We start from the raw sequence: 144,179 nt of genomic DNA, 5'->3' as shown, positions 1-144,179 counted from the left end.
GGCTTTGACCAAATGTTGTCCTGCCATTTTCTAACAAAGCTTAAATGTAATACCTAAAAAGATGAACTGTTTCCAAGTAACATTAACTTAGTCATATAATAAAGCTGAAGAATATTTATAGGAATACAAAAATATTCAGCACTAAACAAAGTATAATCTATAATATGTGGCATTCAATTAAAAAAATCTTAAGGCACACAAATAAACAGGAAAATGCAACACAAAATGAGGATAGAATTAACCAATTGAAAGTAACCCAGAACTGGTACAGTTAAGAGAAATAATAGATTAAAAACAACAAAACAGGTACTATGACTAATGACCATATTTTCAAGTAGCTAGAAAAAAGATTAATAAGCATATAAAGAAATGGAGATATGGCAAATTTAACTTTGAAAGATAAAAACAAAAATGAATTTGATGAAAGATGTGCTAAAATAGTTGAACAGATTAGAAACTGCAAAAGAAAAGTTTAGTGAAGTTGAAGACAAAGCAATAGAAACAATTCTAAATTAAATACACAAAGAAAAAAATTAACCAAGCATCAGTAATTTTGGAACAACTTGAAGATACCAAATATATATGAAATTCAAGTCCTCAAAGGGAGAGGATGCAGAAAAAAGTTTTAAAGATGTAATGTTGAAAAGTTAACATTATGAAAGCTATAAATCATATCCAAAAGGCCTAATGAAACTCATGAATTAAAATAAAAAAGAAAACCAAACTAAGACACACATAATCAATTGCTTGACACCAGTAATAGAAAAATCTTAAAAGCAGACAGAGAGAAATATACATAACGAAGAGAATAGCAAAGCTAAAGATGACAGCATATTTCTAGTAGGAACTATCAATGCAAGCTAAAAGTCAGTAGACCACCATCTTTAAAGTACTTAAAGAAAAAACTATCAGTCCAGAGTTCTTTTTTTTTTTTTTTAATCTTTATTTTTTAGTTTTCGGTGGACACAATATCTTTGTTTTTTGTATGTGGTGCTGAGGATCGAACCCAGGCCGCATGCATGCCAGGCGAGTGCGCTACTGCTTGAGCCACATCCCCAGCCCCCAGTACAGAGTTCTTGACTCAGCAAACTATCTTTCAAAAATGAAGAAAAAAATGTACACTTATGCTGATATGCACAATCTGAGAATTTATTACCAATATACATGCACTCTAAGCAGAAAGAAATGATACCAGATTGAAAATCCAGCTCTACAATAAGGAATGAAGAAATACAAATTTTTCCATCCTTATTTAAATTTCTTTAAAAGATAATTGGATATTTAAAGGAAAAACAACAATATATTATGGTGGTTATAATATGTGAAGAAATAAAGTATACAACAATTACACATGGATAAGAGAGCAGATATGCAAGTATATTGTTATAAACTTTTTATATTCTGTGCAAAGTAATATAATATTACCTAAGAGTAGACTATTATTAATTTAAAGATGTATACATATATAATTATTAAAGCAACTACTAAAATAGACAACAGAGAATTATATCTAATAAGCCAAAAAGTAAATTAAATAGAATTATAAAAACATGTGTAATCCAAAAGACATCTGAAAAGGGGGAAAAAATAAACAAAAAATAGAAAGGACAAATCTAAAAGACTACCAAGATGGTAGATTTCAACCCAACCATATCAATAATCATATTAAAGTACATAGATTGTGAGAGGCAGAATTCTAAGAGAGCTCTCCCAAACTCCTCGCCTCTGGTGTACTCACCCCATTTTAAAAGCCCCTTAATTCTGAGTGGGCACTTTTAAAAGAGGGTCCAGAAGTCAGAGACAGAAAAAGCCATAGCAGATGTTCTCTTAATGATCCTGAAAGAGCAAACTACCACATTGAGGGTAGGGCCAGGTAGCAAAGATTTGAATGTAGCATTTAGGAATTTAAGAGTTGGCCCTGACCAACATCAAGAAAAAGAATCCAGTCATATTACCACAAGGAACTGAATTTTGTTAACAACTTGAGGGAGTCTGGAAGTAGATCTTTCCATAGTTAAGCTTCCAGAGAACCCAGTTAGACTCCCCCAAACCATAAGCCTGTGAAAACTGTGAGAAATTAATGTATCAGTTATCACTATATCAGTTAAAAGGCAGAGACTGTCAGAGTGGAAAAAAATTGACTTAATTACATGCTACCTATTAAAACATTTTTTAACATGAAGGCATAAACAGATTAAAGGTAAAAAGGATATAAAATGACATAGCATACTAACACTAATCAAAAGAAAGCTATATCTAAGCACAGTGGTACATGCCTGTAATCCCAGTTACTTAGAAAGCTGAGATAGGAGAATGGCAAGTTTGAGGTCAGACTCAGCAACTTAGCCAGACCCTGTCTCAAAATAAAAAATAAAAAGGCCTGTGGATGTAGCTCAATTGTAGAGTGCCCCTGGGTATTTAAAAAAAAAAAAACTGGAGTGGCTATATTAATACAAAATAAAGTTGACTTCTCAAAATAAATTTTTTTAAAATTTTTTAAAATTTTGTTATGACAGCGGAATGCATTACAATTCATATTACACATATAGAGCATAATTTTTCATATCTCTGGTTGTATACAAAGTATATTTCACCATTTGTGTCTTCATAAATGTACTTTGGATAATGATATCCATCTCATTGCACCATCATTTCTAACCCCATGCCCCCTCTCTTCCCTCCCATCCATTTGCCCTATCTAGAGTTCATCTAATCCTCCTCATGCTCCCCCTCCCTACTCCACTATGAATTAGCCTTCTCATATCAGAGAAAACATTCGGCATTTGGTTCTTTTGGGATTGGCTAACTTCACTTAGCATTATCTTCTCAAACTCTATCCATTTACTTGCAAATGCCATAATTTTATTCTCTTTTATTGAGTAATATTTATATGAGTAATATTTCATTGTTTATATATACCACATTTTCTTTATCCATTCATCTACTGAAGGACATCTAGGTTGGTTCCACAATTTAGCTATTGTGAATTGTGCTGCTATAAACATTGATATGGCTGTGTCCCTGTAGTGTGCTGTTTTGAAGTCCTTTGAGTATAGTCCGAGGAGAGGGATAGCTGGCTCAAATGGTGGCTCCATTCCCAGTTTTCCAAGGAATCTCCATACTGCTTTCCATATTGGCTGCACCGATTTGCAGTCCCACCAGCAATGTATGAGTGTGCATTTTTCCCCACTTCCTCACCAACATTTATTGTTGTTTATATTCTTATTAGCTGCGATTCTAACTGGAGTGAGATGATATCTTAGAGTGGTTTTGATTTGCATTTCTCTAATTGCTAGAGATGATGAACATTTTTTCCTATATTTGTTGATTGATTGTATATCATCTTTGAGAAGTGTCTGTTCAGGTCCTTGGCCCATTTATTGATTGGATTACTTGGTTTTTTGGTATTACTGCTTTTTGAGTTCTTTATATACCCTAGAGATTTGTGCTCTGATGGGTGAGGGGTAAAAATTTACTCGCAAGATGTAGCTCTCTATTCACCTCTCTGATTGTTTCTTTCGCTGAGAAAAAAACTTTTTACTTTGAAACCATCCCACTTACTGATTCTTGATTTTAATTCTTGCACTTAGGAATCTTATTAAGGAAGCTGGGGCCTAATCCAAAAAGATGAAGATTAGGGCCTACTTTTTCTTCTATTAGATGCAGGGTTTCTGGTTTAATTCCTAGGTCCTAGATTCACTTTGAGTTTTATGCATGGTGAGAGGGATTTAATTTCATTTTGTTGCATATGGATTTCCAGTTTTCCCACACCATTTGTTGAAGAGGCTATCTTTTCTCCAATGTTTGTTTTTGGCGCCTTTGTCTAATGTAAGTAATTGTAATTTTGTGGGTTAATCTCTGTGTCCCCTGTTCTGTACCATTTGTCTAGTGATCTATTTTGGTGCCAATACCATGATGTTTTTGTTACTATTGCTCTGTAGTATAGTTTAAGTTCTGGTATAGCGATGCCACCTGCTTCAGTCTTCTTGCTAAGGATTGCTTTAGCTATTCTGGATCTCATATTTTTCCAGATGAATTTCATGACTGCTTTTTCTATTTCTCTGAGGAATGCCACTGAGATTTTGATTGGAATTGCATTAAATCTGTATAATGCTTTTGGTAGTATGGTCATTTTGATAATATTAATTCTGCCTATCCCAGAGCAAGGCAGATCTTTCCATCTTCTTAGGTCTTCTTTGATTTCTTTCTTTAGGTTCATTGTATAGGTCTTTCATCTCTTTTGTTAAGTTGATTCCCAAGGTTTTTTTGTTTGTTTGGTTGGGGTTTTTTATTTTTTATTTTTTTGAGGCTATTGTAAATGAGGTAGTTTTCCTCATTTCCGTTTCAGAGGATTTGTCACTGATATACAGAAATGCCTTTGATTTATGGGTGTTGATTTTATATCTTGCTACTTTAAAGCAAAGAATATTACCAGGGCTAAAGAGGATTATTTCAAGGCCAGGTGCAAAGGCGCATACCTGTAATACCAGAAGCTCAGGAGGCTGAGACAGGAGGATCTGAATTCAAAGCCAGCAAAAAAAAAAAAAGCAAGGCACTAAACATCAATGTAGACCCTGTCTCTAAATAAAATACAAAAAACAGGGGTGGGGATGTGTTTCAGTGGTCAAGTGTCCCTGAGTTCAATCCCTGGTACACACACACCCCAAAAAGAGGATTATTTCAAAATGATAAAGGAGTCAACCTATCAATACACCTAAAAACAAAGCTTCAAATTACATGAGGCAAACATGATAGAACATCAAGGAGAAAAAGACAAATCCACAATTATATTTGGATAATTCAATGCCCACCTCAATATTTGATAAAACCAATAGACAAAATCATTAAAGATATATGATTTAAATAAAAATATTTCCTAATTGACATTTATTGAAAATACTGTCCCTCAAATAACACACATTCTTTTCTAAAAGCACTCAAGTCATACAAAATATATCTCTACCCAAAAGAGAATTATATTAGAAATCAACAATTAAAAGTCACTAATAATAATCTCAAATATTTAGAAACTAAATAACACTTCTAGGTAACCTCATGAACTAAAGAAGAAACCAAAAGGGAAATTAGAAAGTTTTTTTAACTGAATAAAATGCAACACATAAAAATTTGTAGACTGCAATTAAAACAATATTTAGAGGAAAATTTATAGCACTGAAAGGTCTGTATTTGAAGAAAACAAAGGTCATAAATCACTGATATCAATTTCCACCATAAGAAACTAGAAAAAGAGAAAATTAAAATAAGCAAAGGGAAAGGAAATAAGAAATATTAAAGAGGAAATCAATGAAAAAAAAAAAGAAAGAAACAGTAAGGGAAAAATGAAACCAAAACCCATTCTTTGAAAAAAAAATCAAACAGATGGATAAGCTTTTAATCAGATTGATCAGAAAAAATATAACAAAGATTAGAGATAAGAGAAATAATATCACAAATTTCACAGATATTGGAATGATAAGAGTATTATAAAGAATTTTATATTAAAAACTCAACAATTTAGATGAACAGACAAAATCTGTGAAAGACACAAGCTACCAAATCTCATTCAAGAAGGAATAAACTGAGTAGCCCTATATCTACTAAAGATATTAAATTCGTGGTTTTAAAAAATTCCAGCAAATGATATTCCAGGCCCAGATGATTTTGCTAGGGAAATTCAATGGAACACATAAAAAACAAGATCTAACTTGCACAGAAAGTAACAGAGAATGGAATATTTACCAACTCATTTAATAGACCTGCATTGTCAATTCTACACAAATTCATATTTTTCCAGAAAAAGTGAAGAGGAAGAAGTAATTCCCATCCACTTTGTGAGGCCAGCATTATCCTGACACCAAAGTTAACAAAGACATTTCAAGAAATTAAAATCAGGGGCTGGGGATGTGGCTCAATCGGTAGCGCGCTCGCCTGGCATGCATGCGGCCCGGGTTCGATCCTCAGCACCACATACAAACAAAGATGTTGTGTCTGCCGAAAAATAAAAAATAAGCATTAAAAAAAAATTTTCTCTCTCTCTCTTTAAAAAAAAAAGAAAAAGAAATTAAAATCACAGACCAATAACTTTCATGAAATGAGCATATGCAAAAATTATTCACAAAATTTTAACAAATTGAATAAAAGCACTATTTTAAAAGAATAACAAATCATGACTAAGTGGAGCTCATTCTGGAATGCAATGTTGATTTGCATTCTAGCAGTGAAATTCTCCTTACAAACAAAATGAAAAATAAAAACCATATGATAGGGTTCGGGTTGTGGCCCAGCAGTAGAGCAGTCACCTAGCATGTGCGAGGCACTGGGTTCAATCCTCAGCACCACATAAAGATAAATAAATAAAATAAAGTTATTGTGTCCAACTACAACTAAAAAAATGCATATATTAAAAATCCCATATGTTGCTGGGGTTGTGGCTCAGAGGTAGAGTGCTTGCCTACCATGCATGGGGCTCTGGGTTCGATCCTCAGCATCACATAAAAATATAATAAAGATGTTGTGTCCGCCTATAACTAAAAAAATAAATATTAAAAAAAAACATATGATCATCTCAATGGAAACACACACACACACACACACACACACACACACACACACTTGCGTTGACAATCCAAAATGTAGGGGAAAAACTTCCTAAATTCCTAAAGGGTATCAACATAAAAAGCTATGCTTAATTTTGAAAAACAAGAATGCTGTTTTCTTAAGATCAGAAAAAAGGCAGAAATGTTTTCTTTCACATGTTCTGCATAGTACCATACTAAAGGTACAATCAGGCAAAGGGGAAAACATCACCCCATTTTAAAAGTGAACAAATGATTTGAACAGACACATCACCAATATATACAGACAGAAAGTAACAGATAAAAATGTTCATCATTTGTCTTAGAGATATGTAAATTAGGGAATCAAAATATAATACTGCACACTTCTTGGAATGCATAAAATTTTAAAATTGACAAAAATGTTAGCAAGGATGTAGAGCAACTGAAAATTTCATATACTGCTGATGGAACTACAAAAAAGGTACAACCAGTTCTTTTAAAAGGTAAGCATAAACATACCACAAAACCAAGGCTTTCCATTCCTAAGTATTTATCAAGAGAAATAAATATGCAAGTCCATACTTGGACTTGCATGCAAACATTCATAAAATCCTTATTTATAATAGTCCCCAAACTGGAAACAACCCAAATGTGCATCCATCGGCAATAAACAAATTATGGCATACAATAGAATACTTGTCAGCAATAACTAGGAATGAACCACTAAAACAAAATGACATGGATGAATTTCAAAAATAATTATGCTATGTGAGACAATCTAGACCAAAAAATGGGTACATGCCATATGATTCAGTTTACATAAAATTCTAGAAAATACAAATTAATCATAAGACAGAAAGCAGATTAATGATTCCCTGGGGGATGGGAAAGGTATGGAAGGGTATAAGAGACTGGATTACCAAGGAGCAGAGAAGAGTTTGGGAAGTGAAGACTATATTAGTATCTTGATTGTGATTTCACAGGATATACATACTTTATCAAGTTGTACACTTTAAATTTATGCAGTTTAGGGGTTAATTATATACCCCTAAAATTCACATGTGAAGTCCTAAATCCTAGAATCTCTGCTTGTTAACTAAGTAAGATGAAGTCACACTGGAACACAGTAGGCCCCTATCCAATATGATTGCTGTCCTTCTTAAAAGCAGAAAATTGGACACACACATGAACATGGAGAATTCCATGTAAGGACTGAAGTTTAGCTGCCACAAACCAAGGATAACCGAAAGCTGGGAGAAAAATCTTAGGAAATTAATAATACCTCAACAAGTTTAGAATGTTCAAAGCTGTTTTGAAAATCCAGTGGGTAGAAGTGATTTGTGCATACTTCTCTGATTTCATATCACACCACTCTCTCATTCCATCTTTTACTTGTCATGTTCTTTGAACATTCTAAACTTGTTCTTGCAGCAGGGCTTTTGCATTTGCTATTTGAGCACTATCAAGAGCTCTTTCACCAAAGTTTTGAATGGCTTCCTCTTTACCATCTCAGCTAAAACTTCTTCAGAAAAGCCTTCCTTGGCCATCAAATCTAATAAAGTATACTTTCCCTGTCATTTTTTATCCCCCATCTCATATTTTCTTTATAGTATTTATCATTTTATATTATGCGATTTGTTAATCCATTTATTCTCTGTCTCACTTCCAACAAGAATTCAAGCACTTATGTGTCTTACTCATCATTGTATCCTTAGAATTCAAAGAAGGCTACACTATGTATTAAGTGTTCCATAGATACTTATTGGTTGAATAAATAAATGGAAATACAAATAAATCTCTGGATAAGTTATTAAATAGTCTGATATTTTATAGATACTATAGGCAAAGCCAAGCTAAAAATCCAAGTTTCCTGACATCTTTCATATTTTATTAAAATTTTAACTCATTTTCAAAGAAAAAAAAGCTACCCAAACTCTTCAATTAATTAAAAAGAAAAGCAGCATTGAATCAGATTTACTAACATTCTCCCCTCCCCATAGAGTATTTTTCTGTGTTAATATGCTCCATTTCTATAAAATTCTAAAATCCTGGGAAGAAGATATATATTTTTAGAATATCAGCTTATCCATCTGAAATCTGTTATCTATAAGAGTCATACAAGAATAGCGTTGCATTTAAAACACAACTGTTTACCTAATTTATCTTGAATGTTTTTTTCATAAACAATACAGGTAATTCATAGCAAATAAAATTGGCCCTAAGGTGCATATTGATTATTTTATTATCTTAAAGCTCCCAGTGAAGAGGCAAAATTGGTTTAATATGTATTGTGTCAATTGCTTCTCTCTTGATAACAGATGAAAACCCCTAATATGCCAGATTTATATGAATTTACACAAGCTCTTTTATGTCTATTTCAAAACATTTTTTGAAATTAAGGTCATATATAAATGTTAATAAGTTACTAACATCTTCTGTAATAAAATTCATGCTTTCATCAAATCAGAACACTATCAAATTTCCTTTCCTGTATATCAAAACTAGTTCTATTCTTTAGTATAATGTTTTTAATGCTACTTATATTACTTTATATAACATCTTGGTAATTAGATATTATTTCTCTGGCTGAATAATATGAGCAGTACTAATTATATTCAAAATAACAGGTGTAACCACTTCTCAGCAAATAACCAACAATATGTTATTAATCTTACTAAAAGTTATCTTAATTTTTCTCATCTTGGTTCTGCATACCTTTTATTTTAAAAGAAGCTCATAGTATAGTTATATGCAAAGGTCAATAAGTGATTGAGTCAGGGGCTGGGGTTGTAGCTCAGTGGTAGACTGCTCGCCTAGCACGTATGAGACACTGGATTTGATCCTCAGCGCCACAGTAAAAAAATACACAAATAAAATAAAGTTATTGTGTCCATCTTAAAAAAATACCACCTTTAAAAAAAATTCTGTCAGCAAATTAATCAGTGGTAACCAAGGAATAATCAACTCATTATGCAGCGAACTTCCCTTAATGAATATGTGTGAATTTGTTCCAGTGTTTAGAATTATTTTCTATGAGAATGATGGATATTCAAAAAGCCATTAACGCATTTTATCATCAAATCTCTACCTTATGACAGACACTGCCCTCAAGGGATTCGTTTATTCTTACCAGTCATTTACCCCAGGCCCACTATTCTCACCTATCTATAAGATAGAAGTCCAGACCTCTTTTTGACTTCTGGTGCCATGTATCCAATTGACACTACATCTCTAACTGGTTGTTCCACAGGCACTTGAAATTCAGTCAGTACACTGAATCCCCAGCAATGGATTGTATGCCTCCTCCTTGTGCCAGCAACATCACTCTCTGGGCTTGCTTCAAAGAAAAGGCAGGAGGCCAGAGCTAAGTTTCTCTTGCCCCAAATATTAATCAGGTTTAGTGAACCTCCCCATGGCTGAAGTAAAAGAAAAGAGAGTTCCAAAATGTGTTTAGGGAAAAAATATTCCTTAAGGAAACTAAGAATAAAGAAAATATTTTCAGGATGAGGTTGTAGCTCAGTGGTAGAGTGCTCACCTAGCACATGTGAGGTACTGGGTTCAATCCTCAGCACCACATAAAAATAAATAAAATAAAGGTATTGTGTCCAACTACAACATATATATATATATATATATATGTATATATATATATATATGTATATATACATATGCATATATATATATATGTATGTATATATACATATGCATATATATATGTGTGTGTATAAACAGAAATGACAAGTATGGTTATCTTCTACCATATAGCCAGTAGGTTTGCATAAATGTTTACAGTTTCTAGTGATGTACAGAAAAAGAAGGGGTAGGACGTGATGTTTATGAGGTAGGATGTAAGAATATACAGGTATTAGATTATAGGACAAGCAAATGGGGAATCAAAATAAGTTGGCCTTTAGGAGAAAAAAAGAGAGAAAGAGAGAGGCGACCCCATGTTAGGCTCCCTCTTGCCTTTGCAACAGGATGGTGATTGTTAGCACACCTAGCAGGGATACTTCTGCTGACAGTCTTCCAGGTCCTGGTCTGGTTGTTGATCCTAAATGGAAGCAGCCACATCCCTAGTTGGTGGCAGCAGTTGTATCAAGCCTGTAGGTACCTTGCTGTTGGGCTTCCAGGTCTCTGTCGGTGTCCCAAGATGAAATCTGTCCTAACTAAAGATGGTGAAAGTGGCAGAGAGGTAACTCCAGATGGCCGTGGAGGTGTCCCAAGATGGAGGCAACTACTTTCAGAGATGGGGCTGGAAGGAAAGGCTGTGCAATGGCATTGGGTGGCCTCTTTAGTGATGACACTCTGTGGCGTGCTGCAACGGGCAGCTGCCTCCTGGCCGTCTGTTGTCCCACGGTGAAGATTACAACATGGGAAGGACGATGGTGGTGGCCACAGTGTCCCAAGGAGGAGGTGATTTGAGTATAGCCTCACTTTGGTGGATAGGGAACCGCAGTGCCTGTGTTCCTCTGTATTAATCTCTGCGTGGACAGGGGTGTTCCTGGCTCTGGGCAAGGCAGGGAGCGTGGGGTTCGGGGTTCATTCAGGGCTTGTTGGGGGCTCCAGATAAGTAGGCATGCACCGTGTTTTTTAACATATATAAAAGTAAACTATATGTTACGAATAGAACAAAAGACAGGAATAAAAATTGGAAATATATTTCTGTAAGGTTATTACACTACATGTGAAGTGATATAATTTGAAAGTAAACTATAAAGATGCATATTGTAAACCCTAAAGCAAACGCTAAAAATTAAAGTACAGTTAAAAAGCCAAGAGAATGAGGCTCGGGTTGTGGCTCAGTGGTCAAGTGCTTGCACTGGGTTTGATCCTGAGCGCCACATAAAAATAAATAAAATAAAGGTGTTATATCAGTCTATAACTAAAAAATATTTTTAAAAAAGAAGCCAAGAGAATGAGAAGATAAGCCACAGACTGAGAGAAAACTTTCAAAAGTCATATCAGAAAAAAAGAACTGTTATACAAAATATACAAAGAACTCTTAAAATTTGTGATAAGGAAATAAACAACCTGATTTTTAAAAAAAATGGGCAAGAGACCTAAACATACACCTCACCAAAGAAGCATATGAAGATACTCAACATTCTCATTAGGAAACTAAAAATTAAAACAATGAGATACCACTACCCACTTATCAGAAAGGCCAAAATCCAACACTGACACTATCAAATGGTGGACATGAAAATGGAGCAATGGCAACATTCATTCCTTGCTGCTGACAACACAAAATGGTAAAATCATTTTGGAAGATAGACAGTTTGATAGTTTTTCACAGGATAAACATACTCTTTCCATGAAATCCAACAATAATACTTCTTGGTATTTACCCAAAGGAATCTAAAATTTATGCCTACACAAAAACTTGTGCATGGATGCTTCTAGAAGTTTTATTCATATTTGTATAAATTTGCAAGCAATCAAGATACCTTTTTCAGTGAGTGAATATATAAACAAACTGTGTTACATCCAGAAAATGAAATATTATTCAGCAGTAAAAAGAAATGCGCTATCAAGTCATAAAAAGACATGGAAAAACTTTAAGTGCATATTACTAACTGAAAGATGTCAAAAATATTATTACATACTGTATGATTTAAACAATATGACATTCTGGAAAACGTAAAACCATGGAAACAGTAAAAGAATCATTTGTTGCCAGGATTTGAGAGAAGGAGGCTAACTAAACAGAGCTTAGAGGATATTTAGGACAGTGAATCTACTCTGCAAGATACTATAATAGTTGATACATATCATTGCATATTTCTCAAATCCTAGAGGATGTACAAAACCAACAGTGAATCCTAATGGACTTTCAACGATAAATGATATGTCAATGTAGGTTCATTAATTGCAACAAACATACAATTCTGGTGCAGATGCTAATAGTGGAAGAGAGTTGGAGGTGGGGGATAGTATCTCTATAACTGTTAAAGTCTGTAAACAAGGCAGGATGGCACCTGGCATTTTGCCAGAGAAATGTTAGAGTCTGTAAATAAGTCTGGATGGTGCCTGGCAAAATGCCAGAGGGAGTGGTTTGTGAAGTAATGCCAGTGAGCCATTAAGTGTGGAGATTCCTTATTGGTTGACTGCTGTATCTAGTTTATGTAAATTAAGATAAGCTGTGTGGAATGTATAAATACCCCTCCTGTCCTACAATAAACGGCCCCCATTCCTGCTGTATCAATCTACACAAGTTGCTCGTCACCCCCCGGCTATTTTGCTGCAGCCGGACTGCAGCATATAACTTCTGCTCAATTTTTCTATAAACCTAAAATTGCTCTTAAGAATAAATTCTTTTAGGGCTGGGTTTGTGGCTCAGAAGTAGAGCACTCACCTAGCACGTGCGAGGCCCTGGGTTCTATCCTCAGCATAAAAATAAATAAAATGAAGGTATTGTGCCCAACTACAACTAAAAAATAAATATTTTAAAAAAATAAATTCTTTTAAATGTTATTTTTTTTAAAAAGTTTCCTGTGTTGAAGATAAAAATCAAGCCAAATTACAGATGGTACAAATAGAAAATAAATAGCGAGATGATAAACTTAAACGCAACAATATTGTTAATTATATTAAATGTGAATATTCTAATTATAAAGCAAAAGTTATCAAATTGAATTTAAAAATTAAGAATGACCATATTTTTTCTATAAATACTCACTTTACACATTACTGATTCATTTAACAAGACCCTAAAACACAAGAAATAAAACCAAGATCAATAAGTGGGATGGCAAAGTTTCTGAATAGCAAGGGAAACAAGAGAATGAAGAGAGGGGCTGGGGTTATGGCTCAGTGGTAGAGCACTTGCCTTGCATACGTGGAACACTGGGTTTGATCCTTAGCACCACATAAATTAATAAAATAAAGAGTTTTACTGTGTCCATCTACAACTAACAAATTAAAAAAAAGAGAGAGAGAATGAAGAGAGAGGCTACAGAATGGGAGATTGTTGCCACCTGCTCCTCTGACAGGGGATTGATATCCAAAATACACAAAGAACTTGAAAAACTTAAGCCCAAGGGAAAATAAAACAATTATTAAATAGGTAAAAGAACTAAACACTTCTCAAAAGAAGAAATACAAACAAATATATGAAAAATGTTTAACATCCCTACAAACAAATATATGAAAAAATGTTTAACATCCCTAGCAATCAGGGAAATGCAAATCAAAACTACACTGAGATTTCATCTCACTCCAGTTGGAATGACAATCATACAAATAATACAAATACAAATAATAGTACGGACAAGAATGTGGGTACACTGATACATTATTGGTGAAACTGCAAGTTAGTACAACCACTCTGGAAAGCCATATGGAGATTCCTAAAAAGATTAGGAATAGAACCACTGTATCATCCAGCCATCACACTCCGTGGTATTTAACCAAAAGAACTAAAATCAGCATATAATAGTGATATGGACAAGTCAATGTTTACAGCAGCACAATTCATAATAGCCAAGTTATGGAACCAGCCCAGATACTCATCCACAGATGAATGAATTTTTAAAATGTGGTATATACACACAATGTTCTATTCAACCATACAGAAGAATTAAACTATGGCATTTGTTGGTGGATGGATGGAACTGGAGAACATCCTGCTAATTAAGTGAAATAAACCAGACTCAGAAAGTCAAGAGTCAAGTGTTTTCAAGCTAGACCAAAATAAGGAAAAAAGTGAGGAAGAATCCCATGACAACAGAAGGGAAATCAGTGGAGCAGAGGAATGGGATTGAGGGGAAGAAAGGAGGGATGGGAAAAGGGAGGAACAGTGGAATGAAACTGATGAAATTATGCTATGTGCATATATTAATATACCACAGTGAATTTTTACCTTTATGTGTATCGATAAAGTACTAATTTTTAAAAATAGAAGGAAGACTAGCAGAGTAGAGAAAGGGGAACAGGAGGAAAGAGGAAGGGAGGAAATGGGAAGTACTAGAGACTGAAGTGTAGCAAATTATATTCCCAGCATGTATAATTATGTCAAAATGAACCCCAATGTTATGTATAACAACTATAATGTACTAATAAAGACATTTATAAAAAGGCCTAGGGTATCTCACAAAACCCAAGGTGTTTTTAAAAACATACATAGAGATTGAAAACAGAAATATGCAAAAAGATACAATTGCTAATGCTAATTAAAATAAAACTATTAATATAAAGCAAACAGAACAAGGAATATTCTATTATTAAAGAGAGCCATTTTATAATGATAAAAGATTGAATTCAGCAAGGAAGAAAAAATCAAGCCTAAATCAAATCAAGCCTAGACCAAACTTCAAAATAAAGATGCTCCTTGGTTCCTCAAAAGACTAGGAATGGAACCACCATACGACCCAGCTATGCCACTCTTTAATATTTATCCTAAAGCATTAAAGTCATCATACTATAGTTATACATGCATAACCATGTTTATAGCAGCACAACCAAATTACGGAACTAGCCTCAATGTCCATCAACAAATAAACATATAAAGAAAATGTTATATATATACAGTAGAGATTTATTCAGGATAAAGAAAAATGAAATTATGTCATCTTCAGGAAAATAGATGGAACTTAAGAGAATTATGTTAAGCAAAATAAGCCAAACTCAGAAAGTCAAGGATCATATCTTTTCTCTCATATGTGTAAGCTAGGGAGGAAAAAGGGAAAAAAGATGGCAGGTTGGGGACGGATCTCATGAAAAGCGAAGGGAGTCACTTCATAAGGAAAAATCATAAGTTGATCCACAGTTGAGTCAAGACTGTACATAAAATAAAACTAATAGAATTCAAAGGTATAGATAATCTTCAATTATAGTTGGAAATGTCAATATTTCTCTCAGTAAATGAAAGTACAATTGTGCAAAACATCAGAAAAGACAAAGAAAACTTGAATGATGATATATACCATCTTTTCCTGACATTTACAAAACATTCCACCCACCAATAACTGAACACATATTCTTCATACATGCACATGAGTTCACAAGGGAAATTCACTAAAAGAGACTATATTCTTGGCCATAAAAAAAAAAATCTCAAAAAATTTAAAAGAATTGAAATATACTTGGTATGGATCCTTATCAAAATAAAATTAAATATCGATAGTGGATATCTGGGAAAACCTCAAAATATTTGGAAATTTAAAAATTCAATTGTAATATTCAATAATTTTTTTAAAAAACCACATGGAAAATTAGAATTACTTAAAACTGAACAAAAATGAAAATATAGTGATCAAAATTTCTGGAATATAGCTAACTCAGTGCTTACAGAGAAATATATAGCTTTAAATATGTATATTAGAAAAGAAGAGGACATGGTGGTGATATCAGAAAAGAGGGCATAATGGTGCATGCCTGCAATCCCAGTGGACTCAGGATGTTAAGGCAAGAGGATCTCAAGTTTGAGGCCAGCCTTAACAACTTAACAAGGCCCTCAGTAACTTAGCAAGACCCTAAATAAAAAGAGCTGAAGATGTAGCTCAATGGTTAAAGCATCCCTGGGTTCAATCCCCACTACTGAAAAGAAAAGAGAAAGATCTGTGTTTTATTACAGAACCCAAACTGAGAACTGACAGAAGGGTAAATAAGACATCTTCCCCTACATAGCAACTCTGGTCTTTTCCTTTGTAAACTATGACAGGCAACTAAAACAACCTCTCAAACATCTGTAGAATGATTGCATCTCTTTGGGTTAGATGTGTATGCCTTCTCTGACCAAATCCAACAAATTACTCATGGTTAACAAGTACAAATACAGAGCATCCAATTTAAGGGAAGAAAGGTCTAAAGGTCATTTAGTGTCTACCTTAAAAGAAAAGCAAATAAAGGAAAAGAAAATAAAAAGTAAAGGCAAGAATGGAAATAAAATCAATAAAAAATGGAGAAAAATCAACAATCCCCTGCCCCAAATCCAATAAAATCATAAAGACCAATAAAATCCACAAATATCTAAATGGACTAGTCAAGAGAAAAAAAGGTTAAAATCACCAGAATCAGGAATTTAAAAGTGTTATCACAACAGATCCTACAGATTTTTAAATTATAATAAGTGTTATAAACTACTCTATTGTCAATACATTCAACCACTAAAAATAGACACATTTCATAAGACATAATTTATCAAAACTAGCTGAAGAAGAAAGAGCAACTCTAAATATCTACATATTAATTATGTAAATCAGTTTGATATTTAAACATAATATTCAAGGAAAAGCTCATAATGGTTCCCATATGGCTTTACTGATAAGTTCTATCCAACATTTAAGAAAGAAATAAAGCAAATTTTATACAAACTCCAAAAAATTGACAGCTAGACAATACTTCTTATACATCGCTATAAGGCCAACATAACCTTAATAGAAGAACCAGACAAAAACATTACAAAAAACAAAAACTACAGACCAACATCCCTTAAGAACATAAAAATTCTCCATGACAATTATAGCAAATCAAATCCAATGATAAATAAAAAACATAACAGATTATTGCTAAGCGGAGTTTATCCCAGGAAAATAAAGTTGGTTTAATGTTAAAAAAAATAAATAAATCAAAGCCAGGCATGATACACGCCTGTAATCCCAGCAGCTTGGGAGGCTGAGGCAAGAGGATCAAGAGTTCAAAACCAGCCTCAGCAGCAAGTCACTACGCAACTCAGTGAGACCCTTTATCTAAATAAAATACACAGTAGGGCTGGGGATGAGGCTCAGTGGTTGAATGCCCTGAGTTCAATCCCTGGTACTGCCCCCACAAAAAATCAATTGAAGTAATCCATTATATTAACAGACTAAGAAAGAATACCATGAAATTATCTCAAATAATCAGAAAAATCATGACAAAACTCAATATTCATTCAGGACAATTTTTTCAGCAAACTAGTATCAGAAATAAACTACCTAAATTTGATAAAGGACAGTAACATCATACTTAAAGGTGAAATAATTGGGAAAAAGATAAGGATGTCTATTTTTACTTGTATTCAATACTGTACTGAAGTTACTGGCCTGTAGAGTAAGGCAATAAAAAACATACATTGAACAGGAAGCAGTAAAAATGTTTTTTCCACAGATGACATGATCTACAAGAAATCTACAAAAATTCTTCTAAAATAAGTGGATTTATTGAGGTTGTAGGATAAAAATTCAGTAGGCAAAAATCTTACCACTAGCTTGGCCTAGTGGTATATGCCTGTAGTCCAGTTACTTGGGAGTGAGAGCAGGAATTCAAGGCTAGCTTGGGCAACACAGCAAGACTACACCTTATAAAAACAAAAATCTTATCACTGATTTCTCCCTGCCACAGAATTTCTGAAGGGCCAGACCACACTAAATTCATCTAAACTCTTAACCTCTTCCTGGATCCCAAGAGCCATACATTGCTATCGCCCAGGGGTCCTTCCTGGACCCCTTTCTAGCATTCTAGTAAACCTGCCTTGGATTTTGTGCACAGAAGCCATCTTCTGTGTCTTCCAAAGCAGATGAAGACCTCAACAAAGCTGAAAGCATTCCATGAATGGAGCTGGCACCAATGGGCCAGTGTTCCATGACCATCTGGCCCTCCAGATACTGTGGCTGTCACTGACCAGAGCTGTCCTGTGGTCATCTTTATGTGTCCATTTGTAGGAACTACAGCCCCTAAGTTAACTTCAGTTTAAAGAACCTGGGAGAAACAGGTGAGTGATAATAATGGCTATTAAAGGCAGCCTGCTAAAATGGGTTCTGCTAACAATTCAAGTACTTCCAGGATATGAAGGGTTTTCTGAGAATAGAGAGACTCCCATATAACCAATTTGGAGCTATGGAACTTCTAGAGTATCAGTCCTCATTTCATTGTCCCTGCCTTTGTAAGTGAATCAAATCCATTAAAACTCATTGAAGTCACATTTTTCATGGGAATTCACAACACTGATTTTATTACTAACGATTAAATGTAAGACTTATTAGCACTTTCTTTGGGTTAGGCACCTTTCATAATGTATACTATCTCATTTCCTCTAATCATCATAATTGCCCCATTTTAGAGAAAAGAAAGGTGAGCCACAATAAGGTTATTAGTAAAGGCAGAGCTAGGATTACAAACTCAGGCAGCTAAACAAACTCCATAATGTTAACTAACATGTTGTATCACTTGTAGTCTGGACTGAATAGTTTTGACCTAATTAAATATGACAATCCTATAGCCTATTATTTGTTTTTTAGCTGGCAAACTATGTATAAAAATCTCAGATACTATTATAAGGGCTAAGAAAACATTTAATAATTGACTTAGTAAAAACTGAGAAATAATTCAGCTCTTCAAATAATATTTTTTGAAGAAAGGATAAGTTCTCTATTGATAAGTACAGTTCATCCAATATGAAGTCAGTGAAAAAAATCGATGCATTTTTCCCTAACAAATCATAACTCAGACAAAGTCTTCTTTTAACTCATTATGTCTCTTTTTCTCATTTATGGAACATCTAAAAAACAAACAGAGCAACAAACATACCACTTACGTAAACTTTGAAATAAATATTTGTTTTTAAAGTTCTATTGAAAAAAGTTATATGTGAATGATCAGTGAATCATTAACATTAATGATAATAAATTATATAATAAGTTTTAGATTATGATTTGCAACCTATTTTCATGCACCTGTATCAATTTCATTAAAATATTCACAAATATGAAAACATGGAACTCAATAGGTTTACTGTAGGCAGCCATATCAAACAAATAGAGCAACAAGTTTTAAAAATTAAAATTGAAATTATTAGTTAGACAATTGCACTATAGTTTGTATCATTTTGCTAGTTTTATGAAATGTTTGTAGAATATATTTTTGTCAGAATATATTTTCAACATTCATTGACATAATGATTTATTATATGATCACATTTGTGCTCTGGTATAAATTATGTATATACTATAAAGATTAAAGGTCATTGTTTGTATTGGCTTCATATTACTTACACATTGAAATTAAGTGATCTTTTCTGTTCCCTTCTAGCTTAAGCTATGATTTCATAATTTAAATAATGTTAAGTCTTATCTTTCTCATTTGTCATTCTATTCCTAACCCACAGTTGACCTGTCACTGCTTAAAGTTCTTATTGTACTACTATAGCCCATGAACTGAATTTAAATTATCTGAATTATGAATAATATATATATAACCTTTATATTAACCAAAGCAACTTACTCTTTGACATCATTAATTTACATTTACATGAGTTAGAAAACATTTTATTACTGTTACATTGATAAAGTTATGGATATTTTTCTTAAGACAGGTATTAGATCTAATCCAGAAGTCTGGAACTTAAACTTTCAATCTATAAAATATTTTTTCATCTCTTACTTGGAGTGTATTTCAATAGCCACAATAGCCTTACCTTGTTCCAGTTATCCTTAGCGATCTTCCTAAGACAAGTTTTTTTCTTCAACTTAGTGGATGACAGAATTAGTAGATCTTATATACTTTGAAAATGTTTGTAAAACTTAAATTTCAAAATACCATATTTTAAACAACAGTCTTATTTTCTTTTCACTTTCCATACCAAAAACGTCCATGCTTTACAACATACAAAGTACTACTGCATGGAAAGACCATGGCTTATTCTTCCTAACTACTCGTCACTTCTTTATATTGTTATTTTTTCTGGCTTAGTTTTCTCTTGTTCTTCTTGTACACCTGTTGTACTCCTATTTATGTCCAAAACCCATCTCTCCCAGAAGGCCTTCTCTGATGCCTAAATAAATGACATGAAATTACCATTAACTTCTCTGTACCTCTTACACATGAATACTGTTGAATTACTTAATTGTAAGTGATTCATTTGTTTATACATAAAATATTTGTTCATTGGCTGAATCACTGAGAGCAGAGATCGTATGATACAGATAATTCCAAATTCAATTATTTATTTTCTGCTTTCACATATTGCCACTCAGCAGGATCTGATACAAGGGCATATTCCTTTCTTTAATCACTGTTCTTTAAGCTTCTAAGATCCCTTACTCTCCTGAAGTTTTTGCCTCCTCTCCAAGTTCCTCTTTCTTAATCTCATTTTAGGCTCCCCCTTTTCACTTTCAAATGTTCCAGTGCCCCAAGGTGCAGTACTAACTCCTTTCTCTTCTATAATTGCACATCTATTATCTGTAAAGACAGTGCATTCAGTCCAGTACTTTAAATGGCATCTATATATGCCAATGATCATTAAATATTGACTTTATTCTAGAGAACTCTATAACCATTTGTTCAATTGCCTATACATTCATTATCTGTATTTGGATATCTAAGATATATCAAACATTATAAATGCCCAAAACAGTACTTCAAAATTCAGCTTTGTACCTTTTCTTCTTCTCAACTCATCCTCATCCCCAACAAATTCTTTTGGTTCTACTATCAAAGTAAATTCCACTCCCCCTCAAAAAAAGGTCTATCTGAAATGTGACTTCTGCCTGAGTCTATTATAGCTAACATTTGCTTTTTTAACAGGGTATTTGGCTGAGGCCCACTTAGCCCAGGCTTGTTCTGAAGTCTATGGCCTGTATACTCTGAGGGACTCAGTTTTGCTTCAGACAAAGCTTATGCATTATCTATTGAAGCCCAGTAGTTAAGCACCCCTGGGTCAATCCCTGGTACAAAAAAAAGGGGGGGTGGGGCGGTGGGGGTGGGGCAGTAACTCTTGTAAAGATAAGACTACCACAGGCTACACTCATACCCCATTTGAAAAGTTCTATGTGGCTACTGTCCAGATAATGCCACCAAAGACACAGGCTAAATTTATTATTTAGCTCTCCTAAAGACCAATTAATTTTCTTCTCAAAGTATCCAACCTATTTATCAAATAGTCTCCTGAATTAATCTTATCTCCTCACAATAGTACTATCCTTCTACCTGTCCTGTACAATAGTATGGAACAGATCATGTGGTCACTGCTAGAAGCTCCATACCCAAAAGACAGAAGAGTCTAGGTCCCATATGCTCAGTTTATCCTAAACTCATCATTCAGATTAACTCAATCAGTCCTACAAAGAGTAGCTAAAAGACACGGAATAAGAGTTTCCTTCCAACCCCAAATGGTAAAAAGCTTCCTATCTAAAATGTACTCAATCCTTTTAAAGGCACTGCTTAATAAATGTGTAATTAGCTTACAAAATTTTCACAATTAAATAATCAAATTATAAATGTGCCAATTGTTGGGCTGGGATGTAGCTCAGTGATAAAGAGTACTTGTTAGCATGTGTGAAGCCCTGGGTTGGACAGCCAACACTGCAAAAATAAGAAAAAACAATTGTTTATTAATACTAGGAGTTGTTTAAAAGTAAAAACAATAACATTAGTTATGAATTTGATTCTAAGTTGGTTCAAAGAAGAATCAAATATAAGCTATTATAATAATACAGTATTGTATAATAATAATTTCAAGAAAATCTCATATTTGATTTCAAGTCATGTACTCAACATTTCAGCGCTGAAATTTTACTAGTTGTAAGAATCATCAAAATAGTACATGTAAGTTTTCTTTAATATGTATTATATTTTATTTACTCAACAAATATTGAGTACCTATCATGGGCCAGGCATTGTTCTAACCACTTATAATGCATAAATAAAGCAGACAAAAATAACTACCTTTGTAAAATTCTCATTCTAATAAAGGGAGACAATGAATAATAAACAGAGTAATCAAAGTATGTTAGAAAATGGCATATGCCATAGGGAGAAAAAGAGCAGGGTAAGGAGAATCAGAAGTGCTGGAAAGAGTGGCAAGTTTTCAAAATAGAAGCATGCTCAGCATGTGTAAGCAATCTCTCAAACCTTAGGAGTCTTAACTCCTTGTTTTTTAACCTATTAATTTATATGTGGTGCTGAGAATCGAACTCAATGATTCACACATGTTCTGCAAAATGCTTTACCACTGAGCTGTAACCCCGGCACTTACCTCTTTGTTTTAATTAAAAGGAAAAACAATATTGAAAATTAGTGTAAACTAATTTTAACAGACTGGCAAGTTGTTCACCTAATCCTTTCATGATCTCTTAAGAGGTACCTAGAATATGGGTCATAGTTCCCTTTCAGCATGGCCATATGACTCAGTTGCAGAAAGTAAAATTTGGGTAGAAGTGATATACATCTGTTTCAAGTCTGGGGTTATTACAGACTTCCCACATGGGTCCTTCATGATGTTTTGCTTTTTGCAATAACCTTGGAAGCCAATTGTTGAAGCAGGTAGAACTACAAATTGGAAGGAACCAGAGTTCCTAAATCACTGCCTATAGAAATGGTATTCATTAAATAATCACATTAATGTTGACTTAAATAAATAAGTAAATGGTTAGCCAAAGCAGCTATTAACTAATGCACAAGTCCTATGTTATTTTAAGATATTCTAAAATATATAGTTTCAAATGTGAAATATTATATTTTCAAGACTAATAATCCTCCAAAAATGCTTCCTCAAGAGACTAATTATGAAGTTTCAATTTAGAGAGAAAAAGCTAGAAAGACTATAGCTGGGTTATCAAATTATAGTCATATCAAATTATAGTCATAGTTACACAAATTGAAGGAAAAACAAAATTTCTGTTATTAACATTTTCATTTTTTCTTGGTTAACCTTTCCTACAAAACAATCCCTGCCACAGGGGGATTATAATTCTACCACACCATAATTATTATTTATAGACAACTCCAAAACTATTTTTATTCATGTGTTGTTTTTTTCATAAAGTCCATTCATTTTCCTACTTTGAGTCCTTCATGTCTACTCATTTTTTATAAATTTTTTTGGTTGAACATGGACAGAATACCGTTGTTTTTAATTATTTATTTTTATGTGGTGCTGAGGAACAAATCCAGTGTCTCATGTGTGCAAGGCAAGTGCTCTACCACGGAGCTACAACCCCAGCCCCTCAAATCTATTCTTTTTCTCACAACCTCCAGCACTTTCTTCCTTGACCCTCTTTCTTAGTGAATGATCTAAATTCCTACATCACAGAGAAAAAACAAAGCTGTGAAACAAAAAATTCTATAAACTCCCATCCACTTATCATCATTTTGTGCCATATACTCTTACTTTTCTCTGTTACTGTGGTAGAATTGTCTATTCTTCTACCTAAAGGCCAATACTTTCATTTATCCACTAAATTTCATTCTGCTTACCTATTACAAATAAGACATTCAATAGCAACAACAAAAATTCTCCTTTCTGTCCTACATTATCATCTTTCCCATATCCTAAGTCTTTCCTGAGTATACAAACATGTTATAATCCTTACTTCTTATAAAAACATCATTACACCACTTTCCTCTCCAACAACTTCTCCAATTATCTTCTTCCTTTAAAGTGTAATTTCTTGAGTTCCTTATACCTGATAGCAATAGCTGTTTCCACCTTCCTTTCCCCCTATTCTCTCCTAAACTCCTCCAATCAAACTCTGCTTCACTAAAACTACTATAATGATTACCAATTACCTCCACATTAGTAACACATTAATCAATTTTACTTTACCTCTGAGAAACATTTAATACAATTTATCACACTGTCTTCTTTGAAATACTTCCTTACTCGACTTCCAAGAAACATAGTTCTAGTTTTTCTAATACCACTCTGGCTAATACTTTAATGGCTCCTTATCATCTCTCTGATCTCCTCTGTTTTTAAGGTAGATAACTCCCATGATTGCACATGTTTTCATCCAGTCTGATAGCTTGACATATGCTACTCTCAACTTTACATCACTAGTCTAGGCCTATCTCTAATCCTACCCACTATTGGTATTAGGATGTTTGATGTTCATTTCAAACATATGATGTGCAAAACTCCATTGTTCAGACAAAAATATTGAAGTTATTCTTGGTCCATTCTCTTTCTTTCATATCCCATATAACCTTCAAAATACTACATCTGAAAGTTCACTACTTCGCTTCTCTGCTGCTGTCACTCGTTTGGATCACTATCATCTCTCCTAAGCATTATTAGAACCTGTTTTCCCTATTTTAGCAGAAAGATCCTGTTACAACATAAGTCAGATCATGTTTTTTTGCTCAAAATCATCTAATAACCGTATATCTTATTCAAAGTAGAAGCCTAAATTCTTATGTAGTAATCTATAAACTTAAATTCTGCCACCTAAACTCCCCATCCCATTAACAGGCCTTCTCTTCTTTCTACTCTCCTTTTTGTTCACTGTCCTCCTGCCACAAGGGCCTCTTTGCTGCTCCCCAGACAATATTAGGTACATTCCTCCCTCTGGGCCTTTGTATTTCATATTCCTTCTGCCATGAATATTCTGCCCCCAGAAAGGCTCAAGCTCACTTGCTATTCTCATCAGATCTTCACTCAAATGTTATTTAGGTGAGGGCTAACCTACCCAAAATTCTAACCCACTTTATACTCCACATAGTACTATTCCTCATTTTTTTCTTAGTAATTATCATTAACTAATATACTATACTTTGTTATTTATTTTATTTTATTGTTTCTCTCACTACAATGTAAACTCCTAAAAAATAAAGTATATTTTTCTTTTTTGTTCACTATTATATTCCTAGTATCTAGACCTAATGCTTGACTCTTAGTAGAAACTCAATATTTGCTTAATGAATCTTGAATAAATGAAGTACTTCAGGAAATCATACTGTTATAGCCTTTTTTCCTGACATAAAAAGCCATTTAATAATTTCATAGAGCATTCAAAGCTTCTTGAGAAGTATAAAACTCCACTAATAAGCTCTCAAGATTTAAAAAACTGAACATGATTACTAGCTATTCTGATATCCCCACAGAATCAATGAGAAGCATTTATTTGCATATAAAATATTTAATAGTAAAGAATAAATCACAATAAAGCATTTCTAGCAAAGGCTAACTTTAAAGATTTGAAAATTTAGTAAAAACAGTTTTCATGAATACAGTAAAAGGTAACAAAATATGATCATCTAATTATCTGAATATAACGACAAGTTTTCAGATAATATATAGTTATTTCACATTTAAGCCAAAAAAATTAATTGTATAAAGAAACACAAATAATTTATGCAAATTTTCTTAATTTTTTTTTTTTTTAGTTGTTGATGGACCTTTATTTTATTCATTTATTTATGTGGTGCTGGAAAATCTAACCTAGTACTTCACACATGGGAAGCAAGCACTCTACCACTGAGCCATGATCCCAGCCCCATATGCAAATATTTTTAAGATCTCAACTTCCAGATAAAATTTGGCTTTTGGGAAAATAATTTTTAAATTAACCATAAATTTGAGGCTATTAAAAATCACACTGAGATTTTTTGAGATTAAACAAATAGCTTTTCTGCTTCCTTCAGTTTTTTTTTCCTATCCATTTTAGCAATGATAGCCCAGTGGTCCTCTCTCATTTTTCTCATAGGTCCAAACTTCAGCACAGATCCAGGGGTTGTCAGAGATGAAGGAGTCTAAATGTAAAATAAAATAAAATACAATGATAATGCTTTTAAATTTTTTTTTTAAGATAAAGCCAGGCTTTTAAAATTTGCTTTCTGAAATAAAATGTAAAAGCTACCTTTTTTGGTGTTCTGACACAAAGATGAGAAACTGGTGGATTATTATTCTTGTATAGTTTGTTCGATGTCTCTTCCTCTGAAACCATGCTCTTGAAGAAAAATACAAAAATATAATGTTGGGACTACCATCGTTAACATTACATTATTAAAATTCTGTCAACATATCACATATGAGAATGAATAGTAGAATAAGGGGAGGAAAAAAGAAGAAAGAACAGAAGAGAGAGGAGGGACAAGAAAGGAGGAAAAAGAGAAAGAAGAAAAACCAAAGAAGGAAGAAGACAACAAAGTAAATCTTCAATCAGCCAAAATAGGACCTAGATTTTTATTCTATTAAATATACTCCTAAAAGTACTTTTCTACTGATTTCTTCTTCAGTTTTTAGAGTCTTTATAATATTGTTCTCCCCTACATTCTCCCCTACTTCCCCCACCCTACTCACTCAACTCACACTTAGACCTGATAATAACATTTATAATCCTACAAAAATTATAATATTATCTATGATCCAATAATTCTACTGCTGGGGATATACCCAGAAGAACTGAAAGCAGAGTCTTGAAGGGAAAATTCATATTCATAGTAGCATTACAACTAAAATGTAAAAGCAATCCAAATGTCCACCAACAGATGAATGAACAAGCAAAATATACATATATTATACACATGTATATTATATATATTATTTTTTATTATTATTATTCATCCTTAAAAAGTAAGAAAATTCTGACACATACAATGACATGGGTGAATCTTGAAGACATTATAAGTGGAAAAAAGTCAGTCACAAAAAGACAAACTGGGTATGATTCCACTTCTATGAGATACTCAGAGTAGACAAAACCATAGACACAAAACAGAATGGTGGTTTCCATGGGCTGCAGGGAGGGTGGGAAAAGGGGTTATTAGTTAATGAAGTAGATGAAAAGAGTTATAGAGATAGATAAAAAGAGTTATAGAGATAGATGGATGGCGATAATGGTTATGCACATTATGAATATACTTATTAACACATCTGATTACTGTATAGTTAAAATGGTAAATTTTGTTACGGGTATTTCATCACAATAAAATATTTTTTTTAAAGAGGGAGAGAGAGAGAGAGAGAGAGAAATTCTTTAATATTTATTTTTCAGTTTTCGGCGGGCACAACATCTTTGTTTGTATGTGGTGCTGAGGATCGAACCTGGGCCGCACGCATGCCAGGCAAGCGCGCTACCGCTTGAGCCACATCCCCAGCCCCCACAATAAAATATTTAAAATTGTAGTTATCAATTTATGAATTTTGAAATTCCCCTAAATAATAATATATAACATTTAGTATTTTCCATATACCAGTCAGCTATTACAAGTTTTAAGTGCTTTGAATAGTTTTTTTAATATTTATTTTTTTAGTTGGACACAATACCTTTATTTTATTTATTTTTTATATTGTGCTGAGGATCGAACCCAGGGCCTCACACACTCTAGGTGAGTGCTCTATTACTGAGCCACAACCCCAGCCCCAACATATTTAGTTTTAATCTTCACAATTTTATGAGATGAGAAACTTAAACACATATTTTTAAAGTAATTCCCCCACATTGTAAAACTAGTAAGAGGTGGAGGTGGGTTTCAAATTCAGGCATCTAGTTATAGAATCCATTCTCAATGAATACGCTACACAATTCATTCATTCAGGTAAGCAGTCAGTTCACATGATATCTTCATGCTCATTAAATTCACACTTAAATTTCAGAAGCCTCACAGATAAGAATATTCAAGCAGATTTTAATGAATTCTAAGATATCAACAGAATAAGTTGTAGGGCTACCTTTACAAATACTCTCAGAACTACTATGTACCAATAAGCCATATCAGAAAGGAGAAATTATTTTAAAAATCATATGGTAAACTATTACTAAAATAAAATCAACTATAGCACACTAAATTAAAAACAATATATGTAATCTATTCAAGTCCTTTACCCATTTTTAGTTGGGTTATTTTGTTACTGAGTTGTGGGAGTTCTTTATATATTCTGGACATTAAATCATCTGTCAGGTAAATTATTTGCAAATATTTCCTTCTATTCTGTAGCTTATCTTTGCTTTTTTTTGAAGTTGTTTTATTATTATTGAATTGTGGAAGTTCTTTATATATTCTAAACATTAAACCCATGTCAAATTATTTGCAAACACTTCCTCCTATTCTGTAACTTGTCTTTGTACTTTCTTTGTAATGTCCTTTGATATATAACAGTTCTTAATTTGGACGAGGTTCAATTTATCGATTTTTTATTTTATTTATTCTGCACTTTTGGTGTTGTATATACAAAGTTGTTGACAAATCCAACGTCATGAGAATTTCTCCAATATTTTCTTCTAGATTTTTATAGTTTTAGTTATAAGTGGATCTTTGATCCATTTCAAGTCAATTTTTTAATAGGCTATAAGGTAAGGGGGTCCAACTTTACTCTTTTACATGTGAGTATCCATTTTTCCCAGTACTATCTGTTGTGGGGAAAAGAACCATGACTGTCTGTTCCCCATTGTGTGGTCTTGGCACTGTTGTCAAAAAAAAATCAATTACTATAATGAGTTAGTACTTATCTCTCTGTTCTATTCCATTGGTCTATATATCTGTCCCTTTGCCAGTAACAAATAGGTTTTTTAAAATTTTTTTAAATTGTAGATGGACAGAATACCTTTATTTATTTTTATGCGGTGCTGAGGATGAACCCAGTGCCTCTAGGCAAGTGTTTTACTGTTGAGCCATGCTCCCAACCCCTAACAAATAGTTTTAATCACTAGCTTTGTTGTAAGTATCACTATTGACAACTATGAGTTCTCTAACTTTAACCTTATTTTTCAAGATTGTTTTAGCCATTTAGGACCCTTTGCAAATTTCACATGAAGTTGAGTACTGACTTTTTCATTTCTGCAAATAAAGCTATTGGGAAGGGGAACCAAGATAAGTATAAACTAAAGGAATTCATGACTACTAAGCCAGTATTGCAGACTATGCTTAAAGAAATCCTATACACAGAAGATGAAGATACAAACAACTAAGAGAATGGGAAAGATTAAATCTCATTAGAATAATAGATAAGCAAATGAGAATATAGAAACAAACATTAGAAATAAAACAAAATAACAAGAATACATCTCTCTCCATAATAACATTGAGTATAAATGGCCTCAATTCTTCAATTAGAAGACATAGACTGACAAACGAGACCTAAAAATGAGACCCAATTGTATGTTGCCCACAAGAATGTCATTGGCAGACATTCACAGGCTGAAAGTGAAAGGATGGAAAATGGTATTTCACACAAATGGACCCCAAAAGCAAGCAGTAGTGGCTACTATTGTATCCAACAAACCAGATTTCAAACCCGAATTAACCAAATGAGACAAAGAAAGTCACTATACACTGATATAGGGAACAACCCAACTAGAATGTATAATTAATATTTGTGCCCCAAATATCAGGGCACCTAATTACATAAGAAAAATACATTACTCAATATAAAGGGTCAGATAGGTACCAACATAGTAACACTGGGTTTATTTCAATATGCCTCTCTCACTAACACATAGGTCATTCAGACATAAAATCAACAAAGATACTAGAGAGTTAAAACATACTGTATATCAAATGGACTTAACACCCACCTACAGAATATTTCATCTGACATCAGGCAAATACACTTTCCTGTGTAACTGTCTCCAAAATAGATCATTATTTAGGACTCAAAGCAAGTATTTTTTTTTTGGCACAAGTCTTATGAAATAAAAAAGTTAAAATAACTGTTTGCATCTTAACAGATCATAATGGAATAAAATTATAATTCAATAGCAAGAAAAACTACAGAAATTATATAAATACATGGAGATTGAACAATACACTTCTGAAGAGATCAGGAGAGAAATTAAAAAGATTCTTAGAATCAAACAAGAACAGAAATACAACATACCAGAATCTCTGGGACACAGCAAAGACAGTTTTAAGAGAAAAGTGTATACCTATGAGTGCCTACATTAAAAACAACAACAACATAATGATCCCAAATAAATAATCATTCAAGTCTAGGTTTCAGGAAAATAACCATTCCCCAAACCTCCATGTCATGGATAGGGAGAATTATTATTATAAAATTGGCTATACTACCAAAAGTGATCTACAGAGTCAACATAATCCCAATAAAAATACCAATGATATTTTCCTCAGAACTAAGGAAAACATCCTGAAATTCATCTGAAAGAACAAAAGACCCAGAATAGCCAAAGCAATTCTGAACAAAAAGAGTAAGGCCAGAGGCATCACAGTACCTGACTTCAAATTATATTATGGAGTCGAATAATAAAAACAGCATGTACTGGAATAAAAATAGAAATGTAGACAAATGGAATAGAAGGTGCAGAGACAAACATCTATAATCATGTAATTCTTGACAAAGGTGCCAAAAACAGAGTGGAGATAACAGCCTCTTTAACAAACGATCCTGGGAAAACTGAATATTCATATGTAAAAGATTGAAACTAGATCCCTATATCTCACTAGCACAAGAATCAACTCACAATAGATCAAAGGTCTAGGAATAAGACCAGAAACTTTGCATCTGCTAGAAGAAAACTTAGGAGAAACTCTCAAACATGTAAGCATAGGCAGCAACTTCCTCACTAGGACTCCTATAGCTCATGAAATAACAGCAGGAATCAATGAGTGGGATGGCATCAAACTAAAAAGCTTTTGTACAGCAAAGGAAAAAGTTAACAGAATCTATGGAATGGGAGAAAATCTTTGCCAGCTCCTCAATTGACAGAGAATTAATATCCAGAACATAAAAAGAACTCAAAAACCTCAAAACACACACACACACACACACACACACACACACACACACACACACACACCTGTTCAATAAATGGGCAAATGAACTAAACACACACTTCTCAAAAGAAGTATATATGGTCAACAATTATATGAAAAAAAAAAAAGTTAAACATCCTTAGTGATCAGGGAAATACAAATCAAAACTACACTGAGATTTCATCTCACTCCAGTAAGAATGCCAATCATCAAGAATACAAACAATAGGGCTGAGGATGTGGCTCAAGCGGTAGCGTGCTCGCCTGGCATGCATGCAGCCCGGGTTCGATCCTCAGCACCACATACAAAGATGTTGTGTCCGCCGAAAACTAAAAAAAATAAATAAATATTTTAAAAAATTCTCTCTCTCTCTGTGTTTAAAAAAAAGAATACAAACAATAAATGCTAAAGAGAATGAAGGGAAAAGGTAACCCTCATGCATAATTGGTGGAAATGTAAATTAGTATAGCCACTATGGAAATCAGTATAAAAATCCTCAGAAATTGATAAATTGTAACTACCATATGATACAGATATACCTCAGTATCTATCCAAACGAATCAGACAGTGTACTACAAAAATTTGTGCATGTCCGTGTTTATAGTTATGAAATTCACAATAGTTATGGAGCCAGCCTAGGTCCATCAACAGATGAATAGATAAAGAAAATCTGGGGTGGGTGTGTGTGTGTGTGTGTGTGTGTGTGTGTGTGTATCATCTAACTCCAGTAAGAATGACAATCATCAATGATATCATTAAATGATCATTGATGACATATATATATATATATATAAAATAAAGTTTTATTCAGTCATACATAAAAAAACAACAAATTGGGTTATTTACAGAAAATGGATGGAACTAGAAAGCAGTATGTTAAGGGAAAAACCAGACTGAGAAAGATAAGGTTTGTAGGTTCTCTCTCATATGTTGAAGTTGGGAAAAAATAATCTTATACTTACAAATGGTAATAATGAGATAAATGGCTTTGATCAGAAATTTGTCATTAAAATTTTTTGGTGATTTGCTGTATCTAGTGAGATAAGCATTATCTGTTTTTAAATTAAATGAACTAAGTTTAATTATTCTCAATAAACTATCATTATGATTTTAGAAAATAGCAGTATATATATATAAAGGAAGTAAACAGAGCCACAGAGTGCTAGAGGAAACAGCTTCCTTAAACATGCTGTCCTTACTACATTAATTCTTTAAGAGTGAAATTTTACATTTGTCAACCATACCTTGATATAAATTATCAACCAATAAGTGCTGTCAAATAAAGTAACATGTATAACATGCAAAAAAAGAGGCAGACCCTTAACAGATTTGGCTACAAGATTAAAAATATTCACCCCAATTTACTTTTTAACTTATTTTTATAAATCTTTGCTGGAAAACAACACAATGATTAATCATTTCATATTCCAATAATGCTACTGCCAGTATTTTCAAATGCCACATTTTCTGAAATTTAGAGGAAAATTATTTGACCGCTAATTCCTCAAAAATACTACAAAAAGCATAAGGCTTCTATTAGCTCCATGACATCAGTACTGCAATGATAGATACTAGGTACATATTTTACACACACACACACAAACACACATATCAAGAAATAATGAGACAAATAATAAATTATATAAGCAATAAATACTGATTATTTACAATGTTTTACCAAAAGATCAGTAGTTTCCGAACTATCTGAATTAATATCAAATTCAAAGACCATTCTTCTCTTTTTATTACTTTCCTCAACAGATGTATTCTTTTCTTCTCTAGGCTGTATTTTTAGCTTAGTTGGTGTCTTCACTGTATATGCCTATACGAAAGTAAAAAAAAAGAAGACATTCTATCAAATAAAGTATATTATTAATAAAGGATTTAATAAACCATTCAATACAATTTAAGTCTTTAGCAGTTAAAAATCTCCATTTATTGGTAAATATATGAGACAGAAATTTTGAATAGAAATTTAATTCAGATGCTTTGATTCCAGAAATTTTTTCTCCAAAAAATTCACAATAATGGACTGCTTTGTCCTTTCTTTCAACTAACTAAAAACGGACAAAAAGTAAGAGAGGCAGACTTCTCCAGCTTCAACAATAAATAATCTTAAAATGAACTTCCAATTTTTCTATCTATAATTAAAAACAAAGACTGGAGTGAGTTTTGCTCTATCCATAAAGCTCCTTAATGCTCTGTGAGAAAATGTTTATCTTGGGTTGGTAAGGTAATTTGCATTAACTAAGGTTTAGTATTCCATATTATATTGTAATTTTTTTATAATTAAAAATGGCAGTGACATCAGCAAAAGGGCAGAGTGATGAGAACTCTTAACATTTCACTCCTACATAAATGCAATAAAAATATTGGTTAAATAATGGTCAAAATTATATTTTTCATAACTCAGAAAATTAACAAAGGCTTTAAGCAGCCTACAGAGTCTTTACTCCAAAAATGCCAAATTTCTGTAAGAACAGCAAACTTTATGGTGTCTAAATATTCCCTGTTCTCATTCACAATCTCTAGGCTCTACATTATCCTTTAAAAATAACGGTCCACTACCCTGGTACAGCCTGCCAACAAAAAGAGTAGAACAAAGAGCTATTTCAAAGCTTTACGTGTGTGTGTGTGTGTGTGTGTGTGTGTGTGTGTGTGTGTGTGTAAGAATAATGTGATACCAAAATCTTTTTTATTTTTATTTTTTTGGTACTGGAGATTAAATCCAGGGAATTTTACTGTGTAAAGGCCCTCAATTCTAACTTTTTGTTTTGTTTTGTTTTGTTTTTTGAGACAGGATCTCACTAAGTTGCTGAGGATGGTCTCAAATTTGGCAATTCTTTTTGCCTCAGCTTCCTAAATCATTGGCATTACATGTATTTACTTTCACAGAATCTTCTTTTTGATTAAAAAATGTTACTATCCGGGGCTGGGGCTGTAGCTCATTGGTAGCTCACAGGTGTGAGGCCCTGGCTTCGATCCTCAGCAACACATAAAAATAAATAAATAAAAATATTGTGTCCATCTACAACTAAAAAAAAAATATTTAAAAAGAAAGTTACTATTATCTTGGGATGTCAGTAACCAACCTTTGGTAATGGGGCAGATAAAGTACTTTTGGCAGAGGTCCACAGAGTGTCTCTTTTATCTTTGGATTTGCCATGATTGGCTGATGAAAAATTTCGAGATATATTTTGTGAAGAGGCTGTTTTAGAGTCAAATTTCCAATAATTAGTTTCAGGTGTTTCCAATAAAGATGTCTGTGTTTTCTGCATTAAACAAAAGTGAATAACTCCATCATTAAATTTTATTTTTATTATTTCTAAATTTAAAGTATAACTAGTAGAATTCTAAAATATTCAAACTAGAATTTACCCCAAAACTTATATTTTATTAGTTAAGCATGAATAAATTACACTTACTCTGTCACTTTAATAGACTATTTAAGATGATTATGGTAAATGCCTCTTCCCTGTCTTCATAGATCTGCTATGAAAACAAGGTTACTCTACTGAACAAAAGTTGAGATTTCTCAAATCAATCAATCATTGTCTCCCTTCTTGGCAAAAAATAAAATAAAAAAGCCTTCATCTATGAAATAGTCTAATAGCCTAAAAGCCAGAGGGCAATTTACTTTCCATTTTTATCCATTCTCTTTTATGTATTCTTTTATTCATTCTCTCTTACATATAAAAATATCCGTCTTTCTCTATTTACTAGCCACACTCATGTTCAAGCAAAGGGGGGATACAGGTCCAGGCACAGTGGCGTATGCCTATAATCCCTGTGGCTCAGGAAGTTTAATCAGGGGGATAGGAAGTTCAAAGCCAGCCTCAGCAAAAGCAAGGCATAAGCAACTCAGTGAGACAATCTCTTAAAAAAATACAAAATAGGGCTGGGGATGTGGCTCAGTGGTCAAGTGCCCCTGAGTTCAATCCCCAGCACCACCCCTAAAAAGGTAGTGGTGTGTGGGGGGAATCATGAAAATAAAGAAAAAGATATTTTCATGAAAAACAAACTGAGTAAATGGCTATTTGCTTCAATTCTGAAAGTAAGTCAACTGTAAATTTACTCCAAATACTTAACCTTACTTCAACTCATTTTCCTTCATTCTAGTCCTCTCTACCTTTGTATACAGTTTCCTTTAGCATCTAATCTGGCTTTCTAGTAAAAGCTATTAATAATTCCTTTAGTGGAATCCTACATGAAACCCATGTTCATCACTTTCTATTTTACCACTTCCTTCGGTAACCACCATCTCCATGAATACTATCATGGCAATCACTCACATGAAAGACTGAAACAAACATACAAACACATGCACTGAGTCACAGTGACAATACTTCAAAAGCTTGATGATTGAATTTACAGTAAGATTAAATTAGGAGAGTATGGGGTGCAGGATTAAGAGGTGTACTACATGTACTATTAAAAACTACTGAAATAATGTTATATTGTGTGCATATAAAAAAGATGAGGGGAAAAAAACACTGAAGTAGGAGCCATGTAATATGGTCTTCACTCCTGGATTTCTCACTATTCTTGCCAGGTGATTTTAAGTAAATTATTGTTTTAGTCAACTTTTCACTGCTGTGACTTAAAAAGAACAATTTTAGAGGAGGGAAAGTTTATGTGGGGCTCCCAGTTTTAGATGTCTTAGTTCACAGACAGCTGATTCCATTGCTCTGGACTAGAGGTGAGGTCAATCATCATTGTGGAAGGGCTTGGAGGTGGAAAACAGCTTAAGACATGGCCACCAGGAAGGGGGGAGAGAGGAAAAGATGGAGAGAGAAACAAGAGGTGAGAGTGAGGGAAAGGGAAAAAGAGAGAGCGCACACTCCTCACCACAGACAAAATATATAAACTCCAAAGGCATGACCCCCCCCCACCTACCTCCTCCAGCCAACCCCCTGCCTACAGTTACCACCAAGTTAATCCCTGTCAGTGAATTAATGTACTGATTAGGTTAAGGCTCTCCTAATCCAATCATTTCACCTCTAAACTCTTTTGTATTATCTCACACATGAACTTTTGAAAGTCACCTCATATCTAACCATAACCATCTCCAAGCATCTCTAGGCTTAAATTGTGTCTATCCATAAAATCAAGGAGCCAAATTAAGTGATTCATAGTTTTTTGCCCAGTTCTACTCATCTATCATTTCATAGTCATTTTTCCAGCAGATATGAATTTTGGTAGCCACTTTTCAAAATTGCATTTCTATGTCCTTTTTCCTACATATTATTACATCATAATTGAATGAGCAATTTTTTTACTTTTTCTTTTTAAAAATTTTTAAAAATTTGTTCTAATTAGTTATACATTACAATAGAATGCATTTTGACACATCATACATAAATGGAATATAACTTCTCAATTCTTTGGTTGTAAATAATGTAGAGTTACACAGGTCATTTAATCATATATGCACATGGCGTATGAATGAACAATTTTTATAAAGTTTTTCTGCTCTCTTGATTCATCAATGGTCACCCTTGGAACCTCCAAAGTTTGACTTTTCATGAACATACTTTCCCCCGATTTGGCCTGAGAATGACAATTTGAAGTCACTGTACCACCTTGTGGCATGTCAGGGAAATGACATTTTCCTGGTAGCCTAAAAGAAAAGGTTCACCACTGGAGATTATCTGTCCTTCTTCATAATACATGGTGGAAACACTATTCCTTACATCTTTTCTGAATATTTTATTTCTAGTGATATATATATAAAGAACATGCACTTTTTTGTTTTATTTTTTAAACAAACATACGACATTTATTCTATGCCAAATACTGTTTTAAATGCTTTATGAACACCATTTCATTTAATCTTCCTAGCAAATTTAGGTGGTAGGTGTTATTAGAAGTTTTTCCCATATGAGGAAACAGGCATGAAGGAGTTAAGCAACTTGCCCAAACTCAGAAATGTTTGATAACTTAATGATTATTATATATAAGGCCTATGATATTTCCGTAATATTAGAATAAAGTACCCAAAAAGCCTAGTTAAATTTCTTCACTTCTTGAAACACTTTTTTCATTTTTAAAACATATATAAAAATAAAATTTGATATTATCCAAACCCCCTGCAAACAAAATATACAAAAATAGGCATATAATATGGAATTACACATAAATCAAAACATCCCTATAAGAATTTATGACATATACTTTTAATATAAATAACTCCTATGTTTATAAAAGAATATTAGTGATTATTCAATTTGTTTATCCTTATAAAACACTTCCCTAAGACTATATCCAACCTTGCAGGTTAGTTTTATTATAATGAAAATTTCTCCAAATATACTGTTTTCAAGTATTTATTGCAGTGTCTGGGACAAATGAAGCACTAAATATTCACTGACAGGTCTAATATTTCTTTCTTTCTCTTCTGAATTCAAATGTAAATACTTAATTGTGTTAACTAAAAACTGGTTGAATCAAAATTCTTCTGTAACAATCCAATATTATCAAATAGGTTTATAGAGGCTGAGGTATATTCCTCCCCATACCTGTTGCTTCCTTCCATGTGTAGGAAGCTCTACTAGGGTAACATTCCTAACTTCCCACCACCTTCTTAGGAAAGGAACAATGGTTTAATGTGATTGGTGAATTTGGAAGGACAAACTGGATACCTATAGTACAGCTCCTTCATTACTCCTCCTCTTAAAAACAAGAGGAAGCACACATTTGCTGTTGCTTCTGCCATAAGTTTTTAACATTAAAACTGGCCATCAAGGGCCTGGGATTGTGGCTCAGCAGTAGAGCGCTCGCCTAGCATGGGCAGGACCTGGGTTCGATCCTCAGCACCACATAAAAATAAAGGCATTGTGTTGTGCCCATCTACACCTAAAAAATAAATATTAAAAAAAAAACAAACTGGCCATCAAGTGGGTAGACCTGTCCAAGTCAAGGTTTACTTATGACAGAATAGGTAAATCTGACTAATCTGAAATTTCAAGATTAAGAAATTCTCTTGCCTTTAATTATAAACCATATAGTCCAATATAGTATTTTATCAACAATAAAGATATTCTTTTGGTTCTCCTTTGCTTTTATTAATTGTTTTAGAACTTAAATGAGGAAAACACAATGTTATTTATTTAGTCCCCTCAACTCAAATTAGATAAATCTAAATATAAGCTCTCTTGAAGATTTTCAAGAGAGAAAACACACAAGTACCTTTAGACAACACTATATAAGAATTGTAAAGACTGAAATCATCTCTAATCTCCAAATGAAAGGTGTTTTGAAATTTTTAGCTAATGCTTTTGATTAATAGCAAAAAACTGCCGCAGTCTGGCTGGGCACAAATGCCGCAGTCTGGCTGGGCACACAATCACGAGCCACCACACAGCTTGTAGATTCAAACAGCAACTCTTTATTCCCGAACTCACACCAGCCGTCTGGCAAGGAAATTGTCATACCTACTTGGCTAATGGCTCCCAGCAAAAAACTTTAGGAAATAAAATTGTGTGGTATATTTTAAATGTTATTTTTCTACTTATGAATAAAAATGATTATTTACAAGCAAATGTTAGAAAATGATTTGGTTATACAGGAAATCAGAATTACATAAAACTCTCACCTTGTCTTTTCTTTCTTTGGGAGTAATTATGTTTTCCTTTGCTTCTCTTTTGAGGATTTCCTATTAAAAATTAATATCAAATGTATACAACATAATCATTTTTATTATCACAAATGAATATTCTTATTACCAAAAGCACAAAACATTATTATTAAAATAATAATAATAATATCAAAATTCCTATTAACTATCAACAAAAAAAAAAAAAGACTAACTTTCAATCTTATAAAATAAGGAAAAGAAAAACAATATCTCCTTTCTATAGTGGTATAGTTTGGTTTTGATAATCTTTTTATTCTGATGTGTTTTTAGTATGTATCTGTGCAATCAAGTCTCTTTAAACTCTGAATCTCAACTTTCTTATTTGCAAAATAAAATAATGAATAAGGCTGCAGAGGGGCTGGGGTTGTGGCTCAGTGGTAGAGTGCTCACCTAACATGTGTGGGGCCCTGGGTTCGATCCTCAGCACCACATATAAATAAATAAAATGAGGGTATTGTGTCCACCTACAACTAAAAAATTATTTTTAAAAAAGGATTGCAGAGTAAGGGATACATACAAGTAACTATGAAGAACTGCAAAGAAATACAAAATATTATTGGCTGTTAAAGGCAGAATCAACTTTTCCCTGTGTGTTGAAAAAAAACGTTTATTTCAGTCGAACTTAAAATAACGAATAAACTTTCAGCACAAGGTAAGCAGAGGTGAGGGACAAAAAGAAGGGAAATACTGAGAAGCAAATATAATCACCTGAATAAGCACAGAAAAATTCACAACAGGAAATAATATGTAACTTTTGCTAAAGAATATAATGTTTGTATAGAAGCAGTCAAGATAAAATGATAAAAATGTTGTGGTCACTGTGGAAAGTGTAATATGCTAAGCTACAGAATTTATCTATTTTCACTGAATACCTTGCATACATCATAGTATCTCTCTCACAGTATTGTTCCTATGCAAATAAAACAACAACAACAAAAACCCACATGCACAACTCATTCCATCATAAAAACAGCAGGCAATAAACTCATTTAATAGTATTTATTGTTCTTACTGTGTATCCATTATCTACCAATGGTTAATCATCAGTTATAATGTCTACTGGTATACTCTAGAGAGCTGGAACTTTGTCTTCTTTTATATTTGCTAAATGAGCAATATTACACTGATTCCCAGAATATACTGCTTTCTAGAAGACAAAAAGAGAAAGATCTCCCACAACTGCACCATTTCTGATTCCCAGAATATATTGCCTTCTAGAAGACAAAAGGAGAAAGATCTCCCATAACTGCACTATCTCTACAACTCTTTTTGTTGGATATCTTAGTATAGATCTGATACAATGTGGGTTTTTGTTGTTGTTGTTGTTTGTTTGTTTATGGGACTGGGGATTGAACCCAGGGCCTTGTACATGCTTGGCAAGCACTCTACCAACTGAGCTATATCCCCAGCCCCTACAATGTGTTGTTGTTTTTTTTTTTTAAGAGAGAGAGAGAGAGAGAGAGAAATTTTAATATTTATTTTTTAGTTTTTGGCGGACACAACATCTTTGTTTGTATGTGGCTGGGATGTAGCTCAGAGGCAAAGCGTCTGCCTTGCATTCGCAAAGCCCTGGGTTCGACCCCCAGTTCCAAAAAAGACAAAAAAAAGAACTCCACCAAAAAAATAAGATTAAAAAAAAAAAAAAACCTACAATGTGTTTTTAAGGTGTGAATTACCTCATATACAAACATGTATCTTTGGTGGTGGCCAACTGATCATGAGTTCCTTAGTATCAAAGATATACACCCACTAAAATCCCTATTTAATCTAAGTAAATAAAATGTTGCTATAATCTGAGTAAGTAAACTGGCCTGGCAAAGACAGAATAAAGCAGGGTTACCTGAATGCAGAATAACAGCACCATGACCAAATTTCAGATCTAAATAAATTTACAAATCTGAAACTTTCTAAATAAAAAGGAAGACCAGTCCTCCTATAGAAGGACTCTGCAACAATATAGCAAATACATACTGCCTGCATCCTTCCTACTATCTTGTGTATTAAAGATAAAAATATTAATATTTATGGATAATTAAAAATTGACCCTAAGATAACACCAATTCTTAGGGATCTATAATGTTAGAACTATTTCTCACTAGTCACAATGTAACCCTAGTCACAATGTAACCTCATAGACTCATGAAATTTATTACCTGACCCACCAAAAAAAATAAGCATATCTGGGTCAGGTAATAAATTTCATGAGTCTATGAGACCAGAAACCTATAAACTTTAGCTATTTTTTTTTTAGTTCCTGGGTATACCATTTAAATAGATAAACCCAGTATATGTCATAATCCCCATACTAGTTCTGACCACAGAATAAAAGATTTTAAGGCTGGAAGGATCATCGAGAAGATCTTACAACTCTTCATTCGCATCCAGATAGAAAATAAAACAAATTTCACATCACTAGGGAGAGATTCATCAAACTATGAAACATGTGAGGAAGGTGGTTTTCGATAATCTCATAAAGCCAACCTATACTAATTGAAAGTTAAGACATCATCTGATAATAGTTTCCTTATACCAATGGACTTATAGGTAAAATGAGAATTATTTTAAGAACTAAAAAAAAAAAAGGTTCAACATAAATGATGAATTGAATCTACATAAATATAAAGCTCAAGTTAGATATAGGAATCATGATAAAGGAATAGAATATACTTTTTAAAATAAATCTTGACTATGTCAAATAATAAATAGTAAAATTACTTTTTCAGGGGAAGATGAAGCAGGAAAAAATATTAGGTATATTACTTAAGATATAAGGGTAATCAGTAATGTAAATGAAAAGACCTTATACACATTACAAACATGCATACACTTCAGAGAAAAGATAATTATTAATATTTAACAAAAAAATAAAAGGACAAGAACATTATTAAAATATATATCATACCAACAATGATTAATATTCAGAACCTATAAGCAACTCAATGACAAGTCAATTGAAAAAAAGCAATTAAAATTATTAATATGATTCAAAAATAGATAAGGACTTGAATAATTAATCCTCCAAAGTAGATATACATATGGCCAACAAGCACATTTAAAGATGCTGAAAAATACTCATCATTAGAAAAATTTAAATCATAACCACAAAGAGAGATCATCTCACATACAGTAGAATGGCCACTATCAAATAAGCAGAAAATAACAAGGACAGACAAGGACATGGAGCAATTCAATTGAAACTCTTTTACACTGCAATTGGGAATGTCAAATGGTTCAGTCACTATAACAAATAATATGAAGGTTATTCAAATAATTAATAACAGAATTACCAAAGGATCTAACAATTCCACTTCTAGGTATATATCCAAAAGAAATCAAAACAGTATTTAAAAGAAATATATGCACACCCACATTCATCACAGCATTATTCACAACAGACAAGAGATCAAAGCAACCTAATAATCAATAAGAGATGAATGAATTTTAAAAATACAGCCTATGCATGCAATGAAATATTATACAGTCTTAAAAAAGGATATCCTATCATAAGCCATAACATGAATGAACCTTAAAGGTATATGCAATTTAAAATTTGAGAATTGTTTGTTTCTGGAATTTTCTTTTTAATATTTTTGGAGTACAGTTAACTGTGGGTACTAAAGTCACCAAAGGACAAATTCTGTAAGATTCCATTCATATGAAGCAACTAAAGTAGTCAAAATAAGAAAGAGAAGGCATAAAGGTAGTTACCAAGAATTGGGGATGGTGTAGAATTAGTGCTTAATGGATATGGAGTTTCAATTTTGCAAGATGAAAAAAGTACGAGAAATATATTCATACAACAATGTGAATGTATTTAATACCACTGAACAGTACATCTAAAAAGTGTTAAGACAGTTAATTTCATGTTACATATACATATACACACATACATACAAACACACACACACAACAAAAAATAAAACTACAAACCATTCTAATTTACTAATATAAAAGCACTAAACAAAATATCGGTTATAAATCAGTGTTGCATTTAAAAATATATATCATGACCAGGGTTATCCCAAAAATCCAAAATAAAATACATATCATAACAATAAATATGATTAGAACTATTAGAGAAAAGAAGACTCAAATCAGAGATTTAATCAAGGTTAGTAAATGTAAAATGTAAGAGACAAATTACAGAAAAGTGAGGGTCACAGCATAAGTATCAGAACAGGCTGACTTTGAGGCAAAAGGACAAAGATAAAAGAGCAGAATAGCATGACATTTCATCATGCTACTCACAATGATATGCAACTTAAAATTTGAGAATTGTTTGTTTCTGGAATTTTCTGTTTAATATTTTTGGAGTACAGTTAACTGTGGATACTAAAACCATGGAAAGTGAAATGACAGACAAGGAGGAACTACTATGTTTGTTAATCATTTATCCAGTGCTATGGTTTGGAGGCTTGTTTCCTCTAAACTCATGTTACAATCTGGTTGCTACTGTAGCACTGTTAAGACTTAACTATGTAATCTTGAATCAACAGCCCAATCTCTGTAAAAATGAAGACAATAATAGGTATTGCATACAACATTATTGTAAGGATTAAAGTAGGGTATTCAATACAGTGCCTGCCACACAGAAAGCAAAAAATAAATAAATAACTAGCATTTTTAATTTTAAAGTGTGAGTCAATTCATCCTGTAAACTGCAAAAGATATGAGCCATTTTTCTGAAACAATGAATAGCTGAAAAGTCATATTAAAGTATTTTAAATATTAATATATGATAATACTTCTCAAATAGTTATTTTTAAGGCATTTCTATTCTTAAAGGTGCACACATACTCATGTGTTTAGCATTTAAATGCTAAATACTTGTAGGGAAAAGCTAGCAGGGAAAACTGAATTTTCTAATCCCTAGTTATCCAAATTAATCAAATTATTTTCTAATATAACATACTTAAAGCACAAATTTGCATCTAAATCTTACAATCTTTTACCTATAAGGCAAAAAAAACCTACTTTTTCTTCTTTCTCTATTTCAAGTTGCTTCTTAATGGACAAAAATTCAATTTTTAGATTAGACAGTTCAAGCTCCTAAAGAAAAAGAAACATGAAGTTTATAAGCACTTCCATATATTTCTCAAGACAATAAAAATGTAAACCAGTGCTCCAAGTAAATTCAATTCTGTATATAGAGAAATAAATTCATCATAAAATATCCTTTAAAAACATACAGATATGAAAGTTGCTAGTTGAACATGATTAGATTTCATTTAAACAAGTTTTTTAATTGTTTTCGTTAAAGAAAGATTTAACACTGTATCTTACCAAAGATGCTTTCACTGATGACTGTTCTTGTTCTCTGCTCTTATAAAGTCCTAATTCTGAGTCTCTTTCTTCAACAATCTTATCATATTGGTGCTATATTAAACAAAGAAAATTATTTAAACTGAGTTGTCTTTGATATCCTAATATTTAATATTTGAAGAAAGTGATATTTATAAGTTTCTGTGTATATATGTGTGTGTGTGTGTGTGTATATATATATATATAAAAAATATTTTTTCATCCAAACTACTTAAACAGTCTTGAAAATATCCTAACAGAAAAGCAAGAAATAACTCCTTTTAATTAGAAACACTGAATTTCATCATTTAAAAAATGCAGTAGAAATACCCAGACTTCTTAGAGAAGTGGCTGATTCAAAATCTGAGAGAGGGAATACAAAATGAGCTTTGAAAACTTTGCCATTACGAAGAGAAAGCTATCAGAGACTAGTAGAGTCAAGTCAAAAGGACTTGCCAGTAAGCTTGAAGAGGTTCCCACTGGCCAAAGGTGGTATAATTTGAGTATCAATATGGATAAAAACTTCACTGGACAGAAACATAACATACTTAAATATATGAGTTCATAATATTAATTATTTTTTTAAATCTTCATTGGTTACCTCATAATTATGTTAGATTCCAGCAACAATTTTTATAAATGAATAGGTAGGTACAGCCTACCTCTCTCCAAGTCTAAAAGGGAATGAGGCCTGCTTTCCTGACAGACACTCACATACACAACAAACATTAAGTCTTTCATCTATTTATTACTTTATTAAAATTTGTTTAGCTTAGTAAGTGTTAAGTACCACATAGAGAATACAAATACTAATAAGAAATACATACTGGGTATGTTCCTTAAATAAAAGATGGAAAGTGCAAGCAATGAGACTACTAGAAGAATTCAGAAAGAGTGATTACACCCATCTAAAATATATGATAAGGATATTTACTCAAGGAAGTGGCACCTAAGCCATGTATGATTAAAATCTAAAATTAGAAAAAGTGGATCAAAAGAATTCCAGCTATAATTAGTCACTGTTGTACAATAATTTTCTCTAAGAAATCAGAATATTTTGAGTTCATTTTTGATCAGAAATATGGCTCCAATTAATAATTTTTATGATATAAAGTTACCTTATGTTTTTCCATAAGTGCTACCATTTCAGCTATTTTATGTTGACATCGTATATCAATTTCTTTCTGTAATTTTACTGCTTCATCAGCTATTAATTTTGCCTTCTCAACCTATCAAATTTAAAGTTTCTTAAAATTAACATACAAAAACAAATTTAATTTGTAAAAAGCATATATAAAAATACATATATATCTATATTAAAGGCAAAACTCAAACTCCAGGAAATTAGAAAAGTAAATAGAAAATGTATACTATTTGGGTATTTTAGGGTGCTTTTTATCAAGTGAATTGACAATGAAACACTGATAAATATTTAAACTTTTAAAAAATTATATGCTACTGAATACTCAAATGTTTACAATTCTTTTAGCTTCTATATAAACTGACAACTGTCACTAATACACATTTATAAAAACTTCTTAAAAATCACAATTTAAAAACTGAGAATATTACTTTTTTCTTCAAATGCAAATAAACAAATATAGAATTTTAGTATAAGTTCTAAACACATTGAGATTTTCCTACCTCTCCCAAAAGATTGTCTTCTGATATCTTTTTGTCCTCAATTTCTTTTTGATAGTTGTCAGACATTTCTTCAAATTTCTGTTTGGCATTTTCTAGTTCTAACTCTAATTTACTGACCTTTAAGTAAAGAAAATAGCATGAGTATTATTAAAGGCTGTGGATTACTTGAAAATATTCCATAGTCATTTTGTATTTTGTGAATCTTAGATAACTTATTCATGGAATAATGGTTTTTCATATGTGAGACATGCTTCATTTTCCACAGTCTCTCTTGCCACCTAAAATATGTATTTATTCTTGAGAAGTAATATAAAATGAGCATTCACGTTTATTTTTAAAGAATTTTAACAATATTTAAATCAGTCAACTTCAGTGCCACATGTTTTATTACAATAAGTAACTAGAACAGAAAACCCCTAGAGAAAGCATACTCTAAAGAGATTAATTTTCTGTAAAGAAGAAACACCCTCAATTTCTATTGTTTTATATACTTTGTATAAATATTTACTGAGTTTTATAACTCAAATGTAATAATTATTAATAGAGAAGTGCCCTGAATTAGTACTTACACTCAGATTCACTTTTATCTTAGGGTAGGGATGAATTAGAATTGAGGAAGGGTGTACATGTAGGGACAGAAATTGGGGAAGGGAAGCACGGATAATTTAACAGTGAATCAGACTATATTCTGTATCCATGAGTCAACCATCAACTTTAAGACACAGAACATTACCAATATTGATAAAGGCTTCTGAATATCCCTTTTCATTAGTTTTTCCCTACTGCCCCCTCAAGTGTAACAAACATTCCTGATACTGATATTTTAAAATAAATATTCTTTATTTCCTTGTTCTTCTTTATAACTTTCAAAATTATATATCCCTAAGTAATATCTGTTTTGAACTTTATGTTTCCACAGTGCATATATTTTTTGTCTTGCTTTTTTAACTCAACAGCATGTTCTAGATAGTTATGTATTTAAACTACATTCATTTCCTCTAAATAGTAGTGTTCCATTATATTATTTTTTTTCAAATATCATTTTATTAATGTCCCATATAAAGGAACTGAAAATATTTTATTGCTTTTCATATCAACCTAAATTGACTGTCAAGTTGTAAGACATAAACAAAGTTTAAAAGTATCTTGACAATTAGAAAAATTGTTTATTAAAAACAAGAATGAGTACCTTAGCGGATAGTAAAGAGTAATAATTGTGGAGACAAATAGAAAATAGAAAATCATGGGCAAGAAAACCCACAAGTTTACAAGCAAATTATTTGACAATCACATTGTACCCACAAGCTAAATAAACCAGAACACCAGTCATTTTAAAAAGCTAATGTGATCATGGGATATACTAGCAAGTACCTAACATGTTAGGTATAAGAAATAACTATACCTGGAATTCATGAATCTCTGTAAACATTATAAGCCTTTATATAACTTGGCTTACAATAACAGGATTTTAGCACCCTTCTCATACTCTCACACAGTGCTCACATGCTCCCCACCTCACTTAGATACAGGCACATAGAAACACAAATGCATAAAAATGTATGTATTTATCAAGAAATAAAGATACAGATTTCTGGACACAGATTTCCAGAAAAAAAAATGAATAAACTTGTTGGGAAAACATATAACGGGAGCAGCACCCCAGAGAAAAACCCCAGCATGGCGGCGTCTAACGACCCCCTTTCTCCTCTTTGTTTCTTTCACTGGCGCGAAACGTTCCCGCTGGCGCCAATGTTCAAACCCTGCTGGTGGGAAGTCTTAGCCCCAATTAGAATTAACTTCTTGGACTCCAGAACTGACATATGGAAGAGCTTGCCAATAAACGGGCGACCTGTTATCTACCTCAGCCCTGCGACCTCTCCTTAGACCTACATAAACACACAGCCTTTTGTAATAAAGTGGAAAACTCTTTGGGGATCTGTGTCGTGTGGTGCGGCGTCTTCCAGTCTTACAAAACTGAATCTGAGTTCCTATGTATATTTTATCTTCCTTTACTCCACTTTAAAATCAACAAATCAAGAAATATTTTGAAAGAGCCTAACCATGTGTTTTTTGTTCATTAATATATTCTTGCTTAACTCTTGGTCTCTTCATCCTAATTTTTTGTTTGTTTAGTACCAGGGAGTAAACTCAGAGATGCTTAACCACTGAGCCACATACCCAGGCCTTTTTATTTTGAGAAACAATCTCATTAAGTTAGCAGGGCCTCAATAAGTTGCTGAGGCTGGCTTTGATTTTACAATCCTTCTGCCTCAGCCTCCCGAGCTGCTGAGATTACAGGCATGTGCCACTTTGCCCATCTCTCCTAAACTTTAATTGCTTCTTTTCTTATGTTATCATTTGCTGCTAGGACATTGATTTCTCCAAGAATTACTGATAATTATTAGAAAAGAATGTGTGTGTACATGTGTGTGCATGTGTAAATGCACACAAAACAAATGCCTGAATAGGATTGTATAAAGTAGGCTAGTTGCCCGTAAGTATTCTATCCCTCTCTTTTCAGTAACTATTGGTTTCCAAGTGTCCTCACCTCAGATATCCTTTTTTGATCCTTCAACTTTACCTACCCTGGGCAGCAAGGACTTTGTGTAAATATATTATATCCATTTTCATCTAAACTTGCAAATCCTATCCTGTAACTTCTTAAGATATATAAGTGCTATTGTGATAAAGCAGCCCAGATAAAATTACAATGTAATTTTATTTATATATTTATATATTTATTTATATAAATTTTATATATTTTAATTGTAGCACCTGGAAAGAATTTGCCTTAAAGGAAGAAAACAATTTTTTAAACTTGTGATAATATCAAGACCTTTGACAGATGGTGGAAGAGTATATTTGGGGCAATAGTATTTCACAGCATTCCTCATCATATCATATAAACAATAACTTAGTCCACCTGTGCTCAGGACCTGGTTTGAGCACATAAATGTTTGATAATAAAGTAATTTTAAACTTTTTTTAGTTGTAGATGGACACAATACCTTTTTTAAAATTTTTGTTTATTTATTTATTTTTTACATACATGACAATAGTGGAATGCCTTACACTCATTATTACCCATTTACAGCACAATTTTTCGTAACTCTGTATATAAAGTATGTCCACGCCAAAATTATGTCATTATACATGTGGCTCTTTTATTGCATTATAATTCTTAATACACATATATACCACAGTTTTTCAAATCTGGTTGTATATAAGGTATATTGACATCAAATTCAAATTTTCATACATATATTTTGTATAATGATGATCATCACATTCCCCCATCTTTGCTAATCCCCCTCTCCCTCCCTTTCCCTCCACCCCTCACAGCTTTCTTTATGTATTCAATTGTTCATAGATCCTTTAACATTCTTGTAAACATCTCCTAAGTGCAAAAATATAGCATTTATAACATATGCCTAGGATTGGAATTGCTGGGTCACAGAGCAGGTTATATGTTCAACTTTATAATATAATTAAGTACATGTACCAATTTAAATTACCATCAACAGTGTTATAACTTCTACATCCTTCACAAATTCATCTAGAGTTGATGATGTAGGTGAAAGTATTTGAGGTTTTGCAATTTAATTTGCATTTTCTTAAATATTGAACATTATATATTTAACTCTTCATGTTTGGTGTTCTGTGAAATCTCTGTTCATATCTTTCACCCATTTATCTATTTTGTATTTCATCTTTTCTTAATGACTTGTTTATTAATTATATAATTCAAATTCTTTTTTCATCATAGTTGGCTCTTCATATCCATAAGTTCTGCATTAGTGGATTCCACCAACCTCAAATTTAAATATTAGGGGAGAAAAACTATATATTTACAGAACATATACAGACTTTTTCTTATCATTATTCCCTTAAAAATACAACTATTTATGTAGCACTTATACTGTATAGGTATGTTAAATAATCTAGAGATGATTTAAGTATATGGGAAGATGTGAGTATGTCATATACAAATTCTATACCATTTTATATAAAGAACATCCATAGATCTTGTTATCTAAGGGACATCCTAGAATAAATCCCCCGTGGATAATATGCATATTAAATATTTCTCCCAGGTTAAGATTTGTATCTTTGCTAATTAAATAAAAGCTATAAATCAGAGCATATATGAATTCATCAATGTTCTCAAATAAGGTTGTGGTTTATTTTTTAATCTTATTTAGGAGTTCTTTATAACCGAATCATAGAGATATTCTCCCTATCTTCCTCAAATATTTTGAAATTCTGTCTTTCACATTTACATCCTTGAGGAATTCTTTTTTGTGTATAACATAAGGATATAATAGTCAAATGTCCCAAAACTACATTGCTGCAATGCAATCTCTGTATTATGTCAGGTTTTCATTTACTCATGCATTGTTTTCTAGGCTCTCCTATCAACTAGTTAGACTACCTTTGTGTCAATATCATACTGTCTTAATTACCTTAGCTATGTAAATAATCTTCATATCTGGTAGGACACACTTCTCTGTCCTTCCTAAAGATTGCCTAGTTAATCTTGGCCAGCTGTTCAAATATATACAGAACATATAGACTTTTTCTTATCATTATTCCCTTAAAAATACAACTATTTATGTAATACACACACACACATATATATATATATATACACACAATTTTACTTGAACATGTATATAAATTTAAAGTTAACTAGCATTTTCGTTTTCACATAAGTAGCATATTTTAAAATTACATTTTACAATTTATTTTTGTAATTGCAGGTGTTTTAAGACTAGTAATGATTTCTATGTAATGACAAAGTACCTTACTTAACACACATAATGACTGTATTAATTCATGTAAGTTTCCACATACAAAACTCCTATCTTAAGCCACCTGAGTTTGAAGTTTGCCCTTTCAAAGATTTTAAATCACTAATTTGATTTCTTCACTAGATCTGTCTGGGCTAATTATTTCTTTTTGAGATTTTTTGGTCAATCTATTTCATTTTAACTTTTTTTCAAATATGTTGGTATTATGATATTCACAATAAAGGTTTTAGTTAACTTTAACTTTGGTAAAGTTATGTTGTAATTTCTAGATTAATAGAATTGTGGTTAAAGGATATATCCCATGTGACTTCAATCCTTTGAAATTTATGAAAGATATATATTTATATTTATCAAGTCTGTTAGTCTGAAAGTTCATAAAAGTATGTTTTCTTTACTTTTTTCCCCTTTACTTCTTAATCTAAAAATATCCTCATTTTTCTAACTTTCTTAAAAGATAAGTATGTTGTGGACATAATTCAAGGTGGAACCATTATCTTCTCAGCAATTCAGAATATTTTCCATTTTCTGACTTCCATTATTGTTGGTTGGGAGATATCTACCTCCTACAATTTTTTCATTAGTGATCTTTCATTGTTCTCTAGCTACTTTCAATACCCCAATGTGTCTAATATTTTGTAGTCTTACTATACTAAGTCTAGAAGTGAATTTCTTTTCATTTTTCCTGCTTTGGTATAAACCTTTCTTTGGAAATATCTGTTAATTCATGTCTTTCATCAATTCTAAATTTTCTCAATAATTATTACCTCTCCAATTCATTCTACTATTTCCTTCTTCCCAGACAATATAAAATCCTTTAAAAAACAAATTCATTATTATAAATAACAACACTAACATTATAATAGTATATAAATTAGACATGAGACATAAAGGAAATAATTAATTCTTAAGGCCAAAATATATCAGTAAAACAAAGAAAGATTTCCAGAGTGGATAAAATTATAAACTACAACTATATGCCATTTATAAGAGACATATAAAACATAAAAATGCAAAAAGGATGAAGAATAAATGCATTCAAAAGACACACCATGCAAAAACTAAACAGAAGAAAACTGGTATAGTTATAATAGGAAAAACTGTTCTAGGACAAGAAGCACTGCTAAAGATAAAGACTGTATCTTTGTTTTAATAAAAATTTCTATTATATATAAATGCAGAAAACACATTAAATGTGCATATAGAATTCCATCTTGTATAAAATGTTTCATATAAATAAGTAAAAACCACATAATAAAACGGCCTTAAAACAAAGAAAAGTTGAACCAAACACAACAACACATGAATGTAATCCTAGGTACTCGGGAGTCTAAGGCAGGAGGATTGTAAGTTCAACTTCAGCCTGGGCAATTCTTATTTTCAAAATTGTTGAGTCCTTTGAAAGTTCATATATATTTTATAAGAAGTTGGTTAAAGTCTTTTTTTTTTTTTTTTTTGGTACCATGGATGAACCCAGGGGCACGTCACACCACTGAGCTACATCCCCTAATTACCCTTTTTATTTTGAGACAGGGTCTCACTAAATTGCCTAGAACCTTGCCAAGTTGCTGAAGCTGGTCTCAAACTTGCGATCCTCCTGCCTCAGCTTCTCAAGTCACTGGGATTACAGGTCTGGATTACAGGCCTGAATCACAATGCCTGTAAATGTCTATTTTTTTTTTTTTAAAGACTGCTGGAAATATGATGGGGGTTGACTTGAGTCAATGTAGGTAAATCTGAAATCTAAAAAATACTGAAACATCCAATTAACATAGTATATTATTTACAGAGGTTTTCTTTAGTTGATCTCAGAAATGTTTAAATCTTTTCAGTGTAAAAAGTGTTGCACATATTTTGTTCATTTATCTCTATTATATGAATTTTGGTGCTACCCTAAATGATATTATGCTTTAAAATTCATTTTTCAAGGTCTAGGGCTGGGGCTCAATGGTAGAGCACTCGCCTAGCATGTGCTTTGGTATAAACCTCTCTTTGGGAATATCTGGGTTCGATCCTCAGCACCACATAAAAGTAAATAAAACGAAGGTATTGGGTCCAACTCCAACTAAAAACTAAATATTTTTTTTAATTCATTTTTCAAGTAGTATCTGTTAATATATAGAAATGAAATTGGTTTTTGGTCATTGGCGACTTTGTAAAAACATTGAAGTTCTTAATGTAGATCTTAATGTAGACAATATGACACTTATAGAGAGACAGCTTTACATATTCCTTTCCAATTTGTATGTCTTTATTTCTTTTTCTTGACTTATTGTACTGGCTTGAACTTGAATAATACAATATTGAATAGGAGTAGTGAGAGCTGATATTACTATTTATATTAAAAGGAAAGTATTCAGTCTCATCACTAAGTATGATGCTAGTTGTAGATGATTTGTAGATGTTCTTTTTCAGATTAAGAAAGTCCTCTTCCATTCCTAGTTTATCATGAATAAGTGTTAACAATTTTGTCAAATGCTTTTCTCCAATTATTCTAATATTACATGATTTTTCTCCTTTTTTAGATGGTAAATTAAGTTATACTAAGAGTTTCAAATTTTAAACCAACAATATACTGCTAAGATGAATATTCCACTTGTTTAATGTAATATGGTTTATATGTATTCACTAACATAGATTTACTAATATGTTATTAAAGATATTATATCTATATTCATAAGGACAGTTGATCATAATTTTCTTTTCCTGTTATGTCTTCATTAGTATTTGGTATCAAGTTAGGAACAGTTCCTACTCTTTTATTTTTCAGGAGTCTGTGGAAGACTGGTATTGTTTCTTACTGAAGTGTTTGACAGAATTCACTAGTGAAATCTTCCAGATCTAGGTTTTTATCTGGAAGATTTTTTGTGACAAATTCAATTTCCATAATAGATAAATAAGAAGTTGGGTGTAGTGGCACACACCTGTAATCTCAGCAACTCAGGAAGCAGTAGAAGGAGGATTGCAAGTTTGAGGCCAGCCCTCAGCAACTTAGCAAGACCCTGTCTCCAAATAAAAAACAGAAAGGGGACTGAGATGCAGCTCAGTGGTGGAGTACTCCTGGGTTCAATCCTCAGTACCAAAGATAGGTAGGAAGATTAGTAGATATACAGAAAATTTGCCCATTTTACTTAAGTTTTACATTTCTTGGCAGGAAATCAAGTAATCTGTAGCATTCCCTTATTAGAATTTGAATGGCTGTAGTATTTATACTAATAACAACCTATTTCTGCCTTTAGTAAAATTTATATTCTCCTATCTCCTCCATGTCTTTCTCATGGTCACTCCTGCTAGGAATTTATCAACTTTATTAATACTTTCAAGGAATAATTTTTACTTATGTTTTTCTATGTCTCGTTTCTTTGATCTCTATTATTTCCTTTTGTCAACTTTCTGTGAATTTAATTTGCTCAATGTTTTGTTTCTAGATGAAAATCTAGATCATTTCTTTTTTTCTAAAATAAACATTTAAATCTACACATTTCCTTCTAAGAACTGGTTTAGTTGTGGGCTGGGATTGTGGCTTGGCGGTAGAGCAATCGTCTGGCATTTGCGAGGCCCTGGGTTCGATCCTCAGCACCACATAAAAATAAATAAACAAAATAAAGGTATTGTGTCCAACTACTTCTAAAAAATAAATATTAAAGAAAAGAACTGGTTTAGTTGTGTCCACAAATTTTGATATTTTACTTCTATCATTCAATTTAAAATAATTTCTGCTTTTTTTCTCTTTCTCTGGCCTCTGAATTATTTTCCAGTATAATGTTTAAATTCCAAATATTTTGACCTTTCTAGATATTTTATGAATTATTATTTCTTATTTCACTGTTATACTAAAAGAACATTCTTTGTAAGACTTCAATCTTTTGAGATGCATAGAGACTATAGCCCAGCATACGGTTTATATCTTAGTAAGTGTTCACTTCAACAGAATTTACCATTTCTGGTATAGTGTTCTGTAAATGTTAATTAACTTAAAATAGCTAATAGTATTGTTCATATTGTCTATATCCTTAGAGATATTTTATTCATTGAAAAAGGGGTACAATAATCTCCAGCTATGATTAAGAAACTGTCTTTCTTATTTTTGATTTTTAAGTTTTTGCTTCATGCATGTTGAAGTTCTATTATGTGCAAATATATTAACAATTGATATATATTTCTGATGAACTGACACCTTTATCATTATGAATGATATCATTATGAGCTTTTTTTATTCCTTGTCTCTAAATCTATTTTTTATGTTATTAAAATTATTATTCCAGGTTTCTTATGTTTACTGCTGACATGATATATAGTATACCTTTCTTCATCTTTCTACTTTCAATTTCTTTGTGGTTTTAACTTAAATAATATTATGGCTCTCATAAGCAGTATAAGGTCTGGGCTTGATTTTCTAATCCAGAACTGACAATATCTGCATTTTATTACTATATGAGTCCACTGATATTTCATGTACAGGAATACCTCAGAGATGTGGTTTGGGGTTTGGTTCCAGACAACTATAATTAAGCAAATATCATGACAAAGTGAGTCATACGAATTTTCTAATTTCTTGGTATATATGAAAGTTATGTTTAAAACATATTATTAATTGTCAAATAGCACTGTCTTTAAAAAGTTTATATCTCTAATTGAAAAATACTTTAGGGCTGGGGACATAGCTCAGTGGTAAAGTGCATGCCTACTATGAGTGAGACTCTCAGTTCACTCCCCAGTAAAGAAATTTAAAAATTTTAAGAAATTAAAAATATTTTTTAAAACCAACAAACAGAATAAATTTAAAATAATTTGTTGCTGAAAAATGCTAATGGTCATCTCAACTATTAGAAAGAATGGTACAATGCTAATGGTGATCTCGGCTATTAGAAAAAATGGGTTAGCATACAGTTACCACAAAACTTCAATTTATCAAAAACAAACTGATTCAAAATGATGGAATAGAAAAAGGCTGTATGCCTAGTTGCTCCGTGGCTCAGAATTCAAGCAAAAAGAGTACTTTACCTCAGTAGGTAAAAGAGATTTCACTAAAATTCAATATTGGAGAGTCAGAGTGTCTTAGAGACTCAAATTCGGGTACATTAAACAAAGAAGAAAATGTACAGTGGAGCCAAGCCCATTACAGCAGGAGCCGTGGTAATAGCACTAGTTCACCATAGAGGGAGAGAGAAGACTGAGACACACACAGAGTTGGTATAGAAAAACCTCAGATCAGAAAAGCAGCCTGAAATTAGCTGATCCACATGGTGCCCTGTGCACTGGTGCTTGAAAATTGATCTCTGCTTCTCAACTGACCATGGACAGTTGAGGAGGGAGCCATCTTGAAGCAGCCATACTGCAGCTGCTGCTGCTTCAGAAGTTAGGAAATCAGAGTAAACACTGTCACATTGTCCCAGCAAGTGCCTACTGTATAGCTTAGGGTGGACTTAGGAGATTTGAGTGAAACAGGCACAGAAAAGACTGTACCCAGGGGTTCAAGTCAGAAAATCAAAAGGGAGCCCAACTTACTTCTCCTTTAAGTCTGGCAACTCACATGACCCAGTGAAGCAGGTCAGGAATCTGAAAAGGTGAGTGTAAATACACTTAGGGACTAAGTCTGGGAAGGCTGTGTTCATGGGCAGCAGAGTGTGTGGAGAACTTGCTCCCCTGTCCCATGAATAGAATTCTTAGAAGAGTCCTGAGATTCAGTAACTCAACAGAGATTGCAATTTCCAGGCCCAAGGGGTATGTTGATCTAATCTGTCCAGAGCAGACACCACCCAACAAAATCCTCAGGCCTGATTAGACCTAAGCTCCACCTACTAGAACCCCCACACACAGAAATCTGCAGCAGTCTCACACTGGGAGTGCACCCATCTGATCTGTGCAGACAAAACTCCAACTGAGGGAGAGGGAAGGGAGAATGCAGGCAAAAAAAGATGGTGGAATAAGATGGACATGAGGGCTGGGGCTGTAGCTCAGTGGTAGAGCACCTGCCTAGCATGCGTGAGGCACTGGGTTCGATCCCCAGAACCACATAAAAATAAACAAATAAAATAAGGGCATTCTGTCCATCTAAACTACAAATTAAAAAAATATATATGGACATCATTACCCTAGGTACAGATATGACTGCACATATGGTGTGACACTACATTGTGTACAACCAGAGAAATGAAAAGTTGTGCTGCAATTGTGTACTATGAATCAGAATGCATTCTGCTGTCATATATACCTAATTATAATGAATAAATTAATTAATTTAAAAAACTCCAACTGACAGTACTTTCCACTCCACTTTCCCTCATATTGATGAAGAGGGAAGCTGAGACTTATTTCACCGAGTTTCAGAATTAGGCCACTCCAATGTGCAACTCAGAGAGCAACACAAAAAGAGGAAGGGGTTACACAAAAATAATTATCTCATACCTAAAATATTCATTGGAAAAAGAAGCCTCTTCAACAAATAGTGCTGGGAAAACTGGAAATCCACATATAGCAAAATAAAAGTAAACCCCTCTCTCTCATCCTGCACAAAACTCCACTCAAAGTGGATCAAAGACCTAGGAATCAGACAAGAAATCCTATACATAACGAGAAGAAAATGTAGGCCCAATACTCCAACATAACACCTTAGGAACTGACTTCTTTAAAAAGACTCCTAAAGCATAAGAAGTAAAATCAACAATCAATAAATGGGATGGCATCAAACTAAAAAGCTTCTTCATGGCAAAGGAAACAATTAAGAACATGAAGAGACAGCCTACAGAATGGGAAAAAAATCTTTGTCACCTGCACCTCAGACAGGTCAGTAATTTTCAGAATATACAAAGATTTCAAAAAACTTAATACCAAAAAAGCAAATAACCCAATCAATAAATGGGCAAAGGATCTGAACAGACACTTCACAGAAGAAGAAATACGAATGGTCAATAAATATATGAAAAAAATGTTAAACAGCTCTAGGAATTAGAGAAATGCAAATTATACTGAGATTTCATCACAATCCATTCAGAATAGCAATTATTAAGAATATAAGCAAAGCTGGAGCTCAGAGACAGAGCACTTGCCTAGTCCATGTGAGGCAGTGAGTTCGATTCTCAGCACCACATAAAAAATAAATATTGTGTCTGCCTACATCTAAAAATATTTTTAAAAATACTTATATATATATATATACATAGATAGATAGTATGTGTATGTATGTGTGTGTGTGTGTGTATATTTATTTATTTATTTATTTATTTGTGTGTGTGTGTGTAACAATAAATGTTGGTGAGGGTACACTCATACATTGTTGATGGGACTGCAAATTGGTGCAACCACTCTGGTAAATAGTATGAAGAGTCCTCAAAAACTAGGAATGGAACCACCATTTTACCCAGCTTTCTCACTCTTCAGTATATATATATATAAAAGATCAAAAATCAGCATACTACAGTGACACAGCCACATCAGTGTTTAGAGCAGCACAATTCACAATAGCTAAGCTATGGAGCCAACCCAGGTTCTCTTCAATGGATGAATGGATTAAAAAAATGTGGTGTATATATACAATGAATATTACTCAGGCATAATGAAGAATGAAATTATGGCATTTGCTGGTAAATGGAAGGATCTGGAGACTATCATGGTAAGTGAAATAAGCCAATCCCCAAAAAACCAAGGCTTATTTTCTCTGATATGTGGAAGCTAACCCACGATAAGTGGGGGAGAGTAAGAAAAGAATTTCAGTAGATTAGACCAAGGGGAATGAAAGAAAGAAAGTGGGGACAGGAAAAAGAGAGTTGAATAAATCTGACATACTATTCCTATGTACATATATGAATACACCACAATGAATCTCACCATTTGTGTACATTCACAAGAATGGGGTCCAAATTAGAGTAGAATATATTCCATGCCTGTATAATTATTATCAAAACAGATTCTACTGTGATGTATAACATAATAAAACAAATATAAATAAATAAGTGGAAGGGGTTAACACTCCCCAACCCTTGCTCACTCTCAGTATATAGCTCAAACAGAAAGAGACAGGTTGTCATGGACAGTGACCATCCATTCTTATCAACTACTTTGACAACCTCAATGGAGATAATTCTGTCATTTTTTTTTTTTTTTTAAATCATTTGTGTGTGTTTGTATGCCCATTTGTATGTGCGTAAAAGAGGATTTTGTTTATTGGTTCAGGATACATACATACACACACACACACACACACATTTTTTTTTTTAGGATTTTTTAATGTAGTTATTTTTCCTTGCCTTATCTTTTGAGGGTTAGGATTTGGGGTTTTTATATTTTGGTTTGGTTTGGTTTGTTTTCATTTGTTTACCTTGTTTCTCTTTCTTTTCTTCTCCTAACAGCTAAATTCTATTGTTCTCTCTTCCTCTCCCCCTTTACTTCATTTCTCCTGTTTTTCTCCTCCTTTCTTATAAACATCACCTGCTACATCTCTTCTGCATTCTCTCTGTTCACTTTTTGATATTATAAACTATTTTCTACTTTCCTAACACATTTTCTCTTAATTAACTGTATTTTACCATATTTTAGAATTAATTGGTTTATATAACTCCTGTCCACACCATTAATGCTGATGCAATTATTACTTCTGTGGATTACATAGTTGATACCTGCTGTTTGCTTTAAAGCCAGATCAAGTTCATGGTTATTGTTTTTACTAATGACAATTGCTGACCACACATTCCCATTTCATGTGGTAATGTTGTATATGTCATAATAGAAACTGGGTATTTATTTTATTGTTTCCATTGGTCGTTGCTATTGTTTGTTTAGCTTTATTTGGTGAGGTGCTGGGAATCTATAGAGACACTACAAATTCGAGGGTAGAAACTCTACTACTGAAATAAACTCAACTAAAAGCACAACCTTACTCCACATACAAATTAATGACAATCTCCAGCTTTAATTTAATACAAAGAATAGATTATATAAAAATCCAAACTAACAATCAGTAGATATGGCTAGGGGTGGGCCCTCAGGTCCTCCCTATAGACATCCTATGGACATCTGCTATGGTAAAACCAGAGGCTGAAGATGCCACACCTATAATGGAGTATCCATCTAGATGTCTTTAGAACACTCTGGCAAGTGAAAACTATACCCTAAAAAGGTCTATACATGAAAACAGAAGATAAATCCCTCTCAATAGATGCATAAAAGCCAACACAGGAATACAACAAACTTGAACCAAAATAAAATACTATTCCTCCTCAGTTCATAATTCCCCAACAACTGGCTCCAAAAGTACTGAGGTAAATGAAATAGCAGATAAAGAATCATTATTAAAATGATCAATGAATTCCAAGAGAATACAGAAAAATAACTGAAGAATTAAGAAAGTCAATAAAGTATATGAATAAGAAATTCAATAAGGAGATAGAAACATTTTCAAAGAACCAAACAGAAATCTTGGAAATGAAAGTCAATAAATCAAATAAAATGATCAGTTGAAAGTCTCTCATGGTAAAGACAGAATCTAAGAGCTGGAAAATAAAGTGTTCAGCCTTATTCAATTCAAACAGCATTAAAGAGAATAAAATAAGTAGCTGGGCACAGCAGTGCACATCTGTAATCCAGCAGCTCGGGAGGCTGACGCAGGAGGATCCTGAGTTCAAAACTAGCCTCAGCAGGCTGGGGCTATAGCTCAGTTGGTATAGTGCCTGCCTTGCATGCATGCACAAGGCCCTGGGTTCAATCCCCAGCACCACCAAAAAAAAAAAAAAAAAAAAACAGCCTCAGCAAAAAGCGAGGACTAATCAATTCAGTGAAACCCTGTCTCTAAATAAAATACAAAAAATAAAAATAAGGGGCTGGGATTGTGGCTCAGCAGTAGAGCACTCACCTTGTACTTGCAAAGTCTTGGGTTCAATCCTTAGCACCACATAAAAATAAATAAAGATATTGTGTCCAACTACAACTAAAAAATAAAATAAAAAATAAATAAAAATAAAAATAAGGCTGGGAATGTGACTCAGTGGTCTAGTGCCCCTGAATTCAATCCCTAGTACCAAATAATAAGAAGAAGAAGAAGAGGAGGAGGAGGAGGAAGAAGAGGAGGAGGAGGAGGAGGAGACGATGAAGTAGTAGTTATAATACATGAGACAACAGTAAGAGACCAAATTTAAGAATCACTGATTGAGGAGGGTTGTAAGATGCACGTTAAGGGAATGATAATCTCTTCAGGGAAATGCTGAGAGCCATAGCCAAGTAGGAATGACGCATGGCATTTTGGGTTGAAAGGTGACCCTGCTCAGGGATTAGGGTGGCTCCGGGTTTAGGTTGGATCCTGCTGGGAATAGGGCGGCTCCAGGTTTAGGGTGGATCCTGTTAGGAATAGGGCAGCTCCAGGATTAGGGCGTATCCTGCTGCCTCAGGCGCCCACTCTTTGGAGTTCCCGTTGAGTTCTCCCAGGGTTCTGAGAGTATTGGTACACAGAGCCCGGTGGAGGGAGTGTATTTTCCCAGAACATGCCTGTAGAGTTGCTGGTGAGAGTTCAGGAATAAAGAGTTGCTGTTTGAATCTACAAGGCTTTGTGGTGACTCGGTTATTTTGTGCCCAGCCAGACTGCGGCAGGGAAACACCAACAGAAAATTTTACAAACCTTTATAATGAGATGAACATCTAGATACAGGAGGCATTCAGAACTCCAAACAGAAAGATCAAAAAAGAATCTCTCCACAATACCTTATAATTAAAATGCCTAATATACAGAATAAGGTTAGAATTTAAAAGCCTCAAGAGAAAAACATCAGGTCACATTTACAGGCAAGTCTATAAGAATAGCTTTTGATTTCTCAATACAAACCCCAAAAGTCATAAGGGCTTAAAATGATGTGTTCCAAGTTCTAAAAGAAAATGACAGTGAACCAAGACTTGATATTATCCAGCAATGTTATCCTTCAAAATTGAAGGGAAAATAAAAACCTTTCAAAGAAGCAGAAACTAAAAGAATTCATGAGTACTAACCAAGCACTACAGAATTTACTTAAAGAAATACTCCACCAAGAAATATCAAAAACAAACTCCAAAGCTCTCAAATGAACAAATTTCAATTGAAGAGTAGCTAAGCAAATAAGAAACAGGACCAAATTAAGCATGATGAATGAATCAAATGGCAGGATTTAATAGATATCTCTCTAATAACATTTAATGTAAATGGTCTCAACTCTTCAATTAAAAGACATACACTGACAGAATGGATTAAAAAATAAGAACTATATGTTGTTTGCAAGAGATGCATCTTACAGGCAAACACAGCCACAGGCTGAAAGTGGAAGGATGGAAATTAATATACCATGTAAATGGAGCCTCCCAAAAAGTAGGACTAGCTATTCTCATCCAACAAAGCAAACTTCAAACTAAAATTAATCAGAGAGACAAAGACAAGTCACTTCATACTGGTAAAGGGAAAAATCAAAAAAGAAGATATCACAATAGTAAATATTTATGCCCCAAACATGAGTACAACTAATTATATAAAAGAGACATTACTCAAATGGAAGCCTCAGATAGACTCCAGTGCAATAATACTGGGTGATTTCAACACACCTCTCTCACCACTGGAGAGGTTATCTGACAGAAACTTGGTAAAGACTCTTTGGAGCTGAAAAATAATATAAATCAAATGTACTTAACAGACACCTATAGACTATTTCATCCAACAACAGCCGAATACAGTTTCTTCTCAGCAGTTTATGAAAACTTCTCCAAAACAGACCATATTTTAGCCCACAAAGCCACTCTTAACAACTAGACAAATACCGATAAAATTCCTTGCATCTTATCAGATAATGGTGGAATGAAATTAGAAACCAAACAACAAAACCCTATAGAAACTATAAACATATGGAAACTAAACAATGTATTTTTGAATGATGAAGAGGTGACAGACAAAATCAAGGGAGCAATTAAAATATTCTTAGACTCAAATAAGAATATTGATACAACATATCAGAATCTCTAGAACACTATAAACACAGTTCTAAGATGAAAGTTTATAGCTATGAGTGACTACATAAGAAAATCAGAAAGTTCCCAATTAAACAACATCCTGATACATCTTGAAAAAGAAGAACAAACCAATTCTAAAATCAGTAGAAGGAAGGAAATAATTAACAACAGAGCCAAAAATCAACAAAATTGAAACAAAAAAAAAACCAATACAAAGGATCAAAAAAAACGAAGAGTTGTTTCTTTGGAAAGATTTTTTTAAAATGGTAAGCCCTTAGTCAACAGAAAAAGACAGAAAACCAAAACAAATAAAATTGGAGATGAAAAGAAAATACCACAGACATCACAGAAATCTACCAAATCATTAGGGACTATTTTGGAAACTTATACTCTAATAAACTGAAAAACCTAGAAGAAACGGATACATTTCTAGACAAATAAGATCTGCTAAAACTCAATCAAGAGGACATAGAAAACTTGACAGACATAGAAAACAGACCAGTAACTTGTAGTTTAATAGAAGCAGTAATAAAAAGCCTTCCAGGGGCTGGAGTTATAGCTCAGTGGTAAAGCGCTTGCCTAGCAAGTGTGAGGCACTGGGTTCAATGCTCAGCACCACAAAAATAAATAAATATACAAATAAATGGTATTGTAACCATCTACAAAAAAAAAAAATTTTTTTAAAAGCCTTCCAACAAAGAAAAGTCCAGAACCAGATAGATTCTCAGCCGAATTCTACCAAACCTTTAAAAAAGAACTAATGCCAATATTCCTCAAATTATTCCATAAAATAGAAAGGGATGAATCACAAATTCATTCTGTGATACTAGTATCACTCAGAGAAAACCAAAAAAGGACACAACAAGGAAAGAAAACTACAAACCAATATCCATTTGAACTTAGGTGTAAAAATACTTGATATTACCAAACCATGTTAAACAACATATTAAGAAAACTTAATGAGCAATTTGGTTTTATTTCAAAGATACAAGAATAGTTTAATATACACAAATTAATAAGTGTAATTTATCATATAAATAGAATTAAGGACAAAAATCACTTAGTCATCTCATGAATGTAGAGAAGGCCTTTGACAAAATTCAGCACCCATTCATGAGAAAAACACTAAAGAAACCAGGGACAGAAGGAACCAACCTCAACATCATAAAGGTTATATATGAAAACCCCAAACCCAAACTCACAGTAATTGGGAAAAACTGAAAGCATTTCGTTAAAGACTGGGATGTCCACTCTCACCACTCCTACTTAATATAGTGCTCAAAATTCAAGCCAGAGCAATTAGGCTGGGGAAGGATATAAAAGGAATAAATATAGGAAAACAAGTCAGATTATCACTGTTTGCAGAAGAAATGATCCTGACCTAGAAGGTCCAAAAAAAAAAAAAAAAAAACCTCCATCAAAAGACTCCTGGAGCTAATAAACAAAGTTGGCAAAGTAGCAGGTTATGAAAATAGCATAAAAAAATCAATAGTTTTCCTATATACCAATCTGCTGAGAAAGAAATCAGAAAAACAATTCTATCCACAATTGTCTCAAACTAAAACCAAAATACCTAGGAATAAATCTAACCAGGAAGGTGAAAGACCTATACAATAAAAAATAGAGAACACTGAAGAAAGAAATTTAAGAAGACACAGCAATATATACATTCACTGCAATCCCCATCAAAATACTAATGAAATTCTTCACAGAACTAGAAAAAACAGTCCTAAAATTAATTTGGAAGAATAAAAGACCCAGAATAGGCAAAGCAATTCTAATCCAAAAAAGCAATGCTGGAAGCATCATAATACCTGATTTCAAATTACACTACAGAGCTACAGTAACAAAAACTACATGACAATGGCATAAAAACAGATACATAAACCAATGGTACAAAATAAGACACGGAGACGAACCCACACATCTACAGTTATCTGACTCCTAGATAAAGGTGCCAAAAACATACATTAGAAAAACATACAGCCTTTTTAACAAATAGTGCTGGCAAAACTGGTTATCCATATGTAGAAGAATGAAACTAGACCCTTCAACTCAAAATAGATCACAAACCTAGAAATAAGGCCAGAAACTATGCAACCCCTAAAAGAAAACACAGGGTCAACACACGGTGGAATCAAATTAAAAAGCTTCTGCACATCAAGGGAAATAATTAGAAATGTGAAGAAAGAACCCACAGAATGGGAGAAAATCTCTGCTAGCTATTCTTCTGACAAATAATTAATATCTAGAATATATAAAGAACTAAAAAAAACTTGCAACAAAAAAGTCAACCCAATTAATAAGTGGCCAAGTGAATTAAACAGACATTTCTCAAAAGAGGAAATACAGGGCTGGGGTTGTGGCTCAGCAGTAGAGTGCTTGCCTAGCACATGCAAGGCCCTGGGTTTGATCCTCAGCAGCACCACATAAAAAATAAATTAAATATTGTGTCCAACAACTAAAAAAATAAATAATAAAAAAGAAGAAATACCAATGGCCAACAAATACATGAAAAAAATGTTAAACATCATTAGTAATTAGGGAAATGCAAATCAAAACTACATTTAGATTTCATCTCTCACACAAGTTAGAATGGCAATCATCAAGAATATAAATAATATTAGTCATCATACTAAAGCGATACATGCATATCCATGTTTATAGCAGCACTATTCACAACAAACTATGCAATCACACTAGATGCACATCAATGTTTAAAAGGGTAAAGAAAATGTGTGATATATATAAAATGAAGTTTTCTTTTAGTCAGTCATAAATAAAAATGAAATTATGTCATTTGCAGGAAAATGGATAGAATTAAAAACTATTATGTTATGCAAAATAAGTCAAACTCATATGCAGAAGTTGGAGAGGAAAGAGAAAGGTGGGATAAGATCACATGAAAATCAAAGGGAAATCAGTAGAGGAAAAGGAACAAAAGAATGTGGAGGGGGAGTGCCTGAGCATGATAGTAGCCAAATTATATTGTTATATCATGTACATGTACAAATATGTAACATCAAATCCCATCATTATGTACAACTATAATGCACCAATAAAAATGTTGGGATAAAAGAATATTGTATAATATTGTGTATATAATGCAAAACTGTTGGAACAAAGTGGCTATTTTACTTCCCTATCCCTTGTGCTATGGTTGTTACACATCTATAAACTCTATAATAGCAAATTTTCTTACAATTTCAAACTTTTTGAAAACATTTAAAGCAGATATACGTGTGTATATACATGTTTGTGTGTGTGCATATGTATTTCTAAAAATTAAGAAGAAAAATATATAGCCTTTAATATTCACATACATATTTACCATTTCTAGTGCTTTTCATTCCTTTTATTGATCCAAGTTTCTAGTTGATGTCATTTTTTGCAGTCTGAAGAAATTCCTTTAGTATTCTTTACAGTGCAAATTTTGAGGTCATTTCAACTTAACTTAGATATTTTTACTTGCATACAGAATTCTCAGTTCGTGGTATCTTTCTTTCAGCATTTCAAAATTGTCATTCCTCTGACATCTAGCTTTCATTGTTATGATACAATGTTAGTCTAATTTGTGTCACTGATCTACAGTGTGACATTTTTCTATCTAATTTTAAAAGTTTGCCTTTCTCTTTGGTTTTGGTATTTCAACTAAGTACCTAGGTATGATTTTCCATTTATCTTTCTTTGAATTTGTCGAGTGCCATGGATATTCAAGTTAATGGTTTTTATTAAAAGCTAGAAATTTTTGAGAAATTCCTTAGTTGATTTTCTTTTGCCCTATTCTTTCTCTCCTCTTTCTCAGATACTCTAATTATATGTTTAAAACTTGATAATATTCTACAAGACCACTAAGACACTATTCCCCTTTTTGTTTTTTACTCTGTTTCCATGTTCCTCTAATTGGATGATTTCTGTTTATCCAGCTTCAATTGCACTAACACTTTATTTGTCTAAATATATTATTAGGACCATACGAAATTGTTTTGTTTGTTTTATAATATTTTACTTTTAGTTCTAGATCATTTTAATCCTAAATTCCCTTTATAGTTTGTTTATTTACTGAGATTCTCTATTTTAATATTTCATTATAACCATTTCTGTCTTTAAACATGTTTATAATAGCTGCATATAGATTTTATCTGTTAAACTTTCAACATTTCGATTATCCAGGGGTCATTTTTTATTGTCTGATCTTTATACTATTGATGAATATCTTTTATTTTCAGTTTGGAGCTACTACAAATAATGCTGTTACATTTCTCCTGACTCTACCCAGAAGTAAAAGTGCAAAATTATGTATCAGCTACTTTTCTATATAATGTCAATAGTTTATGAGATTTGTCTTAATTTTTAATTACATTTACATATTTTAAAAATATGTAAAAATTTTATTACTTCCCAAAAAGCACACATTTAGTACACTGAGAACCACTATTTTCCACTCAAGATTCAAAAACTATTGCCAGGCATGGTGGCACATGCCTATAACTCCAGAGAGTATGGAGGATGAGGCAAGAGAACATCAAACTTGAGGACAGCCTGACCAATTTAGTGAGACCTTGTCTCATAATAAAATGAAAAGAGGACTGGGTATATAGTTCAGTGGTAGAGCATTTGACTAATATGTGCAAGGCCCTGGGTTCAAAACCTTGTACTACAAATCATAAAAATAAACAAGCTATGTATTTAATACTTACTAAACATCAACCATTATTTAAAGACTTAGGAATAAAACAACCAAATGTGACCCTGACATCGTATGCTTACTAGGGCTTTAGTTTGTTTTCTACAAAGTTGATGTCTCTCAAATCTCTTAGACCACAGGATATGTAACAACAAATCCCATCATATTGTAATAAGCTGGCTCCTCCCCCAGCTTATTCACTTTTAAATATATGGGTAAGGATGATGAACACATACATACATAGAGAATACCCACATATATTTTTAAGTTGTTCTGATAATTCTAACTCAACCAAAACGTAAGTGATCATTCTATTACAATTTTAAGAATTGATTTTAATCCAGAAAGATGAAAAACTTTGAAAGTAACTGTTACAGTATAAATAAATGACATAACATTTCTAAATTCTCATGTATTTATTAGTGTTTTAAAAAATTAAAATGTCAAATACCTTTATTTCATAAGCATTCAGTTGTTTGCTTTCTGCTGTACCCTTTTTTTTCAAGGCCTTATTCTGTTAAAAATTAAAAACAAAAAATTGTATTTAGTACTAAAGTGACTCAAACTTATACTGCCAGTGACTTAAGTTTACTAATGGAAATGAAAGTATCACTCTCTAAAACTACAGCGAAAATATTGGTTTGACTTTGAGAATATTTATAAATAGTACCCACCTCCTGCTGAAGCTCTTCAATGTGCTTGCCTTTATTTTCAACTTGTTTCCTTAAATTATTACACTGCAGAATTATGAGAAATTCATTATTTACTCATTGTACTTAATATTCCAGTCAAAATAAACCTTTTCAGATTAATAAAAATATTACATTCAGGTAATATGAAACTCACTTAAAAAGTCGTGCTGTTAAATAATTCCATAAATGTAAAAATTACATAAAAATTATACATTTTAATAAATAAAACCTCAATATAAATTTGAAATTTTTACATTTCTTAATCTCCTTAAAAAGTATCTGAATTCAACTACTTTAAAGTAATATGTGCCTCTTAATGACCTTATACAAAAGGCTGGAATCATATTATTAAATAAGTTGTGAAAAGCTACATTCAGAAACAAAAATAATTATAATATGTTTTCTTCCTTATTATTTTACCTTTCTCATTTCTGAGATCCTTAAACTTATATTTGGGAAAGAAGAATACTGTGATATTCTATCTTCTCCTAACTAAATTATAATTCCTCTCACTAAAATTCCAAATAAACCAATTTTGATATTTCAGTTTGTAAGATTATTTAATATGGGGATGCAGGCAGAACTAGATTACAAGATATTAGCTCAAGAAATATTTGGAACAAAAGCATTACAGAGTCACAGAGCCAGGTATGATGGCGCACACCTATAATCCCAGCATTCGGGAGTCTAAGATAGGAAAATCACTTGAGCTCAAGAGTTCTAGATCAGCCTGGACAACACTGAAATTAGACTTCAACTCAAAAAAAAAAAAAAAAAAAAGCAAACAAGCAGCACAGTACGCATTTCTAAGAGGCCCCAAAGCATCACAGATATGTAAGCTGTTGTAATTTCCATCAAAGTAAAACAAATCTCAACAAATTTTAAAATCACTTTCATTAACACAAAGTACTTTGTTAAATATTTTTCTTACAACACTCCCCTGTATTCATATTCAGCTAATATTCTAAGACTAAATAATAAATGGCACTATTGTTTCTATCTACAAGTGATTTATTTTATCTAAATTTTTACATGTCCCAAGACCACTTATGTTCTCTTTCAGAAAACTCAAAGGAAAAATAAGAAAGAAAAGCTAAACAAGTGAGAAATGTTTCACTAATTTTCATATTAGTTTTATTGGGATATTTATACAAATATAAAACTTTTTATAATTTTATAATTATATATCAAATTCACATAATTTTTATTATTTAAAATAAAAAGTATTTCCATTTTTAACAGAAAAGCCACTTAGATCCTTCTAAGAATAATTCTAAAATAAAAGACAAAAAGTAGGAATCTGGTTATTTTAAATTACTGTAAAGTTATACTAGTACGTTTCAGGTTAACACCAATTTAACATTTGTTCTAAGGATATCTGCTGAACCCACCCAAGTAAAGACATAAAACAAACATAAGGCTCACTACTGGTAGGAAATCCAATAAGACAGTACTGCATTAAGCTAGGAATTCAAAGAACTACACATTCAATGAAAAGATAAACAAGAAATAAAACTGCCATATAAAAGTGGACAGTAAGGAAAACTCATTTGTCTTTACCTTGTCCTTGAATAGACCTTTGCTGAAAATTCATAACCATAAGGTAGGCTCATATGGTTTTATATGCCAACTATATGGTCCATAAAAACTAAAGATGGAGAATTTAAATAGCTCCTGGTTAGTAATGCTTTCAAGAAAATCTTTTTGGGAGGATTATTAACTTCAACCCAAGTTTCAAGGAATTCTCTTAAACAAAAGCCCAGGGAATTATAAAAACCCAAAAGCTAAAGTTTAATGAGTAAAAACCAGAAGAAAGAACAAAGATCAGAATCAGACCTAAAAAGACTTCAGATATTAGAATTGCCATATACAGAATATAAAATAAATATAGAGAAATTAAAGACTTGAAACTATAAATAAGAAATTGGAAGCCTTAGAAGATGACTGAGCAGACTTGAAAAAGAACTATTCAAACTTTTTTTTTATTGGTTGTTCAAACATTACAAAGCTCTTGACATATCATATTTCATGCATTAGATTCAAGTTGGTTATGAACTCCCAATTTTACCCCAAATACAGATTGCAGAATCACATCGGTTACACATCCACATTTTTACATAATGCCCTATTAGTAACTGTTGTATTCTGCTATCTTTCCTATCCTCAACTATCCCCCCTCCCCTCCCCTCCCATCTTCTCTCTCTACCCCATCTACTGTAATTCATTTCTCTCCCTGTTTATTTTCCCATTCCCCTCACAATCTCTTATATGTCATTTTGTATAACAATGAGGGTCCCCCTCCATTACCATGCAATTTCCCTTTTCTCTCCCTTTGCCTCCCACCTCATGTCTCTGTTTAATGTTAATCTTTTCTTCCTGCTATTCCTCCCTACTCTGTTCTTAGTTGCTCTCATTATATCAAAGAAGACATTTGGTATTTGTTTTTTAGGGACTGGCTAGCTTCACTAAGCATAATCTGCTCTAGTGCCATCCATTTCCCTGCAAATTCCATGATTTTGTCATTTTTTAGTGCTGCGTAATGCTCCATGGTGTATAAATGCCACATTTTTTTTTATTCATTCATCTATTGAAGGGCATCTAGGTTGGTTCCACAGTCTAGCAATTGTGAATTGTGCTGCTATGAACATCGATGTGGCAGTATCCCTGTAGTACGCTCTTTTAAGGTCTTCAGGGAATAGTCTGAGAAGGGCAATAGCTGGGTCAAATGGTGGTTCCATTCCCAGCTTTCCCAGAAATCTCCATACTGCTTTCCAAATTGGCCGCACCAGTTTGCAGTCCCACCAGCAATGAACAAGAGTACCCTTTTCCCCACATCCTCTCCAGCACTTGTTGTTGTTTGACTTCATAATGGCTGCCAATCTTACTGGAGTGAGATGGTATCTTAGGGTGGTTTTGATTTGCATTTCTCTGACTGCTAGAGATGGTGAGCATTTTTTCATGTACTTGTTGATTGATTGTATGTCCTCCTCTGAGAAGTGTCTGTTCAGGTCCTTGGCCCATTTGTTGACTGGGTTATTTGTTATCTTATTGTCTAATTTTTTGAGTTCTTTGTATACTCTGGATATTAGGGCTCTATCTGAAGTGTGAGGAATAAAAATTTGTTCCCATGACGTAGGTTCCCTATTTACCTCTCTTATTGTTTCTCTTGCTGAGAAAAAAGTTTTCAGTTTAAGTTAAGTCCCATTTGTTGATTCTTGTTATTAACTCTTGTGCTATGGGTGTCCTATTAAGGAATTTGGAGTCCGACCCCACAATATATAGATCGGAGCCAACTTTTTCTTCTATCAGACGCAGAGTCTCTGATTTGATATCTAGCTCCCTGATCCACTTTGAGTTAACTTTTGTGCATGGCGAGAGGAGGGGATTCAGTTTCATTTAGTTGCATATGAATTTCCAGTTTTCCCAGCACCATTTGTTGAAGATGCTATCCTTCCTCCATTGCATGCTTTTAGCTCCTTTATCAAATATAAGATAGTTGTAGCTTTGTGGATTAGTCTCTGTGTCCTCTATTCTGTACCATTGGTCCACCTGCCTGTTTTGGTACCAGTACCATGCTGTTTTTGTTACTATTGCTCTGTAATATAGTTTGAAATCTGGTATCGCTATACCACCTGATTCACACTTCCTGCTTAGAATTGCTTTTGCTATTCTGGGTCTTTTGTTTTTCCATATGAATTTCATGATTGCTTTCTCTATTTCTACAAGAAATGCCGTTGGGATTTTGATTGGCATTGCATTAAACCTATAGAGAACTTTTGGTAATATCGCCATTTTGATGATGTTAGTTCTGCCTATCCATGAACAGGGTATATTTTTCCATCTTCTAAGATCTTCTTCTACTTCTCTTTTTAGGGTTCTGTAGTTTTCATTGTATAGATCTTTCACCTCTTTTGTTAGGTTGATTCCCAAGTATTTTATTTTTTTTGAGGATATTGTGAATGGAGTGTTTTTCCTCATTTCCGTTTCAGAAGTTTTGTCGCTGATATACAGAAATGCCTTTGATTTATGCGTGTTGATTTTATATCCTGCCACTTTGCTGAATTCATTTATTAGTTCTAGTAGTTTTTTTGTAGACCCTTTTGGGTCTTCTAGGTATAGAATCATGTCATCTGCAAATTGTGATAATTTAAGCTCTTCTTTTCCTATTTTTATGCCTTTAATTTCTTTCGTCTAATTGCTCTGGCCAGTGTTTTGAGAACTATATTGAATAGAAGTGGTGATAGAGGGCATCCCTGTCTTGTTCCAGATTTTAAAGGGAATGCCTTCAATTTTTCTCCATTCAGAATGATGCTAGCCTGAGGCTTAGCATAGATAGCTTTTACTATGTCGAGGTAAGTTCCTGTTATCCCTAGTTTTTCTAATGTTTTGAACATAAAGGGATGCTGTACTTTGTCGAATGCTTTTTCTGCGTCTATCGAGATGATCATATGGTTCTTATCTTTAAGTCTATTGATGTGGTGTATAACATTTATTGATTTCTGTATATTGAACCATCCTTGCATCCCAGGTATGAATCCTACTTGATCGTGGTGCACAATTTTTTTGATGTGCCTTTGTATCCAATTCGCCAGAATTTTATTGAGGATTTTTGCATCTAGGTTCATCAGAGATATTGGTCTGTAGTTTTCTTTCTTTGAGGTGTCTTTGTCTGGTTTCGGAATCAGGGTGATGTTGGCCTCATAGAATGAATTTGGCAGAGCTCCCTCTTTTTCTATTTCCTGAAATAACTTGAAAAGTATTGGTAATAATTCTTCTTTAAAGGTTTTGTAAAACTCCGCTGTATACCCATCTGGTCCTGGGCTTTTCTTGGTTGGTAGTCTTTTGATTGCTTCTTCTATTTCATCCATTGTTATAGGTCTGTTTAAGTTGTGAGTATCCTCCTGACTCAGTCTGGGCAAATCATATGACTTAAGAAATTTATCGATGTCTTCACTATCATCTATTTTATTGGAATATAGGTTTTCAAAATAATTTCTAATTGTCTTCTGTATTTCTGTAGCATCTGTTGTGATATTGCCTTTTTCATCCCGTATGTTAGTAATTTGATTTCTCTCTCTTCTTCTCTTCGTTAGCATGGCTAAGGGTCTGTCGATCTCATTTATTTTTTCGAAGAACCAACTTTTAGTTTTGTTAATTTTTTCAATAGTTTCTTTTGTTTCAATTTCGTTGATTTCCGCTCTGATTTTAATTATTTCTTGCCTTCTGCTACATTTGCTGTTGTTTTGCTCTTCCTTTTCTAGGGCTTTGAGATGAAGTGTGAGCTCATTTATTTATTGGTTTTTCCTTTTTTTGAGGAATGACCTCCAGGCAATGAATTTCCCTCTTAAAACTGCTTTCATTGTGTCCCATAGATTCCGATATGTTGTGTCTGTATTTTCATTTATCTCTAAGAATTTTTTGATTTCCTCCTTTATGTCTTCCATAATCCATTGATCATTCAGTAACATATTGTTAGAACTATTCAAACTTTAATTGAAAAAGAACTTCTAGGGGCTGGGGTTGTGGCTCAGCAGTAGAGTGCTCGCCATGCACGTGCGAGACCCTGGGTTCGAGCCTAAGCACCACATAAAAATAAATAAGTGAAATAAAGGTATTGTGTCCAACTACAACTAAAAAGTAAATAAAAAGAAAGAAAAAGAACTTCTAGTAATACAATTTATTTGGTCTCACCAAATAAATGTTGAACAAATTTAAAGAACATCAGTTTGAAGCATCATGAAGATATTTATTACTTTGCCAGAGATAGTACATGTTGCATGTATTTCTTAGTCCTCTGTTCTTTAGGCCATCAAAACCTATTCCCTTATTTGTTACTCAATAAGATGTATTTCTACCAATTTTGTATGTCTTAAAATTAGCAACTATCAATGCTAAATAAAAGCTTCATGAATTCCTTTGATTTTAGTTTCAGCTGCATAATTTTACAATTTAAAGATTGATCAATAAAAATTGACATGACATTTTAAAAAAACTTCCCTTGAGAGTTAATGACTATACTTTTCTCTTGCCAACTTTTCCTAAAAACCATCTTTATAACTGATATAACTATATATTTTAAAATGTACATATTTATACTAAAATGATGATATCAGAGCTATTAACTCTGGGGTTTTTTTGAGGCAATACTAAACCTTACTGAATTTTTAGTGACAATGTTCAATAAATTAATAATTACAGCAATCACATATTTCAAAATAGAGGAACTATAGTAAGACGAGCTTCAGGGCTCATAGACCTTTTATTTATAATTGAAAAAAAAAAGATAATTTACAACTCACAACCACCAACACATATCTTCTGTTTTAATTTTTCTTTTTTTTTCTTTCCTTTTTAGATAGACATGACAGATGAATGTATTTTGACATATTATACATACATGGAGTATAACTTCCCATTCTTGCAGTTTTACATGACGTGGAGTTACATTGGTCATGTATTCATATATGAACATAGGAAAATTATGTCTGATCATTCTACTCTTTCCTAGTCCCATCCCTCTCCCTTCCCTTTGTTCCTCTTTGTCTAATCCAATGAATTTTTATTCTTCTCTCCCCACCTTATTGAGTGTTAGCATTTACATATCAGAGAGAACATATGGCCTTTGATTTTTTGGGGACTGGCTTATTTCATTTAGCATGATAGCCTCCAAATCTTTTCATTTACCATCAAATGCCATAATTTCACTCTTCTTTACGACTGAGTAATATTCCATTGCGTATATATACATATTCCATTGTGTATATATACATTGTGTATATACTACATTTTCTTTACATTTATCTGTTGAAGGGCACCTAGTTTGGTTCCATAGCTTAGCGATTGTAAATTGAGCTGCTATAAACATTGATATGGCTGTATCACTGTAATACGCTAATTTTAAATCCTTTGAGCAAATACCAAGCAGTGGAATAACTGGGTCATATGGTGGTTCCATTCCAAGTTTCTAAGGAGTCTCCATACTGCTTTCCAGAGTTGTACCAATTTGCAGTCCCATAACAATGTATAAGTGTACCTTTTTCCCCCACATCCTTGCCAATATTTGTTACCTGTAGTCTTGATAATTGCCATTCTTACTGGAGTAAGATGAAATATCAGTGTAGTTTTAATTTGCATTGCTCTAATTGCTAGAGATGTTGAGCATTTTTTCATATTGTTGGCCATTCATATTTCTTCTTACGTGAAGTGTCTGTCCAGTTCTTTTGCCCATTTATTTATTGGGTTATCTGGAGTTTTCCTGGTGTTAAGTTTTTTGAGTTCTTTATATTTCTTGGAGATTAATGCTCTGAGGTACAAGTGGCAAAGATTTTCTCCCATTCTATAGGCTCTCTCTTCACATTATTGATCATTTTCTTTGCTGTGAAGAAGCTTTTTAGTTTGATATCAGTTTTGAGTATGAATGGATGCTGAATTTTGTCAAATGCTTTTTCTGCATCTATTGAGATAATCATGTGATTCTTATGTTTAAGTCTATTGATGTAATGAATTATGTTTATTGATTTTTGTATGTTGAACAAGCCTTGTGTCTCTGGAATAAATCCCACTTGATCATAGTGCACTATCTTTTTAATACATTTTTATGTGATTTGCCAGTATTGTATTAAGAATTTTTGCATCTATGTTCATCAGGTATATTAGTTTGAAGTTTTCTTTCCTTGATGTGTCTTTGGTTTTGATATCAGGGTAATACTACCTTCATAGAATGAGTTTGGAAGGGTTCTTCTTATTCTATTTCACGGAATAATTTGAGGAATTATTGATGTTAAATTCTTCTTTAAAGGTCTGGTAGAACTCGGTTGAGAAGCCATCTGGTCCCAGGCTTCTCTTTGTTGGTAGGCTTCTGATAGTGTTTTCTATTTCACTCCTTTTGTTATGTTTAAATTTTCTATGTCCTTCTGATTCAATTTGGGTAGGTCATATGTCTCTAAAAATTTCTCAATGTATTCATGATTTTCTATTTTATTGGAGTACAGATTTTCAAAGTAGTTTTTGATTATCATCTGTATTTTAGTAGTGTCCATGGTGATAAGTCCTTTTTCATCACGAATTTTAGTAATTTGAGTTTTCTTTCTCTTAGTTAGCTTGACTAATGGTTTATGAATTTATATTTTTCTCAAAGAACCAACTTTTTTGGTTGTTGATATTCTGAAATTTTTTTGTTTCAATCTCATTCATTTCAGCTCTAATTTTAATTATTTCCTGTCTTCTACTGCTTTCTGTGTTGATTTGTTCTTCTTTTTCTAGGAATTTGAGATATACCATTAGGTTGTTTATTCAGTGACTTTCTGTTCTTTTAATGAATGAGCTCAATGCAACAAACTTTCTCTTCTTAGAAGCACCTTCATATGTCCCCAAAATTTTGATGTTTTGTCGCAGAACTCATTTACCACTACGTATTTTTTATTTCATCCCTGACTTCTTCAGCTATCACTGACCATTCAATAGAGTATTATTTAGTCTCCAGATGTTAGAGTAGCTTCTAGTTTCTATTTTATCATTGATTTCTAATTTCATTTCTTATGATCTGATAGAGTACAAGGTATTATTTTTTTTTTGTATTTACTAAGAGTTTCTTTGTGGCCTAAGATAAGGTCCATTTTAGAGAAGGACACATGTGCTACTGAGAAGAAAGTACATTCAATCACTGATGGATGAAATATTCTATATATGTCTGTAAAGTCTAAATTATTAATTGTAATTACTAATTGGTGAGAGAAGCCTGTTAAAGTCACCCAGTATTATTGTGTTGTGATCTACTTGATTCTTGAAATTGTGAAGGGTTTGTTTGATATGTGTAAATGTTCCATTGTTTAGGGCATATTTAAGATTGTTATATCTTGTTGATGTATAGTTCCCTTAAGCAGTCTGAAATAACCTTCTTTTTCCCTTTTTATTAATTTTGACTTCACATCCACTTTATCTGATGTGACAATAGAAACCCCTGCTTGTTTATGAAATCCATGTGAATGATAAGTTTTTTTTCCCCATCCTTTTACCTTCAGTTTGTGGATGCCTTTGCCTATGAGATGAGTCTCTTGGAGACAAGAGCTATTAACTTTGGATATCTTGACTGTCCCCAACCCAACACTATTCCTTCTGTCTGTATAAGCTAATGAAAACCAAATTTATTTAAGCTTACACTACTTTCAAATTTAAATTATCTTCAAAATTGGAGCCAATTAAAATTACATGGCTTTTTATTAAACCATTTCTTTCTTTTCAAATGTTTAAAATATATTTGATACAATGCCCAGAAATTCTTAAAAAGGTTTTAAATTACCCCAGTTTATGCTTAAGTAAATTGTGCATAGAAACTAAGTATTTTATTTACCAGAATCTTCAGGTAGAAGAAAATGCTGTTTATTATTAATTAGAAGTCAGAACTTCAGAAAGTGAACTACACTTTCCAGAGGACTGTGCATTATATGGAAAATGTTTAGGACAACTGAGTCATGAGGTTCAGACAGGGGAGAAGTAAATTAGGATGAATAGCCAGACAAGTAAAAACACTTCACATAAACAAGAATAAAGATTTTTCTGTAACTCTAATTTTAGAAATGGGAGAAAGATGATTTCTAAAAGCATTTTGCCATTTTAAGTGTCTACAATAAATATAAGTTGCTTAGAGTATGAAATTTGGGGGAAGGGAAAACTAATGAGGTTTTTAATAAAACTTTGCTCTTTGAAGCACTACACAAAACCCATAAATCCAGGGTTCCTTAAAGAAACCTGCAATAAAAAAAAAATCCCACATTCCCAAAAGCCTCCAAAGGAGAACTGAGATTTCTTTGTGCAGAATGTATAAAGGCTGGCCCACAAGAATGCAGTAATACTTATATTGCTACAAAGTTTTCATTCTCAAACATTTTGCAGTTTGAAAATACCTTGTTTTCTAATATCTTCATTTGTTTATCTTTTTTTAAAATTTCACATTCGATGCTTCGAGCCTAGAAAATATTGACATTAGATTAAAAATATTAACAGAATTTCTATTTTCTTCTGTATCTTTTAGAAATGAAATTCTAAAGCTTAGTCCTTTATGTCTATAAAAGTGGTTATCAGCTCTCCCAGTTTATTTTGGAATCCTTTTGAAAAAGAAATCATCTTTGTACACGTAAGGATATAATGACTAGCTTGATTCAATTATCTCACAATGTACACACATATCAAAATATTACTTTGTAAACCATACCATAAATACATGTAATTTTTATCTGTCAATTAAAAATAGAAATCATCTTATTGTTTATATGTCAATGTTTATCATTCTTACCTTAGCTCAAAATCACTTTGCAACATTTTTATTAGCTTTCCCAGTTAATCCTGAATCTTTTAAAAACTATTATATATAAATGTTTATAATGACTCAAATATCTTTCACAACAGATATTATTATCTCTTAGATAATAATTTAAAGTTGAGGAAACTGAAACTCATATAAGTAGAATATTATGAAATAATAAATATCTAAACTAAGGTAGTAGATTGGGGGAAACAAATGTAATGAAATTAAATGTAAGGCAATCAAATTAAAAAGTATTTATAATTTGAATTCTTTCTGTAAACTATTTCAATAAATTAGTTGAAATCCAATCATAGAAAGCAGAAATATGCTAATAATTTGACATATATTTTGGGTTTTTTTCCTTAACTCATCACTAAGATTTTCTACATTGGCAAAAATAGACTATACTTTAAATTCATAATGAAGGACTTTGTAAATTAAATATCAAATTCATGTTTCCCTATCACATACAACAACGGCCTGTTGTCTGTAGTAGCCTCTGACACAAATTTTTAAGTACTAAATTACATAACCAAGTATTTAGTGCATTAAACTCATTTGCAGGTTGAATTCAGAATAACTAATAAAGTTAAAAGAAAACAATGGATTTTGGAGAGGAAGGGGAGCATAGTATAGTCTTCAGATTGTAGAAGACCAGCTCTACTACTTGTTAGTCATGTAACCTTTCAAAGTTATTTACTCTTAAGAGATTTGATTTCCTAATTCATAAAATAAGAAAAAAATGAATTCTAGTTAAGCAAAATAACACACAGAAAGGACCTAGAATGTGCCTGGTCCATTATAAACCCTCTACTTTCCACTAACTCCTATTTATAAGCCCTTGAACTATTTCTATAGTCTTACAGTTTTCTAAAGTATCAATATGATTAAAACAATACTCAAAATAAAACTTTTCAATAACATCAAACTCCTAAATATAACTATGTTTCCTTAAATGATCCACCTTCATCTTTCACCCTCATCTCTCCACCCTTGTCTCTATCTATCATCTCTCCCTACTCTCTCCATTATTACAACTATCTTAAACTCCACTTTTTAGCAACAGTAATTTTGTTTTAAGTACTGGGAATTGAATCCAGTACCTCACATATGCTAGACGAACACTACCATTTGCCACATTCCCAGCCCCCTTTTTAAAAAAATCTTATTTTGATACAGGGTCTCACTAACCTTCCATGGCTGGCCTTAAAGTTGCAATCGTCCTGCTTCAGATTCTGAGTAACTGGGAATAAAGGCTTGAGCCACCATGCCCAACCACAATTAATTTTTTATCATTGCCTAAATATGCCATCCTCTGTCATACTTTTAGGCGTTCCCATATAATATGTGTGTGTGTTTAACTGGGAATATTGTTATTCTCCTGTTATACTTGTATCCATCCCTCTACCTTCCATTAATTCCTATTAGTCTAAGTGAACTGAATGTCACTTCCTCCAAGAAGCTTGCCCTGATTTAAGGTTGGATTAGATGTCCTTTCTATAAATTCTAATAGGATCCATACACAGGACCTATGTTTCGATCTGGCCAGCACCCATTCCTGCAAGGACTCCTTTACTGTAAAATTCCACAGTAATTCTGCTCAGTTCATATAATTTGATGAGGACTGACTCTTGTCTTCAGGAACAGGTATGTAGCTCAAGTCTTCAACCATTACTCTATCCCCTAGACACAATGATTGGCTTAGGAATAAGTAAATTGAACTAGGCCAGAATCTTCCCCAAAAATGTTTTCAGAGCTTTCAAGACAACTTTAATAGCTTTCCAACTGATTCTAGTGCTTTTCATCTCTCCCTACTCCATTCTCTCCCCCCAAAAAAGACTTTATTCAATCACAACTGTCCTACCAAAGCAAATGATATCTGAACACAGCTCAGCACCCAGAAAAATGCTAAGCATATATAATAATATGTGTAAATAATATCTGTCAATAAATGAAAACATAAAGCCTTCATAATCTAGCATGATCTTTCTATTTTGCTATAATTTTGTCCCACTGTATATTATATATTAAACTGTATAATCATGTCACATATTTTGTACAATTCCAATTTGTGATAATATTTCCTAAAAACCGTTTTTTTAAGTACTGGAATTGAATCTAGTACCTCACATATGCTAGACAAACACTACCATTTGCCACATTCACAGCCCCCCTTTTTAAAAAATCTTGTTGAAATTGTATTCACCAAAATATAACATGAACTTCTTAGTTTATTCCACAGCATGAGGCTTTTATTTAGCCAAAAATGTAAATCACTGTTAAATATTGAGCATTCATTACTAAACATAATACTTTTTTCAGTTACAATCTATACATTTATACTATACCTATATTTTTAAAAGGTTAATGCCTTAAGACAGTCCCCATATCACAACTTATTTACACAACAGTATATGTCACTTTTTTAAAGACATAATGGTGGTGTTTTATGATTTGAGATTCTGAGTACATATTATTAAATATAACATACATTTTCTTCGCTCTTGTCCAATTTAAATTTAACTTCATCTCCTTTCTGTTTTAGCTCTTCTTTCATAGACTCCAGTTCACTCCTAAAAGGAAACAGAAGAGTGACATTATAATCCAATTTTTATTTTATTTCATTTCTGACATTTTTTAATGATTGACTATTTTTTTTTTTTTTTCATTTTGTTTGGTAATTATTTTTATGTGTTAATACCAATAGGCACACTTCCATGCCCATATTTAAATTAATTTATATATTTGTTTTAAAATTAATCACCTGGATTTTTATAGTCATTTTTCTATTTTTAAGACTCCTAGGAAAAAACACATTTTTTTAAGCCAAGATTTCATTTTAAATGTTTTCTTAAGTCATAAATCAGTCATTACTCTAAGACATATCCAGAATTTTATACAAATAAATTAGGATTATAAATACAAATAATTCTAATTAAGAACTACATGACTAAAATATGTGCACATACAAATATTACTGTATATACATAAAGTATCTCTGAAAACATATACAAGAAAATAGTGATGATTCTGGAGAGGGAAACCAGATAGCAGGAAGACAATGAGTAAGAAACTTTTCCCATGTGCTTCTTTGTCCCTTTGAATTTCATACCATATACATGTATTATCCTTCCAAAAATACTTTAATTAAAAACCTGTCTTTTGCACATGAAAATAATGGTGCTTTTCTCAATAGGATACTTAAAAGCCATTTTTCTAATTTTAGTCTCCCTTGTTATCACTAATATGTTGCGAGAAATAATTACTGTTTGTGTAAAACAGCTGGCTTCCTGAAAACTGAATGCAGAATATTAACTCTAAGTGAGTGTTAAATTTATGATCTTACTGTTGGAAAGTATATTTACATTTAGACTTCCATAAGTCCATATAGAAGATAGGCATGTTAAAAAGAAATTATCCAAATAACTTAAATTCTCTTTAAAAAGCATCCTTTCGGTTGGGGATATAGCTCAATTGCAGAGCTATTGTGAGGACCTAAGTTCAATGCCCCGCATAGCAAAAATAAAATTTTTGATTTAAAACTAAAATGTGGCCTCGCTTTGAAATGTGTCTTCAAACTGTATAGTGGCTTATCATAGATATTCAACCTATTAAGACATTCAACCTATTAAGATATTCAACCTATAAATAACAGCTACTTCTGAACAAGAAAATTAAGCAAAAAGGACAAAAGCAATCATTTTATAGGTATAATAAAAGATGACTTTCCAAATCTGGAAAATAGTAACAAACTAACAATTAGTAAGCACTGACTATGTGCCAGTTACTACACTCAAATCTGTATTCATAATGCCTCATATAATCTTCAAACAATTCTATGAAGATAATATATTAGGTCTAAAGATTACAAATAATTTAAAATAAGAGCAAGTTTTAAAGACCACATTCTTTAACCAAAAGTAAAAAAACAAAACTTCAAAACAAGTACAAACAAAAGTTCCCAAATATCTGGAAATCACCTAGATTAACAATGAATTTAAAAGGAAACCTAAAATACAAAACCAGATTATTTAGAAAAAAAAATAAACATGGAAAGTGAGTATCAAACCCATATCATAAATTCACAGCTGTGTTTAGAAGTAAATGGCTTAAAGTATTTTTTATTATTTAAAAAAGAAAAATTAATATCAACATAAAAATTTTTAAAAGAACTGAAGACTGATATTTGACTTCAGGCAGGCAAGAAATTTCTAAGTATAAAAGAAATGGCAAAAATAAGAAAATCAAATTTAATGTAAAATAAAAATGACAGATTTGAGAAAATATATGCTATAAATAAAATAGATTAATATTTTTAATGCTTAAATAAGTCCAAAAGAAAAGACCTCAAGCAGGGTATGGTGATACATTCCTGTAATCCCTACTGGGGAGGTTAACGCAGGTAAATCTCAAGTTCAAAGCCAGCCTTACCACAACTTAGACTGTCTCAAAATAAAAATTTAGATGGGTTAGGGATGAAGCTCAGTGGTAAAGCCTCTAGCACCAAACAAACAAAAAAAAAAAGAATGCCTCAAAAGATTAATGTGCAAAGATAATTAATGTGCAAAGACAATTTCAAAAAGAAGAAATTCTAAGAAGCAAACCTGAAAAATTCCAAAGCTTATCCAAAAATTTAAAACTACAGGGCTGGGGTTGTGGCTCAGCAGTAGAGTGCTCACCTACCACGTGCAAGGCCCTGGCTTTGCTCCTCAGAACCACATAATACATAGATAGATAGATAGATAAATAAATAAATAAATAAATAAAGGTATTGTGTCTAACTACAACTAAAAAATAAAGAAAGTATTTTTTAAAAATTAAAACTACAAATCACAAATACAATGTGTTATTTTTATCTTTTAAATTATCAATAAGTTAGTAATAAAATCCAAAAACAAAACATTTTGGAATCAGCACTTTCATATGATTTTTGTTGTATTGCATCATTTACAATAAAATATATTGTAAATCATTTTATTATCAAGTCATTTAAATCACTTCAATGACCTAATAAATTCTTCCACTTGAAATAAATTCTATCAAATTCAAAATCAAGGGGAAAAAAACCTTCGTTTACTTCAGAACTAGCTATCATAGTGAAAAACTGGAAAATTTAGATACTCAAAAATGAAAACAGAGCCTCCCTCAGCCTCCGCCATGGCAAATGGCAGTGGCGCCAGGTCGTCGGGAACCGCAGCGGCAAATTTGAATGCGGTGAGGGAAACCATGGATGTTCTGCTTGAGATTTCAAGAATTTTGAATACTGGCTTAGATATGGAAACACTGTCTATTTGTGTACGGCTTTGTGAACAAGGAATTAACCCAGAAGCTTTATCATCTGTTATTAAGGAACTCCGCAAGGCTACTAAAGCACTAAAGGCTGCTGAAAATATGACAAGCTGACTTTCTGGAGAGATCCTGAGGAGATATGTCAAATTCCTCAAGAGAATTTGAAGACTGCATTTTAGTCAAGAATGTACAGTGAAATTACTGCATGCAGCAGTGTAGAAAAATTTTCCTTTTTTAAAAAAGAATTATAAAACCATAGCTTTATAAATCAGTGGAAAGTGACTCACAGAGAGAACTATCAAATGTGTTTGCATTGCATCTTTTTTTTTAATGGCCCTAATGCTTTGGCATTGCTATGTTTATATTTATGTATTCCTTATTATAGCTCTGATAGCTTTAATTTTCTAAGTAGTCTGTCTATCAGATGTGCACATCTGCTGTGCCTGCTGGAAGTATAGTGGAACCCATTAGTATTGATGTGTCATATTTATGACTTGTTGACATTTCTATTATAAACTTTAATTTTGAATTGTTTATGCATAATAACTGTTGATTTATGTTGTATCAGGCTAAAAGTTGTCAAGATTTTAGCCACCATGTAAGAATTTATATTTAAATTCCACATGTATACCAGAATCTTGTTTTTTAAAATGAGAACATAGAAAACATTTCTTGTAATCTTCTCTTTAACAAAGAATATTTAGTTTTTTAAACAGTTTTTGGGTAGTTAATAGTGTGAACTAGATCATTTTGTATTGATTGAAAAATAAAACTTCTAGAAACTTAGATTTTAAAAGTAATAACAGTGCTTAGCTTAGTATTGTTTGTAGTTTGAGTCATTTACATCGAATAAGAATATTAGTTGAGAATGTTTTTCTAAGTTTTATATTCTATAAAGGCCTAAAAATAATGTATAAAGTGAAACATAGCCAACATACAAAATTCCTTTTTACTTTTATTACATAAAAGTAATTAGAATTCTTATCTAATAAATATGATGTAGATATATAATAAATCACTAGATAGTGTTTCAATGAATATGTAATATTTTCTGAAGACATAAGGATTTCTAGTCATTAAACAAAAACTAATAAAATGTGTACCAGGAATTATAAGTTTGCCTTTCTAAAATAAAAAAAAAGCTAAATAATATTATTAATCCATTTGATTAACTGGTGTATTAAAAACAGATGATTGTGAAAACACCTAGAAACATGAATAATATTAAATGGAAGAACCATATATAAAATTGTATATCAATGATTACAAGCAAAGACCATTCTTCAATATAGAGTGGGCATAAATATTCCTATATTATAATAGCTGATGTGGTTATAAATAACTTTTAAATTTTCTTTCATATAAATTTTCTGGATTATGATTAGTATACTTTCTTAAGTAAATATTAAAGAATTAGAAGGTTTATGATGCTTTAAAATTGACCTTCATCTAATTTTACTGTTTCAACACTAAATGTAAAGGAGAAATTACAATTTTATTTTTAAGCAAGATTCCAAAACAGTAATTTTAGTCTAAATTTTGTATTTTATATAATATTCAACATAAGTTAAATTTAAATTAACCATAACAAGTTAACAGAAAATATCAAAATCTATTGCCAGATAAACAAGGTCAATTCATTAGTCTTGCCTTAATTGTGTTTCTGTTTCTTCCAGATTTTCTACTTGTTTCAGTATCCTTTCTTGTTGCTTTTTGCTACTCTAAAGAGATATCAACATTGTTTATATTATTTTGTTTCAACAAAACTAAAACTGAAATTAATATTTAAAACCTTTATCTGTAACTATAAAACTTATTCATATATAAAGCAAGAAAACGGGCTACTTAATTTGCACAGTTCCATACTACTTTTCCTGGCTTATACTAATTACTTTCCTAACAATCTCTATATCATAGCTAACAAAACTTTTATTTCCCAATGATACTTTGAGCCTCATATCATTTGTTCATATTGTTCTGGTCTGAAGAAATGCAATCTGTTCATTGTCACTTACTGTACTCAGAATTCATCTTTTAAGGTTACCAAGGCAGAAGTGATGGTGTAAATCTGAGAACACTTTGTCCCACCAACAACATAAATGATGTACTATGCTATTTTAAGTTATTTAAATATTTACTATTTTTCTATTGCCATAAACTCTTGAAATGCTATTTTATTCATCTTAGTATCCTTCAGAGTCATCTATGACTTAATAATACTTATTGACTAAACACAAAAATCTTAAGCTTAAAATTATATTAACCTTATCTATAAGTAGCCTCTACATTCTGTGGCCCATTATCACCATCTCAGATTAATAAACACATTTTTCTTCTGAAACAAAGTATCAGCTCTAAAATAATCCTATTTTTTAATCTGAAAGAATCTTCAGAGGTCATCTATCTAAAAGCCCCCTAATTTTACAGGTAAGAAAACCAAGTTACCAGTACTTCCTTTTTCAACTCACATTAATATCTTCTTGCTGTTTCTTGATTTCTAGGGCCATATTACTTGTTTCTTGTGCTAGTTCTTTGTTCTCTAGTGAAAGCTTGTTGTAGCTTGCAGTTAATTCAGTATTCTTAAGCCTATTTTTAAAAAATATTTCATACCAAAATATTTACATATAAAATTACATGATGATATGAAATTTAATTCAAAATAATCTTAGGAGAAAGAAGGGAGGGCTAGGAATATAAATAAAACAAGATGGGCCATTAGTTAATAATTCCAGGAAGTAGGGTGTAAGTTCATCCTGATTCATCACATTATTCCCTCTACTTTGTACATGTTTGAAATTTTTACATTTTGTTTTCAAAATGTCATAGTTCCCTTGGTTATTCCCTCATACTCTGATTTCCTCAACCATTTTCACAAACTCTGAAGGACACATTATTTTCTTCACGTAACTTTTTTATTTCTAATAATATGTCTCAAAAATTTCTTCAAACTTCTGATAATTTGATTATTTTTAATTAGATAACACTAGGTTTAACTTTTGTATCATACTAAACTGCTGTTATAAGGTTTCAAATATTCCACACTGCAAGACAGACTGCAGTGTGGAATATTTGTTACTGGTTGCAGCCAGGATCAATTTTAAATGAGCACAGAATTGTGTGCTCTACCGAAGGATTTCAGGAGTACCTATTATCTTTTTCTACTTAATACTGAAAATCCACTGAAGTGGAAATAAAATTTTTCCACTAAGCAATGAAAGACTGAAAAAGAAAATGAACCAAAGGGAATATAAATTTATACTAAAGTATTAACTAACCACTCCATTCATCAAAAGAGATTTGGGTTACTACATGAATTTTACCCAGTGCTCCTAAAACATACTGTTCAAAGGTAATCAGGGAATGGGAACCAACCAGGAAAGGAGAAGCTACTGCATAAACTATTTACTTCTTATTTTTATCTAGAGCTGAGAAGCAACCAAAAGATAAAAACAATGCTCAACATCAGAATGGCTACCTGAATTTATTTCTCTCAGTAATAATACAATAATTATTTCTCACACTTAATTTCCAAACTAACGTTCAATTAAATATATCTTATTTGGATAATGTAAGAAATAAATTTTCATGTTAACATTTTATCAATAAAACCTATGAAATAATTTAGGAAAAAAACCCAGCTACTTAGAAGTACAAATGTTATTTTGTCAAAAAATAATACCTCCAAAAAGGTAACAGAGTTAATAATCCCTCTGTGTCTGTGGGTTCTGCATCCATGGAATCAACCAACTACAGAATGAAAATATACAGGAAGAAAAACTGCATCTCTATTAAACGTACAGCCTTTTTTTCTTGGCATTGTTTCCCAAACCACACAATATAGCAACTATTTACATAGCATGTACATATTGTATTAGGTATCATAAGTAATCTAGAGATGATTTAATATGTGTTATGTTATGCATGTTATGTGCAATTATTATGCTTTTTTATATATAAGGGACTTAAAAATCTACAGATTTTGGCATACTCAAGGATCTTAGAACCCATCTCCAAGAGAAAACTGTATACTGATTTTCTAAAGAGGTTTAACTTTGTTATGTACTATTTTTATGTCAATAATTTATACTTCCTGCCGGGCGTGGTGGCACACGCCTATAATCCCAATGGCAAAGGCAAGAGGATCACAAGTTCAAAAAGCCAGCCTCAGCAATTACGTGAGGTGCTAAGCAACTCAGTGAGACCCTGACTCTAATAAAATACAAAAAAAAAAAAAAAATAGGGCTAGGAATGTGACTCAGTGCGAGTGCCCCTGAGTTCAATCCCTGGTACAAAATGATAATAATAATAAAAATAACTTCCTTTAGCAATGAACCATTATTAGCAATAGTACACCATCTTGATCTTTCATTTGGAATAAAGTGCAACTTGAAATCCATTCATATAAATATTGAACATAATTTCCTAATTTATTATTTATTACCAGAAAGCTTAGCAATTGAATATTAAACAACATATAGATAATGGATAACATACTTCTCTTTCTCAAGCTCAGTTTTCAGATCTTTAACCTGTTTTAAACAATGCTGTTCACTTGTTGCAATGGCAGTTAACTGTATTTTTAAATCATGTACTTCTTTCTGCAAAATAAACATACATACCCAAGGCAAATGTTTTTCCATTCAAAATATATGGTCACTGTAAGTAATCAAGTCTTATGTTTGGCAAAAAACATGTCAGGGTATGCCAAATATTTTAAATTTAAGTAGATTAATGTGATAATAATTTTAATTTTAAAACAAATGAGCAATGACAAATGCAATGTAAATAAATTCTACCTTGATATTGTCAAGTTCAACCAGAAAAATTATATTTATATATTATAAAATATTTTGTCTGTTTTACTCTACCAAGTAATTAATTTCAATTAAAAAGTTATATTATTGATGAAAATGTTAATTAATAAAATCAGGTAGTATCTTAGAAATAAAGATGTTCTTAGTATTATAGACAGTTTTTTATAACATAATTTTGTTTATGGACTGGAAACATACTTTAAATTCTAAAACTATAATATGAGCACTATAAAATATATTACAATATAAGAATCTAACTTAATAAAGACTAAATTTCAAATATACCAGTTAAGAAATACTTAAGACACCAATAAATGTAATTGTTATAAGCCATAACATTATACACAGGATTGGTATCTTAAATGTAAACCTTTCTTTCCCACATTATAATCTAAAAGTTCTCTATGTGTAATACTCAAATGTGATTTTAACAATCAAGTAACTAAATTTTAAATTTATTTTTATTAATTTAAATTTTAATAGCCACATTAGTTACATTTTAAAAGTTAATGGGAATGCATATTTTTTAAAAGAAGCTTATGAAGAAATTTTTTACAAAGTGAATAGTTAAAATATATTTGCAAATCTGTATTCTTTTAATATAATATTTGAAACAAACAAAAATTTATCCTTAACAAACCTCTCTGGTCTGTAAAAGACCAGTTAGTTCTTGCTCTTTTACTTTCAATTCTTCAGTAATCTTCTCGACTTGTTTTTTTTCATCTAAAAGTTTTTGGTTTTCTGCCTATTTAAAAATATAAACAAGTCATTAGAGTCAAACTGCACACATATTCAAAATAATTAAGCTGACAGACTTGTAGAGAGAACTACGAACTTTCCCGTGACTAAAATTCTTTAAAAGAGAAAAAAAAAAAGTCATTATTGCGTATACTCAAAAATAAAATATGACGACAAAGGATTTAATTGACAGAGCCCTGTTACAAAAGGCACAGAATTTTAATTTAAAAATCACACAAGCCAGGTGCAGTGGCACATGCCTGCAATACCAGACTCTTAGGAGGCTGAAGCAGAAAGATTCTAAGTTTGAGGTCAGAATCAGCAAATTAAGAAGGCCCTAAGCCACTTAAGGAGACCCTGTCTCAAAATGAAAGACAAAAAGGGCTGGGAGTGTAATCCAGCGATAAAGTACCCCTAGATACAATACTCAGTACTCCCTCCCCCAACGAAAACTTTATACAAATAATTGAATTCAAACCTTATCTATGCATAAATCACTGCAACTTTATTAGCAAGTAGCTAATCATTCACTATTCTACCAATCTTATTTGTCCTTACACTGTACTAAAATGTGCTTCCCTGTAATTTTTATGCAATAGTTATTGTTCTTCCTTCCATAATCATTATAGAAATCTGATTCCTCTTTCACATAATCACTGATGAATATTTAAAAATAGTTATCACCCTAAGTTTTCCTCTTAAGTATTCTAAAATTGCTAGTTATTATCATTTTTCCTACGAATCTTCAGATGGGCTCACTTTATCAACTACACTGTTTTATGTAAAGCATCAAGAACTTAACTCAAATGAGCTAAACAACTAAACAAACACTTCTCAAAAGAAAATGTACATACTGTCAATGAATACATGAAAAGATGCTCAATCTCACTAATCATCATGGAAATGTAACCCAAAATGAAATCATTATACCAATGAGATATTATTTCACACCAGCTGGAAGGACTAGAATACAAATAATAAGGCTGGGGTTGTGGCTAAGAGGCACTGGGTTCAATCCTCAGCACTACATAAAAATAAATAAATAAAATAAAGGTTTAAAAAAATACAAATAATAACAAATACTAGAGAGAATGCCCCCAAAAAGGTCAGGGAGACTCTTATATGGTATAGGTGGGAATAAAAATTAGAATTGCCTTTATGAAAAACACTATAGACACTCCTCAAAAAATTAAAAACAGAACTACCATACAATTCATTAATGCCACTACTGCGTATATATCCAAAGGAGATGAAATCATTATACCAAAAAATACTTGCACTCCCATGTTTATTACTGCCCTATTCATAATGGCTAAAATATAGAATCGACCCAGATGACTTTCAGTGGATAAATGGATAAAGAAAATGTGATATATACATAGAGAAATATTATTCATTCATAAAAAAACTAAATTCTATCACTTGCATCAATATGGATGGAACTGGAGGTCATTATGTTAAGTGAAATAAACAAGACACAGAAAAACAAAAAGGAAAAAAAATTCACCAAATGAGTTTAAGAGCATGATGGAGGTTATAAAAAACAATGATTTTTAATATCAGAACAACAAAAAGATTCCAATCTAAAGAACATAGAGAAAAAACATATTTAAAGAAAATAACGAACACCTCAAGAACCTGTGGAACAATATGTAAAGATCAAACAGATGTATAATGGCAATCCCAGGAAGAGAAAGGGGACAGAAAATCTATATATATTTGAAGAAAGAATAGCCAAAATTTCCTATATTTGAAGAAAATTAAAATTTTACAGATTTATGAAGTGCAGTGAATCTTGAACAGAAAAATTCAACTTCACTCATGTACTGCTTAAAAAAATAAAGTTATAACAAAGGGAGATCAGCAGAACAGAGGAAAGGGATCAGGAGAGGAAGAAGGGGGTAGGAGGGAGAAAATGCAGGGGAGTGGTATTAGCCAAAACATATTGTTATATTGTGTGCATGGATGAATAAGTAACAACAAATCCCACCATTATATATGATAATGCACCAATTTTAAAATATTGAGGAAAAATGGTTAAGGAGAAAATCTAGACAATATGTTTGTGGATTTCTAATTGGAAAACATGCAGGATAGAAGACAATAAAACATCACCTTCAAGGTGCTGAAAGAAAAAAATGTAATGTAAACCCACAATTCCAAAGGTAGCAAAAATATCCTTATGAATAAACTAAACAAATGACATATTCAGAATGGAAAACTGATGAGAGAATGTGTCACCAGGAGAAATGCACTACAAGAAATACTAAAGGAAGTGTTTTAGGAAGAAAAAAACATTACAGGTAAATTTGACTCTTCAGGAACAAATGAAGAATATTAAAAATGATAAATATCAGAATAAATTAAAGAGACATTTGTTCCTCTTAAGTTCTTTTAAAAACACAGGACGGTTTAAAACAATATTAACACTGTCTTGTGAGGATGTAAATAAATACATGTAGGTATCATATATATAACACTGCCAGTATAAATAGCAAGGTGGTAAAGGGAGGTGGGTGTGTGTGGGTGTGTGTGTGTGTGTGTGTGTGTGTCTGAGGGAGGGAGGGGGGGAGAGAGAGAGAGAGACACACACACACATTTAGTCAAAAGTTTCAACATTTTACATGAAGTGTTACAATATTAACTCAAGGTAGCCAAAGCTATGGATACATCATAGTTCCTAGAGCAACCACAGAAATAAATGCAAAAAGGTACAGAAAAAATACTGTTAAATAAAAATAGAATGCCAAAAAGTATTCAAATAGCCCAAAAGAAGGGAGAAATTTTAAAACACAACAAATAGAAACTTTAAAACACAAGAAACAAATAGAAAGCAGATTTATAAGTGATGAATATAATCAGACCAAGTCAACATGTGAATTACAATTTTAAAATACAGTATTAGTCTAATGCCTCCAATTAGCAGAGACTGTCAGAGTGTACAAAAAAGGAAGACCCAATTATAGATAGGCAACAGATATAAAGATATGTTCAATATAAAGACTAAGACGGGGAAAAAAAAGACTAAAACAGGTTGAAAAATGAAAAATATGAACAATAAGCATGAGAAACATGGAGTGGCTATTACAATATCAGTTAAAATATACTTAAAGACAACTAATGTCTTTAAGACAATTATCAGAAATAAAGAGGACATTAATAATAATCAATAGATCCATTCATTAGAATATAATAGTTTTATCAAGTGTGAGGCATATAGAAGAAATTTAAAATACCTATAGTGATCACTGACAGAATTAAAAAGAGAGAGGTGGCAGAGCGCTTGCCTAGCATGTGTGAAGCACTGGGTTTGATTATCAGTAACACATATAAATAAATAAAATAAAGGTCCAAAAAAAATTTTAAAGAGAAACAGACAATTCCAAAACTGTAAAGAGATTTTTATCCCACTATCAATAAATAATATAATTGAATCCAAAATATCAATTAAAAACACATAGATTTCCCGGGCACAGTGGCACAAGCCTGTAATCCCAACAGCTCTGGAGTCTGAGGCAGAAGGATCATGAGTTCAAAGCCAGCCTCAGTAACTTTGCAAAGCCCTAAGAAACTCTGTGAGACCCTGTCTCTAAATATATGGTCTCTCTCTCTCTCTCTCTCTCTCTCTCTCTCTCTCTCTATATATATATATATATATATATATATATATATATGCGCCTGGGAATATTGCCCAGCGGCTAGGGCCCCTGGGTTCAATCCCTGGTACAAAAAAAAAAAAAAAAAAAAAATATATATATATATATATATATAAAAAACCAACTGGATCTGATATCTTATAGAACACTCAACAATAGCAGAGTACACATTCTTTTCAGATGCACATGGAATATTAACTAAGATATGCAATATCCTTGGTTTATAAAACAAACCTTATACCTTATCAAATAAAAAAAATAAAGTGAAGTACATTTCTCACCATAATGAAGTCAAACTAGAAAGTAATAATAAAACAGGAAAATATCTAAATAGGTGGAAATTCAGCAAAAAAATTCTCAACAATCACAAGGTCAAGGAAGAAATCCCAAGAAAAATTTTAAAATATTTTAACATTAATGAAAATAATATACCAAAATTTGTGCTAATAAGCTAAAGAGGTGATTAGAGGACATAAAATGCTTATAGAAGAGTTTCAAAACCATAATATAAGCTTCTGCCTTAAGAAACTAGAAAAAAGAGCTGGGCATGGTGGCATATGCCTATAATCCCAGTAGCTCAGAAGGCTGAGGCAGGAGGATCCAGAGTTCAAAGCCAGCCTCAGCAACTTAGCAAGATCCTGCCTCAAAAAACAAAAAGGGCTGGGGATGTAGTTTAGTCGTTACGCAACCTTGGGTTCAATCACTGGTGGGGAAAAAAAATGAACCTAGAAAAGGAGCAAAATAAACCCAAAACAAGAAGAAAATAATAAAGAGTAGAAATCAATCATATTGAAAACAGAAAAACAAGATGAAAAAAACGAAACAAAAAGTGGGCTATTTGTAAAGATCAATAAAATGAATAAACCTCTGGCAAGACTGACAAAAAGACAAATAATATCACAAAAGGAAGGATAATGCTCCACAGACATTCAAGGATAATAGGGAATGCTACAAATAACTCTATCCACAAAACTTTTAACAAAACTTGGAGTAAATAGACTAATTGCTTAAAAAACAAACACTTTCAAAATCATTCAAAACAAAACAGGTAAAAAAGTTGAATTAGAATAGTTAAAACAATCAAATTGGAAAAATCACACCATCCAATTTTAAAACTTATTATAAAGCTATAGTAATCAAGACACTGCAATACAGGCAAATGGATACGCAAGTATGTCAAGGACATTACGAGAGAGTCCAGAAAGAGACTCACATAAATATAACCAAATGATTTTTTTACAAATACAAAAGTAATTTAATGGAGAAAGAAAAGTCTTTTCAACAAACAGAAACATCACCCTAAACTGGGCACAGTGGCACACACCTGTAATCCCAGCAACTCAGGAGGCTGAGGCAGGAAGATCAAAAGTTCAAAGCCAGCCTCAGCAACTTGGAGAGGCCCTAACGAACTTAGAAGAGACCCCGTCTCAAAATTAAAAATAGGGCTGGGGATGTGGTTCAGTGGTTAAGCACCAATGAATTCAATCATCACCCTATTGAAATATATCTCTTTGAAATTAAAAGCAGCTTCCTGATAACTACTTTCTGCATCCTGTACTTCCTCATGCAGAGGATAGACACTAAGGAAATTAAGACTGACATATTCACTGGCTAAGTACAGCCTAGCTAAATCTGAGAATGTATAATACCTGCCTTTTGTTTCTATAAACTGTAACCATTTCTGTAGGGCTGGTGGAGAAGCAATATAGCTGCTTCTCCCCAGTTTGATCAAACTGCATAAAATTATTTTTCACTTTGTTTACTTCTTATGTGGGCAAGTGGCCAAATCTGGCCAGCCAGATCAAGGTAGGGTCCCTGACTTGGCTGTCAGTAATAGAATGGCAACTCTTAACAGGACTATAATGCTGCCTGTGGCCAAAAGCTGGAGGAGGGGAGTGAACTAGTAAGGAATATCCCTGCAGGTATAGAACTTAATTTTGCTTTAGGACTTCCCTTTCTTTCCCTTTAACCAATGTTGACTGCTCTTTGCAGCTTTTATGGAATGGAAAAATTATTTTTTAGGACTCTGGGCCCAAAGTTTGGATGTCCCCCTCATCTCACTAGCAATGAATCTGTGTCCTTCCTTTCCTGTCATCTGGTGCTTTTCAACCAATTAGGGATTTCTCAAAAATCCAATCTAGAGATCTTTTTTAATTTTTTTAGTTGTAGATGGACACAATACCTTTATTTTATTTATTTTTATGTGGTGCTGAGGATCAAATCCAGTGCCTCACATGTGTAAGGCAAGTGCTCTACCACTGAGCCACAATCCCAGCTCCCTGGAGTTCTTTCTTGAACTGTTTGACAGGAAAATTTGGCCTTGTCTTTGACAAGGGTTTTTTGATGGTGTCAATTTGTTTGTTTGGAAGAGATACCAAGAGGAGTAGTGGGGCATGGTGGTGCACACCTTTAATTCCAGTGGCACAGGAGGCTGAGGCAAGAGGACTATGAGTTCAAAGCCAGCCTCAGCAAAAGTAAGGTGCTAGGGCTGGAAGTGTGGTTCAGTGGTAGAGAGTTCTTCCCTCACATGCAGGAGGCACTGGGTACAATCCTCAGCACCACATAAAAATATAATAAAGGTATTGTGTCTGTATACAACTAAAAAATATACTTTTTTAAAAAAAGCAAGGTGCTAAGCAACTCGGTGAGACCTTGTCTCTAAATAAAATACAAACAGAGCTGGGAATGTGGCTCAGTGGTTGAGTGCTCCTAGGTTCAATCCCCAGTACCAAAAAAAAAAAAAAAATAGAGGAGTAGATCTCTAAGATGTGCATTTGAAAAATCTTTGTTGTGAACATGAAAAGCACTAATTCTATCTCAGTGTTTCTTAGAGTAGTTTTAATTACAGCATGGCCCATCTATCTGAATATGCACTTTTATTTAATGCAACTATTTTATATCTTTGATAACCTGAAAACTGGCTTAACAGGCTAAACTCCATGGCTACAGCAACATTATCTACTAAAATAGGGAATTCCATTTTAGAAGAACATACTCATTTGCAGGTTGGAAAGGACTACAGGCAGCTCATCCAGAAAGGTGCAAGTAAGGGTATAGTCACCCCTACACCTTGAGCTACCCAGCTCAGCTTTTGGTGTTTGAGGCCCTCCAAGCCACCTAAGAAGGTATTTCTTGATCTAAGAAACACTGACTCAATGGGAATATTTGCTAAAAGCCAACATTTTATTGACCCAACATTTCCCAAGCACTACTCTTGCTTCAGTCATCAGATGAGCCTTGTTAGTCAGCTGTGACTAAAATACCAGACAAGAACAACTCAAAGGAGGGAAAGTTTATTTTGGTCTCAAGGTTTCAGAGGTCTCAGTCCCCGGTCAGCTACTCCATTGCTTTGGGCCTAAGGTAGAAGGCAGAACATCATGATCAAAGGGCATGGTAAAGGAAGCTGCTCAGAACATGGCAGACAGGGAATAGAGAGGGAGGAAAGGGCCAGAAACAGGTGTAGTCAAAGGTCACACTCCCAGTGACCTAATTCCTCCATCCATGCTCCACCTGCCTACAACTGATCACCAGGAGTCCATTCAGCTATCAACATATTAATCCTGCAAACAGATAATCCACTGATGAGATCGGAGAAGTAATCATTACTTAAAAGCCCCACCTCTGATTTGCTGTATTGGGGATCATGCATTTGAAAGGTGAGCATTTCAGGGGACATTTCATCTCCAAACCATAATAAGCCTCTATCAAAAAAAAAAAATAATGAACAATATTTATCCATGATTGCTTTGAGTTCATACTTTTTTACTCTAGTAAATTCACATTTTGATTCTGTGCCTTTAAATGATATATACTTTGTTCTGTTTTGTCTGATTAAAGCTTTTAATTTTCTCTACCTACCCTCCTTCCCATCCCCCATAAGAAAAACTGGTTATTCAAGGTTTGCTGGTCTGAGTCTTTTTTTCTACCTAGCCCCAACTATCTTTGAATATGCAAACTTAAATTTACAGACTGCTTAGGGCATATCAGTTTGACTTTTTAAAACTACCAACAATAAATCTGAGCTTTAAACTTTTCTTGTGTTCAAGTATGTTTATATGCTTATATATGACTCATTTGTATGGTACTAAACTGCCTTACAGATAAGCACATAACTTAAAATCTGTTAAGTCAGCCTAAATGCCTTCTTATTCATATGACCTGAGTAAATCTGTGATGAATATGTCAACTTGAACTTGTTAGTAATAAAGATGTCTTTAATATTTAGTAACTTTAAGGCCTGCTAATCACTTAGATATTTATCTTTTTTTAAATGGCAAATGTTCATATTTTATTTCAAATTGGTTTACTTATTACCCATTTCAACCATTAAGTGAAATGTTACTTATGGGAAATTTAAAATTATTTGAATTATTAATAAAGAAATCCAACTAATTAATAAGAATTAACCATGTCAAACATTAGTATCCCAAAAATGGGATTTTGCACAATTATGTCAAATATAGTAGCCAATTTCAGTTTACTTTGTGACAATATACAGTTGAATAGTGGAATACTTATCTCTAAGTATTTAAGATACAATATTAATGCTTTCTATGTCCATGGGTAATTTAAAGAGAGCTGTTAAAATGTGTTTATAAAGTGTTCTAATCAGGAAGGTGCTTGCAGAAAGTTACCAAATATTAAAGACATCTTAAAATGACCCTCCAAACTATTAAATGGATCATGTGCTACATGTGATTATCTAGTTTGCTTCAATTAAGTGTACAGAATATTTTTCACTAAAAAAAAAAAATAAAGGGATTATTTTGACAGTAAATACAGATCTATTTTTCTAATATGTCATCATGCCTATTTTGTTTTTTTCTTCAGGTTTTATATTATTTAGAATATCTTTTCTCATCTTTTTCTTTTTTTTTTCATTTACCAGAGACTGAATCCAGGGGCACTCAACCAATGAGCAACATCCCGAGTTTCTTTTTTTTTCTTTTTGAGACAGTGTTGGTTAGGGCCTCTGTAAGTTGCTGAGGCTGGCTTTGAACTTGTGACCCTCCTGCCTTAACCTCCCAAGTTGCTGAGATTACAGGCATGTGCCATTGAACCTAGCTCTTTTCTCCATTTTTAATTACCCAAAGACAGGATAATAATGACTCTTGGTCTTGTGATTAATGCTTAAATTTTTGAGGAATTTAAAGTAAGTTAAAATCCATTTATAGGTAACATCAAACAATTTGATAATGACAGATTTGATCTTTGCAAAGTTTTTAAAAAGTTGATTTAGAGAACAAAGATATTGTTTTATTAATTTAATTTCCTATTTTCCGATTTTGTTAGATTTTTGATTGCTTTAAAAAGTACTACAAGAGACAAAGTTTATTCAATTCCTCTTTGTTCTAAAGTCTCTTTTTGGTTTACTACTCTGCTTAAATTAACTACTATTTTTAAAAATGGTATGTTTTTGTTGATACAAATACTTTAAATCTTTAAATGTTTGATAGTCTGAGTATAATACTGTAAATCGTGATTTTTTTGTCTTAACATATTTTAGAGGTAACCAAATTGTCTTCCTAACTCATTAAGCAATGTAATAATATCATCTTATATATTGTTTGCAGTCATTTTAGATAGATAACGTGACCTATACCTCTATGGTTAATAAGGGGCAATCTTGCTTTATTCATCTTCCATCTCAAGACAAGAAGATTTTGGTGTAGGATAGTATGTCTATTTTAAAGGGGCTATCTCCATTGTACTGTTTGCACTGTGATTTAGTTAATAAAACATTTAAATATTTTTTCTTAATTAGTATAATGACATTTATTCTTATAGACTGGGTTCAAGGTTTTCGCGGTACAACAGAACATACCTAAATTCTAAAGATGTTATGGAATATGGCACTAAACTTTCTATCCAGATGGAAATGAAGATTAACCCTGATTGCACAGGAAGGACTTTAGCTGACAGGCACTATTTAGTGCAGATCTGACAGGACTACTTTTACTAACAAGTTGGTTTTCTTTGGATAAAGATGATAGAACTAAAGAGATTATTTTTATTAGTTACAACCTATTATACAGACTGGATTGCTTTACTCTTAATGTTTTATATTTTTCTGGTCTGAGTTAATCTTTCTAAAAAACCTTCTGTTACTTATAATTGGCTAAGAACAAGTCTGCTGACACTGACTCATAAACTGTTGCTTCTCCCCAACATGGGACCAATCAGATCAAAGGCCAAATCAGGACAAAGCTCCTGCAGCATGGAACCAACCTGCATGGCAAATAATCATCATGTATTCGGAGAAAATCTTTCCAAGACAAGAAGGAAAATCACATGAAGTTGTTTTTCAAACCCCACCAAAAATAAATAACCACAAGGTTATGGAAAGAGTTCTTGCACAAACTAACACTAGTCTTTCCTCGAGGTGGAGCCAGTATTTCAGACGTTGTCTCCTAAGAAATAAGCATCTGGTTCCTTTCGCTCAAGTTCCTTGATGGGATCTTACACACAGATCCAATCAATAAACTGCCAACCATGGACAGAGAGCCCAATTCCCTCAAGAATGAAGGATAAAATAAACAGAAAAGATTTGAGTGAGACCACCTTTGAAATAAAAGCAATTTCCTGATAACTGCTTTTCTTCATTCCATACCTCGTCGTGATAAGGACAAGAAGAATGAAGAAAATTAAGACTGATATATTCTCCAGCTAAGGATAGCCTAGCTAAATTTATATATATATAAATATAGATATATATATATATATATGGAGAGAGAGAGATAGATATAGATATCTCCCCCACCTGGCTTGTTTCTATAAACTATAAACATTTCTGAAGGACTGGTGGAGAAGTAATCTAGCTGCTTCTCTCACCAGTTTAATCAAACTGCATAAAATTCATTTTTCTTTTTTTCACCATATACTTATTTCTTATGTGAGTGGCTGCTGAATCCGGGTACCTGGAATGCAGGCAGGCTTCCTGGATTGACTGCCAGTAACACTAAATCAATGTAAACAATTTAAAATTTCAACATCTCTCAAAACCATACACTTTTTATCATTTTTCCCATGAACTTCCTGCCTGAGATACCATCAACTCTCCTCTGGCTACTGTGATTGCCTGCCTACTTTTAACTATTCTGCTTTAATATACTATTCTCCAGACTGTAAGCCATATGATCTTTTCAAAATATAAATCTGACCAAGTCACCCCCTGCTAAAATTCTTTAGAACTTCCATTCCTTTTGGAATACAAAATTCCCTTGATCAAGATTTACAAGGTCAAAAACTGCCACGCTTCTACTTCATAATTCCATAGCCTCAACCTACATGACACTTTTCCTTTCACTTCATCTTAAACTCAAAATACTCCCTCCCAAAAAAGAACCTTTTGGCACTTGTTTCCTCTACTTGATATAGTATTTCTTTCTTTCTCTGGATTTCAATTTAATCTTTATTTGTTCCTTTTAGATATTGACAGTAGAGTGTATTTTGACATATTATACATATATGGAGTATAACTTCCCATTCTTGAGGTTGTACATGATGTGGAGTTACACTGGTGGTATATTCATATATAAACATAGGAATGTTAAGTCCAATTCATCCTGCTGTCTCCTATTCCCATCATTCCTCCCTACCCTTCATTCCCCTTTATCTAATCCAATGAACTATTCTTTCCTCCCCCGACTTGTTGTGTATGAGCATCCACATATCAGAGAGAACATTCAACCTTTGGTTTGGGGGAATTGGTTTATTTCACTTAGCATGACAGTCTCTGGTTTCATCCATTTACCAGCAAAAAGTCATAAAGGCATTCTTTTTTATGGCTGAGTAATATTCCATTGTGTATATACACCATATTTTCTTTATCCAGTCATTTGTTGAAGGGCATCTACGTTGGTTCCATAGCTTAGCTACTGTGAACTGAGCTGCTATAAACATTGATGTGGCTGCAACATTCTAGTATACCGATTTTCAGTCCTTTTGGTATATACTTTTTTAAAAAGCATCTCCTGACTTCTCTAACTACTTCAAATTCCTTTATTATGGGCCGCACTGCACTGTGAACCAATCCTTTGCCTTTAATATCACCGTTGTGATATTACATCTGAATGGCTGATTGTATTTATGAGCGACTATTGGATTAATTGTAGTTCCATGAAGGCAGGATATGAATCCATTTACTCCCCACTGTATACCTAGAGTACAGAAAAATTGTAACACAACAAATGCTTCCTTGATTAATAAATAACCTTATTTGTCCTTCACAACTCCCTTATTAAATATATACAGTTATTTGTCCCATTTAATAGATGGGGAAAATAGAACAATCAGGAGTTCAGGTAAATTATTCTAGGTCATACAGCTAGAAGATAAAGAGCTAGCTGGATACCAATCAAGGCATTCTTATCCTAAGAACCAAGGTATTGATTGGTCTACTGCTGTTCATATGTAACAAAATGCCAGGCCAGTCCTTGTCTGTGTAGTAGTGAATCTTAGAGATTTACTATACCAAATTAATGCTTTAGAATTCATCCAACAAATAGGTATAAAGTGCTTACCAAGTGTCACTTGCTAAGCACTAGGATTACAGAGTAAGTAGGACATAGGCCCACAGCCCTTACTGAGATAAACACCCACTCCACTATTTATTTAATGAGCATATAAAATGTACCAGTCACTATACTAAGAGGGAGCCTAAAATATAAAGAAAACCTTAAATAATTATATTGAAAATGAATTTATTTCATGTGTGAGAAGTGTTAAATAGAAAAAACTTCAGGGTGCTATAGAAATAGGCCATACGGAGACTTATACATAGCCTGGAGTGTCAAGAGAGGTTGTGTAAATACACAACATTTAAGTTGACACTTGAAGTATACATTAGCAAATTAAACACAATTAAAAAAACATTATTGTTATAAGAATTTGTACAAAAGCAATTCAGTGGAGAAAGAATTAGCACTTAGGATTAAGAGTTGCAAAATCAGGTAATGCAACAAGTAAACACAAAATTAAATATCTGTAGTCATAAACAATATTGTCCCCTATACCAGGGGCAAGAAAACTATAGACTTGCATGACAAGTCCAGTTGGTGGCCCCTTTTTGTAGACCCTTAAGCTAAGAACGATTTTTACATGGTTATTAAAAAGAAAAGGAAGAGGAGAGAATTAACACAGATCATACATAACCCACAAAGTCTAAAATTTTTACTAGTCCTTTATAGAAAAGTATGTCAGATTGGGTTTTTTAGCTCAGTGGTAGAGTGCTGGCCTAGCATTTGCAAGGCCCTGCTTTGATCCCTAGCACCACAAAAAAAAAAAAAGAAAATGTTTACCAACACATCCATGCTCCATACACTGAAATCAATTAAAATATAATGAAGCCTTGACTTACAAATTCACTAAACACTATTCTACCCAAACACTAAATATGGGTACTGAATATATATCATGCCTATTTTTTCAGATTGATCTTTGCAGCATAATATTCCAATGTACTAAATTTATAGTTACATAATATGCATATTTTATTTAAATGTGCCACCAACACATATTTAAATAATATAAACACGTTGAACAAGATGGTTAACAAGATGTATAAAAACTGGTACAGATAAAATTAAAGCTTTAAAATCAAATATTATTTTTATATTTTAGCCAAAAACTTAATATAAAATAGTTACAGTGTAAGAGTATAAATCAGTGGATTCAATATTTTTTGGAAAAGTAAATGTTATATATTAATAGGAAAGGTGGTATATTTACCAAGATTTTTTTCAATTCTTCAAGTTCTACTTCTTTGTTATTTTTAAACTGAGTCATCTCTTCTAAAATAAGCAAAAGAATATAAATGTGTTAAAAACAGGATTAAAAGAATAGGAAAGTGGGGCTAAATAATAATGATGCTATCTGAAAGGGGAAAAAAAAGATTAATGCAACTCAAGTACTATAAAACACAGAAGAAGCACAGATTCCAAATTAACTAACTAAAATAATAATGGATAAATATTAATAGTAATGTTTTTATAAATTAATTCCACAGCTAAATGAGCCAAATGTTCACAAAGCAAAATGAATAATGTACCTACATAAAATATATTGTAAATGAAGTCAGTATGTACCTTTATCTTCAACTCATCAATACCTAGTTAAATCTACCTAACCTAAATCTTCACTCCAAACTTAAATGAAGTTATCTTTCCTCAAGCTAACTCTGATCTTGTACTTTGGATTTCAACATTCCCACCTCCTCTTAGACTTTATCTGCTCTATTACTAACATGTACCAACTCTATGTAGAGGAATCTTTTATTTTTCCTATTCCATCTAAAAACCCCATTTGAATATAAAACAAATAATAATTAATCTTTCTGCCCTTCCAAGCTACCATCAGAGGGCTGGGGATGTAATTCAGTTGCAGAGTGCTTACCTAGTGTACGCCAGGCACGGGATTCATTCCCCAGTATTGGGGGGGAGCGGGGGAGAAGGTATGCTTTACACTGTCAGATTTCTCATTTTGTTCCGCAAATTTTGTTAGCTACACATTTCTTTCTTAAATCTATGCAAAACTAATGCCTATCTCCATGACATGAATAAAATTATGATCTCAAAGGTTAACATAACCATTTTATGATGTAACTTATCAGTTTTCATCATTATGAAGCTTGATAGTATTTGATACTATTTTCCCTTTATCAAGACCTTGCATTATTTATATTTCCTGTTTCCTCTCTAACTCCTCTTTTATTGTTGTTTTTTTCTTGTTAATAACCTTCCTTCCCTAGTGATGTTCAGTTGTCACCTAAAAATGTACTGGATCTCAAATATTGTCTTTCCTCACAATTATGGGTTATTGATTATTAGAAATATAATAGAATTACTGAAAATTTATCAGACTCTATACATTTTTAAAAACCACTTACAATAATTGCCCACAATCTTTAAGGAAAAGTCAACAGAATATGACATATCAATATATAATCTAAAAAAAAAGAAATCTGTAACATGCAAAGCCTATTTAAGCAAAAGTTTCATTTTAAGTTAAAGTATGTAATTTTTTAAAATCTAAGGACTGAAAACAATGCAATAGCATGTCTCTACACACTCTTTCACCTCAATCTAAAAAAATTTTAAAAAGACCTCACACACACACACAAAAAAAAAAAAAAACAAAAAACAACATTACTAAAACAAGACAGCCTACCATTAACAAACCAGAAAGCCAAAGAATCCTTGGGGGAAAATAACTTGCACTAATTCAATGAAAACTGAGTAGACCAACTGCACCAGGTTACCAGACCTCCTTCTTCAAAAAACAAAAATCATAAGAATTGTTGTCAAAGGAACACAGCAATGCCCCAAATACCTCATGATCCCTCAGCAAGATAAACATCCCTTATACCAAAAGACAAGCTACCATACCCAACTCTCCTTGCAGTACCTGCCTCTAGTTCCCAGAATCAGAAGAATCATTCTCATTATGTGTGGGTAAATATGAATTCTTACATAATTCAATGAGTAAAAAGTCAGATATCAACAATCTGTGAATACAAGTAAAACTATGAAAGACACTCTCCAAATTCAACTAAGAGAAACTACAACTCAAAGAGAAAGAATTAATAGAGCCAACAAAAGTAGATGTTTTGTTAAGTGTAATATGTTCCAACAGAAAACTATGATGCTGAAATAGGTTATCTAGTGCTCTCAGAATTTAACATTTGGCAACTGAGATTTTAAAACAGCAAAATAAACATAATAAAAGATTTAATTAGTGGGGGAGAAGTTAAAAAAAACAAAGTCCTCCAAAATTTAGGGAAAAGAACAAAGAAGGAGACGGTATAAAACAAAATATAAAAAAATACAAAGGCTAGATCCAAAATTTCCAAACTCTATCCATCAAAACTTCTGAGAGAAAACATTAACACTTAGGAGAAGAAATAATAGATGAAAAATTTTCAGAGCTAAAAATGACAAGCTATCCTCAGATTAAATAGTCCATCAGAAGAAACAGCAATAGTATGATATTCCATTTTAAAACAATATTCTCTCATGCCTGGACTACTCAAATAGCCTCTAAGCCCATTTCTCTGCTTCTGCTTTTTTCCTCATTACCTGTACTGTCCACACACCACCAAATTTATCTGACATACAGAAGATAGTGAGCTTTAAAAAAAAAAAAAAAAAAGTCAAAATCTCTTGATGATTTTCCTTCACTGTTGGAATACAAATTCCTTTCCTTGAACCTACCTGATTTACCTCCCTGAGTTCATTTCATTCCTCTCCATATCAAATTCTCCCTGGTACCCAAGTTTCACCTAATATTTTAAATCTCAGTTATTTTTTAGTCTCAGACAAAGGCTACCCCTGATCACCAAATCTAAATTAGGTCATATTACTCTAACATATTGCATTATTTTGTTTGTGGGCATAAGGGAAAGGGAAAAATTCAAAAGTTATTTCAGAGTTAAAATCTCTCAAATTATATTATAAATTATATATTAAAAATTACAAACAGCAGCAACTAAAAAACCAACTAGATGTGAAGCCAAAAGGAGAAAGAAGAAATTCCAAGATTTCGGTTTTGAGAACTACACTACTACCAAAAGAAGGAAATAAGCTATATTGAGACCCTATGTGATTGTTAATGCTACTTTTCCAAATACAAAACTTTCTACACTCACCCCATCATCCTCTACAACTATCCAAAGACTCTTACGGTCTACTTTTAAAATCTACCTCTTCCATAAATCCTTTCCCAACTATGCAACCCAACATCGATTTTGGCTTCCTTTTGGCATCAGCATCTAAACAGCTCCAACAATAGAAATCTCTGAGCATTTACCCCAAATATAGAAACACGTAAAAAATACAAAGACATATTTTATACTGTTATAATGAAAGGTTAATAATCTTGAGAACTGTTTGCTAATCTTGTTCCCAGAATGTGCTGTCCCCAACTGCCAAACTGCAGAATGTATTCCCTCACCCGGTTGCAGGCAAACCGCCCACTCCCCCTGACCCGGCAATGAACTTCCCTCCCTGCCCTCTCCAAGGAAAGTATATAAGCTCTGCTTAAGCTGTTCTCAGGGCTCTTTGCTCTATTCAAGTGAGCTCTGAGCCCCAGCATGCTGGACCCCAATAAACCCTTTGCTGTTGCATGAGACAGTCTCTTGGTGGTCTCTTCCTCCGACGCTTGCCTGACCTTTACAATAATATAAATATGTATTATTTTCATTATAAAACATAAGAACAAATAGAATTTTTAATATTTTCTTCCCTTCCCCTAATATAATTCTTGCTAATCCTTCATTTTGGACACCACTGATCTAAATGTTTCCTATGTTCAAACTTTTTCTCATAATAATTAGAAGTGTCACAAGGACATGGTATTTGACTTCCTCTATATGTTCCCACAACATATAGACAATACTAAAAAACACACAGTATTGTTTCATAGTTCTAGAATTTCTTATTCAAACTTCTCATAATGCATTATTATGAGAAAATCACACTGTTCATTGAATTTGTAATATGACTAATATCAGCCACTTAATTTCAATACTGAGCTGAACTGTTACAAATAAATATCCATTAAAGATATTTTAAGAATAAAAATTATTCCTTAATCTACAACAAATGCTCTCTTTAGACATGAAAGTTGTAGATAACATATAACAAAGGATCAGGTTTTTATATAAAAAGTTCATAATCCAACATAAATGACTAAATTTTAAAATTCAGTTAAAATATATAGACATTTCTTACCAAGCATTATTAAGGTCTATGAATCTTAGAATAAGGAAAAGAGAATACAAACATCTCTTAGGTTATTTACATTTCCAGATATCAATGACCTAAATAATGAAAATGAATTGTCTTTTTTAAGATTTAAATTACCGGAGTTGGGGCTGTAGCTCAGTGGTGGAGTGCTCACCTAGCAAACATGAGGCACTGGGTTCAATCCTCAGCACCACACAAAAATAAATAAAGATTTCATGTCTGTCTACAACTAAAAATGTTTAAAAATTTTAACTTCCTATATTCAATTATGTTTTCATAATTAGCCAATATTATCAAAATAAATGTTATATTTTCTAAATCTTACCCAGTTCATTTGATTTCTTCTGAAGCTCCATGGTAAGTTCTTTCAGGTGATCTTCATTTTTTCCCAATCTTGTAAGACATATTATTTTGCAATGTAAAATATTTTTATCAGAATACATCTAATATCTAAAACTAGTATAGTTTCTTAGAATAGATTCAACCACTCAATTAGTAAACATTTATTGAATATATATATAATGTTTTAAAATATTACTATTATAAAAATATGAGTATTATAAACATTATTGTACATTTATTACATCTACACAAAACCTTAAGGTTATGATAATTTGTCTCTTAACTATTGATAATCAAATTAATCTATTTTAGAACTTTGAGATTGAACATAATTATTATTATACTAAATTCTGCCTAAGGAACAATCCAAATTGCAAAACATGTATAATTTTCTTGCTTTTGCTGACTTTCTGGTTTTGCAAACTACAAAACTGAGATAATTGGAACAAATGAATCTAAGGTAACTCACAATTTTAAAATTTTAAAATTTCCTGGATAGGTCAATAAAGAATATGTAAGAATATGGAGAACTAGAAGAGCTAATTTTCTTCCTTTACTATGCATAATCAGTAAGATTAAATTACGATGGTACATAAATGGGATAGTACACCATGTAGCTACTGAAAATGATATACAGTCCTTATTTATTAATCAAGAATTTGGATATTAATAAAATAACATAGAATAAAATGGCAAGTTAAAACAGTATTTGTGTAAACAATACACATAAAAGACACATACAAAAGAAATACTGGTAGGCCCAGGCTATGACTTGGGAGATAGATCTGTTCCTCTCCTGTACCCTCCCAAATTTTATTAACCCAAAGCTAATGAGACAGAAATATTTACCAGGTCTCATAACACAGCTTTATTTGAATACTTTCTTAATATCAAGAAAAACAGAGTCTTAAACACTCAAGTTTTATACAAACTGCTATTTAGATGAAATGCAAATGAATATTTTACACACAGATAATCATATCCATTAATTTAATAAATATAGAGTATTACCTACTCTATCCAGAATAGTTACTAAGTTTATAAAGCAGATATAAGGTTATAGACCCCAGTGAAACAAACTTCCCAGCCCAGAAATTATTCCTATGAAGCTAATAATAATCCATAATTTCAATAGATATGTTGTAACCAGTGTAACACACCATTCTGTGCAACTAAAATGTGCCAATAAAAATAAATATGTTCTATTTCTATATCAGCACTTAAAAGTTTGTGGATAAAGCTTGACTCTATGGTAAAGAATGCATGGGAACTATCTAAAGAATACCTGCTTTTAAATCTTTTCCTGGGATGGGATATCTGCCTACCAAATACAAAAAAAAAAAAAGACTTGGCTATAGTTGTTACAGGAATTACACAGCAGATGACAATGAACAGAAATGGTACTGAATATTAGAAGCAAATTGTTTTTATTCATTTAAAGTAAGAAATAGTTTACCTTTGCTGTTCTGTTCTCAATAATTCCTCCAAGTTGCAGATAGTTGTTTTAAGATCAGTAATCACAACTAAATGGGCAGCTTTGGCTTTATTAAATTCTTCCATTTGAGCTTCTTTTTCTTCAGTGAGCTGACATATTTTTTTTGTTGCTATCTGTAAATCTTCCTCTGAAGCTTTCTGAGTACTCTAAAATAAGTACAAAACCAAAGCAATAATTCAAAGGCCTTAAGGAAAAAAAAAAAAAACCCTGACGTTATCAGATTCTATAAGTTTGCTGCCTTTTTCGCTCTTAACTTCTTCCTATTCATCAACCCTTCCACTCCCCGTAGAATACCCACCCACTTATTATTTAAAATCACCATTTTTCAAATCCCACCTATAGCTCCAATTTCTCCATGGAATCTTCCTAACCAATCCAACCCACAGAGTTATTTCAATTCTTAGAACTATTATAGTAATTTATTACTCTAAATCACTGTTGGTATACCCAGCTTGATCCTGTATTTCACTTATATTTTTGATGTGTTTTTATCCATTGTCTATGACTAAATTATAAGCATTTTGTAGACTGGTATTTTTCTTCTCTATTTGAAGCTCAGGGTTCTTGTACATAGTATTATATTCAATAAATATTTGTTCATTATTGATAATGTAAGATTTACTACACCTAGTCAGTTTTTAAATCATACCACACTTATTTGCAAAGACATTTTAATATCTTCTAGTTCTGATGTCAAAAGGTCCTTCTTCTCATTTGATTCTTTTAAGCTTTCATTCTGTAATTCTAAAAAAGAAGGTTATAAAAAGGTAGTACTTAGTAGAAAATACATACCAAGAAAACTAATTGTTACTTGTAACAATTACTTTTTTCTCCATTAGATAACACAGTCCAAAATGGGAGAATTATGTGACTACAGACACACTAATTTTAATCAAACCTTTTTGATCAAAGAACTCAAAGACTAATTATTTTTAAACCTATTAAATATTTATAATTTACAATAGCATCAAAACAGACATATAAGAGGAAGCAACTCTGGTAGGTGGATTAAGAGACTTCCCTTATTTGTATTTGTATCAGACCGCTTACATATATCATGCACCGTTTCATTCATTATTAAGAATATGCTTTAGAAATAGAAAAGAAGCGAAGTTTTATCACTATTTTAAAGTGTACAAGACTCAGTGAGGTTCAGTACCTCAGCTCAAATATCTCAACTATGGGAAAAACCTGTACATTAGGTCATCAAGAAGATGGTTTGGGCCTTTGTTTTTTATTGCTGTTGATTTTTATCACAAAATGCTTGGTCAATTCCCTGTGGGAATTCATCAAAGATGAATATTTAAAGATTGTCAGTGCTAAATTTAGAAACTGGAAAAAAACCTAAATATCCAAAAATAAATGTATTAAATGATGATGGTACATAAATGGGATAGTATACCATGTAACAAGTAAAAGATAATACAGTTTTTATTTATTGATCAAGAATCTGGATACAGAGCTAGGTAGAGCACTTTCTAGCACATGTGAGGCATTGGGTTCAATCCTCAGCACCGCATAAAAATAAATAAATAAAATAAAGGTATGTGTCCATCTATAACTAATTTTTTTTTATTTTGGAAAGAAATTAATAAAATAACTGAATAAAAGGGCAGTTTAAAATAGTATTTATGTAGGGGCTGGGGCTGTAGCTCTGTGATAAAGTGCTTGCCTTGCATATGTTGAGGCACTAGGTTCAATCCTCAGCACCACATAAAAATAAAGATACTGTATGTTTATCTACAATTAAATAAATAGTTTTAAAAAATAGTATTTATGTAAACAATGCATATAAAAGGAAAAGATACATACTAAAATATTAAAAGCAACTCATAACCTAATGGTGAAATTATTATTTTATTTTCATGATTGTCTATATTCATTTTTAGCTTTTTGTTTGTTCGTTATCAGGGACTGAAACCAGGGGCACTTAACCACTGCGCCATATCCCCAGCCCTTTTATTTTTTATTTTGAGACAGAGTCTCACTAAGTTATCTAGGGCCTCACTGAGTTGTCATTTTTAGTTTTCTGTTATAAATATCAACTATTACATTCCTTCATTTGAATATTAAGTTATGAAAAAAGCTTTTGGCCCCACTTAATGGCTAATGTTTATTAAATTCTAAGTCTCAGGTACTAGTATATATGTGTTTTATATGTATGCATTATTTTTTTTATTTTTTGGTACTAGATATTGAACCAGAGCCTTGTGCATGATAGGCAAGCATCTCCCATTCTTTTTTCCACCTTAATTTTGTATGTGTGTGTGTGCTGTGGATTGAACCGAGAGACTTGTGCATGTGAGGCAAGTACTCTACCAACTGAGCTATATCCCCAGCCCTTCCACTTTAAAATTTTAAGACAAGATCTCACTGAATTGCTCACAGGCTGACCTAGAACTTTTATAACTCTTCTGCCTCAGCCTTCCAAGGAGCTGGGATTTCAAGCATATGCCACATATCCAACAGGTGCATCATTTTTATACCTCATATACACTCTAGGAGAGGAAAGAAGTTCATCATCTTCTTTGGATTCAAGTTATATTACATCTTCTTATTCTAGCTACCTGGCCTTGACCATGACTGAATCAGTTTGACTCTAATTTTCCCTGGAAAATTAGAATCATAAATATTATTCATATCTTAAATGCTTCAAGGTAATACAACTTAAAATCCTTAACTACAGTATATAGTATATAATCAATAAAGGCTAACAACTATTATGATGATGAAAATGGTGATATATACAAGAAAACTGACTTTAATATTCATGGTATTTATAATACAATTAGCCAGGTAGACAAACAATTGCAAGTGCTGATGGGTATATGCAGAGGACACTTAAGCAAAATAGCTCAACAGGGGTAGAGGTTAAGGGAGGCAGGGATAAAGAGGGAAAGTTCAGGGAAGGCTTCTAGAAATTGAGAGTTGAGTTGAAATATTTTAAAGAAATTAAGAATTGGTAATAATAATAGGAGTTAGCTTGGTGTGGTGATAACACACCTGTAATCCCAGTGGCTCGGGAGGCTGAGGCAAGAGGACTTTGAGTTCAAAGATAGTCTCAGCAAAAAGTGAGGCACTAAACAACTCAGTGAGACCTTGTCTCTAAATAAAATACAAAATAGGGCTGGAGATGTGGCTCAGTGGTCAAGTGCCCCTGAGTTCATTCCCCAGTTACCCACCCACCCCCTGACCCCCACCAAAAAAAAAAAAAAAAAAGAATAACAGGAGTTAGGAGAAAAAAGAAATTACAAACAGGTAAAGTGTACAAAGGCAAAAATAGAAGAGACTGGATAATACATTCTGGAGTCTAAATGAAATGTATTTCAGTTATATGTCTTAAAGTATAAGGGGGTCTAAGTTGTATACATGTATTGAATTATCACACTGGACTCCACAAATATATGCAATTATTACATGTTAATTTTAAAAGTGATAAATGATAAGGGAGGAGTCATCACAGTTATGATTAGAAAGAAAATAAAATTATAATAGGATTTATATGACTTGCTTAGAATCTTTTGCTTTATAAGCCACGAGGACCATGCAAAACAATTAAGGATGTTAAATAACAGAATGATGCCTCAGGTTTTATTTTTTTTTTTTAAAGTTCCATTCTGGAGGGAAAATGCATAAAATGAAAAGGTCACTGGTCTTATTCTGAGTATAAAAAACATAAGAAAAGTACATCAGGAGAGAGGGCAATAATGACTAACAACTGTGGTGTTCATTATGACTATAAAACTATCACCAGACTATATGAAATAAATACTAATGATAGACATTATGATCTACCAGACTACATCATAATCACAAAACCAGCCTTTAGGCAAAAATGGGAATTAAAAATGATTTTCCAAGCCAAAACTTAAATTTGAAGTGCTCCTCAGTTCCCCTAGGATGCCAAAAGATTCAAGTGCAAGTTTTCCCTACAAAAACATTCTTAAGTTCTAGTCCAAAAGATAAAATTACATCTTCTGGATCCACAGATGAAGTTATACCACCTCATGATCCAAAAACACAAGGGAAGCAAAGCACCAAGAGCAGAATCTGGTATAGTGTAAAAGCCATCTTGGAGTTACAAAGAGTTCAGATGTCAAAATTACTAGCTATGGAATAAAAAATAAGCATTTTTACATTCTTTAAAAATGAAAAGGAAGTTATCAATAAACTAAATAAAATGTCTACAAATTATATGTTAAACTGAAACTAAAAACTGCACTGTTGGCTGTTTACACCTCTAAGAAGGAGTAAAAATTCAGGATTAAGTACTAAGAATATTAAAGGCATAACACTCCTGACAAAGTAACAAGATTGTACGAGGTCAAAAGCAAACAGAAAGGGCTGGGGATGTAGTTGAGTGATACAATGCTTTCCTAGCAGTGGGTTCAATCCCTAGCACCGGGTTCAATCCCTAGCACCACAAAAAAAAAAAAGCCTGCTTTTTATACTGAGGACATATGTGATCCTGGCAAAGTTGAAATCTGACTTGAAATTATGATAAGATCAAGAAAAGAAATATTAAAAGCCAAAAAATAGAGTAAAAAAAAATTCTGTACAATAATCTGAGAAACTCAGTGTAAGAGGCAAAAGCAAATTAGAGGCAGATTTGTAGGCCAGATTGCTATCAAATGAGTTGTTCAGGGAACCCCAAGTTTTGAAACTAACTTAAGGTGGTCCCAAATGAACACAGATACCATGTAGATGGCATAAGTAAAGGCAAATCCTCCCAGGAGAAGTTATCTACATATTAGACATACCTTAAAGTATTCTTGCAAATAGTTCTTCAGGTTAAAAAACAATGCGCATAAAATCAAAGAGAACAAGGCTTACAAGTAAACAGTCCAGACTAAAAACTATCAGAAACAAAATAGAGGATGAGGACCACAGACATTTAAGATAAAGAATTATCAAAATGAAACTATAAAACAGTGATACTTAGTATATTTAAAGATATTTTGAAAATCCTGAAAAATATAAAACTATATAAAGTAGAATAGTAGCATTGAAAAGAATAACAACATCTCAGTAACTAAACATCTCAGTAACTAAAAATTAAAGAGTTTCATAATGGGTTAAAAACAAATAAGAGAATTAGTGAATCATGAGATAAATCAGCAGACTTTAGCCAAAATAAGACATAGAAAGACAAGCTATTAAAAAAAAAAAATGAAGATTGGTACAGCTGATAAAGTCAGAAAATTAACAGTTGTTTTACTCATTTTTTAATTTTTTTTTTACTCAGAAAAAGTGAGAAATAGAATGCGTATAACATCTGAAGGGATTACCAAGAATTTTTAGGAAGCAATAATAAAGGATACTAATTTATACTTTCAAGGAGCCATAAAACAAAACTAAACTATACCTTAAAATATATTATTATAACTACTAGAAAATCAAAGATAAATAAATAGCTGAAAAGCTGCAAGAGAGGGAAAAAAATACCTTATCCTAAAAGACTGAAGAGTTAAGGTAACAATTTTTTGAACAACAACAAAAAAAATATACAATAACCAAAATAAAAAGCTCCGTGGACAGGGTCAGTGACGAAAAAAGAAAACAAGAGGGGACAAAGGAAAGAATCAGTGAGCTAGAAGACAGCACAATAAAAACTAGCAACTTAGGAGGCTAAGGCAGAAGGGTTACAAGCTTGAGGCCCCTCAACAATTTAGTGAAGGACCGGGGATGTGGCTCAAGCGGTAGCGCGCTCATCTGGCATGCGTGCAGCCCGGGTTCGATCCTCAGCACCACATACAAACAAAGATGTTGTGTCCGCCGAAAACTAAAAAATAAATATTAAAAATTCTCTCTCAAAAAAAAAAAACAATTTAGTGAAGTCCTAAGCAACTTAATAAGACCCTGTCTCAAAATAAAAAATAAGCAGGACTGAGGATTTAGCTCAGTTGTAAATCACCCCCTGGGTTCAATCCCCTGTACCATTAAAAAAAAAAAATTAGCAAATCTGAACAACAGAGAGAAGATAGAATGAAAAGTAAATTAGAGGGTTGGGGCTGTAGCTCAGTGGCAGAGCACCTGCCTCACATGTGTGAGCCACTGGGTTTGATCCTCAGCACCACATAAAAATAAAGACATTGTGTCCATCTACAACTAAAAAATATTAAAAATAAATTAGCAGAGTTTTAGGGATCTGAGGGAATATAAAAACAACAAAATATCTAACTTTTCATGTCATCAAGAATTCCTGAAGGACAAGAGAAAGAAGGAAAGGCTAAAAAATATTCAAAGAAATAACAGCTGAAAATTCCGCCAAATTTGGAAAATACATAAGATGCAAGAATCTTAGCAAATCTCAGAGAGTAAGGTCAAAGAAATACAACAATACACATATTTAAAATTCTGAAAACTAAAGGCAAAGAATCTTAAAAGAGGCCAGTGATGAAGACCTCACACACAGGGAGAAAACAATTAGATAACAATGAATTTCTTATCAGAATCATGGAAGTCAGAAGGATGTAGCAGAGTATGGGTGTTTGCTGGTACATTGTATTTTTTGGGTCATTGGGATTGCTCTAAATATAATTTAACAAAGATCTACATCCCCTAACACTTAATTTTTTTTTTTTTTAAAGACAGGGTCTTGCTGAGTTGCCAAGGCTGGTCTTGAACTTGCAATCCTCCTGCCTCAGTCAACAAGGTAGCTGGCATTGCACCTGGCCACAATATGTTTTAAATGACGAAAAAAAAAATCTACTTTTTTTTTTTTTGGCACTGTGGATTGAACTCAGGGGAAATTAATCACTGAGCCACATCCCCAGCCTTTTTGTATTTTATATAGAGACAGGGTTCTCACTGAGTTGCTTAGCGCCTTGCCATTGCTGAGGCTGGCTTTGAAGTCTCAGCCTCCCGAGCTCCTGGGATTACAGGCGTGCGTCACTGCGCCCAGCTGAAAGAAATACCTATCAACTAGAAAGAATCCTATTTAAAAAAAGGGAAAAAAATTACAACATTCCCAGATAAAGGAAAATGAACTGGATTTGCAAGCAGACGTCCCTAAACAATAACTACAATAAGTCCTCTAATAAAGAAACAGTGAAAAGACAATTGTGAACATCAGAAAAGAAAGAACATGATAAACAAAAATACAGGTAAATATTGTAGGTTTTCCTTCACTTCTTGAGTTTTCTAAGTTATGTATTATACTGAAAGCAAAAAAATTATAATACTGTATGATGTGGTTCTAAATGTGTATAAAGGAAACATTGAAAACAATTCTATTACAAATGGGAATGGTAAAAGATGTAAAACAATGAGTAAAGATCTCTGTACTTAAACTTGAAAAATAATGATGTCAGTAGATTGTATTATTATCATTACCAAGAGCAGCCACTTTTAAAAGTCTGTAGAGAGGGGCTAGGGTTGTGGCTCAGTGATAGAATGCTCATCTAGAGGCACTGGGTTTGATTCTCAGCTCCACATAAAAACAAATGAATAAAAACAAAGGCATTATGTCCACCTACAACTAAAAAAAAATATTTTTTAAAAAGTCTGTATAGAGACACACAAGAAAAAAAACTTAAGTGCAAACAGGATTCTAAAAAAAAAAAAAAAAAAAATTCAAGTAGCCCTCAGGAAAATTGAAAAGAAAAAAATAGAAAAATAAAAATAAGAGGGAAAAAGAACAGATTTAAGCCTTTATATACCAGTAATTACATTAAATATAAATGATATACATGTAAAAATTAAAATAAAGAGCTAAGCATACTGGGTTTTTAAAAAGCAACTGAACTATATGCTAGCTACTAAAATCTTATTTCATATATAACAACTTAGATAGCTTGAAAGTAAAAGGTTGGAAAAAGATAAAACGTATAACTATTAGTCAAAGGAAAGCAAGAATGACAACATTAAATCAAGTAACATACATAACAGACATCAAAGCAAGAAATTACTAGAAAAAGAGATTATATAATGATAAAAAGTCCATAATCAAAAAGACATAGCAATCTTAGTACAAGTATACACAAATAAAAAAGCTGCAAAACAAAACATGAACTGTTACAACTGAAAAAGACACACAAATCCACATTATATTTGGAGACTTCAACATTCCTCTATATATAAACTACAGAAAAATTAAGACAATTGGCTGGGATTGTAATGGCTCAGCGGTAAAGCGGGACCAGGTTTGATCCTCAGCACCACATAAAAATAAAGGTATTGTGTTGTCTATCTACACCTAAAAAATAAATATTAAAATATATATATTAAAAAAAAAGAAATTAAGACAAAAAAATCAAGATTAAAGAAGGCCTCAACACCAAAGAATAAAAAACTCTCAAAAATGATGATGTTCTATTCCCTAGAATATGTGAAAATGTTACCTTACACACAAAAGAATCTTTGCAGGTATGAATAAGGATCTTAAGATATGAAGATTATACTGTTTTATCCAGACAGACTCAACATAATCACAAAGGACCTCCTAAAAGAATGGCAGGAAACTCCAAATTACATTAGAAAATGTGACAATAGAAGCACAAGTTGAATAATCTGAGGAAGGCAACACAAGCCAAGAAATGCATGTGGTCTCTAAAAGCTGAAAAAGACAAGGAACATATTTTCTCTTGAGAGTCTCCAGAAAGAATAGACATACCAAACTTCAAGGTGAAGTTAGTCCAAAAAATTCATTTTGAGCTTCTGATTCTCCAGAACTGTATGATAATAAATTTGTGTTGTTTTCAGCCACTAAGTTTATGGTAGTTTGTTATACAACCCATCAAACAACAGGATCTAATCAACAGCAGCAGAATACACATTTTTTTTCAAGTGCCCAAAGAAAATATAACAACATACATAATCAATCAAACCCACAGGAGGGTCATAAAAGAATTCTTAACAAATGTAAAAGAACTGAAGTTATACAGAGTATGGTTACAATGGAATCAAACTAGAAATCAATAACAAAGATAATAGAAAATCTCTAATGGCATAGAAACTAAACAATACACTTCTAAATAATCTACTGTATGTCAATGAGGAAGTCTAAAGTTTTAAAAAATACATTTTTAAAAAGAGTGAAAATGAAAATACAATATATCAAAATTTGTAAGATATAGCTAAGCTTTGCTGAGACACTCTATTAATAGAATCAGAATAGTTTCATGAATAAATGCATGTATTCTAAAAAAAAGAAAGAAAACTTTAAATCAATAATCTAAGCTCCCACCTAAGAAATTTAGAAAATAAGAGCAAAACGAATCAAAAGCAAGCAAAAGGAAGGAAATAATAAACACAGGGCTGGGGCAATATCTCTATAATCCCCACAGCTCAGGAGGCTGAGGCAGGAGGATGGCAAGTTCAAAGCAAGCCTCAGCAACTTAGCAAGACCCTAAGCAACTTAGCAAGACTACCTCAAAATTAAAAATTAAAAAAAAAAATTTAAAACGTAGGCTGGTAATGTGGCTCAGTGGTTAAGTATCCCTGGGGTTCAACCCCTGGTACCAAAATTAAATAAACAAATGAACAAACATAAGAAATAAAACATAAGAAACTGAAAATAAAAACAAAAGAAATAAAAGAAGGAGTTATCAGAAAAAAACAAATTGGCAAACCTTTAGGAAGAATCAAAAAGAGAGAAACACAAATTACCAATATCAGGACTAAAATAGTAAATATATCACTACAAACCAAACAGGTATTAATAGGAAAATAAAATAATACCATAAACAATTCTATAAAATAAATTTAATAGAGGGGTGGTAAGAGGAAGGATGAGGCTTTGGGGATGGGAAGGACAATAGAATGAGATAGACATTATTACCCTATATACATGTATGATTACACTACTGGAGGGACTCTGCACCATGTACAACCAGAGGAATGAGAAGTTGTGCTCCATTTCTGTACAATATGTCAAAATGCATTCTACTGTAAAATTAATTAATTAAAAATAAATAAACCTGACAAATTACAATAGACAAATTCCTCAAAAAGATCATAATTAAATATAAAGCATAAAATTTTAAGAGCTTTATAACTATTAATGCAAATTATTGGATTTATAATTATAAATTTTCCAAAAAAGAAATATCTAGGCCAGACGGTTATATGAAGAATTATTCCAAAATGTGTAAAGAATTAACATGAATTTTGTAAGAATTAACACCAATTTTATACAATCTCTTTAAGAAAACAGAAGAGGAAATATTTGTCAATTTATTTTATGAAGTTAGTATTACCCTGATACCAAAACCAGACATAAAAGTACAAAAACAGTAAACTATAGACTAAAATCCTTCATTAATATAAATGTAAAAATTCTTACTAGAATGTTAGCTTATCAAATTCCACACATATATAAAAACAATTTTATACCATGACAAAATGGGGTTTGCTCCAAAGACACAAGATTGGTTCAGTATTCAAAAACGTAATAGACCACACTAACAGATTAAAAAAGAAAAATTCATTAGAATATCAACTCAGATAAAGCACGGGATAAAATTCAACACCAATTCACAATAAAAAAATTTTAATAAGTGAGGAACACACTTGTCACACACTTGTTGTCAGCTTTTTGTCACTATAATGAAATATCTGGGATAATTAACTTAAAAAGAGAAAAGGTACTGGATGCAGTAGTCCAAAATTGGTCAGACCCACAGCTTGGGCATACTGGATGGCAACAGTAGGAAGTGCCTGATGGAGCAAACTGCTCACCGCATGGCCAGGAAGCAAGAGGCAAAGAAGAGGAGGCTGGGGTCCCCTCAATGAACTAAAAAGATCTCTCAATAGGCCCTTCCTCCTAAATGTCTCACCATCTCTCTCAATAGCACCGCACTTGCGACAAAGCCTTTAATACACAGAGTTTAGTGAATACTCAACATCCAAACTATAGCACCAGAAGTCAGCTCAATTTGATAAACAGTTTTACCAAAAAAATAAAAATAAAGCTACAGCTAGCCTTGTAATTAATGGAGGAAACCTAAATGCTTTTTCCCTAAAATATCAAGAGACAAGACAAGGATGTTGACTTTCAGAATTCTTATTCAAAATGGTGTGGGAAGTTCTAGCCATTGCAATAAGGTAAGAAAATAAAGAAAAGTGGGGGGCAGGGGTAAGGGATTAAGCAATTTATTTCCACATGACATGACGATCCACATAAAAAAATCCCAGAGAATTAAAAAAATTCTAGAATGAATTGAGTTTTAGCAAGGTTAAAGGATAAATATAAACACACCAAAATCAATTGCTTTTCTATATACTAAAATATGAACATAAGAAAAGCAAAATTAAGAGCATAATACTACTTACATTAATTCAAAAAATTAAATAATTAGGTATACACTTGACAAGTATAGAACTGTGTTGAAAACCACAAAATTATCATTAATGAAATCAAATAAGACGAAAATAGAGAAATACTATGCTCTTAGATTTGATGACATAGCAAAAAAAGATCAATTCTTCCTGCACTGATATACAGCTTTAACATAATTCCTATGAAAATTCTACAAAGGATTTTTGTAGAAATAGACTAGTTTATTCTAAAATTTACATGACTGGGCACACACCCTAGAATACATAACACCGTCTTCATGAAGAATAACAAAGTGGGAGAAATTTTTATCTGATATTAAGGTTTTCTATACAGCTACAGTAATTAAGACAATGCACATGCCTGTAATCCCAGCAACTTTGGAGGCTGAGGCAGAAAGATCAGCAACTTAATAAGACCCTGATTCAAAATAAAAAGAGCTGAGGACGTAACTCAGTAGTAGAGCATGGCCAGAAAATGTCTAGCATGAGCAAAGCCCTGGGTTCAATCCCTAGTACTAGACTCAAGATACTTTTGTGTGTGTGGAGAAAATATAGGAAAAAATTCTTCAGTTTTAAAGCTAGACAAAGAGTTCTTACACTAAAGGAACAGTTTATAAAACGATTAGCTGTTAAATAAAATTTTTAAGTTTGCTTTACAAAAGATGTTGTTGAGTGGAAAAAAGGCAGGCTGTTGACTTGAAGAAGATACATGCAAATTAAATTTCTGATGAAGGACTAATAATATCTAGATTATATAAGAACTAATGAAATCAACATTAAAAAAGGAAACACTCCAATAAGAATCAGCAAAAGCCACAGAAATACACTCCACAAAAGAATATATACAGATAAATATAAGTACTGAAGAGATCTTCACCATCAATCAGGAAAATGCAAATTAAAATCACCAGATACCTCTACATAATTATCAGAATAACTAAATAGTGACAACAAATTCTTGAGCAGATATATAGAAATGGATGATATACATAGTTAGTATGAATATAAAATGGTAGAAATGGATTATATACATAGTTAGTATGAATACAAATGGTAAAGCCACTCTGAGAAAGTTAAATAACCATGTAACTACCATACAACCAGCAATTGTACTCCTGGATATTTATCCCAGAGTAATAAGCCAGGAATAAAATGTACACAAAGCTATATTAGATTAGAAAACAATTCCTTTATGACAAATAGTATTACTAAGACAAATAAGAATCCTTTTACAGGGCTGGGATTGTGGCTCAATGGTACAGCACTTGCCTAGCATGTGTGAGGCACTGGGTTGATTCTCAGCACCACATACAAATTAAAAAATAAAAGTACATTGACAACTAAAAAAATATTTTTTTAAAAAAGAATCCTTTTATAATGATAAAAACTTCACTTTACCAAGGATGTATAACATTCTAAAATCTGAATGCATTTAATAAGGTAACCTCTAAATAAATGCTTGTCTACAGAAATACCAGAATATATTTAAAAATCAATAAACACGTAAGATTTTAACTTGCTACTTTCAAAAATGCATAGAGGCAGACCAAAACAAATCTATGCCCTGAAATACAGAAAATAGAGGAAAATCCCAAAACCCTAGGAAATAAAAATAAACTAAACAAAACTGATTACCAAAAAAAAAACAGAAAACTTATAAGTCCCATCCATTAGAAGAATGAGATTTTTAAAAAAGTAATAACACCCTCCAAAAATTAATAAACAGCAATAATAAGCCTGGGATCAGATTAAAATCACTGGAGTTTAGCAAATCTTTAGGAAAGAATACATCATTGTTAACCTCTTTCAAAAATATGCAAAATAAAAAAATAATTCCAAACTCATTTATTGAGGCTAGTATATATTAAATACCAAAATATGACAAAATATGAGAAAGAAAAATTAGAAACCATCTAACTTATGAACATGGATGCAAGACTCCTAAACAAAAATTTAAATACATATTATGTAAAACCAAGTGAAACAAAGTATTAATAAAATTAAGTATGTATTAACATAAGTAAATATTAATATATAAGTAAATATTAATATATTAATAATATATTATATATTAAACACATATATTATTAATATATATTATACTTAATATATATTAAGTATATATTAATATATAAGTAAAATTAAGTATATATTAATAAAATAAAGTATTAATAAAATTAAGTTTATAGCCAGGGATAAGAAGTTGTTTAACATTAAAAAATAACATTAGAAAATAACTGCAAATAAAGGTGAAAAAATCATACGAAAATCTCAATATATGCTCCAAAAAGTATTTGATAAAAATCAATAATATATTGAGAAAACATAAACTTTAGATATTATGTAGAATGGGCAAGATTTTCCCAGAGAAAACACATCATTGTCTGAAATCTCTCTCTTCTTATTACAATACAATGGGTAAAATTCCATAAAAAGTCAACTGGGTACACCAAAGATAAGTCAAATGACCAAACAGCAAAAGAAAGGAAGGAAGCAAAGGAGAAAGGAACAAAGGGAGCAAGAGAAAATGAGAGGGACAGAGGAAAGACAGACAAGTTGGTTGCCATGGGGATGGGGAAGAAGGCAATGGAGAGCTAATATTTAATTTCCATTTTTGCAAAATAAAAAATAGTTAGAGATGGATGGTGGTGATGGTTGTACAACAATGTAAATATATTTAATACCATTTAAATGTATACTTAAAAAGGTTTAAGATGGCAGATTTTATGCTATTTTGCCAGTTTTAAAAATGACAATAAAATAGACCAGATATAGAAGTAATGGAGACTATAAATAAAATATTGATGGTTAATATTTTCAAAAGGATAAAAAATATGATTTTTTAAAGAAGAGAATTTAGGGCTGGGGATGTGGCTCAAGCGGTAGCACACTCGCCTGGCACGTGTGCGGCCTGGGTTCAATCCTCAGCACCACATACAAATAAAGATGTTGTGTCTGCCAAAAAAAAATAAAAAATAAACATTAAAACTCTCTCTCTCTCAAAAAGAGAGAATTTAATCAGAGCATTGGAATCTTTAAAAGAATCAAGTAGAAATTTAGAAAGAAAAATATATGATTAAAGTTAAGCATTCAGAAGATAAGTTTGGAATAAACTGAATATAGCAAAAGCAAGATTAGAAGACAGGTCATTAGAAAATAACCAAACTGAAACAAAGAAATGGAAACACACATCTAGAAGATATATACATTTGGGAAATAAATAAAAGTGACTTAAATGAATATATTTCGGTGGTTATAAGTTTACAGAATCACACAGAATTATAGTTATTCATGACTAAGACTGTTTCCAGTTTATTTATATAGGATTAAGTATCAATTCATGTGTTCAAACATCTATTGATCTTCTATTATGTGCAAAGCAAAATGTCGGGCACTAGAGTTACACTTAAGATATTTAAAGAGACACAGTCTCTGTCCTCAAGACTCTTAGTCATAAGAGACAGAGGATAATGCTTAAAACATCTGAAGAGAGCTGGGGACATAGCTCAGTTGGTAGAGTGCTTGCCTCACATGCACAAGGCCCTGGGTTCAATCCCTAGCACCATAAACACACACACACACAAAATGAAGAATGAAGAAGTGTTCACTACAACTAAGCCAACACATTTGAAGTAGAAAGTTCATTTTGGGTAAAGGAAGTAGTCAAAAATGTGGATGAGACAAGATCACAAAATGTAGCAAAAAGTTAATTTCAATATATCTACAGAATAGATACAGTAATGACAATAAGATAAAATTGGTAAGCACAGGCTCGAAGAAATAATTATCTGCCATGTAAAGAAGAGATAATGTTTTGAAGAATAAAAAAATAAATGCCACAGGTCCCTATGATGTTTTCGAAGATATATGGTGTCTCGTAAACTATACTATGCCTTCCAAATGTCCTGCCATGTGAACAAGTTTGAAAACTATTCAATAATATTCTCTATATATGCCATTACATAGAAAGTTCTTCATAAATGGATCCAACATTTCTTTTACAGTCTCATCTGAGTTCTCTAAGATGTAGTCACACCTGTAATTTTATCAAAATACCCTTTCATACTTGCACAAGCCATTTCTTCTGCCTACAATGTCTCTTCCAAGTCACTGTCTATTTACTGAACTATTAATCATCTATGGTATGGTTCAGTAACTTTTCTGTAATACTTTTCCAAATGTCTTCCTCTGGGAAAAATAGCTTCCTCCATATTACTCCCATGGAATTCATTTATTTATAATTTATGAGTACTTCATGTGTTGGATCCTGTTCTAAGCACTTAAAATCCATTAGTGAACAAAAAAGACATAGATCCCTATCTTTTTGGAACACAAAGCTGAAACTTTGGGGTAGGTTAAAAGCATAGAAAAGGGAAAAGTTTTACTTTGAAAACACTCCCCAAGTGATTCTATTATGACAACTGTTCCAACCTGGAATTACAGCACCAGAAAATAACTACAACAAACTTGTAAATAAAGTCAAAATTTTGATCATAACAAGGAATACATATGACACATTGCTATATTATGTAAATTCTTACTTGTCTTTTCCTCTAATTGATTAATTTTTTCTCTGGATTCCTCTAGCAGAAATGTCAAATCTTTCATTTTATCTTCTTTCTCAGCACTTTGGATCAGTAGTAGTGATAACTAAAATGAAATTTTTTTTAAAGCGTTATGAACATCAATACCTTATGTACATGTATAAAGACACAAATGGTATAACTCTATGAATACAACCAGAGACATGAAGAACTGTGCTCTAGGTGTACTATGAATTGAAATGCATTCATGTCATGTATAACAGATTTAGAATAGATTTTTTTAAGTTATAGATATAAAAAATTATAGATATAAAAAGTTAAATGTGGCACCTAAGCCCTTATCTCGTGTAATTGTTTTATATACTTCTCTATATACTTTAGATGACTGTATGTACTGAGTATTTCATATATGCTTGCATAATAAACATTTATTTTTTATTAAAATTAATGAACAAGCTAGTATGAGATACCCAATGTTATACTATGCATTTCAAGTTATTACTGAGAAGATGGCATAATAGAGTGTACTGATTTGTTCATTCAATAGTATTGAGCACCAGAAACCATAAGTATTGCATATATGAATATTAGGAAAGTCATCTTCAAGGAACTCAGAGCCTAGATTGGGAGACAAACAACTACACTAGTAATAAGACGAAAGTGTTATAGGAATCATGAACACCTAAATCAGTCTTGGAGGAAGTAATCAAAAATTTATTCTCAAAAGGGCTGAAATGATAGATATGTAGCAATGAATCACGCAAACATTGGGATATGAGTATTCTAGGCTGAACACAAAGGATGGAGAGATCGTGCTTTATTCACATAACTGAAAATTATTCAGATGGTTAAAAGAGTATAGCATTGATGTGAAGAAAAGGTCAGAATTAAACCTATAAAAATAAGTTGAAGACTTCAAGATCCAAGATGACAAAAAGACCTTCTCTCCCCTTTTTTCACCTCCAAATCACCCAAAAATTAACTGGGAAAACAAGAAAAACAGATTTAATCATTTATGAAACCACATGAGTCCATAAAGTTCATAAGCCACAACATATTTAAAAAAAAAACAAGCAGTTGGAAGGAATGGACCTAGCTCAGAGAAGTAAAGTCAAACTAAAGAGACTGCATAGAAAAGTACTAATGAGAAGCAAAATAACTCACCTCAAAGAATGCCATAATGTTTCAAGAATTAGAGGTAACAGACACTGTATAGGTGAGTATAAAACAAGAGTCTAAGTACAAAGAAACTGAAGTCTGTAAAGAGTAATAAGTCCTCTCTAGGTTCAGTCAACCCTCCTACCCAGGACTCCACTACTTAACATCTACTGTAGTCAGAGAACTGACCCTACTCCATCTTTGCAAAGGAAAACAAGCATTATCAATTTTTAAAAATAGGAGTTGGAGGATGTAGCTCAGAGGAAGGGTGTGTGCCTAACATATGGCATCAGCCAAGTTTATATCCCCCCAAGCAGGAATTTAAAAAGCCACAAAAAAAAATTCTTACAAATAATATTTAGGAGTCCCATTTCAGGATGGGGGCAGGGCATCAGGATGAATAGGACATTAGCTGATCACCCAATCAATTTACAAAGAAGTCTAACAATCTGTAAGCACTATACATGTCTCAAGAACACCAAAAAGCTTTTTTAACATTATACTCTGTTTCTGTACTTTTCATAATAAGCATTATTTTAACTTTTTGGCGGGGGGCGGGGGACACTTGGGCTTGAACTCAGGGGCACTAGGCCACTGATCCACATCCCCAGCCCCATTTTGTATTTTATTTAGAGACGGGGTGTCACTGAGTTGCTTAGTGCCTTGATCCAACACCTCAGCTTCCTGAGCCACTGGGATTACAGGCATGCACCGCTGCTCCCAGTTGCATTATTTTAACTTTTAAAAAGATTTTCTTCTTTAGGAAATCTGGTTTAAAAATAAAGATAAAATACAATTGCTAACAACTCTTTCAAAATATCTACACACAAAAAAAATACTATCATTAAACCACAATTTAAAACTCTTTTAAGTTTTCTTTCTATACTTTAATTTTATTATTTAAGCATATATCCTTAACTGTAATATCTTATGTCAAATAAGAGGAGAAAAACTGAAAAAATAGTTGGAAATAAGATTCCTTTTTTATGTATCTCCTTTTATTTGCGAAGCAGAAGGCTTGAATGTGATATGTATGAATAAGGCTTAAATATATATGTGGCAAAATGATAATCTGAAACTGACATTCTCACAAATGTCAAAGGGTATAGACTTACCATTTTCAAGTCTTCCACTATATGATATTAATAGAAAAAAGCAACAGAATGTTTTAGTTTCTTTTCATTGGTGTCATGGATAGGAAGTTTCAAAATAAACTGTAAAATGTGAGTTGCATGGTCAATGATAATCTTTACATTTTATTAGGTTTTTTTAATCTGAACAAAATTTCTTATATTTTTGTAGCAATGTAAACCAATGTAAATATTGTATAAGATTCATTATAAAAAACCAAGCATTCAGTGAGTACATATTTAAGTCAATAAAAAATAAACTGGCTAAGCAAAAGAGTAAATATTTAGATACATATAATAAAATTCTCTCAGAAATTTATCATGTAGCCAGCAAACAAAAATATCTCTTGATATTTTAAGATTTTATGAAGTAACAAATTTTACAAAGAATATAGCATTATATATTTCAGAATACTTGAAATTTAAATGTACCCACCATAAAGAATGATAAAAGTTTAGGTGATTAATATGCTAATTACTCTGCATTAATCCTTACCCAATATATATGAATTAAAATATCACAATGTACTTCATTAATATGTATAAATATTGTGTTGGCAGAAAAAAAATTTTAATTAATTTTTCAAAAAGAATATAGAGTTGGCTTTAAAAAAAAACCTGATTTTCCTTGTCATTTACTTCTTTCTTATATTCATCTTCAAGGTGCTGGATTTTTTCATAATCTTCCTTTACTTAAAAATAAAATAAATATGTGCAATGTCTTAACATAATTGTATTGAACTTTTACATTACAAACCAACTGAAAGATAATTTCACTTCCTTATCTCAAATTATATTAAACTCCAAAAATTTCAAAGAGTTAAAGCTGCTATTTTCTTCCTGCTTTGTTTAGTAAAAGTGAATTTAATAGCAAATTATAACTTAAAAATTTTAAATTCTTATAGTAGCATGTATATATATCTTTTTTATAATATAAAAAGTTTTAGATATATAATTATTTTTAGATGTATACTTTACCAAGAAATATAAAAGACCAAACTATACTTATAAAAAAATTAATCCAAACCATAATAAGTTTAATTTCATGTAAAACACAAGTTTGTATATATGTATTAGGCAGTATGTATGTATGTATATATGTATGTATGGTACTGGGGACTGAACCCAGAACCTTGAACAAGCAAGATTAATGGTCAACTACTGAGCTATACCTCCAGCCTTTTGTTTATTTTTCTTGGAGACAGGGTCTCACTAAGTTTCTCAAGCTGGCCTCAAATTTATAATCCGCCTTACACAGATTCCCCAGTAGCTGGGATTACAGGCATGTGCTACCACACCCAGGCAAAAAATGTAGTTTTAAAACCAAAAAACATTTTTAACATACATTACTTCCCTGTCATATCCCACAAGATTTTGAGGGGCTTATAAAAAACAAAGACAATACAAAATGTAAAATAGTTGAGGGATTCAAACTAAACAGATTAACATGTAAACAAAAACTAATAAAACTACAAATAGCAGAAAGAGTAACATAAAAATTAAGTAGGATTCCTACACTTAAAATGCATTTCCAGTCTGGAATTCTCAGCTTGAACACGAAGTTCCTCAAAAGCTATTATCATTTTCTGGAAGATAAAGTTTAACTTTTGAGAATCAGACTTTTGAAAAACCTTTCTTCAAACTTTGAAAATATTAATAAAATTTTAACATGTAATCATTGGATATAAAACCACACAACTTTGAATAATGAAAACCCTATAATTAAAATGATGAAATAACTTACTAACATGTATGAGGAAAGCTTATATTGTTAGTTTCCCAGATGCCTAAAAGCATGGAGACATGTTAGATAATACAAAACAGCAGCAAAATTTTGTTGGCATTATATTTATTCACTTAATACTTCGCAAAATCAGTAATTTTATACTTGTTTATGCCTATTTAATTTCTCTCTTCCCCACTTAAGTGAGTCCTCTATAAGAATTGCCTGATAGAATGTGCTCACACAACATTCAATAAATCTTGCTTTATAAAATCAGATTCATTCATTCATTCATTAAATATTTATTGAGTGCCTATTATGGACCAGTAACTATTTTAGGCACTTGGAATATAAGACAAACTCTCTACCCTACTGGAATTGATGTATATTCCAGTAAATACACACATACACACACATGAACATACATGTATGGATTCAAATAAATGTCATGTAGTTTTAAATGCTCTTCAGAAAAGTTAAATGAGATGAGGAGACACAGAATAATTGAATGAAGACTTTTAGATTAATAGTAAGGTCAGGAAAACAAAAAAAAAAACAGAATATAGTTTACAAGTGTACATAAGATATTGGACACAAAAGTTCTACACGGAGGGAACAAATTCAAAGAGACAAAATCAGAAAGTGCTCAGCAATGCTGAGAAACACCCTAGAAACCATCCCTAACTCCTGACAACTACCTAACTGCTCTCCATCTCTATAATTTTGTTATTTTGAGATTATCATATAAATGGAATCATAACAGATGACCTCTGGAGATTGGCTTGTCTCACTCAGCGTAATGTCCTTGTGATCCATTCAAGTTGTAGCATGTTTTGGTAGTTCTTTTGTATCACCTATGTATCAGTTAGGATGTATCAGTTTTCATAATTATTAATTTATTGAGGGGTTTTGGTTTTTTCCCAGTTGGGGTTATTATAAATAAAATTGTTACGAACATTGAAAAGAGGAAGGAAGGAAGGAAGTTAGGTTGGTCAAGCATGGAGGTGCATGCCTGTAATCCCAGCAACTGGGAGCGGGAGGGTGTTGAGGCAGAAGGACTGCAAGTTCGAGGCCAGTCTCAGCAATTTAGTGAAGTCCTAAAAAACTTAGCAAGACCTTATCTCAAAATAAAAAATAAAAAGGCCTGAGAACATGGTTCAGGGGTTAAGCACCCCTAGGTTGAATCCACAGTACAAAAATTTTTTTTTCTTAAATACTAGGTTTTTTTCCCCTACATCATACATAGCATCAGGTCAAACTAGAAGCATGGGTTCCCCAGAATGTCTCTCATGGATAGCCTTAATATAGACAATTTGAGCATGGATATGTTCTGCAATGTCCTGATCACTAACCAGTACAACTTAATCCCTTTTACTTAATAGAGGGGAAAAGAGGGAAAAATAAAAAGACTATAGCAGGAAATCAAAATAGTGAATGATAGAAGATGAGACAACAAAGGGACACAGAAGTCAGACACAGATTAATAATACTTCATATGTTTTCAAATTAATGGATGTGTCAAAATGTGCTGATCTCTGACTTAAGAGTTAATGAACATTTGATATATTTCATTGAATAGTGTAACTAGTATGTAAATCAGAAAGCTACTACATAACATTAGTACTCATAAGATCTTGGGAATTTTATTGTGATTCGATCATACATCAACAAATTTTTAGCAAAAAGATTATTATAGCTATCACTCTACATTGCTTAGAAATTATTCTTTTATAATCTTTATAGCTATCACTCTACATTGCTTAGAAATTATTCTTTTTAAAATATTCAGATTTTCACTAATACTTACCTCAATGTTATTATTTAGATCCATATAAACTTGCCTGGTTTCTTCCCGTTCATATTCATCTATTATTAATATAAAATTTTCAAAATTTAATTTTAAAACACTTAGTGATGTCAAAAATTCTCAAAATATCTCAAAAAAAACATTAAAATACTTAAAATTCTTTGTTCATGAAGGGCACTGGGATATCTAATTCAGTTCTGAGTCCTTTGAAATAGCATTGAAAGCCGAAAAAGACTGAAAGGAAAGTGAAGTCACAGAGCAAACTACTGCCCTTAATATTAGAGAAAGGTCCATATAGAACAAATCACAACTTAACCAGGACAGAAATCCAGAACAGAAAACTCTGTGGGAACCACAGCCAGCCTAAGAAAACATGAATTGCAATTGACAGATGGCTAGAAACAGGGTGGACAGTTCGAGAGATGAAAACTGCAGGGGGACCCATTAAGAGGGAGGGGTTCCAACACTTGTGACATTTACCTCCTAAAGCTCTACCTGATTCTCACAAACAATAGAGAGGAACATCCTCTTGTGCATTAACATGAGGAGGGAAAAAGAAACCATTGGAAATGTTAATGCATCTTTTTCTTGACAGGGCCTGTCTTTGAGAGAAACTATTTTATCAGGGCAAAATCAGCTGGGATTTTATCAGAGTCTAAATGGCCTAAGGGGAAGGGAGAGAACCAATTCTAGCCAGTTATAGATTTCCACATGGAGGAAGAAAAATACCCAACTCCATCCCCATCTAGCTTTCTGTTTAGAAAAAGGGAAATGACAAACTCCAGCCAACCCAAGCCATTTTGTCCCACCTAAAAGAGACTGAGAAGTACTTGCCAAGTTCACAATCCATAGGAAAAGGTTTGCTAAAAGACTGAAACCTAATCATAGGTCTATAGAACACTTCCCCTCTCATTACACCTTACCACAATATTACTGAGGCCTATTTACAACAGTTTCTTGTCCAGCTATTAAAAAAAGTTACAAGGCATAATAAAAGACAAAAAATACAGTACAACAAGACAGAGCAAGCATCAGACCGACCAAGAGTCAGATAGGGAAGAGATATTAGAATTATCAAAGGAGGAATTTAAAACAACTCCAATTACTATGCTATGGACTTGAGTAGATAAAGTAGATGTGCAAGAATAGAGAAGCAGGGGATGGGAGAATAGATCAGTGGTAGAGAGCTTTTCCTAGGCTCCCCTGTAACAAGAGATCCTTTAAAATTGAAAGACGTAAAAGAAACACCCACTACTCCCAATCTGTATGATTTAAAGTGCTTTTTGTTTCCCAGCTCCATCTTGGGCTGTGAGTAGAAACCACCCCCACCCCAAGCCCTGGCAGCTCTAAGTCAGGGTTTACACAAACTGACAGAACATACATATGCATACCATATGATTCTTCTCTGTCTTTTCCTCTATATTATCCTAAAGCTATTGTCCATATAGGAAAGATTTCTAGGCTGTTATCTTCTAAGTTTTGGTTAAACCAAGAATAAATTCATTTCTTTTTTTATAATTTACGCATAATAGTGGGATTCAGTATGCCATTTTCATACATGCACAAAATTTGATCAATCTCATTCCCAATACCTTCCCTAAATTGATTTCTTGCTTACCACTGTTTCCCTCTTTGTTAATTAGACTTATAAGGCATAGGGCTCAAATCTGGTCTACAGCCTTTGGCAATACTGGGTTCAATCCCCAGCACAACAAAAAAATAAAATAAAATAAACAGGCAATATAAGTAGAGCTGGAAACTAAGTAAGAACCAAATCAAAATGCTACCTACCTATCAAGAATAGAAATAGAAATAAAGTACACTAGACATAGCTAAGAAAATAATTTCTGAGCTTGAAGATGTAGTTCAACAAAAATTTCCAAAATGGAAAGCAAAAAGAAAAAAAGACTGGGGAAGAAAAACCAAAAACAACAATCTTCACAAGTAAGAAACTAGAAACTTTCCCTCTAAGATAAGGAAAGAGAAAGGATGTCTCCTTTCATCACTTTTTTAACACTTACTAAAAGTTCTAGTTAATTCAATAAAACCAGAAAAGGAAATAAAAGGGACATGATTAGAAAGGAAGAAATCAAACTTTCTTGTTCACACACATGATTTTCTATGCAGAAAATTTAAGACACAAAAAAACAACTCCCAAAATGAACAATTACATCAAGTTTGTAAGAAAACAAAAGTCAATCTCTTTCCTATACAGCAACAGTGATCTAAAGGGAAAGACTCACCCTGGGTTTAATCCACAGCACCATGAGTAATAATAAGGACAATAATAATGACTTTAACACCAAATATTCAGCCAAAAATTCAAGCAAGAAACTCTGGAGTTACACTATACTATAGAGGGTCTATTTCTGTGGCCTGTTAGTATATATTTTATTGTATAATTCACCATGCATCTTATCTTTGATTGCTTGCTAGAGAATAATAATCTGAGACTTCGAAAAGTCACATTTTACTAGTTGAATGTTTAGCAACTTTTTTTTTTTTTGGGGGGGGGGGGTACTGGGGATTTAACCCAGGGACTTAACCACTGAGCCACATTCCCAACTCTCTGTTTTTTACTTTGAGACAGGGTCTCACTAAGTTGCTTAGGGCCTCACTAAGTTGCTAAGACCAGCTTTGAACTTGCCATCCTCCTGCCTTAACCTTCCAAATCACTGGGATTACATGTGTGCACCCCTACAACCAGCGGCAATTTTTTATTATATTCTAAATCAATACAGCTACTCCTTACTTTTTATTAGTGTTAATATCTTTTTCTATCCATTTACTTTTAATGTATATATGTCTTTATATTTAGAATGACTATTTTACAGACAACATATAGTTGGGTCTTATTTTTTGTCCATTCTGACAACATTTATCTTTTATCATTTAGACCGTCATCATTCAAAGTGATATATTAATAAAGATGAATTATTATCTATCATATTTATTATGTTTTCTATTTGCTGTCCTGTTCTCGATTCCTATTTTTGTGATATTAGTGCATAATACTGCATAATACTTTAAAAATACTACACTGTACACAGGCTACACTAAATTTATTTTAAGAATTCTTTCTTCAATAATGAACTTACTATAACTTTTTTACTTCATAAACTTTTAATTTTCTTAACTTTTAGACTCTTGTAATACCACTTAGCTTAAAACAAAAATATGCTGTCCAACTGTACAAAAATATATTTTCCTCCTATTCTTATTCTATAAAATATCTTCCATTTTAGATTTTTTACTTTTTAAACTTTTGTTAAAAACTAAGATATGAACATACACATAAGCCTAGACCTATATAGGATTCCACCTCCACATCTTGTCCCAGTGGAAAGTCTTCAGGAGCAATAACACATATAGGGCTATCAACTCTTGTGATAGTAAGTCTTCTGGAATACCTTCTGAAGGACCCACCTGAGGCTGTTTTACAGTTAACTTTTTTTTATGTGTAGGAATACACTTCAAAATAATGATTAAAAATACTACAGCACATACATAAACCACTTGTACATTTATTATCACTATAAAGTATTACATATTGAACATAATTTTATGTGCCATACTTTTATACAACAAGCAGTGCGGTAGATTTATTTAAACCAGCATCACTACAAACACAAATAATGTGTTGCACTACAATATTACAAAGGCTACATCTTAGTTGACAGGACTTTTTAAGGTCCATTATTTTTATGGGACTAACATATACGAACTCCATTTTTGTCTCACATTGTTATAGTGCATGCCCTCCAGCAGTATTTTCTCTGATGGACATGGCTATGTCTTGTTCTTGATTCAATTTTGTGGTTATTCCAGACAAAAGAGAAAGTTAATCTAAAAATCACACTAAATGAAATGTAGATTAACTATAAATGCCAAGTATTTGCCAAATATGTTACCTTTTGAAAAAAGTCGTGAACTTTCAAAAAACTTTGAATTAAATAATAACTGAGAATGTAGTTGCTACTTACACAAAGAAATGGTATGAGGCACATAAAACTTATTTGAATTAAAATTAGTTCCAAAAAGGTGAAAAGATAATTTCTTCTCTGCCTCAATTATTCAATAAGTGGATAAAGTCACATAAAACAAGATATTTACATTTCTTTGTCTTCTCTGCAGATCTAGCACAGGTTTCTTTAAGTAGATTACATAAATGCCTCGTAGCATTATTCCTGAAACAAATGAACAAATTTGACTAGGTGTAATCCAATTTCAAAGCAAAATCCCACGTTGAAAATTATGAAACATTCTGTTTCATTGTTTTAATTTTAAAGAAATTTTAAAACATTGTATTTTATATATATACATATCATGTATCATGCATCACATATATATGAAGAAAAAGTTGAGTGACTACAATATTAGCAAAGATAATTCAGTAACTGCCTCCCTTTAAGTAAAAGTGATAACTCTGTAACAAGTTTCTACCCAAGTTGTTTTCAAGAAACAGTTCCAGATAGAAAGAAATGATGTGTTAAGACTTTTCATTTACTAATTACCTCCAAAATGCTCTAGATGTCTAATCTTCAAAACAAAAAATAAGGTAACTTTCTGACTAGGCCTTCATTACATGAACAACAAAGATTTCTAGCTGTCTTATAGGAGTTACCAACAGACAAAGAAGTAAAATTTAATTTTTCAATCTATAACTTTTCTGTAGGAATGATTGTTACACTGGCAAAAACAGGAATTTGACAGTGAGGATCAGCTTGGAACTAAGTTGAGCCCTAGTCTACAGAAAACTAGATAATATCCATAGAAATACAACTTTTCTGACATCAAGTAATGACTCTTCCTGATGCTTGACATTTTAAAAACTGAAAGTCAGTCAGTGACCACAGTTTACCAAACGCAAGAATGCAGAATGGTTATATCTTCCTTTTTCCACAGCACTTAGGTAGAGTTCTACTTATATATTTTTATTTTCTTTTTTGGTACTAGGGATTGAACCCAGGGGTGCTTTATCACAGAGCCATATTGCTAGCCCCTTTCAATTTTTAATTTTGAAAAAGGGACTCACTGAGTTGTTTAGGTGGCCTAATTGCTGAGGCTGGCCTTGAACTTGCAAACTCCCGCCCTCAACCTCCAGAGTCACTGGGATTACAGGTGTGCACCACACCATGCCTGGCTATAAATTAATGCTATATAACACATAGAAAGTGCTCAAAATAGAGGCTGGGGTTATGGATCAGTGGTAGAGCAATTGCCTCACATCTGTGAGGCATTGTGTCCATCTACAACTAAAAAAATATATTTAAATTTTTTTTTAAAAAAGAAAGTGCTCAAAATATTTTGAAAGCTATTTTAATGATAAATTCAGTATAAAAAATAAAATTTGGAAAGAACAAATTTATTAAATTATTACTTACTCTTTTATTAAATCCTTATTTTCTTGAATTTCTTCTTCTAATTTCAAACTTACTTTTTCATTCTCAAACTAATTTACAAATGGAAAAACAGTGCATCACATTTTGCTTAGCAAAATAAATATGAGTATAATCATTAAGCAGCATTTCTTTACTGAATATGCTACAACAGTCTATTTTTTTTTCTATACAAAAAGGAACTTTTTTCCCACCGCTTATGAATTTCCCATAAGAATATGAGTCTCACTTTCATCAATCTAAAATAGTTTGCTGAATAATCTTTAAAAAGATTAAACTATATTTTAATGCCATGTTATCTTCTCTCATCATTTTCCAGTGATGTTTTAGCTCTGTCTGCATTTTATCAACTTTCTTTTTAACTTTATACTATAAAGTCAGTTTTAAATTCAAGGTTATAAATAAATACTATATTCTAATATAATGAAAGACACCAAATAAAACAGTATCAATAGGATTTAAAAAAAAACTATCACAAACTAGTCATTAATCAGTCATTAAAGTAATTTGTTGTTTCTCTAATCACTTGCATTATGTTTGTTACAGCTTGTTCTCTCAAAGTTGAATTATAACCAACTTCAAAAAGCACTATCTTAAAAATCCTCATCACAAAAACAAGACAAACCCAATTTACTTTCAAATAATACTCTATTTTCAATGGTACTAATATTTACTATGTTATATTTATAATTTTAAAATTCACTATACCTGCAGTTCCTGAATGGCTTTTCGCTGTGCTTCAATTATCTTTCTATTTTCTTGCAATTTATTTTCTTTCTGTTTCAGTTCAGATTCTACACTCACTTTCCACTTTTTGATCTTTTCAGCTTCCTTATACAGTTTTGAATATAGTCTGCTCATTGGCTCCGAATTCTGTTAAAATAGATTTTTAAAAATTAATTTTTCAAAATTTTAATAAAAACAAATTACAGATGCCTATTGAAAATATCCATATTCTAATAGTGACTCGCTCCTCAATTTATGCTCTAATATAGCATACTGAAAGCTATCTTAACTCCTAAACTACTAAGACAATATTAGCTACTTCACTGAAGTTATTTGTCACTTAACCAAGTTATACCTTACTAAATAAAATCAAATAACTAAAATGTGCTTAAATAAGAAGTTAGAAATATTTTCATCAATGGGAGAATCTAGATAGGTAAAACCTTAAATCACTCTACAAGAAATCTGTAAATTTTAACAGTGACCTTGAAACATTTTGATTATAGAAACAGTTTGAGAATTAAGTCAAGAATGTGAATTTTAACCACCATTTGACCCAGTCATCCCACTCCTCAGTTTATATTCAAAGGACTTAAAATCAGCATACTACAGTGACACAGCCATATCAATGTTTATAGCAGCTCAATTCAAAATAGCTAAACTATGGAACCAACCTAGATACTCTTCAACAAATGAATGGATAAAGAAAATGTGGTACATATACACAATGGAATATTACTCAGCCTTAAAGAAGAATGAAATTATGGCATTTGCAGGTAAATGGCTGGAACTACAGAATATCATGCTAAGTGAAATAAGCCAATCCCAAAAAACCACAAAGGCCAAATGTTTTCTCTGATAAGATGCTGCTGATCCATAGTGGGGGGGGGGGGGGGGGGGCAGGTAGGGAAGAATGAAGGAACTTTGGATTATGCATAGGGGAGTAAGGAGAGGGGCGGGGCTGTGGGGATGGGAAGGACAATAGAATGAGACAGATATTATTACCTATATACATGTATGATTACCCTACTGGTATGACTCTGTACATCCAGAGGAATAAGAAGTTGTGCTCCATTTGTATACAATATGTCAAACCAAATGCATTCTACTGTGACATATAACTAATTAGAATAAAAAATTTTTGAAAAAAAAGGAATGTAAATTTTTTTTTGAGAGAGAGAGAGAATTTTTTAATATTTATTGTTTAGTTTTCGGCGGACAGAGCATCTTTATTTTTATTTGTATGTGGTGCTGAGGATCGAACCCAGGGCCACGCACATGCCAGGTTAGCGCGCTACGGCTTGAGCCACATCCCAAGCCCCAGGAAAGTAAATTTTAAAATATAATGCCAAGAAAAAGAATAGTGAACAGAAGACATTAGTTCATTGAGCCCAAGGTTTTACTTAGATTTTCTGAATTTTTTAATCCACATTATATTGTAAAGATCAGAGGCATTCCTGTTTGGGACTTTCTTATGTTTTTATTACTACATTATAGTTATACACAATATTTTGACATAATCATACACGCAGGGAACATAATTTGCTCCACTTCAGGGGCCAATACTTCCCCTCTCTCTCTCTCTCTCTCCTCCCTCCCCGCCCCCCCTCCAACTCCCCCTTCCTCTACTCTATGGGACTTCCTTCTATTCATTTATAGTTTTTTTTTTTAATTGGTGCTTTACAGGTATGCATAAAGGTGAAATTCACTTTGGTAAATTCATATATGTACACTGCATAATTTGGTAAATTTCATTCCACCATTCCTCCATTTTTCTGTTTGGGTTTTTTTTTTTTTTTTTTTTTTTTTTTTTTTGCAGTTGCTGGGAATCAAACTCAGGATATAGGGCATGCTATGCAAATCACTTCCCACTGAGTGACACCCTCAGCCTTTCCCCACCCACCACCCACACCAATCCTGGGGAGGAGACTAAGGGTAGATACACTCCCAGCCTTTAGTTTTATTTTGAAACAAGATCTCACTATGTTGCCCAGACTAGCCTTGATTTATAATCCTCCTGCCTCAGCCTCTCACGAATCTGGAATTATATCCCGGGATCATCAGACCCCTAGTCCCTATCTTATTTTCTTAAACACATTTATTTCTGCTCACTTAGAGCTTTTTAAAGTTTTTGTTGCTGCTGCTGCTCTTGTTATTTTTGTTTTTATACTACTAGGGATTGAACCCAGGACCTCAGACAGCTCTCCAGCGAGCTCCTCCCCCAGCTCTTATTATTGAGACAGGTTCTCATCAAATGGCCTTTAATTTATGAACTTTCTGCCTCAGCCTTCTGAACAGCTGGGATATAGGCATGTGCCACTTCACCTGATAGTTTTTTGTTATTAAAATATCTGAAAAGTTTCCGTATTTTAAAATTCTGTGATACTATTACCACAGTAGGACTTTATCAAGCCCTGAAATTTTCCTTCATTTAAAAGACATCTAAACCAGGCACAGTGGCACACACCTGTAATCCCAGCAGCTCAGGAGGCTGATGCAGGAGGATCATCAGTTCAAAGTCAGCCTCAGCAATTTAGTGAGGTCCTAGGCAACTCAATGAGACCCAGTCTCTAAATGAAATATAAAAGGGCTGGGGCTGTAGCTCAGTAGTAAAGCATGCCTTGCATGTGTGAGGCATCCTCAGCACCACATACAAATAAATAAAAGATATTATGTGTCTATCTACAACTTAAAAATCAAGGCATTTACAGGTAAACGGATGGCGTTGGAGAAGATAATACTAAGTGAAGTTAGCCAATCCAAAAAAAAAAAAAAATGCCAAATGTTCTCTCTGATATAAGGAGGCTGACTCATAGTGGGGTAGGGAGGGGGAGCATGGGAGGAATAGATGAAATCTAGATAGGGCAGAGGGGTGGGAGGGAAAAGGAGGGGGCATGGGGTTATAAATGATGGTGGAATGTGATGGACATTATTATCCAAAGTACAGTATGAAGACACAAAATTGATGTCAACATACTTTATATAAAACCAGAGATATGAAAAATTGTGCTGTATATGTGTTATTTATATGTGCATATATATATAACAAGACTTGTAATTCATTCCACTGTCATTTATTTTTGTTTAAAAATCAATAAAAAAGAACCTATAGAGTTAAATTGTATTGAGTAATTTGAGTGAATAAAGCACTGAAAGGGGAAAAAATGTGTGTGTATGTGTGTGTGTGTATATATATATATATATATACACACACATACATATATACACACACACATACATTCTATACATATATGTATGTATATGTGTGTGTGTGTGTATATATATATATATATATATAAAATACATAAAAAAGGGCAGGGGATGTGGCTCAGTGGTTTAGTGCCTCTGGGTTCAATGCCCCACATCAAAAAGAGAGAGAGAGAGAGACACACACATCTATACACCTTAAGAACATTTTTATAACTAATATCAAAAGTACAGTATGTCAGCTGGACATGGTGGCACATGCCTGTAATCCCATATGTTCAGGAGGCTGAGGCAGGAGGATCATGAGTTCAAAGCCAGCCTCAGCAACAGTGAGGTGCTAAGAAACTCAGCGAGACCCTGTCTCTAAATAAAATACAAAACAGGGCTTGGGATGTCACTCAGTGGTCAAGTGCCCAAGTTCAATTCCTGGTATCCCCCTCCCCAAAAAAAGTATTTCATGTCCTACAAATTCCTTATATAATAAATTAGCCAAATGATCAGTTATGTCTACTAGATTATTTTGTAAAATACTGGCTTGATTCTTAGCTGTTTCACATACTATATCCACTTTCCCTCTTCTAGTTTTGATTTCTATGGTTTAAAAAACTGCACTCCACCCCCAAAAAAACCAGTTACCAAAAGAAAAAGAAATTGCCCCTAAAAACTGAAAGCTTTTACAACAAAGTACAGAATCCTTGTGTTTCAGAGACTTTAAAAGACAAAACACAGCTTTAAAGAATACATTGTAAAACATTAATCAATATTAATCCCTTTGAAGTTTCAAAAGAAAGATATATATACAAGTAATAAATCATACTCCAATTATAAGAAAGTTTATAAGAATGGGAAATCTAACCTCAAAATCAGAGCCTTTTAGTCCTTCCTGATAGTGGAAACTGCCAGAATTATCAACCTAAAAAAATGAATATTTCCTATAAAAAAATATTTGAGAGCTTCCAAATAACAGCAATTAAAAACATAAGACTAGCAATCCAACAACTAAAGAGTTTTTTTTTTCTTCTTTAAATAAGCAATTCAATACCTAAATAGATTATATCTATATACTCTATGATTAACTGACCTGCTCAAGCATGGGCAAAAAGTTAACTTTTTGTAAAGCAGGATCTGCAAGTTAAGAGACAACTGATATTAGATAAGCCAACATCTTATTTTAACATGAATTATTACTTCTAGTTTTAATATCAAGGACATCAACTTAATGTGTATATTGTATTTTCAACAACTGGCAATGTATATAATAACATGATTCTCTATAAAATGATATATTGTTAGTCTAGGCTCCTACCTGAATCAATGTTTTCCCCATTTTTGGAGAGATTATTTGTTGCAAAAGGAAAACCAAAATCATCTTCAATACACTTGTTGAAACTCTAAAAATACAAAAAAGTTCTTAAGTATATTACTTCACACCACTGTGATATACAACAGTGAGATACACAAATATGTGATATACATCTGCTCAAAGAATTTACTGTAATTATAAATCCTTTAATATACACAAAGTTTAAAATACCAAATGCTTTTGTTGTGTTAACAAAGCAAAACTTTTAATTAGGTATTTTCACTAATAAAATGAAACTAATGTATAAATCAACACAATCTTTGTAGGTGTTTGTAATTATAATTTATTGGGGGGGGGGGGGAACCAGGGATTGAATTCAGGGGCGCTCCGCCACTGAGCCACATCCCCAGCTCTATTTTGTATTTTATTTAAAGACAGGGTCTCACTGAGTTGTTTAGCACCTCGCTCTTGCTGAGGCAGGCTTTGAACTTTGAGTCTCCTGTGTTAGCCTCTCCAACGGCTGGGATTACAGACTGGTGCCACCGCACCCGTCTAGATATTGGTAACTTTAACTAGTAGTATGGAATAATATTAGGAGTTTCCTTCATTATGATCTTCACCTCAATAGAACTGAGAATTGTCTTCAATTGAATAACATGTAAATGATATACTCTTTGGTTACAGCAGCCATAAGAAATTTTAAACTACAGCATATAAAATTAAAATATTAACTGCATCATTCCACCTCCAATGAAAAGTACATGAGAATTTTTTTTAATAATTCAATAGTAGAAAAAGCTGCTTTACGTGAGAAATTTGGTATAATTTCTCCTTTCCGTGAGACCTTTACTATATAAGCGAATTTCCATCTTTATCCTATCCACCAGGAAGCTCAGAGCAAAACCTGAAGCTCAGTCACAACACAAATTGTCACCCCTATGGAGGCATTTGTTCAAACATTTGTATTTTCCCTCGTAAAATTTTCTAATTTTCCCCTACTTATATTTCGCTGCAGGGGCCTTATAAGTTGCCTACAATCGTTTACGGCAGGAGGTTAGATGGCCCGGGTAGGCTGTGCAGCCCAGTTCTACAGCAGCAGCGACGCGTTCTCTCCTGCGCCTGGGGACCCCGCCCTTCATCCCGCGCAAGGCTCCTGAAAGTCCTTAGGTTAAATCAGACCATACTTACCGAAAAGGGGGGGAAAAAAATCACAAAATACTGCCACTCCAAAGTCCACTCTGCCTCTTCCGCCATAAGTACAGGATGGCCACTCGCTCGCAAACTCACCTTGAAGAAATTGGCGTCCCCTCCCAGGGTCTGGGGCTTCACTGCCGACACCTGGCTGCTGCTCAGCCGCGGCGGCACGAACAACTTGAAGGGCTTCGGCTTTTCCATTCCGTCCTCCAGCCCCGAGGACCTGCTGCCCGGGAGGTGGAAGGCAGGCGTCCCAGGTGCCCGGGTCAGGGCACTGCAGGGTCTGCAGAGGGCGCGGCTCGCTCCCACGGGGCTGGAGGAACGGCCCGCGTGCGCGACCTTCCCTAGGGTCCCACCAGCCCCCCACCGCCCGCCGCCACGCCCGCCACCCACACCAGCTACAGAGTCGAGCCCCGCATGGCGGTGACAGCCCGCGCCCTCCTCAGCGCCCCCAACTAAAATGCAACGCACCGCCCGCCCTCCACCGCCAAGGCAAGGGCGGCTGGCGGAGTCGGGAACCGCCATATCACCAGGTCGCCCCCGCCCCGGGTTCCATCCTCGGGGAAGGAACTCCGCACACCTGCCCTCACCTTTGAAGAACAAGCGGGTGGCCACGGGCTGGGTGCCACGTGAACTGCCGTCTATGAGGGCAGCAGAAAGAACCAAGAGCTTCCGCCTCCGAACCTCGGAAAAGGCGGGAAATCGCCCCACCTGGGCGGCCACACCCGACGGAGCGGGGCGGGCGACTGGCAGTTTAACGGCTAAATAACGGTCCTCCTCGGAGTAGGCTTCCGGGTCCGCAGAACTTTGTCTCGCGAGATCTCCCTTTTCACCAGGAACAATTCTTTCCCGGATTCTGTTCCTTCCAAGAGTGGACATTCTGGAAACTTCTGCCATTGTCAAAGAATGCTGGGAAAGACTGTCAGGCGCGAGGATAGACGAGCTGGGAAGGACACGGCCCTGCCGGCCCCCTAAGCGCTCACAACCTTAGGAAAGTAGAAGGTGTTCAAAATATATATATATAGAAGGCTGTGCGAGCATTTAAAGGTGGAATTTATGTAGAGTCATGAAGGTGGCTCGGGAGTCAGGCTTCTCAGGTGCAGTCTGGTCTTGTTTTTTCGTCAATCGAGAATAAAAGAGTGAATAGTTGGTTAGATGAGCCAGGAGGAACCCTAAGAGGAGGCTAAGAGTAGGTGGGCCAAGGCGCTGGGGTTGAGAGAGAGACTCATATTGACGCAGGTGTGCGAGGAAGACCAAGGCGGGAAAGCGCCCAAGGTGAGTGCAGAGGTGAGAGCAGATGGGCAGGCCCTCCGTGCACAGGTGTTTGGGTTTAGACGTCATGGATGGGGATTTTGAAGATTTTTTTTTTTTTTTTTTTTTTTTTTTAGTTATACATGGGCACAATCTCTTTGTTTATTTTTATGTGGTGCTGAGCATCGAACCCAGGGTCTCAAAAGCTCTACCGCTGAGCCACAACCCCAGTCCCAATTTTGAAGAATTTTGAATGGAAACGGTGGTATGATCCGATTCAGAAGAAAATCTGCATTGTGAAGAATGGTTTAGGAGTTTGGGAAGACAGTTTTAATAGCCTGGGTGACATGAGGACCTGGGGTCTGACGAGGGCAGTGGACATGAGGAGGTATCATCTGAAAAAGGTATTTAGGAAGTAAAACGAATGGCGTCTTAATAGAAGAGAGACAAGTCAAACATGAGTACCTGGTTGCAGGCTTAGCTAAGAGAGATTTCATTAGCATGGTACCTAGGTTTGAGCAATAAGATAATGCATTACATTTTGAAGATACTGGCTTTGTTAGAACTTTCTCCAGATATCATCTGATGCTTCTCCAAAGAACTTTAGCAATATATTTTCTTTTTTTACTTTTTAAAACTTTATTTTATTTACTTTTTTATGTGGTTGCTGAGGATTGAACCCAGTGACTCACACATGCTAAGCAAGCGCTCTACCACGGAGCCACAACCGCAGCCCTAACAATATTTTTTAATAACCCTTTTTGTATACATTTACTAGACAACAGTTTCTAATAAAATTATAAAATTTTCCAATTGGAAATGATGATCCGGTTTCCCTCCTTCATTTGACATTTTAAAAAAATTGCACCTAGATGTCCTTTTGATAAGACACTCCTTCCAAGAAACGATGCCAAGAATATACACAAAGTACCCCTAGGGGCAATAATTGATAACATATAATTAACACTTTTAAGTCAAGACTATAAATTCAATATTCCAATGTTTTAAAAAGTTTTACATAGTGAAAATTTTAACTGTGGTCTAGTTTTCTTTATTGAAAACCAAAATACTACCTCTAGTCATATAATTACTTAAAGTCACAGGTGTCACTTACTTTTACAATCTTTGGAAACAATTATGCCAACACAGTTTCTTGGTTCATGTATTTCACGTGAACTTTATTTTTAACATATTACCATCCTATACCTATAAAGACTAAAATGTTTGTGGAAAGTCACTGTTTCTACAAAAGATGTTAGCAAAAATGTTAAAATGTTGTCTCCCAGAATGAGAAGTAAATCATGCTAAATTTCCCAATTAAAACATTTTAAAGAGCTGTTCTTTTGATTTTTTAAGTATCTTTCATCACAAATTTTCCAATTTACTTTATTAA

At 32.8% G+C, this 144,179-nt stretch overlaps 2 protein-coding genes across 3 annotated transcripts; one reads left to right on the top strand and one right to left on the bottom strand.

Moving 5' to 3' along the window:
• Positions 1 to 25,862: 25,862 nt before the first annotated feature.
• Positions 25,863 to 141,736, bottom strand: Sycp1 (synaptonemal complex protein 1). 2 transcript variants are annotated; one of them, XM_027940303.2, is made up of 31 exons: positions 141,629 to 141,736; positions 140,345 to 140,429; positions 140,120 to 140,163; positions 139,895 to 139,951; positions 135,814 to 135,978; positions 135,091 to 135,158; positions 133,820 to 133,893; positions 129,707 to 129,765; positions 127,693 to 127,762; positions 126,795 to 126,868; positions 123,886 to 123,994; positions 108,714 to 108,808; positions 108,026 to 108,210; positions 106,553 to 106,620; positions 102,215 to 102,276; positions 88,732 to 88,836; positions 87,772 to 87,875; positions 85,746 to 85,863; positions 84,928 to 84,998; positions 80,480 to 80,561; positions 67,668 to 67,730; positions 67,445 to 67,507; positions 45,544 to 45,660; positions 45,018 to 45,128; positions 43,882 to 43,974; positions 43,573 to 43,647; positions 38,557 to 38,616; positions 34,055 to 34,234; positions 32,641 to 32,784; positions 26,108 to 26,197; positions 25,863 to 26,000 (listed from the first exon to the last, which is right to left on the bottom strand). In XM_027940303.2, exons 1-31 carry the CDS (start codon positions 141,734 to 141,736, stop codon positions 25,863 to 25,865), a joined length of 2,937 nt encoding a protein of 978 aa, XP_027796104.2. The 2 variants fall into 2 exon arrangements, with proteins under 2 accessions (XP_027796104.2, XP_027796105.2); XM_027940304.2 differs by lacking the exon at positions 43,573 to 43,647.
• Positions 83,146 to 83,391, top strand: LOC114096743 (mitotic-spindle organizing protein 1-like). The gene has a single exon (XM_071618779.1). The coding sequence runs from the start codon at positions 83,146 to 83,148 to the stop codon at positions 83,389 to 83,391; it is 246 nt and encodes an 81-aa protein (XP_071474880.1).
• Positions 141,737 to 144,179: the final 2,443 nt, after the last annotated feature.

The sequence above is a fragment of the Marmota flaviventris genome, chromosome 10 (assembly GCF_047511675.1).
Source record: "Marmota flaviventris isolate mMarFla1 chromosome 10, mMarFla1.hap1, whole genome shotgun sequence".
Taxonomy (NCBI): Eukaryota; Metazoa; Chordata; class Mammalia; order Rodentia; family Sciuridae; genus Marmota; species Marmota flaviventris.
This window is presented reverse-complemented; position numbering and strand designations above follow the sequence as displayed.

Coding starts and splice junctions, on each gene's coding strand:
- LOC114096743 (XM_071618779.1), top strand. CDS start 83,146: ATGGCAAATGGCAGTGGCGCCAGGTCGTCGGGAACCGCAGCGGCAAAT.
- Sycp1 (XM_027940303.2), bottom strand. CDS start 141,736: ATGGAAAAGCCGAAGCCCTTCAAGTTGTTCGTGCCGCCGCGGCTGAGC. Junction 123,995..126,794: donor TAAATGACAAGGAAAATCAG/GTTTTTTTTTAA, acceptor ATTTCATTTTAG/TTATCACTACTACTGATCCA. Junction 102,277..106,552: donor GAAGAAATCAAATGAACTGG/GTAAGATTTAGA, acceptor TGCTTATTTTAG/AAGAGATGACTCAGTTTAAA.